Genomic DNA, 144,179 nt, shown 5'->3' with positions numbered 1-144,179 from the left:
CTTCCCTCAACCGAGCGCAGCCAGAGTTTCCGGTGGCGACCGTGCGCCGCCAGCGCCGGACGCGTATACAAGTATCAGTCCACCGCCCGCAACCAGAGTTTCTGGTGGTGGTGTCCGCACGCCGCCAACGCCAGAGGCGCGCACGAGTGTCAGCTCCCCTCCGCCGCGCACACCCATAGTTTCTGGTGGTGGACGCGCACCGCCAACACCAGAGGGCCACACAAGTGTCAACTTTCCTCCGGCGCCTACAAGCAGAGTGTCCGGTGGTGCACACGTGCCGACAGCACCAGATCTTCCCCCGATCACGGGCTTTTCTCTTCCACCGACGCCCGCAACCAGAGTTTCCGGTGGTGGTGCGCGCGCCCCGTCAACGTCAGAGGGCCACATCAATGCCAGCTTCGCTCCACCGCCCGAAACAAGAGTGTCTGGTGGTCAACACGCGCCGTCAACACCAAACCTTCCTCCGATCACAGGCTTTTCTCTTCCACCGCCGCCCACAACGACAGTTTCCGGTGGTGGTGCAAGCACGCCGCCGACACCAGAGGGCCACACGAATGCCAGCTGCCCTCCACCATCTGCAACCAGAGCATCCGGTGGTGCACACATGTCGCCAGCGCCACACCTTTCCTCGATCACGGGCTTTTCTCTTTCACCGCCACCCACAGCTAGAGTTTCCGGTGGTGGTGCAAGTGCGTTGCCGAGGTCAGAGGGCCACATGAATGCTAGTTGCCCTCCATCATCTGCAACCAGAGCATCCGGAGGTGCACACACGCCGCCAGCGCCAGACCTTCCCTCGATCACGGGCTTCTCTCTTCCACCGCCACCCACAGCCAGAGTTTCTAGTGGTGGTGCAAGCGCACCGCCGATGCCAGAGGGCCACATCAATGCCAGCCGCCGTCCACCATTTGCAACCGGAGTGTCTGGTGGTGCACACACACCGCCAGCGCCAGGCCTTCCCCAGATCACGGGTTTTTCTCTTCCACCGCCACCCGTAGCCAGTGTTTCCGGTGGTGGTGCAAGCATGCCACCGATGCCAGAGAGCCACACGAATGACAGCTGCCCTCCACCGCCTTCAACCAGAGTGTCCGGTGGCGCACACACGTCATCAGCGCCAGACCTTCGCCCGATCACAGGCTTTTACCTTCCACCGCTGCGCGCAGATAGAGTTTCCAGTGGTGGTGCAAGGGCGCCGCCAACGCCAAAGGAGCAGACGACTATCAGCGTCCCTCCATCGCCTGCAACCAGACTGTCCGGTGGTGCACATGCACCGTCAGCGCTAGACCTTCCCCCGGTCACGGGCTTTTATCTTCCACCGCGTGCGCCCCAGGCTATCGGTACTGGAACTGGAAGCACGCATGCACCAGTGGTTGCTGGCGCCTATGAGCCCGTGGTGCGTGGCGTCCCGGGCGTACCTGTGCATGTCGGTGCGGGGGACTCCGGAGCGCCTAAGCCGAAGGGTGCCACGACGCCACCCGCAGGAGCGCGACCGACAAGCCCGAGCTCGGAGGATTTGGGGTATGGCACGCCGCCGTAGCCGCTTCTAGCCTGCAGTGGCAGCGCGACAATATCGGCTCAACGACACGTCCGCACACGTATGGTTTTGTGGCCCTTGTGGGTCATTCGTCTTGTCTTTCAAATGTAAGCATGTAACGTGCTTGTCTAATTAGTTCTAAAGCAAGTTGTGGTTCGCTTTCTTTATGTATATGGCTCGTTGGTGTCAGGGTGGACGGTTGTTATTACGTTGTCTTGGAGGCCTCGTGGCAGATACGCTATGTTCAAGTTGAAAGATTTTCCAACTTTCGAGATAAATTGTGCATGTACATTAGAGTTTACCTTCAGCACAAAGGGGGCAAAACTAAAGTAGTACTCTATAACTTAAGACAAAGTTTGAACTTCAATTAATTTATAATGGAGGGAGTGTTTTTCACATGAGAGAAGCATAAATAGAGACAAATCCACCTTACACTACGTTATCAATCTCTTGGCTATTTTTATCTAGCTAATTAATGCTGCTTCATATTAGAAATTGTACCTACCCATTTAATTGCTAATGGCGATAGCATGGCAAAGTGAAACATCTTGCTCATGGTGAGATACTTCCATTTATCTGCTAGTTGTAAAGCACGTAAGCAAATCACTTAAATGTTCAAGCAAGATGAGGCTCTTCCAAATGGAACAGAGTATTATTGAAGCCCTTGGTCTTTTTGAGTTTAACAATTACACGCTAGACAAAAATGGTATGAGTGATATACCAGGGGTATCAGCAGAGAATAATGCTTTTCCTACGCCGTGCAGATCACCTGGACACCATTTACAAAAGATAGAGAGATAATATTTCAAATCGAACATAATAAGGCACATGCATGGTGACACCAATAAGAGCATGCACATAGACTAAGTTCAAGCCTTGCCACATCAAGAAAATGTGGTTGCACATGTTGAAACTTCAACTCGGTGGCACTATGACTAGACCAAGCCAACGAAGGGTATAGTTTAACACGTCCCTTTTACTGAATATGTGCTTGATCCAGGTCATGTTTAATATTTAATGCCAAAATGAGTAAAGATACACAACTATATTATAGCACCAAAAATTTCATATTATTACTCACATGCTTATGTGGTCAAATTTTATTAACATTATTGGTACGATCATGCATTCATGCTACTGCCTAAGCAAAACATTCATCATCGAATGGCAGAAACATATGCAAGCACATCTAGCAAAATATAAAAATAATAACAAACTGAAATAAAATGCAAAAATGCTATAAATTTCACATATATATACTACGACTTCAACAAGTCAGCAAGCAATGGTAGTGTGGCTTGCCTTGATGAAGGTGAGAGAGTTAAGGTACTTGGATCTTCACCGTCAAGCTCTTCTTCCTATGGAAATATATATTCGAAAACTGATTGTAAATATCACATAAATCCAAATCTATTGTCTAGCCTATCCAGATATAGCAAAAAATAGCATAAAAATACTTTCCAGAACAACAATTTTCATAAGAAAAATACCGCAATAAGGCCCATTTCACTTGGACTTCTACTTTAGAAGTTATGAGTAGTCAAAGTTTTGTCAAAGATAAATTTAAACTGAATATGTATGACTTAATAGAAAATCCCAGAAAAGAACGCCTCCCCCATGTACTGGTTCGAGCGCAGGCCTGACTTAACTAAAGAGGCTGACAGTGGGCCCCACTAGAGTTTAAAACACACACAGGGGAAAGCGGTTGCGGCTCTCACTAGCGCCAGCAAAGAAGTTGCTGTTCTTATTTTCTTATAAACACGTAACATCCAATTCATGTAGTTACTACAATAAAGCATATAGCTTCATAGAGCGTTTTCCCTTAGTTTTTAACCACTTATGTTCTCTCAATTCATGAAAAACGTTGTTCATGGTCAAATAGCTATACGAGTAAGAGCATCTCTAGCAGATCCCTTAAAACACACGAAACAGTAAAATAACCACTAATTTACAGTTTTAGACAGAAAAAAGCGAACTGAATAGAACCCGTAAACGACTTCGATCCGTAATTTTTTTGAAGGGCGCGGAAAACATCCCGGCCAAATCCGTGAAAATAAGGATTTTGAAGATAACCCGAGGGTGTCCTGTATATGTGAAAGACCGTTGGTGGGAATCCAACTGCCATCCGAACCTTCATGAATCGCTCCTGTCTGCCTGTCCCCGGCCGCCGCACTTGTCCCGACCACCGCGTCCGCCGGCCGCCGCACTCGTCCCGACCACCGCGTCCGCCGGCCGCCGCAGTCGTCCCGACCACCGCGTCCGCCGGCCGCCCCGCCCGTCCCGTTCCCCTGCCGCCGGCCGCCCGCCCGCCCGGACGAAGGAGCTAGCTCCATCCGCTGGAATCGATTCAGATAGCTTGATAGCTAGCTCTCTGTGCGCTCGATTCAGCTAGCTAGTTAGCTCTCCGTCCGCTCGAATTGCTAGCTAGCTTCATGCGAGTCGGCCGCGAACGCCTCGGCAGCGACTGCTGCTGTTGCAGTCGGCACTATTGTTGGCCCCGGCCCGACCGCGCTCGATGGCGAGCACGAGGAGGCGGTCGTGGAGGCAGGACGCGCACACGCCAAGGGGACGGAAGTCGAGAGGTAAGGGCGTGCGGAAGAAGATGGTATATTTAGAGAATATTTTTTTACGGGTTGATTATACAGGCTCTGTTCGTCCGCAGCTAAAATCGGTCCTTATAATGCGTTGTTGTATAGTCGATTGTTGTTTTAATCGCTTCAGGTATTTTCTTTTCTCTCTGTCCACCTGGCATAGCTTCAGTCTTCTATGACTTTGCTCTTGGCGGACATGATTTTTCGTGTGTGCATTGATGTTTGCTGAGTGCATCCTAATTATGCAAAAGCCGTGTATGCTCATTATGTTTGTACCCCTTTATGCTTCATTATGTATCAATAAAAGAATCATTTATCAAAAAACAAGTACTCCCTCCATAAATAAATATATATATCAATTGGTAAACATCAAGAAATTTATTTCATGATCCCCCGTACGGAATGTTCCAAAGCAATGCGAATGCCGCAAAGTTTTACAAAGACTTTCATTTGTTTGTCGAAGTGCTTTCGTGGCATTCTTGTTAATTGGATAATCTTTTTTAAATGGTGCGCAAAGAAAAAAAATTATTCTTAATGTAACTAGATTAATAGAAAGTATAATTTCCCTCAAAAATAAAAAAGTAAAATATTTTACTGATTTCAAAATATATTTTACAGATATATCTACCTTTCTGCGCATAAATGTTAATGCAACACTTCCCTCGTTCAAACAATTCAAACAAAGCGAGTGAGAAAACGCCACGAGTACTAAAATTGAAAGGTCCAGCTTCTATCTCTCAAGCCAAGCCACCCAAAAAACTTCAGCTGCTGCCGAGCCTCTCGAAATAGACTTTTGCCCCTCTTTATAAAAAAAGCAATGGTCCATACAATCAACATTTGATCAACACCTAAAAAACGACGGCTAGGGCCACAACATATTCATGCCCAAAAAAATCTAAGAGAAATATAGAAAAAAAATCACCTAGTGGCAGCCGCCAAGCGGCACTACGCTGCGGAGCCCATGACGACCGGACCTGCTCCGCGTCCGACGTTTACTTGTGGTGCCACGGAAGAAGTTGTTGTTCTTGTTTCCTTAAACACGTCTACATCCAATTCATGTAGTTACTGCAATAAAGCATAGCTCATAGAGCGTTTTCCCTGTGTTTTTAACCACTTGCGTTCTCTCAGTTCATGAAAAATGCTGTTCATAGCCAAACAGCTATACGAGTAATGGCAATATGCAGCAGCCTCGGAAAGAAAAGAAAAAAAACGTTTATGTTACACATCACAGTTAGTATATCACATTAACTAGCATTAGTCTGCTTTATTTAGGGGAGGAATTAGTCTGCTAATTAAGCGCAACTAGTGCTGCTAACACACAAAACGGTCGAACAACCACGGCTCCACGGGGCGCAGAGCAAGCACGAGCACCGTATAAATGCACCTCCCGCCACGGCAACCTTTGCTCCACATACGAAACGAAAGCGATCGACGCCCAAACCAGCATGAGGGCCACAATCCTCGCCGCGCTCCTGGCCGCGTGCCTCGCGCACGCCGCCCTCGCCGCCGCGCCTCGGCGCTCGCTCGCCGTCGACGCCTTCCCCTCCGAGCTCCTCTTGGACCCGGGATTGTGCTGGGAGTCGGTCAGGACGCTGTGCACGTGCAAGTACGACCTGCTTGCGTCCTTCTTCACCGGGAGACCCGTGCCGCGTCCGTGCTGCGAGGCGGCCAGCGAAGTCCACGCCTTCTGCGACGTCGTCACCAGCTCCATTGTGGGCGTGCTCCTCCCGCGCAGGTTGCAAAAGGAGTGCGACGTGATCAACCGGCACCCCAGCGTGAGGGCGCCGCCGCGTGTCCCCATCGCTGCGGTACCGGGCCCGGGATTGACCGTGTCCGGCGGTGATGCGCGTGCGCCGCCGGCGCCAGAGGAGTACACGGGCGTGCTCTTCCCTCCACCGCGCACCAGTACGGTGTCCAGTGGCAAACCCACGCCGCCAGCGCCAGAGGTCTACCCGAGCGCGGGCTTTCCTCCACCGAGCGCAGGCAGAGTTTCCGGTGGCGACCATGCGCCGCCAGCGTCGGACGCGTACACAAGTGTCAGCCCACCGCCGACAACCAGAGTTTCCGGTGGTGGTGGTGTCCGCACGCCACCATCGCTAGTGGCGCACACGAGTGTCAGCTCCCCTCCGCCACGCGCAGCCATAGTTTCTGGTGGTGGATGCGCACCGCCAACACCAGAGGACCACACAAGTGTCAGCTTCCCTCCAGCGCCCGCAACCAGAGTGTCCGGTGGTGCACATGCGCCGTCGGCACCAGACCTCCCCCCGATCACGGGCTTTTCCCTTCCACCGCCGCCCGCAGTCAGAGTTTCCGGTGGTGATGCACGCGCCCCGCAACCATTAGAAGGCCGCACAAATGCCAGCTCCACTCCACCACCCGGAACAAGAGTGTCTGGTGCTCAACACACGCCGCCAGCGCCAGACCTTCCCCCGATCACGGATTTTTCTCTTCCACCGCCACCCGCAACCAGAGCTTCCGGTGGTGGTGCAAGCGCACCGCCGACACCAAAGGGCCACACCAATGCCAGCTTCGCTCCACCGCCCGAAACAAGAGTGTCTGGTGGTCAACACACGCCGCCAGCGCCAGACCTTCCCCCGATCACGGGCTTTTCTCTTCCACCGCCGCCCTCAACCAAAGTTTCCGGCGGTGGTGCGCGTGCCCCGCCAACGTCAGAGGGCCACACCAATGCCAGCTTCGCCCCACCGCCCGAAACAAGAGTGTCTAGTGGTCAACACACGCCGTCAGCGCCAGACCTTTCCCCGGTCACAGGCTTTTCTCTTCCACCGCCACCCGCAACCAGAGTTTCCAGTGGTGGTGCAAGCACGCCGCCGACAACAGAGGGCCACACGAATGCCAGCTGCCCTCCACCGTCTGCAACCAGAGCATCCGGTGGTGCACACGCACCGCCAGCGCCACACCTTTCCTCGATCACGGGCTTTTCTCTTTCACCGCCACCCACAGCCGGAGTTTCCGATGGTGGTGCAAGTGTGCCGCCGATGCCAGAGGGCCACATGAATGCCAGTTGCCCTCCATCATCTGCAACCAGGGCATCCGGTGGTACACACACGCCACCAGCGCCAGACCTTCCCCCGATCACGGGCTTCTCTCTTCCATCGCCACCCGCAGCCAGAGTTTCTGGTGGTGGTGCAAGCGGACCGCCGACGCCAGAGGGCCACATGAATGCCAGCTGCCCTCCACCATCTGCATCCGAAGTGTCTGGTGGTGCACACACGCCGCCAGCGCCAGACCTTCCCCAGATCACGGGTTTTTCTCTTCCACCGCCACCCGCAGCCAGAGTTTCCACTGGTGATGCAAGCACGCCACCAACAGCAGAGGGCCACAAGAATGACAGCTGCCCTCCACTGCCTTCAACCAGAGTGTCCGGTGGCGCACACACACCATCAGCGCCAGATCTTCGCTCGATCACAGGCTTTTACCTGCCACCGCCGCGCACAGACAGAGTTTCCAGTGGTGGTGCAGAGGCGCTGCTAACGCCTAAGCAGCAGACGACTGTCAGTATCCCTCCACCGCCTGCAACCAGAGTGTCCAGTGGTGCACGACCGACGAGCCCGAGCTCGGAGGATTTGGGGTATGGCACTCCGCCCTAGCCGCTTCTGGCCTGCAGTGGCAGCGCGACAATATTGGCTCAATGGCACGTACGTACAAGTATGGTTTTGCAGCCCTTGTGGGTCGTTCGTCATGTCTTTCAAATGTAAGCATGTAACGTGCCTGTCTAATTAGTTCTAATAAGCAGTGAGAAAAAGTTGTGGTTCACTTTCTTTATTTATATGGCTCATTGGTGCCAGGGTGGGCGGTTGTTTTTATGTTGTCTTGGAGGCCTCCTGGCAGATACGCTACGTTCAAGTTGAAAGATTTTCTGACTTCCGAGATAAATCGTGCATGTACATTAGACTTTACCTTCAGCATAAAGGGGGCAAAACTAAAGTAGTACTCTATAACTTCAGACAAAGTTTGAATTTCAATTAATTTATAATGGAGGGAGTGTTTTTCATATGAGAGAAGCATGAATAGAGACAAATCCACCTTACACTACATTATCAATCTCTTGCCTTTTTTTGTCCAGCTAATTAATGTCGCTTCATATTAGAAATTGTACCTGCCCATTTAATTGCTAATGGCGAGAACATGGCAAAGTGAAACATCTTGTTCATGGTGAGATACTTCCATTTATCTACTAGTTTTCAACAACGTAATGAAATCACTTAAATGTTCAAGCAAGATGAGGCTCTTTCAAATGGAACATAGTATTATCGAAGCCGTTTGGTCTATTTGAGTTTAGCAATTACACGCTAGACAAAAAAAAGTACGAGTGTTATACCACAGGTATTAGCAGAGAATAATGCTTTTCCTACGTCGTGCAGATCACCTGGACACCATTTACAAAAGATAGAGAGGCATTTTTTCAAATCGAACATAATAAGGCACATGCATGGTGACACCAATAAGAGCATGCACATAGACTAAGTTCAGGCCTTCCCACATCAAGCAAATGTGGTTGCACATGTGGAAACTTCAACTTGGTGGCACCATGACTAGACCAAGCCAATGAAGGGTTTAGTTTAACAGGTCCCTTTTATTGAATATGTGCTTGATCCTGGTCATGTTTAATATTTAATGCCAAAATGAGTAAAGACACACAACTATATTATAGCACCAAAAATTTCATATTACTAGATGATACCCCGCGTGTTGCAGTGAGAATTTTAAGCAAATAATTTGCAAGAAGAGTGGCAATTTATATTATGTACATGTGATAGCAAATAATGTACTGAAGTGGAAGTGCCATGATTAGTGAATCAAATGGTGATTCAGACACACCCTTGTCACAATGCAGTGGGTGAAAATGAATGCCACCAAGCTTGCAACCGAGGAACCACCTGCAGGCAAGGAGCACCTTACGCCGGAGTGGTATTTTGATGAAGTCCTAGAAGGATCTCGCATTGTAGAGGGCCAGTGTTTAAAGGATATTATTTTTGAATGAATGTATCCGGGCTGCCCAAACTTTGTATTATGAAACAAGACTTGTGTATGATATATTTTCTTGTTTTTTTTATCTCAGATTATTTTCCTCCTATGCGGCCGTTTGCTATATCTGAAAGTTTGCCAGTCGTCGGCTTCATCCCCAACGTAGATACTACGGGGGTGTTCGAAATAGCACATGAGCACACTTAACCCAACGTTTTGGTCGTTGAAGGAGGTGTTAGTGCGGCGAACCAGGCAATCAGATTATGCGGATTTATCACTCTCACTTAGCCATAGGAGTTTGACAATGAGATTATAGGCGTAGCCCCTGGTGTTATTCGGTTATCCAGACTTAGGTGCTTTAGACGCCTAACCGGTTGGAAGCCCGTCCTTCGTATAATACGGAAAGAAATCACAAGAGATTTGTACTTAGTCACCGAATAGCTGACCAGCTCTTGCCGTATCATGACAGTCAGTTTTTGACTTTCTCCACTGAGGTGTTTAACCGGGCGAACCAGAAACACAATCGCAGTAGTTCTCCCTTTACTACCTTATCCGAACAAGCGGAACATAAGGTGGTAACCACAAGAGCCGGGAAACCCAACTATTGACCAAAGACATGATTCGGAGTCGATGCATATAACGCCATATTCGGGACGCCGAAGTGTACTATAAAAGTGTTCGGACTTTTTTTGAAAAATAAGTGTGGCTGGGTAGAGCCCTGGTGATTTAAGTCGTGCCACGATGTATATGACAATCAGACGAAAGGAGGGAATACAGATTAGGAGATAAGCCAAGACTGAATTGGTTGGGCGAAAACTGTTTCCATTATAGTCTGATTGATACGTCAAGATGTATTTTTATGGAGGATGCCATAGGCCTCGAGGCTATTTTACATGCCGAGAACAAGGGAAAGCTACATACAGGTCCTAAAAATGAAAAGGTGATCTTGAAGATCCTTTGGATACTCTACCGCATGTCTGCGCTGCTTTTCGCCTTGATGTGTGATCCTTTGAGAGGATGAACGATCAAGTACACTTAAGGGGCTTGGAAAAGGGCCCTTGGTACCATCGAAAAGTGAAGTGGGTTGTAAAGAACCTGGAAAAATAAAAATAGGAAAAAGAAAGGAAGAATATGAGGGTCCAGGTAGGATTGAGCCGTATTGTGGACTTTAATATGCCTTCGTCCTTGCCCATGGTACCTTTAGTGCGTAGTTATGTATGCGTGGTACATATTCCGCAATCCAGTTGGGGCTATGATGGAGGCTGAATTGCTAATCTAGCTCTTGACGAGCCGGACAGTCATTCTGCAGGGCAGACCAGACTCGTTTGACAGTGTCCGGTGGCTTGACTGCCGATGTAGTATTCGGCTTGATAAGGCCACCCTGTAGCTAAGCTGCGAGAGCCGCAGTGTGCTCCTCAGTACGGGGGGAGCGCTCCATGTTTCCATTGACTGTTATAACACTGCGGGGTCCGGGCATTTTGAGCTTTAAGTAAGCATAATGCGGGACCGCATTAAAGCGGGCGAAAGCGGTTCATCCGAGTAGTGCATGATAGCCACTGCGGAAGGGGACGATGTCGAAGATCAAGTCTTTGCTGCGGAAATTATCCGGTGAACCAAAGACTACTTCCAGCGTGATGGACCCTGTATAACAGGCCTCAACACCGGGTATAACTCCTTGAAAGGATGTTTTAGTGGGCTTGATCCTTGACGGATCAATGCCCATTTTTCGGACAGTGTACTGATAAAGCATGTTAAGGCTGCAGCCATCCATAAGGACGCGCGTGAGGTGGAATTTGTCAATAATTGGATCAAGGACCAATGCTGCCGAACCTCCATGACAGATACTGGTTGGGTGGTCTCTGCGATCGAAAGTGATCGGACACGCTGACCATGGATTGAATTTTGGGGCGACTGACTCTATTGCATAGACGTCCCTTAATGCGTGCTTGCGCTCCCGCTTGGGGATGTGAGTGACGTATATCATATTCACCGTTTTGACCTCGGGGGAAAATTTCTTCTGCCCCCCTGTGTTCGGTGGGTGAGGCTCTTCATCATCATCCTTGCTAGGCGGCCCTTTCCCCTTATGTCCGGTTTTTAGCTTACCGGCCTGTTTGAAGACCCAACAATCTATGTTGCTATGATTGGCAAGGTTGCCAGGGGTGCCACGAATCTGGCAAGGCCGATCTAGTATTTGGTCCAGGCTAGATGTACCATATTTGTTTCCTTTGAATGGTTTCTTCCGCTGACCGAATTAGAACCACTGAATCCGGCGTTGACCGCCGTGTCTTCGGTATCTTCGGTGTTGCTTCGACACTTGTGTTTGTTGCGTCGTGGCTTGTCGTTGCCATCTCTGGCTTCGAAGGTGCCAGGATCGCTGGTGCTGTTGCTTCTACGAGCGATCCATCTATCTTCTCCCAAGCAAAAGCGGGTCATATGGGCGGTGAGGGCTTCCATGGACTTCGGTTTTTCTTGGCCGAGGTGTCAGGCGAGCCACTCGTCGCGGATGCTGTGTTTAAAGGCTGCAAGGGATTCGATGTCCGGACAGTCGACAATTTGGTTCTTTTTAATTAAGAACCTGGTCCAGAGTTTCTGGGATGACTCTCCGGGTTGCTGGACTATGTGGCTGAGGCCGTCGGCGTCCGGAGGCCGGACATAGGTACCTTGGAAGTTGTCTCTGAAGGCATCTTCCAGGTCCTCCCAGCTACCAATGGAGTTCTCTGGGAGGCTATTTAGCCAATGTATTGCTGGCCCTTTTAGTTTTAAGGGACGGTATTTGATGGCACGGAGATCGTCACCGCGTGCCATGTGGATATGGAGAAGGAAATATTCGATCCATACCGCGAGATATGTCGTGCCGTCGTATGATTCGATGTTTACGGGTTTGAACCCTTATGGGAACTGATGCTCCATTACCTCATCAGTAAAGCATAGGGGGTGTGCAGCACCTCTGTATCTACTGATGTCTCGGCGGAGTTAGGATGACGTTCGTATGCAATTTTCGGCTCGTGTGAAGTTGTGCCTATCGTGCCAGGCCTGATGGCCGTCTTCTCACGTTGGGGCACACCCCCTTGACCCATAGATTGATCTGGCTTCACCTGCTCTATTGTCTAGGTCCTTTTGTAGGTTGTAGGTGTATCCTGGAGCCGCTGTCTCTCTGCCCTTACGGCGAGGTGGTGCGGGTTGGTGTTCGGCGTAGGTTGCCGCTTTATCTCGCCCGCGTGGTGGTGCAGGTTGGTGTTCGGCGTAGGTTACCGCTTTATCTCGCCCGCATGGTGGCCGGTCTGGTTCATCAGCGCGGTTGTGTCTTGATGGTATGGGCTCAACGGCCTCGTCGTCAAATTGTGGTAATAGCTGACGCCTCGGAATACTCTTTGTTGGGCGCTGAAGGCCATATTCTTTGGCAGCTAGGACCTCAGTCCATCAGTCGTTGAGCGTATCTTGTTCGGCTTGGAGCCATTGCTGCTACTTTTTAAGGCTTCTTGTAGTGGCAAATAGTTGGCGCTTAAAGCGCTCTTGCTTGAGTGGTTCCTCTGGCACGATACAGTCTTCGTCGCTGAGGCTCACATCGTCTTCGGAGAGCGATAGATAATTACTGTCCTCCGAATCCTCGACCGGGTCGTCAGGGTTAACTTGCCCCTCCTCCACATCGTCTTGTTCGGATGTGGGCTTGACGGGGTCTTCGGCATCCTTTGGAGTGTTATCGTCTCCGGTGCCGGTGTTGCTGTCTTTGCCGCGACGCGATTTTGAGCGACGCCGTTGGCGTCGACGCTTTGGAGGTGCTTCAGCAGGCTTATCCTCAACCGGATCCTTCCTACCGTAGACATCATCCTCTTTGGGTGTGTCCACCATATACACGTCATATGTGGAGGTGGGCGTCCAACGCCCGGTAAACGGCTGGTCTTGGCCTTGATCGTTGTCGGTGTCAAAACCGACGGATCTCGGGTAGGGGGTCCCGAACTGTGCGTCTAAGGTCGATGGTAACAGGAGACAGGGAACACGATGTTTACCCAGGTTCGGGCCCTCTCTATGGAGGTAATACCCTATGTCCTGCTTGATTGATATTGATGAATACGAGTACTACAAGAGTTGATCTACCTCAAGATCGTAATTGCTAAACCCTAGAGGTCTAGATGGTATGGCTATGATAATGAATCTCCCCCCTCCGGACTAAGTCCTCCGGTTTATATAAGCATCGGGAGGATCTAGGGTTACACAAGGTCGGTTACAAAGAAAGGAATCTACATATTTGGTTGCCAAGCTTGCCTTACATGCCAATGAGAGTCCCATCTGGACACGGGTGCAGTCTTCTGTCTTCGTATCTTCACAGCCCATCAGGCCAGCCCATGGCTAACAGGCCGGACGCCCGAGGACCCCTTAGTCCAGGACTCCCTCAGTAGCCCCTGAACCTGGTGTCGGTGTCAAAACCGGCGGATCTCGGGTAGGGGGTCCCGAACTGTGCGTCTAAGGCGGATGGTAATAGGAGGCAGGGGACACGATGTTTTACCCAGGTTCGGGCCCTCTTGATGGAGGTAAAACCCTACGTCCTGCTTGATTTATTCTTGATGATATGAGTATTACAAGTGTTGATCTACCACGAGATCGGAGAGGCTAAACCCTAGAAGCTAGCCTATGGTATGATTGTATGTTGTCCTACAGACTAAAACCCTCCGGCTTATATAGACACCGGAAGGGGCTAGGGTTACACAAGGCCGGTTACAAAGGAGGAGATATACATATCCGTACTGCCTAGCTTGCCTTCCACGCCAAGTAGAGTCCTATGCGGATACGAGACGAAGTCTTCAATCTTGTCTCTTCATAGTCCAACAGTCCGGCCAAAGGATATAGTCCGGCTGTCCGGAGACCCCCTAATCCAGGACTCCCTCAGTAGCCCCTAAACCAGGCTTCAATGATGATGAGTCCGACACGCAATATTGTCTTTGACATTGCAAGGCGGGTTCCTCCTCCGAATACACCACGGAAGAATTTGAATACAAGGATAGTGTCCGACCCTGCAAAATAAGTTCCACATACCACCGTAGAGAGAATAATATTTCCACAAATCTAATCTGCTGACTTGTTTTGGCAACATGACCTTATGCCATGGCCCGGTGATTATTCGAACCGTTTCCTTTAACTAGCCCCGCACATAACGCGAGGCAGTTTCTTGACACGTCCTGTCAAAGCAGAGATCATGTTCCCCTTATTACGGGATTCTCGTCAATACGGGCGTGGGTAACCCAACCGCGCCATCGATTACGGCGTTTGGGGGATAAGCAAGTTTTACCAGGCCAGTGGGGGCGCATAGTTTCGGCCGCCTTTATAAAGGGACAATGAGGGAGTCCTGGATTAGGGGGTCTCCGGACAACCGGACTATCTCCATTGGCCGGACTGTTAGACTATGAAGATACAAGATTGAAGACTTCGTCTCATGTCCGGATGGGACTCTACTTGGCGTGGAAGGCAAGCTAGGCAATACGGATATGGATATCTCCTCCTTTGTAACCGACCTTGTGTAACCCTAACCCTCTCCAGTGTCTATATAAACCGAAGGGTTTTAGTCCGTAGGACAACAACCATAACATACAATCATACCATAGGCTAGCTTCTAGGGTTTAGCCTCTCTGATCTCGTGGTAGATCTACTCTTGTACTACCCATATCATCAATATTAATCAAGCAGGACATAAGGTTTTACCTCCATCAAGAGGGCCCGAACCTGGGTAAAACATCGTGTCCCCTGCCTCCTATTACCATCCGGCCTAGACGCACAGTTCGAGACCCCCTAACCGAGATCCACCGGTTTTGACACCGACATTGGTGCTTTCATTGAGAGTTCCTTTGTGTCATCGCCATTAGGCTTGATGGCTCCTACTATCATCGATGGCGATGCGGTCCAGGGTGAGACTTTTCTCCCTGGACAGATCTTCGTATTCGGCGGCTTTGCACTGCAGGCTAATTCGCTTGGCCATCTGGAGCAGATTGAAAGCTACGCCCCTGGCCATTAGGTCAGATTTGGAAGTTTGAACTACACGGCCGACATCCGCGGAGACTTGATCTTCGACGGATTCGAGCCACAGTCAGGCGCGCCGCACCGTCACGATGGGTATTACCTAGCTCTGCCGCCAAACAGTACCCCAGAGGCCGCGCCTGCATCAGCTCCAACCCTTAGTTCGGAGCCAACTGCGCCAATCGAGGATGGGTGGTTAGACACCGCCTCAGGGGCTGCAATCTCAACGGCGATCGAGCCGAACACCAGCATAATCCTCTGCGCAGCCCGTGACTCCAAGGTGCCGGACTCTTTTTCTGACTCCGAACTGCCCGCGCCCCTGCCAATCGAATCCGATTGGGCGCCGATCATGGAATTCACCGCCACAGATATCTTTCAGCACTCGCCCTTCGGCGACATTCTACATTCACTAAGGTCTGTCTCTTTGTTAGGAGAGCCCTGGCCGGATTATGGCCAATAGGATTGGGATGCAGATGACGAAGAAATTCGACGCCCACCCACCACCCACTTTGTAGCCACTGTCGATTATTTAACCAACATGCTCGACTTCGACTCCGAAGACATCGACGGTATGGACGACGATGTAGGAGACGAACATGAACCAGCACCTATAGGGCACTGGAAAGCCACCTCGTCATATGACATATACATGGTGGATACACCCAAAGAAGGCAATGGCGACGGGATAGCGGAGGATGACCCCTCCAAGAAGCAACCCAAACACCGACATCAGTGGCGTCGCGCTAAGTCCCGCCAAAGCAAAAGTGGTGATACCGGCACAGGAGATAATAACACTCCGGATAGTGCCGAAGAAAACAACAAACCCCTCCAGCAAGATTTAGAGCAGGAGGATGGAGGAGCCAGCTCTCCTGAGAGAGCGGCAGATGGAGAGGAGGAGGATGACAATTACATCCCCCCTCCGAAGACGAGGCAAGCCTCGGCGACGATGAGTTCGCCATCCTAGAGGATCCCGTCGAACAAGAGCGCTTCAAGCGCCGGCTTATGGCCACGGCAAATAGCCTAAAGAAAAAGCAGCAACAGCTTCAAGCTGATCAAGATATGCTAGCTGAAAAATGGACCGAAGTCCTCGCGGCCGAGGAATATAAACTTGAGCGCCCCTCCAAGAGTTACCCAAGGCGCAGGTTACTACCCAGACTGGAGGAAGAAGCGTATGATACGGCTGATCGGCCACCTCGTGGCCGCGATAGAGAGGCATTCCAGCCAAAAGCTCAGCCTCCACCCCAACGCCATTCAAATAAAAAGGCATGGGGAGATACGCCAGACCTGCGAGACATATTGGAGGACAAGGCAAAGCATTCAAGATCGATCTACGGATCACGAGGGCGCACCACTCTACGAGACGACAAACGCCACGCCGGATACAGAAGCAAATCCGACCGGGCCGAACACAGCGGGCAAGACCCATTCGAGCTGCGTCGCGATATAGCCCAATACAGAGGCGCCGCACACCCCTTATGCTTCACAGACGAAGTAATGGAACATCAATTCCCAGAAGGTTTCAAATCTGTAAATATTGAATCATACGACGGCACAACAGATCCCGCAGTATGGATTGAGGATTTCCTCCTCCACATCCACATGGCCTGCGACGATGACTTACACGCCATCAAATACCTCCCACTAAAGCTGAAAGGACCAGCGTGGCATTGTCTTAACAGCTTGCCAGCGGACTCCATTAGCTGTTGGGAAGATCTGGAAGCCGCATTCCTCGACAACTTTCAGGGCACTTATGTGCGACCACCAGACGCCGATGATTTGAGCCACATAATTCAGCAGCCAGAACAATCTACCAGACAATTCTGGACTCGGTTCCTTACAAAGAAAAATCAAATCGTCGACTGTCCGGATGCGGAGGCCTTAGTGGCTTTCAAGCACAACATCCGAGACGAGTGGCTAGCCCGGCACCTTGGTCAGGAAAAGCCGAAATCTATGGCAGCTCTCACGACACTCATGACCCGCTTTTGTGCGGGAGAAGACAGCTGGCTGGCTTGCAGTAATAACATATCAAAGAACCACGTACCTCAGACACCAAGGACGGCAATAGTAGGTCATGTCGCAACAAGCATAAGCACCGCATTAACAGCAAAAATACTGAGGATACGGCAGTCAATGCCGGATTCAAAGGCTCTAAACCCGGTCAGCGGAAAAAGCCATTCAAACAAAGTACGCCGGGTCCGTCCAGCTTGGACCGTATACTCGATCGCTCGTGTCAAATACACGGCACCCCAGACAAGCCAGCCAATCACACCAACAGGGATTGTTGGGTGTTCAAGCAGGCCAACAAGTTAATTGCCGAAAACAAGGACAAGGGACCGCATAGCGATGATGAGGAGGAGCCCTGGCAGCCGCACATTGGAGGACAGAAGAGGTTTCCCCCGCAAGTGCGGACGGTGAACATGATATACGCAACCCACATCCCCAAGAGGGAGCGGAAGCGTGCGCTCAGGGACATATATGCGTTGGAGCCACTCGCCCCAAAGTTCAACCCTTGGTCCTCCTGCTCGATCACCTTCGATCGTAGGGGCCACCCCACTAGTATCCGTCATGGCGGATTCGCCGGAGTGGTCCTAGACCCAATCATCGATGGATTTCACCTCACTCGAGTCCTTATGGACGGCGGCAGCAGCCTGAACTTGCTTTATCAGGACACGGTGCGCAAAATGGGTATAGACCCTCAAGGATCAAACCCATAAAAACGACCTTTAAGGGCGTCATTCCAGGTGTAGAGGCCCATTGCACAGGCTCAATTACACTGGAAGTGGTCTTCGGATCCCTGTATAATTTCCGAAGCGAAGAGTTAATCTTCGATATAGTCCCGTTCCGAAGTGGTTATCACGTGCTGCTCGGGGGAATCGCATTCGTTAGATTCAATGTGGTACCGCATTATGCATACCTCAAGCTCAAGATGCCAGGACCTCGCGGAGTTATTAGAGTCAATGGAAACACAGAGCGCTCTCTCCGAACAGAGGAGCACACCGTGGCCCTCGCAGCAGAAGCGCAAAGAAACCTCTCAAGGCAATCAACCAGTTCGGCGCTTCAAAGCCCGGACACCTTCAAGCGCGCTCGGGGCAATTGGCAAATAGACCGCCTGGCGCGATCTGAGCTCGCGTAGCAATACGGCGGCCACCCCAATCCCAGCCCAGCGGCGAAACTCGTGCGCGCGTACATAATTACGCATTAAAAATACCATGGGCACAGGTGGGGAGGGGGGAACAACTGCGGCACGCCCCAAAATGCGGCCTAAACCGCACTAGGGGCTTCCCGTTTGGTTATTTTTCTTTTTCTTTCAGGACCTTAATCTTTGGAAACACTGTCCGGCAGCACTGTTGCCGAACACATGATGCAGCAACCAAGGAGGCAGACAGCTACGTTATACCATGAAATTCCCAGGTTGATTACAGTAACGAGTGAAATATTCAATTTAATATCATTCCTCAGCTTGCCCTTGGAAGGGACATAGTCCTACTCTTTGCTTATCGCACTATCTGTATCACTCTGCTTTAACGCAATTTTTTAATAAACAATGCATGACATTACGACTATTATTGCATTCTTGTTATATATATATATATATGTGTGTGTTCATTAATGACGCCTTGCAACCGTACACTCTGGTACGGCCAATACACCAGGGGCTTGCGTACCCCACAATGCGGTGTGAAAAGTCCGAACACTTTCACAAGTGCGGCACCCCGAACTTATAGCATTATATGCATCAGCTCCGAATCATGTCTTTGGTCAAATGTTGGGTTTGCCCGGCTCCTATGTTTTGGTACCTTACGTTCCGCTCTATCGGCTAAGGTAGCGCTAGGAGAACTACTGCGATTGTGCCCCGGCTCTGCCGGGCTTAGCACCTCAGTAGAGAAAGCTAAAACTGACTGTCATGATAAGGCGAGAGACTGGTTGCTGTTCGGCGAGGTTTTTCGAGTCCCTAAAGACTTATGCCGCTTAGGGCGAGGGGCCGGCCCTGTCCGGCTTACAGGCGTGTATCGCGCCCCGAATTCGGCCTTCCGAATACCAGGGGCTTCGATGAAATTTAAAATTATAGAATTCTATGGCTAAGTGAGAGTGATAAAGCATTATTAGTCCGGTTGCCCTGTTCGTTGTGCTGGGCACCTCCCTCGAAGGACCCAAATATGGGAACAAGAGTGCTCAGGTTTATCCCGAACACCCCAGCACTCGTGGCATGGGGGCAGAAGCCGAGGACTAGCCATCTCTCAGATTGGATAAACAGCCAAACAGAAGGTAATATTTTAAATTCAAACAAGCGTTGCATAGCGCATATGAAACAAGTTTTCATAAATACAGGATAAAACGAGCAAGTTTACTCAAATATTACATCTTTTGAACACTCGTCTGCGATGAGACGGGCACCCGGCAGAACACCCTCGTAGTACATCTCGGGGTGGCGGTGATCCTTGCCCTCTGGCGACCCCTCCTTGATCAGCTTCACGGAGTCTAGCTTGACCCACTGCAATTTCACACGGGCGAAAGCCCGGCGTGCACCTTCAATGCAGACAGATCGCTTGACGACCTCCAGCCACGGGCAAGCATCCACAAGCCGCCTCACCAGGCCGAAGAAACTGTTCAGAAGGGCATCGCCAGGCTACAACCAGACTATAAAGCTCTTCATGGCCTGATCGGCCGCCTTATGTAGCTTGACCATTTGCTTCAGCTGGTCGCTCATTGGCACCGGATGTTCGGCCTCAGCATACTGAGACCAGAATAACTTCTCCGTCGAGCTTCCGTCCTCAGCCTGGTAAAATTGTGCGGCATCGGACACACTGCGGGGCGAATCTGCAAATGCTCCTGAAGAGCTCCGGATTGGGGTAAGTAATCAGTAATTTACTTTTACATGCTTGCTTTGCATATAGAAAGCCTTACCCGCCGCTATCTTCTTCATAGCGTCGATCTCTTGGAGGGCCTTCTGGGCCTCGGCCTTGGCACTCTTCACGCTCTCAAGGGCCACGGCAAGCTCAGACTCTCGCGTCTTCGAGTCAAGCTCCAACGCCTCGTGCTTCGTCACGAGAGCTTGGAGCTCTTGCTGCACCTCGCCCACCCGAGCCTCGTGCTTCTCTCGTTCGGTGCGCTCCTTGGCCGCTTTATCTCCGGCCTTGGTTAGCGCTTGCTTCAGGATCGCCACCTCGGTCGTGGCCCCTGGCAAACATACGATGATCGTGTCATTTTGCAATCACGTCCTTTTTCATATATACATATCTATAGACGGGGTACTACTTACCCTTGTTCTCCTCGAGATGCCTCTTAGCAAGGCCGAGCTCTTTCCTAGACCCCTCGAGGTCCTGCTTCAGTACGGCGACCTCCGCAGTCAGTGCGGCGGACGCCAGTAGCGAAGCCTGCATATGCATATCGACATACTTATATTAGACTCCTGCGATATTATTTGATCCTCTGTTCGTCTTTTCTTTGTGAACACCGAACAAAGCATCAGGGGCTACTGTCTATGCGGTAATATTTCTACTACCTTTTGAAGCACTTACCTCGAAGCCTGTTAGAAGGCTAGCACAGGCTTCAGTCAATCTGCTCTTGGCGGACTGAACCTTCTGGATCACCGCACTCATGATAGTGCGGTGCTCCTCGTCGATGGAAGCGCTGCGAAGCGCTTCCAGCAGATTGTCCAGCACCTCTAGATGGACAGAGGTCACCGGCACAGGCGTCTTTCCCCTCTTAGAAGGAGGCCACCTGCCCGAGCCTGGAACCGCTGGAGGGTCCAGCGCAGTGTTCGGCTGAGGGACAAACTCGGAGCTCTCGGGGGCCCCGTCCCCTCGGCTCCTAGAGTCCGGAAGGTCGCCTTGAGGCGCCTCCGGGACTGTCTCCCCTTGATCCGGTGCCTCTTGAGGCAACACCTCGGCGTCGTCGGCAGGATGAGGGGAGGTGGCGGTCGGGACTGGATCGCTATCCATGTCCGACAAGCCCAAGGAGCCGTCCGATGATACATCGATACTGGCTCGGGGCGGCCTGCATAATTGTGTTCGGCATTAGGGAAAATAGTGTAACAAAGGAATCCTATGGGTTACTTTGGTATCCGAATACTTACGATCTCCCCGGGGGCTTGGCCCTGGGCAACCACTCGTCTTCGCCTTCGTCGGCGGCGGTGGAGCTGTCCGGAAGGAGAGTCCTTCCATTCTTGGACCCTCCGGCCTCCCAAGTTGGGGCGGCCTTCCTTTTCTTGTCTCTCCCAGTCGGTGGGGGAGCATCCTCTTCTTCTTCTTCCTCGTCTTCGGGGGAAGAGTGCGCCACAGAGTCATCGGATGGTGAGTCCAACGACGCCTGGCGTCGGGAACTCTTTCGAGTTCCCTTGGCCTTCTTGGTCTTCTCCGGCACCTTATAAGGGGCCGGAGTCAACATCTTCGCCAGAAGAGCGTCTGCGGGGCCTTCGGGCAAAGGAGTCGGACAGTCGATCTGTCCGGCCATCTTCTGCCAGTCCTGTCAAAGGTACGGGAGTTTAGATCCCGCATGGAGTCAATCTATATGAAAAAATAAGTATCCTGTGAAAGGTAGAGCAGCTTACCGCACTGGCTTGGCGCTTCGCGCTGAATCCGCGATCCTCCGTAATAGGGGGGGGGGACCTCGGCAGTTTTGAACAGCACCCTCCAGGCGTCTTCATGAGTCGTGTCAAAGAGCTTGTTCAGAGTTTGGTGGTGCGCCGGATTGAACTCCCACAAGTTGAACTCCCGTTGTTGGCACGGGAGTATCCGGCGGATGAGCATGACTTGGACTATGTTGACAAGCTTGAGCTTCTTGTCCACCATGTTTTGAATACATGTTTGGAGTCCGGTCAGCTCTTTTGAATTACCCCAGGACATGCCCTTCTCTTTCCAGGAGGTGAGCCGTGTGGGGATGCCAGATCGGAACTCGGGGGCCGCTGCCCATGTAGGGTCGCGCGGCTCGGTGATATAGAACCACCCCGATTGCCACCCCTTTATGGTTTCCACAAAGGAGCCCTCGAGCCATGTTATGTTGGGCATCTTGCCCACCATGGCGCCTCCGCAGTCCGCCTGGCGGCCGCCCACCACCTTCGGCTTGACAGAAGGTCTTCAGCCATAAGCCGAAGTGGGGCTTGATGCGGAGGAAGGTCTCGCACACGACGATAAACGTCGAGATGTTGAGGATGAAGTTCGGGGCCAGATCGTGGAAATCCAGGCCGTAATAAAACATGAGCCCCCGGACGAAGGGATGGAGAGGGAATCCCAGTCCGCGGAGGAAATGGGTGAGGAATACTACCCTCTCGTGGGGCCTGGGGGTGGGGATGAGCTGCCCCTCATAGGGGAGCCAGTGCGCGATGTCGTGGGGCAGGTATCTGGCTCTCCTCAGTTTCTTGATGTCTCCCTCCGTGACGGAGGAGACCATCCACATGCCTCCTGCTCCGGACATGGTTGGAGAAGGTTGAGGCGGAAGTGTGGGCTTGGGCGCTAGAGCTCGAGTGTGCGAAAACGGATTAGCAAAGGAGGAAGAAGGCATGGATAGAAAGGTGAATCCTTATCCCTTTATATGGGTGGACGAAACTAAGCGTCCCCACTTGCCTGGTAAAACTCGCTTATCCCCCAAGCGCCGCAATTGATGGCGCGGTTGGGTTACCCACGCCCGTATTGATGAGAATCCTGTAATAAGGGGACACGATCTCTTCTTTGACAAGACGTGTCTAAAAAACTGCCTCGCGTTATGTGCGGGGCTGGTTAAAAGAAACGGTTCGAATAATCACCGGGCCATGACATAACGTCATGCTGCCAAAACAAGCCAACAAATTAGATCTGCGAAAATATTATTCTCTCTACGGTGGAATGTGGAACTTATTTTGCAGGGTCGGACACTATCCTCGTATTCAAATTCCTTTGTGATGTATTCGGAGAAGGAACCCTCCTTGCAATGCCGAAGACAATACTGCGCGTCGGACTCATCATCATTGAAGCCTAGTTCAGGTGCTACTGAGGGAGTCCTGGATTAGGGGGTCTCCGGACAGCTGGACTATCTCCATTGGCCGGACTGTTAGACTATGAAGATACAAGATTGAAGACTTCGTCCCGTTTCCGGATGGGACTCTACTTGGCGTGGAAGGCAAGCTAGGCAATACGGATATGGATATCTCCTCCTTTGTAACCGACCTTGTGTAACCCTAACCCTCTCCGGTGTCTATATAAACCGAAGGGTTTTAGTCTGTAGGACAACAACCATAACATACAATCATACCATAGGCTAGCTTCTAGGGTTTAGCGTCTCTGATCTCGTGGTAGATCTACTCTTGTACTACCCATATCATCAATATTAATCAAGCAGGACGTAGGGTTTTACCTCCATCAAGAGGGCCCGAACCTGGGTAAAACATCGTGTCCCCTGCCTCCTGTTACCATCCAGCCTAGACGCACAGTTGGGGACCCCCTACCCGAGATCCGCCGGTTTTGACACCGACAGACAAGGTTTAACCTTTTTCTACCCACGCCTTCTTCCTCCTTGCCCATCCATTCTTGCGCACTCGAGCTCCAACGCCCAAGTCCACATCCTTCCCCTCAACCTTCTCCAATCATGTCCGAAGCGGGAGGCAAATGGATGGCTTCCTCCATTACGGACATCAAGAAGTTGCGCGGAGCCGGATACTTAGCCGCGAATATCGCGCATCGGTTGCCCGCTGCGGGGCAGATCGTTCCTACCCCTGAACCTCACGAGAGGGTAGTTTTCCTCCATCAATTCCTTCGCGGACTGGGGTTTCCCCTCCATCCATTCATCCATGGTCTCATGTTCTACTACGGGCTGGACTTCCACGATCTGGCCCTGAACTTCATCCTCAACATTTCGGCGTTCATAGTCGTGTGTGAGGCTTTCCTCCGCATCCGGCCCCACTTCGGCCTGTGGTTAAAGACCTTCAATATCAAGCCGAAGGTGGTGGGAGGCCAACAAGCAGAATGCGGAGGAGCCATGGTGGGCAAGATGCCCAATGTTATGTGGCTCGAAGGCTCCTTCATGGAGACCATAAAGGGGTGGCAATCGGTGTGGTTCTACATCACCGAGCCGCGCGACACCAACTGGGTGGCTGCCCCCGAGTTTCGATCCGGAATCCCCGCACGGCTCACCTCCTGAAAAGAGAAGGGCCTGTCCTGGGGTTCATCGGTGGAGATGGACGGACTCCAGAAATGTATCCATAATATGGCAAGCAAGAAGCTCAAGCTTGTCAACATAGTCCAGGTCATGCTCATCCGCCGGATCCTCCCGTGTCAACAACATGATTTCGACTTGTGGGAGTTCGAACCGGCCCAGCACCAGACTCTGAGCGAGCTCTTTGACACGATGCACAAAGATGTCTGGAGGGTGCTGTTCAAGGGCGCCGAGGTCCCTCCCTCTCTCACCGAGGACCGCGGGCTAAGCGTGAAGCGCCGAGCACATTCGGTGAGTTCTATACATCTGGTAGGATATTTTATTTCCCCTAGCTTAATCATGTGCAGGGTCTGAGCTCCATGCCTTTGACAGGACTGGGTGGAGATGTCGGGGCAAATCAACCGTCCGACCCCTCTGCCCGAAGACACTGCGGACGCTCTCCTAACGGAGATGCTGACTCCGGCTCCTTACAAGGTGCCGGAGAAGACCAAGAAGGGCAAGGGAACCTGAAAGAGTTCCCAACGCGAGGTGTTGTCAGACTCATCGTCCGATAACTCCGCAACGCACTCCTCCCCCGAAGACGAGGAGGAAGATGAAGATGCTCCCCCTCCAGTCGGGGGAGACAAGAAAAGGAAGGCCGCCCCAACTGGGGGGGGGGGGGCGAAGGGTCCAAGAAGGGAAGGACCCTCCTTCCGGACTACTCCACCACCGCCGCCGAAGGCGAAGACGAGTGGCTGCTCAGGGCCAAGCCCCTGGCGAAGTCGTAAGTATTCGGATGCCAGAGTAATTCATAGCATACCTTTGTCGCACCGCTTCTCCTAACACTGAATTATGATTATGCAGACCGCCACGAGCCCGTATCGACGTATCGTCGGACGGCTCCCTGGGCTCGTCGGATATGGATAGCGATCCACTTCCGACCGCCACCTCCCCTTGCCCTACGGACAATGCCGAGGTATTGTCTCAAGAGACACCGGGTCGAGGGGAGACAGTCCCGGAGGCGCCTCGAGGCGACCTCCCGAATTTCGGGAGCAGAGGGAGCAAGGCTCCCGAGGGCTCCGAGTTCGGCCCTCGGCCGAACACCGCGCCGGAACCTCCAGTGGTTCCGGACTCAGGCAGGCGGCCTCCTTCCAAAAGGGCAAGACGCTTGTGCCGGTGACCTCTGTCCATCGAGAGGCACCGGACAATCTACTGGGAGCGCTTCGAAGTGCTTCCATCGACAAAGAGCACCACACTATTATGAGTGCGGTGGTCCAGAAGGTTCAGTCCGCCAAGAGCGGACTGACTGAAGCCTGTGCCAGCCTTCTAACAGGCTTTGAGGTAAGTTTTTGAAATATAGGAAAAATATTACCACATAGACAGTAGCCCCTGATGCTATGTTCGGTGTTCACAAAGAAAAGCCGAACGGAGGATCAAACAATATCACAGGAGTCTAATATAAGTATGTCAATATGCGTATGCAGGCTTCGCTGCTGGCCTCTGCCGCACTGACTGCGGAGGTCGCAGCACTGAAGCAGGACCTTAAAGGGTCCAAGGACGAGCTCGGCCTTGCCAAGAGGCAGCTCGAGGAGAACAAAGGTAAGTAGTTCCTAGTCTATGGATATGTATAAAAAGAATGCGATTGCAAAATGACAGGATCATCGTAAATTTGCCAGGGGCCACGAACGTGGTGGCGACCCTGAAGCAAGCGCTATCTGATGCCGAAAACAAAGCGGCCAAGGAGCGCACCGAGCGGGAAAGGCACGGGGCACGGGTGGGCGAGGTGCAGCAAGAGCTCCACGCTCTCGTGATGAAGCACGAGGCGTTGGAGCTTGACTTGAAGACACGAGAGTCTGAGCTTGCCGCGGCCCTCGAGAGCGCAAAGAATGCCAAGGCCGAAGCCCAAAAGGCCCTCCAGGAGATTGATGCGATATAGAAGATAGCGGCGGGTAAGGCATTCTATATGCAAAGCAAGCATGTGAAAGTAAATTACCTGTTAGTTACCCGAATCCGGAGCTCTCTAGGAGCATTCGCAGATTTGCCCCGCAGCGTGTCGGATGCCGCACAGTTTTACCAGGCCGAGGAGGGAAGCTCAACGGAGAAGCTGTTCTGGTCTCAGTATACTGGGACCGAACACCCGATGCCTCTGAGCGACCAGCTGAAGCAACTGGTCGAGCTGCACAAGGCGGCCGAACAGGCCATGAAGGGCTTTATAGTCCAGATGTGGCCTGGCAACGCCCTTCCCAACAGCTACTTCGGCCTGGTGAGGTGGCTTGTGGATGCCTGCCCACGGCTGGAAGTCATCAAGCGGTCCGTCTGCATCGAAGGTGCATGCCGGGATTTTGCCCGTGTGGACGCCGTGAAGCTGATTAAGGAAGGGCCGTCGGAGGGCAAGGAGCATCGCCACCCCGAGATGTACTATGATGGTGTCCCGAAGGGTGCTCGTCTCGTAGCGGACGAGTGTACGAAAGATATAATATTCGAGTAAACTTGCTCGTGTAATCCTGTATTTATGAAAACTTGTTCATATGCGCTATGCAACGCTTGTTTGAATTTAAAATATTACCTTCTGTTCGGCTGTTTATCAAATCTGAGAGATGGCTAGTCGTCGGCTTCCGCCCCCACGCCACAAGTGCTGGGGTGTTCGGGATAAACCTGAGCACTCTTGTTCCCATTGTTGGGTCCTTCGAGGGAGGTGCTCAGCACAACGAACAAGGCAATCAGACTATAATGCGTTATCACTCTCACTTAGCCATAGAATTCTATAATTTTAGATTTTGGCCAAGCCCCTAGTATTCGGAAGGCCGAATTCGGGGTGCGATACACGCCTTAAGCTGGACAGGGCGTCTCCTCGCTCTAAGCGGCATAAGCATTTAGGGACTTGAAACCTCTCAAACAGCGACCAGTCTCTCGCCTTATCATGACAGTCAGTTTTAGCTTTCTCTACTGAGGTGCTTAGCCCAGCAGAACCGGGGCACAATCGCAGTAGTTCTCCCAGTGCTACCTTAGCCGATATAGCGGAATGTAAGGTACCAAAACATGGGAGCCGGGAAAACCCAACTATTGACCCAAGACATGATTCGAAGCTGATGCATAATAATGCTATAAGTTCGGGGTGCCGCACTGTCGAAAGTGTTCGGACTTCTCACGCCATATTATGGGGTATGCTTAAGCCCCTAGCGTATTGGCCGTACCAGAGTGTACGGGTGCTGGATGTCATAAATGAACACACACACACACACATATATAAAGAAGAATGCAATAATAGTCTTAATGCTATGCATTTTTTTATTAAAAAAGGTGTGTTAAAGCAGAATGATACAAGTAGTGCGATAAGCAAAAGGTAGGACTGTTTGACATGTCCCTTCCAAGGGCAAGCTGAGGAATAGTATTAAAGCAAATACTTCACTCGTTATCATAATCCACCTGGGAGTTTCGTGGTGTGACGTAGCTTTCTGCCTCCTTGGATGCTGCATCATGCGTTCGGCAATCACGTTGCCGGACAGGGTTTCCAGAGATTGAAGTCCTGAAAGAGAAAAATAACAAAGCGGGAAGCCCCTAGTGTGGTTTAAGCCGTGACTTGGGGCGTGCTGCCATCGTGCCCCCCTCCCCGCCTGTGCCCATGGTATTTTTAATGCGTAATTATGTACGCGTGGCATGGATTTCGCCGTTTGGCTGGGACCGGGGTGAGGGCCGCATTGCTATGTGAGCTCGGAACATGCCAGGCAGTCCTGTTGCCGATTACTCCAGGCGCGCTTGAAGGTGTCCGGGTCCTTAATCGCCGAACTAGTGGATTGCCTTAAGAGGCTGCTTTGTGCTTCTGCTGCGAGGGCCGCAGTGTGCTCCTCCGTGCGGAGAGAGCGCTCTGTGTTTCCATTGACTGTGATGACCCCCCGAGGTCCTGGCATCTTGAGCTTGAGATATGCATAATGCAGTACCACATTGAATCTTGCAAATGTGGTTCGCCCTAGCAGTGCATGATAGCCACTGCGGAACGGGACTATGTCGAAGATTAACTCTTCGCTTCGGAAGTTATCCGGAGATCCAAAGACCACTTCCAGTGTTACTGAGCCTGTGCAATGGGCCTCTACACCTGGTATGCCGCCTTTAAAGGTTGTTTTGGTGGGTTTGATCCTTGAGGGGTCTATACCCATTTTGTGCACTGTGTCATGATAAATCAGGTTCAGGCTGGTGCCGCCGTCCATTAGGACTCAGGTGAGGTGAAATCCGTCAATGATTGGGTCGAGGACCAATGTGGCGAATCCGCCATGACGGATACTAGTGGGGTGGTCCCTGCGATCGAAGATGATCGGACAGGAAGACCATGGGTTGAACTTTGGGGCGACTGGCTCCAACGCATATACGTCCCTGAGTGCACGCTTCCGCTCCCTCTTGGGGATGTGGGTTGCGTATATCATGTTCACCGTCCGCACTTGTGGGGGGAACCTCTTCTGTCCTCCGGTGTTCGGCTGCCGGGGCTCCTCCTCATCATCGTTATGTGACCCCTTATCTTTGTTTTCGGCATTTAGCTTGCCGGCCTGCTTGAACACCCAACAATCCCTATTGGTGTGATTGGCTGGCTTGTCGGGGGTGCCGTGTATTTGACACGAGCGATCGAGTATACGGTCCAAACTGGACGGGCCCGAAGTGCTTCTCTTGAATGACTTTTTCAATTGAATTTAGAGCCTTTGAATCCGGCATTGACTGCCGTATCCTCGGCATTGTCGCTGTTAATGCAGCGCTTATGCTTGTTGCGACCTGACCTGCCATTGCCGTCCTTGGTATCCGAAGTACCATGGTTCTTTGATATGTTATTACTGCGAGCCAGCCAGCTGTCTTCTCCCGCGCAAAAGCGGGTGATGAGTGTCCTGAGGGCTGCCATAGATTTCGGTTTTTCCTGGCCAAGGTGCCGGGCAAGCCATTCATCACGGATGTTGTGCTTGAAATCTTCTAGGGCCTCTGCATCCGGACAATCGACAATTTGATTTTTCTTTGTTAGGAACCGTGTCCATAATTGCCTGGCCGATTCCTCTGGCTGCTGAATTATGTGGCTCAAGTCATCGGCATCTGGTGGTCGCACGTAAGTGCCCTGAAAGTTGTCGAGGAATGCGGCTTTGAGATCTTCCCAACAGCCAATGGACTCTACTGGCAAGCTGTTGAGCCAATGCCGAGCTGGTCCTTTGAGTTTGAGTGGGAGGTATTTGATGGCGTGTAGGTCATCACCGCGGGCCATGTGGATGTGCAGGAGGAAATCATCAATCCATACCACAGGATCTGTTGTGCCGTCGTATGATTCTATATTTACGAGTTTGAAACCCCCTGGGATTTGATGATCCATTACTTCGTCTGTGAAGCATAAGGGGTGTGCGGCGCCTCTGTACTGGGCTATATCGCGAAGCAGCTCGAATGAGTCTTGCCCGCTGTGTTCGGCCCAGCCGGACTTTTACTGTATCTGGCGTGACGATTATTGTCTCGCGTAGTGGCGCGCCCTCGTGATCTGTAGATTGATCTTGCATGTTTTGCTTTGTCCTCCAATACGTCTCGCAGGTCTAGCGTATTTCCCCATGCCTTTTTATTTGAATGACGTCGGGGTGCGGGCTGAGCTTTTGGCTGGAATGTCTCTCTGTCGCGGCCACGAGGTGGCCGATCAGCCGCGTCATATGTCGGGGATGTAGGTTTTGGTGCTTCCTCCTCCAGTCGGGATAGCAACCTGCATTTTGGGTAACTCTTGGAGGGGCGTTCGAGTTTATACTCTTCGGCCGCCAGGACTTCAGTCCATCTGTCAGCTAGCAGATCTTGATCAGCTTGAAGCTGCTGCTGTTTTTTCTTAAGGCTATTTGCCGTGGCTATAAGCCTGAGCTTGAAGCGCTCTTGTTCGACGGGATCCTCTGGCACGCCGAATTTATCATCGCCGAGGCTTTCCTCATCTTCGGAGGGGGCATGTAATTATCATCATCCGCCTCTCCATCTGCCGCTCTCTCAGGAGGGCTGGCTCCTCCATCCTCCTGCTCTAAATCTTGCTGGAGGGGATTGTTGTTGTCTTCGGCACTGTCCGGAGTGCTATTATCTCCGGTGCCGGTATCACCACTTTTTCCTTGGCGGGACTTAGAGCGGTGCCGCTGACGCCGACGCTTGGGTTGCTTCTTGGAGGGGTCATCCTCCGTTGTCTCGTCACCATTGCCTTGTTTGGGTGTGTCCACCATGTATATATCGTATGATGAGGTGGCTGTCCAGTGCCCTGTGGGCAGTGGTTCCTCTTCGACTCCCACATCGTCGTCCATACCGTCGATGTCTTCGGAGTCGAAGTCGAGCATGTCGGTTAAGTCATCGACAGTGCCTACTAAGTGGGTGGTGGGTGGGTGGCGAATTTCTTCGTCATCCGCATCCCAATCCTGCCGGACGTAGTTCGGCCAGGATCCCTCTGACAAGGAAAGAGACCTTAATGAGTTCACTATGTCCCCGAAGGGCGAGTGCTGAAAAATATCCATGGAGGTAAACTCCATGATCGGCGCCCAATCAAATTCGATAGGAACGGGCGCAGGCGGTTCAGAGTCCGTGGCCGGAGAAGGATCCGCCAGTTTGGCAACACGGGTCTCGTGAAGGGTAAGGTCCATATTCGGCTCGATCGCCGCAGAGGGTACGACCTCCACGACGGGGTCTATCCACCCGTCCATGGATGGCGAAACTGGCTCTGAATTGAGGGTCGGAGCGGCTGCCGGTGCGATCTCCTGAATACGGTCCGATGGTAGAGCTAAATCATACTCATCGTGACCGCGTGGCGCACAAGGCAGGGGCTCGAATCCGTCGAAGATCAAGTCTCCGCGGATATCGGCTGTGTAGTTTAAGCTTCCAAACCTGACCTGGTGGCCAGGGGCGTAACTTTCGATCTGCTCCAGATGGCCAAGCGAGTTGGCCCGCAGTGCGAAGCCGCCGAACACAAAGATCTGTCCGGGGAGAAAAATCTCACCCTGGACTGCATCGCTATCGATGATCGTAGGAGCCATCAAGCCTAACAGCGATGACACAGAGGAACTCTCAATGAAAGCACCAATGTCGGTCTCAAAACAGGCGGATCTCGGGTAGGGGGTCCCGAACTGTGCGTCTAAGGCAGATGGTAATAGGAGGCAGGGGACACGATGTTTTACCCAGGTTCGGGCCCCCTTGATGGAGGTAAAACCCTATGTCCTGCTTGATTTATTCTTGATGATATGAGTATTACAAGAGTTGATCTACCACGAGATCGGAGAGGCTAAACCCTAGAAGCTAGCCTATGGTATGATTGTATGTTGTCCTACAGACTAAAACCCTCTGGTTTATATAGATACCGGAAGGGGCTAGGGTTACACAAGGCCGGTTTCAAAGGAGGAGATATACATATCCGTACTGCATAGCTTGCCTTCCACGCCAAGTAGAGTCCTATCCGGAGACGAGACGAAGTCATCAATCTTGCATCTTCATAGTCCTACAGTCCGGCCAAAGGATATAATTCGGCTGTCCGGAGACCCCCTAATCTAGGACTCCCTCACCTGGCTTCAATGACAAGGTATCCAGCGAGTAGATCTGTCTTCGGCATTGCAAGGCGGGTTCCTCCTTCCAAACTCCAAAATAGTCTTCGGACGAATTGATCGTGTCCGGACCTGTAACATACACCACACACAAACGTAGAGAGAATATAATAATACACCAGTCTAATCCGCTGACAACTTTTTACAACATGACATCACGTCTGTCCGGTTAAAATTTCGAACTATTTTTCGTCTGCCGCTCCATGTTTCGAGACGCGGTTGCCATTGGCACGTCTTGTCAAAGCAGAGGTCGTGTCCCCTTATTACGGGATTCTCATGTATACGAGCATGGGTAACCCAACCATGTCGTTTACACAGCCCTTGGGAGTAGGCGAATTTATGGCGAGTGGGGAGGCGTTCGATATTTGCTGCCCTTATAAGGAGATAAGATTCCCCTTTCTTCTTCTGCCTTTTCGCTTTTGACCTCCAGCGCCCAAGTTCTCATCTGTCCCCACTCGAGAAAGCACCCAACCATGTCCGGATCTGGAGGCCAAGGCAAGTGGATGGCTTCCTCCGTCAAGGAGGAGGACATCGCCGAGCTTCGGGCGGGTGGGTACCTGGCGAAGGGAATCACCCACCATCTTCCAGCCCAGGGTCAAATCATTCCCACGCCGAAGCCAAATGAGAGGGTAGTATTCATCCCCCATTTCCTCCGCGGGCTAGGGTTTTGATACATCTCCATCGTAACTACTTTTCCAAACACTTTTGCCCTTGTTTTTGACTCTAACTTGCATGATTTGAATGGAACTAACCCGGACTAACATTGTTTTCAGCAGAATTGCCATGGTGTTATTTTTGTGCATAAATAAAAGTTCTCGGAATGACATGAAAATCAATGGAGAATTATTTTGGAATATATAAAAAATACTGGAAGGAAGATCCACCTTAGGGGGGCCTCCACCTGTCCACGAGGGTGGGGGGCACGCCCTACCCCTTGGGCGCGCCCCTTGCCTCGTGGGCCCCCTAACGCTCCACCGACCTCAACCTTTACTCCATATATTCACTTTCGGGGAGAAAAAACAGAGAGAAGGATTCATCGCGCTTTATGATACGGAGCCTCCGCCAAGCCCTAAACTCTCTCGGGAGGGCTGATCTGGTGTCCGTTTGGGGCTCCGGAGAGGGGAATTCGTTTCCATCGTCATCATCAACCATCCTCCATCACCAATTTCATGATGCTCACTGTCAGTGTCAAAACCGGCGGATCTTGGGTAGGGGGTCCCGAACTGTGCGTCTAAGGTGGATGGTAACAGGAGGCAGGGGACACGATGTTTTACCCAGGTTCGGGCCCTCTTGATGGAGGTAAAACCCTACGTCCTGCTTGATTAATATTGACGATATGGGTAGTACAAGAGTAGATCTACCACGAGATCAGAAAGGCTAAACCCTAGAAGCTAGCCTATGGTATGATTGTATGTATATGATCTATCGACTAGTCTGGCCTCGGTTTATATAATGCACCAGAGTCCTAGGATAACAAGAGTCCTAGACGAATACGCTAGTGGGGAGGAGTCTTTGTCTTGATCGCCAAGTCTTGTGGAATCTTCCTTGTATGCGGCAACTATCCGAACTGGCCCATGAGTATACGACCATGGGGGTCCTTGGCCCAATCTAACAGATCGGGAGATGACGTGGTGAGTACCCCCTAGTCCAGGACACCGTCAGTAGCCCCCTGAACCGGTCTTCAAGTTAGGGACGCTCCTCGATTCTTCCGAACTGTTCTTCATCTTCGGTCGCCGGTCTTGAAAACTGGTTCGACAAATCTTCTCATCTTCGATCTTGAGGATCGCCGAAATCCATTCGACGACTTTACACGTCGGGTATCCGAGGAGCCCCTTTAAGTTTCCAGCCTTTATCAATGCCTTATTTTTTTATGCCACACCTCGGGTTTGAAGTTGTTCCCGGGAGGCAGTGTCCTCTTGCATCCGAGCTCCAACGCCGAACTGCATTCGAGGTATCTTTTGCAGCCGAGCACCAACGCTGGACCGCTTCCTAGCTCTAACGCCGGAATGTATCCGAGCTCCAACGTCGGACTATGTATCCGAGCTCCAACGTCGGACTGTATCCGAGCTCCAACGCCGGACTATGTATCCGAGCTCCAATGCCGGATTGTATCCGAGCCCCAACGCCGGACTGTATCCGAGGTGTCGTAAATCACCTTGGTTCAAAGAAGTTTGAAGGAGTTTAGCCGAGCTTAATGCCGGAAATGCCCTCTATGGAGCCAGCCACTAGCGCCCGAGCTTTATGCCGGACTGCTTCCGGGGTGGTGCACCACCCCGAATGTGGGCCGATTTTTGTCAATATTTTTGATTGGTGCAATTTATTCTCTGCCGAGATATATAGCCAGTAGCCCTCAAGGTGGGTATCGGTCTAAAACCCGAGATGCACATGAAGGATGACATAAGACCGCTGATCCCAGTAGCCACTGAGACTCAGGTTGATTTGCAAAATCGGCCTGAGGATCAAGTCCTAGCTCGGCAGAATACTTCGGGACACTAAAAGCGGCGTGCTCAGTCCTCGAGACTCAGGTTGGGTGTGGCCGACCAACCTGAGGATCAAAATCTCCTCAGAAACTATATTGCACATAAAATTTTCCGCATTGAACAGGCAATGCAGTAGCCCCCGAGACACTGGTCGGGTGGCAACACCAGATCAGGGGATCGATGTGGCCCTTTAATATTTGTAAATAATAAGCCCGAAGCCCAGTAGCCCCCGAGCCTTAATGCGGGCACAGGTGGCCGAATTAAGGATCAATATCCATAGTAAAATCACAAATTATGTGTAATGACTCTATGTATCCAAGTACTTTACGTCATTAATGCTCGGATCCGCATTGTACAAAACTTTGTTGACCGACCATCGGCTTCCACCTCCTCGGCCAGTAGCCAAGGAGTGTTTGTCCTACTTTATAAAGCCTTTATGAGGGCAAAGATTTACAACAAACAAGGCAATCTGGCCATACGGTTTTATAAACAAAGGTACGCAGAGAGTTATATTACTGTTTAACAGAAGAAATGTCTTCCAAAGAAAATAGTCCCGCTATCGGTTCCTTTCTTTGGGTTGTCATGCTAAGCATGATCATTAAACCTCAGCTCTAATGTAAGAGAAAAATATTGAGGATTTAGTTTGGGAGGCCAGTTAATAGCCCCCGGTAGTGTTCGGCGACAGTCGGAGTCAAGCCGTAAACACTTCGGTCAATGTTATGAACAGCCCATCATTTAACATAGTCATCGGATCGCTGACCAGTTTACGCTTATTGTGAAAGTCAGTTTTCGGCTTTCTCCACTGAGGTGCTTAACCACGTGATCTGGAAGCACAATCGCAGTGGTTCTCCCTTTGCACGCCTAGCCGAACAAAACGGAACGTAGGAAGCAAGTGTAGGAGCCGTGCAACCCAACTATTGACCGAAGACACAATTCGAAACCGATGCATATATAGCAATATCTGAGAATGTTTTTGCCGAATCCCTAAAGGTGTCCGGCGTTGCACTGTGAGACTAATGCTGGAAAAGCACAAATAGTTTAAAAGTGCCAAAAAGCTTGGAAAACCAAGAAACGTCAGTAAAAACATGACGTCCGAACAATATCAAGTGTTCGGTGCCAATCCGAAAGTTGGTCTTAGAAAAAAGAAGTGCTTCTGTCATGCTTTAACATGATACATCATATCTCAAGACTTCAAGCGGGTCAGCCTACGGCTTCAACCTCCTATCCCGAGGGCGGAGTACTTCTCATCAGGCTAGTTTAGCAAACTAAACTCTAGCGGTTTTGAGAGAGAAATTAGGCTCCCCGGCTAGTGACCGCACACTCGTGTCGAAAAAAGGAGTGATAAATAATAATAATAATAAAACTTTGCAATGACTAAGAAGAAGAACACTTATTATAAAACGGCTCAAATAAACTTAAGAGCCCCCAAGTGACTTGGGTAGAAGAATGATTGCATGTACCGAAGTACTTATATCATATCTATGTTCAACCGAACTTTAAACGCATCTTAACCGACTGTCAGCTTCTCCCTCTTCGGTCAAGGACCGAAAAGTGTTATGTACTCCATCGGTCGAGAATATCGATGGTGTTTCCAATAACCAGGCAATCAGGCCATAAGGCTGTAACAGACAAAGCGCGCTCAGGGAACTTATGCTATATTACCGTGAAGTGTAAGAAGCATCTTCGAAGAAAATAGTACCCCCACCGATACCTTTCTGCGGTGCTCATTGTTATTATGAGACTTGTGCAATAGATTTTTTGTACTCATGAGTTCCATTGTGTGCCGACCATCATTGAAAACTATAAGAGCGCTAGCTTTCGGCTTCACCCAGTCTGAGGTCCGGCTCGGGCTACCCGATCGTGACAATCGCAGAGGTGCTCCCTTTACTCCCTAGCCGAACAATTGGGAACGTAGGGGTAAACACAGGAGCGAGGCAACCCAGCTTGCAAATTGCTTAAGTCAATATGGTGCATATTGTGGCGTAATACACGAACAAGGAACAAAGCAGTACAAGTATAATCATATGCAAGTGGAAAAGCTTCATGAAGGAAGCCCCCAAATGAATTGGGTATTTGAATTTATGCGTCACAAACAAAGTTTGGACAAGGAAATTTTTTACAAGCAACTTTTTTCCAAAGAAGTATAATGCTTGGTCGAACCGAACACAAGTTAGAAATTAAAGCTTTGAGCATGAAAGCGACTTAGCTGGTTAATGTGTTCGGTATTGATGACGCGGTCCGAGCTTGATGCGGGGCAAGGTTCCATCCCCCAAGATGGTCCCGAGGTGGCGGAGCGGAGAGCTCGACACGCCGAAGTGGTGACATAGCATGATCAATGCAGACCGGCAGAGTGACGCCGAAGTCCCCGGATCATTTTCCTGTGCACAAAAAATAGTGCAAACCGGAGATAATAGTAATAATGATAATTAAAAAAATGTTGCATAATAAATAATTTATGCAAAGTGAGGAATAGAAGAAATATGGCCTGGCGCCGAAGTCAATGTCGATGCAGGGCGTCGGCGTGATGTAGTAAAGGCGTGGCAAAGCCTGAATTCACAGGTCGGTCCGAGCTCCGGATGCAGCGTTCGCCGGACTATGTACGGAAACTGATCGAACCACCACGCAACCGTCGTTAATGCGGTCACCATTTGATAGACCTATGTACATATCATGGACAAACCAGAGTAATAATTCCTTGGGAAAAATGAACCCGAACAAGCAAAAAATACTGGGATTAATAGCACTTGGTTTATTTGTTGTAGCAATCCGAAGGAAGGTGATTCCCAAAATTGGGACTCGCTCCGCACACCCATTGCCTGATGGGCGATAAAACGACAGCATGGCAATGCTGGTAAAGGTTGACTCGCCGAGGCAAAGCCCTCGGCCCAGCTAACGTGACGGAGCTGGTCGGCTAGTGACGCCGAAGTGTCCAGAGTAGGTTGATGAAGAGATGGCGAAGCCCTCGGTCCAGCCGAGATGTTGAAGTAGGTCGGCGTGATGGACATCAGCTTGAAGAAGCAATAGTGCGGCCCTGTCAATGCAGGTCGTGACGTGGTCGATGCCGGCTTGATGAAGCGACCGTGCGGCGATGCCGGTATGTCCGCTCCGTGTAATCCGTGGGGCGGCAATGTTGATGATGATTTATCCTTCGCGATGCCGGACTCTTGTTCGGCTTGCCGAGATGATGATCCGAAGAAGTTGAGCTCGGCTAAAGTGACGACGTGTCTAGCGCAGGTCGGCAGCCGTGGAGTAATATTGCCGGACTGGTTTGACACGAGCATGATGTTGAAGATCATGTTCAAAAGATCTTAAAGTTAGTGGGATGTGTTCGGGAACAAAATGCAATACCCCATACAAAACTTCCTTCAAAAGGGATGTCCGAAATCCCGTTCATAAAAAAGATGAACTCAGGTCGGATTCGTTTTCGCGCAGAAAACAGATCCGAAAAGTGATGCACTAATCGGAAGGTTCCCGGAGTTTGGACGGTCAGATCGAGCTGAAATTTTGAGAGGTGGTATATATAGGAATTCCGCAGCCGATCAACGGTTAGAGATTCCAAAGGACGTCCGAGCTAGAAGCTGGACACCACGCCCTAAACTCATCCAAATTCCCATCCAGATTTGACAGGGCTCCGGTATATCGTGGACTGCCAGAGATTCCGCCATCGGAACTGGACGAAATTTTCCAGGGTTGCTATAGACTCAATTCCACACAATTCCACCAAAGCGATCATCAAAGCGATACTCGAGGAGGTGGTGGCGGCAGATACGAGTTCGCTGTCCAAAAAAAAACAGCACGGTCGCTTGAGGGCAATGTTGACGTTGAGCCCCCGAGCTCCATAGATGATTCCTCCGTGATCTTGATAGAGATCGGAGTTGATGTTTGATGAAGGCCCTCGTCCGAACATGGTGATCCAAACACGGGGCGCAATTCTTGGTCGAACCAAGGTGACCAGTCGAACTGGTGACGAAGACGCCGAAGTCGCAGTTGATCTGCAGGCAAGCCATCGATCCTTTTGTCAATCACACAGCGGAACTCTCAATGAAAGCACCAATGTCAGTGTCAAAACCGGCGGATCTCGGGTAGGGGGTCCTGAACTGTGCGTCTAAGGTGGATGGTAACAGGAGGCAGATGACACGATGTTTTACCCAGGTTCGGGCCCTCTTGATGGAGGTAAAACCCTACGTCCTGCTTGATTAATATTGACGATATGGGTAGTACAAGAGTAGATCTACCACGAGATCAGAAAGGCTAAACCCTAGAAGCTAGCCTATGGTATGATTGTATGTATATGATCTATCGACTAGCCTGGCCTCGGTTTATATAATGCACCAGAGTCCTAGGATAACAAGAGTCCTTGCCGAATACGCCGGTGGGGAGGAGTCTTTGTCTTGATCGCCAAGTCTTGTGGAATCTTCCTTGTATGTGGCAACTGTCCGAACTGGCCCATGAGTATACGGCCATGGGGGTCCTTGGCCCAATCTAACAGATCGGGAGATGACGTGGTGAGTACCCCCTAGTCCAAGACACCGTCACTCACCGCCGTGCGTGAGTAATTCCATCGTAGGCTTGCTGGACAGTGATGGGTTGGATGAGATTTATCATGTAATCGAGTTAATTTTGTTAGGGTTTGATCCGTAGTATCCACTATGTTCTGAGATTGATGTTGCTATGACTTTGCTATGCTTAATGCCTGTCACTAGGGCCCGAGTGCCATGATTTCAGATCTGAACCTATTATGTTTTCATCAATATATGAGAGTTCTTGATCCTATCTTGCAAGTCTATAGTCACCTACTATGTGTTATGATCCGGCAACCCCGGAGTGACAATAGTCAGGACCACTCCCGGTGATGACCGTAGTTTGAGGAGTTCATGTATTCACCATGTTAATGCTTTGGTCCGGTACTCTATTAAAAGGAGGCCTAAATATCCCTTAGTTTCCAATAGGACCCCGCTGCCACAGGAGGGTAGGACAAAAGATGTCATGCAAGTTCTTTTCCATAAGCACGTATGACTATATTCGGAATACATGCCTACATTACATTGATGAACTGGAGCTAGTTCTGTGTCACCCTATGTTATGACTGTTACATGATGAACCGCATCCGGCATAATTCTCCATCACCGATCCATTGCCTACGAGCTTTCCATATATTGTTCTTCGCTTATTTACTTTTCCACTTCTACTATTACAATCACTACAAAACCAAAAATACTACTTTTGCTACCGTTACTTTTGCTATCGTTACCAGTACTATCATATTACTTTGCTACTAAATACCTTGCTGCAGATATTAAGTTTTCAGGTGTGGGTGAATTGACAACTCAGCTGCTAATACTTGAGAATATTCTTTGGCTCCCCTTGTGTCGAATCAATAAATTTGGGTTGAATACTCTACCCTCGAAAACTGTTGCGATCCCCTATACTTGTGGGTTATCAAGACTATTTTCTGGCGCCGTTGCCGGGGAGCATAGCTCTATTCTTTGAGTCACTTGGGATTTATATCTGCTTATCATTATGAAGAACTTGAAAGATCAAAGAACCAAGATCTATCCCTCAACTACGAGGGGAGGTAAGGAACTGCCATCTAGCTCTGCACTTGATTCACCTTCTGTTTTGAGTAAGCTTGCGACACCTAAACCTGCTTCTGCTATTCATTCTGATATGTCGCATGTTATTGATGATGCCACTTCTGCTATGCATGATACTTATGATGAAACTACTTCTATGATTGATACTACTGTGCCACCTGGTGAATTTCTTGATGAACAACTTGCTAGGGATAGAGAGAATGAAATTATTGAAACTGATAATATTGATGAAAGTGATGATGAAGATTCTCCCCCTAAATATGAATTACCTGTTGTTCCTAAAGGTTATGTTATGGATGGAGAAACTGCTAGAGATTTTCTTGCCTGCAATGATAGAAGTGATCTTAAGAAACTATTAGGTAAGCTTAAACAAAAAACTTTGAATGCTAGAATGAAATATGATCCCGCTTATGCTACTTCACCTATCTTTGTTACTAATAAGGATTATGAATTCTGTGTCGACCCTGATATAATTACTTTGGTTGAATATGATCCTTTCTATGGCTATGAATCTGAAACTGTTGTGGCACATCTTACTAAATTAAATGATATAGCCACCATGTTCACTAGTGATGAGAAAACACGCTACTATTATATCCTTAAGATATTTCCGTTCTCATTAAAGGGTGATGCTAAGATATGGCTTAATTTTCTTGATCCTGGTTGTGTGCGTAGTCCCCAGGATATGATTTATTACTTCTCTGCTAAATATTTCCCTGCTCATAAGAAACAAGCTGCTTTAAGGGAAATATACAATTTTGTGCAAATTGAAGAAGAGAGTCTCCCACAAGCTTGGGGGAGGCTTCTCCAATTACTTAATGCTTTGCCTGATCATCCTCTTAAGAAAAATGAAATACTTGATATCTTTTATAATGGACGAAACAATGCTTCCAGAGACCACCTGGATAGCTGTGCTGGTTGTGTTTTCAGGGAAAGAACACCAGATGAAGCTGAAATTTTATTGAATAATATGTTGACCAATGAGAATAATTGGACACTTCCTGAGCCAACTCCTAAGCCAACTCCGAAGAAAAGGGATGTTCTATTTCTCAGTCCTGAAGATATGTAAGAGGCAAAGAAGTCTATGAAATAAAAAGGTATTAAAGCTGAAGATGTTAAGAATTTACCTCCCATTGAAGAAATACATGGTCTTAATTTGCCGCCTGTTGAAGAAATACATGGTCTTGATAACCCGACACAGGTAGTAAAGGTAAATTCTCTCTATAGATTTGATGAAGGTGATATTCCTTGTTATAAGTCTGCTAGCCAATGCTTAGATGAGTTTGATAATTTTATTGTTAAACAAGAAAACTTCAATGCTTATGTTGGTAGACAATTGAAACATAATGCTTATATGATAGAACACTTGAGTGATTATATGGCTAATGTTAAAGGTGAACTTAAACTTATTAGTAAACATGCTTCTATGGTTACCACTCAAGTAGGACAAGTACTTAAAGCTCAGAATGATTTGCTCAATGAATTAAATAATAAGAATAATGACTTTGCTGTTAGACTTGCAACTAGAGGAGGTAAAGTGACTCAGGAACCTTTGTATCCTGAGGGCCACCCTAGGAGATTTGAGCAAGATTCTCAGAGAGCTAATGTAGATGCACCTAGTCCTTCTAAGAGGAAGAAAAAGAAAAATGATAGGACTTTGCACGCTTCTAGTGAACCTGTTGTTGACACACCTGAGAATCCCAATGATATTTCTATTCCTGATGCTGAAACACAAGCTGGTAACGAACATGAACCTAGTGATACTGTTAATGATGATGTTCATGTTGATGCTCAACCTAGTAATGATAATGATGTAGAGATTGAACCTGCTGTTGATCTTGATAACCCACAATCAAAGAATCAACGTTATGATAAGAGAGACTTTGTTGCTAGGAAGTCCGGTAAGGAAAGAGAACCATGGGTTCAGAAACCCATGCCTTTTCCTCCTAAACCATCCAAGAAAAAGGATGATGAGGATTTTGAGCACTTTGCTGAAATGATTAGACCCATCTTCTTGCGTATGCGTTTGACTGATATGATTAAAATGAATCCTTATGCTAAGTACATGAAAGATATTGTTACTAATAAAAGAAAGATACCGGAAGCTAAAATTTCCACCATGCTTGCTAATTATAATTTTAAGGATGGAATACCTAAGAAACTAGGAGATCCCGGAGTACCAACTATAGCATGCTCCATTAAAAAGAACTATGTTAAAACTGCTTTGTGTGATCTTGGAGCCGGTGTTAGTGTTATGTCTCTCTCTTTATATCGTAGACTTGATTTGAATAAGTTGACACCTACTGAAATATCCTTGCAAATGGCTGATAAATCAACTGCTATACCTGTCGGTATTTGTGAGGATGTGCCTGTTGTGGTTGCAAACGTTACTATTTTAACGGACTTTGTTATTCTTGATATTACCGAGGACGATAGTATGTCTATTATTCTTGGAAGACCCTTTTTGAATACTGCAGGGGCTGTTATTGATTGCACCAAAGGCAATGTCACTTTTCATGTTAATGGTAATGAGCATATGGTACACTTTCTGAGGAAACAACCTCAAGTCCACAGTATCAATTCTATTGGAAAATTTTCAACTATTACTATTGGAGGTTTTGAATTTCCTCTTCCTACTATCAAGAAGAAATATGATATTATTATTGTTGGGGACATGCATATCCCCGTTGAGGTAACCTAGTGTTATTCGAAAATTCTCCGGTTCCATGTTATTCGGAATGAGTTTGATAACAAGACCTGATCAACCTTGTTAGTGGATTCCTTTTGATGAGCATGAGATGGATGAATTTAGGAAACACAATTCACTGTACCCTCTTTTTAGTTTCTGTTATTTATATTAAATAAAGCAAAAATAGTACTTTTCTGTCTGTTTTTTGAATTATCCACGCAATAAAAAATGCCCCGAAAATAAAAGTTCTCCAAATTCCCTGAAATTTAAATATGATTTTATTTGGAATATTTGAGAATATCTGGCACTGAGAACACAACAGGGGGAGCATCCACGTGGCCATGAGGGTGGAGGGCACGCCCTACCCCCCTAGGCGTGCCCCTACCTCGTGGGCCCTTGGTGGCTCCCGTCCACTTATTCCAGCTACCACACACTCCTTATTCCTCCCACAAACATCACTAGCCAGCTCAAACCAGAGTCCAAGCTCATCTTGCTGCCATTTTCGATCTCCTTGCTCAAAGCTCCATTCACAAAACCGCTTTGGGGGATTGTTCTTTGGTATGTGACTCCTCCAATGGTCCAATTAGTTTTTGTTCTAGTGCTTTATTCATTGCATATTTTTGCTGCTTAGGTGACCATGTTCTTGAGCTTGCATGTCAAATTTATGTGGTCAAAAGTAGTTTTGATGCATGATATTGCCTCTAGGCACTTGTAGTGGTAGTTTCTATCAATATTGTTGAGTTTGGTTCACTTTTATTTTGAAGATACTAAGAATTTCAGAAATTTTTCAGAGGAAGAAATATGTTTAGGAAAATGTACCAAGGTGGTCCTTCAAGGAAGCAAGGACCCATGCTCGGAATACGCGATGCTGATGATGAACCACCAAGGGAAGCTCAGGTGCGGGCTTGTGAATGGCCGTCAGAGGACTTTATGGATCGAGCAGGAATCAAGGAAGAATTTAACCCGTATGTGCATAATGCCGATCTTGAGAGCTTGGAGGCAGATAAGTGCCGCCAATACCACTATCTCACTGATTCCTTTGTGAGAACGTTTGAATTTTCATCATCACGCAATTCTCAAACTGTCCTATTTGATCTTTATGAAAATTCTTATACTATGGACTTAGAGGATTTTAATACTTCTTGCAAACTTCCACAATGGGGAAACACTAGTGAGCCTCGCAAATCTGAGTTTAGAGATTTTCTTGCTAGTATAACCGTGGGGGAATCTAGAGATATAACACAAGCTACCATAGGGAGCATTCATTTTCCTGCTATACATTATTTTGCTCTCTTCATAGGTAGGTGCATAAATGGTAAGGATGAAGCATGCCACATGTGTGTCCCTGACCTCAGTGTTCTCGGGAGTGCTGTATTAGGAGATAAACATTATAATTTGGGAGCCATTTTGCACATAGGTTGCATAATAATAGATTTAATGGAGATTTCTTTGGTGGAATTTATGCAACCCGTCTAGCTAATTTTCTTGATATACCCATATGTGGGTATGATATTGAGTTGCCTCCTGTTTATTTAGATTATGAGGCTATGGTTCGTCATCAGTCTGTTGAGAGGAACGATCAGTTTCTCCCTGCTCCAACTTTCTTTGACTTCGAGGAAAAAGGGAGATATGTTATAACCAGGGAGGAGGCGACCGAGTACGAGAGGAGGGCGGAGACAGTTCGCCTCCAAGCTGCAGCTCATCAGGCAATTGCCGCTGCATCTCAGTACGACCCCAGCTACAACTTTGGATATCCGCCAGGCTAGCCGTGGCCATAGACCAACTTAGGCCAAAAGCCTAAGCTTGGGGGAGTACGTATGTCTCACCGACCTTACATTCATGTTCACACACTCATGCTAGTTGTCGGTGCTCATACTTTTTCATTGTATCATCCATGCTAGTTTATTTCCTTTTTATGCTTTCTTTTTGTGTGTTTGATAAACCTTAAGAAAAAACCAAAAAAATCAGTTGTAGTTTTTAGCTAGTTTACTTTTCATTCTGTAGTAGTAATAATTAAAAAGAAAACCCAAAAAGATTTCTCGTTCTTCTTTTGCTTGTTGGGAGCTTTCCCGTGTAAATAGTTTTATTTCTTTCTTATTCTTTGGGGGTCGAGAGGAGAAGACCATAATGAAAATGTTGAGTGGCTCTTATATGCATTATTGTTGATCTAACAAAGAGCCCATTACCTTGTCTTCTCTCTTGAATTGAATGCTTGCAGATTCCAGCTTAGTCCAATGCACGTGCACTATTATTATTATCCACACTATTCGGCCGTGCGAGTGAAAGGCAATAATGATGAATATATGATGAACTTATTGAGATGAGAAAAGCGGGTATGGACTCGACCTCTCTTGTTTTTGTAAGTATGATTAGTTCATCGTTCTTGGTTCAGCCTATTATGAATAAACATGTTTGCAATGACAATTAGAGATTATAGTTGCTTATGCCATGCTTAATTAGCTAGGAGCTTATAATGGTTTACCTTGCGTGCCAACATGCTATTTAAATGGTTGTGATGTGGTATGATAGGGTGGTATCCTCTTTTGAACGATTCGAGTGGCTTGACTTGGCACATGTTCACGCATGTAGTTGAAACAAAATCAACATAGCCTCTATGATATTTATGTTCATGGTGCATTATATCCTACTCATGCTTGCATTCGGTGTTGATTAATTTTAATGCATGTTCATGACTGTTGTCGCTCTCTAGCTGGTCGCTTCCCAGTCTTTTTCTAGCCTTCACTTGTACTAAGCGGGAATACTGCTTGTGCATCCAATTCCATAAACCCCAAAGTTGTTCCATATGAGTCCACCATACCTTCCTATATACGATATCTACCTGCCGTTCCAAGTAAATTTGTATGTGCCAAACTCTAAACCTTCAAATAAACATTCTGTTTTGTATGATCAAATAGCTCATGTATCAACTAGGTTGTCCATATCTTCCATGTTAGGCGGGTTATTCTCAAGAGGAGTGGACTCTACTCCTCACTCACGAGAAAATGGCTGGTCACCGGGATGCCCAGTCCCATGCTTTATGCAAATCAAATCAAAATAACTACAAAAAAACTCCCCCCCGGGACTATTGTTAGTTGGAGGCACTCGTTGTTTCGAGCAAGCCATGGATTGATGCTTGTTGGTGGAGGGGGAGTATAAACTTTACCATTCTGTTTGGGAACCGCCTATAATGTGTGTAGCATGGAAGATATCGCTATCTCTCGGTTGTTATGTTGACAATGAAAGTATACCGCTCAAAATATTATTCATATCTATTTCAAAACCGAGCTCTGGCACCTCTACAAATCCCTGCTTCCCTCTGTGAAGGGCCTATCTATTTACTTTTATGCTGAGTCATCATCCTCTTATTAAAAAGCACCAGTTGGAGAGCACCACTGTCATTTGCATCCATTACTGTTAATTTACATTGAGTATGGCCTGATTGGATCTCTTTTACCATGTGTCGGTGTCAAAACCGGAGGATCTCGGGTAGGGGGTCCCGAACTGTGCGTCTAAGGCGGATGGTAACAGGAGGCAGGGGACACGATGTTTTAGCCAGGTTCGGGCCCTCTTGATGGAGGTAAAACCCTACGTCCTGCTTGATTTATTCTTGATGATATGAGTATTACAAGAGTTGATCTACCACGAGATCGGAGAGGCTAAACCCTAAAAGCTAGCCTATTGTATGATTGTTTGTTATTGTGTCCTACGGACTAAAACCCTCCGGTTTATATAGACACCGGAGAGGGTTAGGGTTACACAAGGTCGGTTACAAAGGAGGAGATATCCATATCCGTACTGCCTAGCTTGCCTTCCACGCCAAGTAGAGTCCCATCCGGACACGAGACGAAGTCTTCAATCTTGTATCTTCATAGTCCAACAGTCCGGCCAAAAGATATAGTCCGGCTTTCCGGAGACCCCTAATCCCGGACTCCCTCAGTAGCCCCTGAACCAGGCTTCAATGACGATGAGTCCGGCGCGGAGTGTTGTCTTCGGCATTGCAAAGCGGGTTCCTCCTCCGGATATACCACAGAAGAGTTTAAATAAAAGGATAGTGTCCGACCCTGCAAAACAAGTTCCACATACCTCCGCAGAGAGAATAATATTTCCACAAATCTAATCTGCTGACACGTTTTGGCCACATGACATCAGGCCATGGCTCGGTGATTATTCGAACCATTTTTCTTCAACCAGCTCCACACATAACGCGAGGCGGTTTCTTGACAAGTCTTGTCAAAGCAGAGATCGTGTTCCCCTAATTACGGGATTCTCATCAATACGGTCGCGGGTAACCCAACCGTGCCTAGGACTCCTAGATTTTAGGCAAGTCCCAAACGGCCACTAGGAGGACGCTTGATATTCACCCTCTTTATAAAGGGACAAGGCTTTTACTTTTTTCCCTCCCGTGCTCAATCGAATCCTTCCCCTGCCTCGAGTTCTAACACCCAAAGCCCAGGTCAGGTGCTTCGGACCTTCAAACATGTCCGGATCTAGCCTTCAAGGCCGGTGGATGCCCTCCTCCATTAAGGAAGAGGATATCAAGAAGTTGAGGGAGGCCAGATACCTGATCGCCGAGGTTTCGCATCGGCTGCCTGCCCGAGGGCAGGTCGTCCCTACTCCCGAACCCAGCGAGAACGTTGTGTTCATCTCCCACTTCCTCCGTGGTCTAGGCCTCACTCTGGATCCCTTCGTTAGGGGTTTGATGTTCTATTACAGGCTAGATTTCCACGATCTAGCCCCGGACTCCTTTCTCCACATATTGGCATTTATTGTCGTATGTGAGGCCTTCCTCCGCATTACCCCTCACTTCGGCCTATGGCTCAAGTCCTTTGACGTGAAGCCGAAGACGGTCGAGGGGCAGCATGTAGCGTGCGGAGGCGCATTAATAAGCAGGATCGCTGGAGCTCCATGGCCAAAGGGTTCCTTTCCAGAGGTGTCCGGATTATGGCAACGAGAGTGGTTTTACATCACAGCTCCCAGAAGTGCCAAGTGGGTGGCTGCACCTGCTTTCTGCTCGGGCCCTCCACCATAACTGATGTCATGGATTAGCAGAGGGTTGAGCTGGGGTCTAGCCAAGGACGTGCCTATACTGCAGAGCTGTATTCAAGATCTCTTCGAAGGAGATTTCAGTCTGGTTATGGTGGTGCAAGTCATGCTGGTTCGTCGAGTCCAGCCTTGCAAACGCCGGCCCCTCCGCATGTCGGGGTTCAACCCAGAAGGACCGCGCACTATTCATAATTTCCTCGGCCTGATGCACGAGGAGATGTATAAATCATTCTTCGGACCCCAAATAGAGTGTCCGGATACTACCGAGGACGTGGGCCTGAGCAGCAACCGTACCACCGACCAAGTAAGTAATCCTCTAGCCGAACACACCATCTTTCATTTATCATGACGTCATTCTGAGAAATAGCTCTTTGACCAGGACTGGCTAACAAAGGCGAAGATGATTCGGTGTTTGGCCCCCCTTCCTGAGGTTTTGGACAATCCGGTAATGGAAAAGATGCTCGAGCTAGCACCTTGCCCGGGGCCCTCATACAAAGATAAAGGGGGGAATAATGAGGGCGAAAGCGGGCCCCCATCGCTACCAATTCCAACCGAGGGAATGAGCGCCTCCGTGAAGGAGGATAACCAAGGGGAAGAATCTGACCTTCTCTCGCTTTGGGGAAGGAAGAGGACTGCCTCTGAAGATCCGGAAACCAAGGCTTCCAAATGGGAGAAGAAGTCTCCACCAGAGGGTCCTGCCCCGGAGGGCGCTTTTGCCACACAAAGTCCGCGCGGGGATCAGCCCTCTAACGAGCCGTAAGTGATCAAAAAATACTTAATAGTAAAGATATTCTACCTTACTTCCGAGGAAAATAACCGAAGCGTTTATCTTGCAGTTTGGATCTTAGCCCTTCTCAACGGAGCTCGTCTTGAGGGGACCTTCTTCCAAAGATGATGGAGAGCGAAACGCCTCCCCCGGACTCCCCCGCTCAAGAAGCGGGCGACCTTGAAGTGTCGTCACGGAGGGCCTCTCCGGATCCGGTGAGGCCAGAAGATAATCCCATAGTCACCCAAAGTCCCCAGCATCCGGCTATTGAAGAGAGCAAACAAAAGAGTCCGGCGCCGTCTAGTATGCGGTCGGACGCACTGCGGGATCTGCTAAGGTGGGCGACCATCTGAGAAAAACACCGTACATTGATGGGCACGGTGATGGAAAGGATTTCACCCACCGAAAGCGGGTTGCATGACGCCTTTATGAGTCTACTGACGGGCTTTGATGTACGTGAAATGATATACATTTGTGATAGTACAGCACATTGTAGAATAGTAGCCCCTGAGACTCTGGTTGTCGCTGAGAACGGCGGCAAACAGAGGATCGTAGTCCCAGGTAATAACCATACCGCATTTATGTGCAGGTGGTGGAAGCTCCGGTGGCTACCCGGACTAATGAGTTTGCCGAACTAAAGCGACAACTGGATGTGGCAGAGGCCGACATCGAGCTTGTTAACAAGCGGCTTGACGAGGCACAGTGTAAGTAATATTTTTTGGTGAATGTCACATAGGAAGAGCAGCGTGATGCCAATATCTTTAATATGTTGTGACTGCAGATGGAGTTGCCACCGTGGAGACCCTTCGGGCGGAACTTGCCCGAGCCAAAGAACAAGCAAGGATTAGTAATGCGGCTGCTTTGAAGGCGGCCAAAGAGTTGAGAGACGAGAAGGCCGCGCATTGCGAGAGCAAAGAGAAAATGGCCAAGATGGTTGTAAAGTTAAAAGACACTGCCGACCGTTGCTGGTTCCTTGAAGAAGAAAACCGAGCGAAGGCGACGGACCTCGAAAAGGCCACGATGGCGGCCAAAGACACCCGCTCTGCCATGAGGGCAAAGAAGGAAGAGCCGCGTGAAGCTGGTGATATTGTGGCTGGGAAGCCCTTTTTGCTGCGGAGTAAGTCTGGAGATCCGTGGTATGCCCCTCTGGATCGGCTGTGGAGTTCGATAGACGCATATCTGGATTTGATGGCGAGTGCTGTCGATGCGGCCGAATACTTCCAAGATCAAACAGATCGTGAAGTGGACAAGCTATTCTGGTCGCAGTTTAACGTTCTAGAGCGTCCGCTTCCACTAACTGATTAGCTTGCGGAATGGGCCGAACTCAATAGATTGTCCGGACTCGCCATGAGGTCCGTCGTTGATCATCTGTGGCCGGAAAAGCCAAAGCCGAATAGCTATTTCAGCTTAGTGCAGCAGTTCCATGGTGCGATGCCACGCATCAATGCAATGAAGAGGTCGGCGTGCATAGAAGGCTCGCGGATGGCCCTTGCCCGTGTCAAAGCATACTGGGCGGAGATGGATGCTACCACTGTTGCGGCGCAGGGTTCGGCCATAGGCCGAGTGGCTGCCGAGCACTATTTTGAATAAGTTCTTGAGGGTGCTCGTTTGATAGAGGCCCAGTGCTCGAAGAATATTATGTTCGAGTGACATGTATTCCCATTGTAAAACAATGTTTTATTGAATTTATCAAGGCTGTATTTATACTTGTGCCTGAAAGTATAGTGATGCCTCCTGTGCGGCCGTTTATGTATACATGTATATAACCTGAAAGATTGCAGTCGTCGGCTTCAGCCCCCACGCATATAATGCGGGGGTGTTCGCAGAAAACACGTATTCACACTTAATCCAACGTCTTGGTCCTAATAAGGAGGTGATGGTGCAGCGAACTAGGCAACCGGACTATAATGCTTTAACACTTTCACTTAGCCATAGGAGTTTGATAGTGGGGCTACTATATAGCCCCTAGTGGCTCCGCACTCATCCGAATTCGGGGTGCGTACTTGCCCGGCCGGGAAACGGCCCTTCGTTAAGGCAGAGGAATTCTAAGATTCCGATGGGTCGTCGAGTGGTTGACCAATCTCGCGCTATATCATGACAGTCAGTTTTCGGCTTTCTCTACTAAGGTGCTAGTCCAGATGAACCAGGGCACAATCGCAGTAGTTCTCCCGGTGCCGTCTTAGCCGATAGAGTGGAACATAAGGAAACAAAACACAGGAGCCGGGAAAACCCAACATTTGACCAAAGACATGATTCGGAGCTGATGCATATAAGGCCAAACTCGCGACGCCGAACACTCCCTAAGGTATTCGGTCTTTATGGTGTAAACCGGGCCTAAACAGTGCCCTTTGTAAGAAGCCCCTGGTGTCCAGGTACATGCATTGTTCTGACGTGGCCACATGCCAAGACGTCAGCATCCTTCTCAATGGTACTGAGAATCCGAGGGATGTGTATCAACAAGAGACAGTAAAAAAGGTTGATGCAGGGTCTTAATCTAAAAAGAATCCTTTGAACGGGTCCCTGCTGCACGTCTGCGCCTATGTCTTCGTTGTGCCGTATCCTGGACGGGTGTAGCACGATGGTCATCTGTAAAAGAGAGGAACTTAGGTGAAAAGTTGTCGTGCAAAAAGGTAGGTTTTAAAGAAACCATGTATAGATCAAGATGAGTAAAAATTTCCACTTGTCTGCGCGCGTTGAGCCCCTTGTATTTGTAATAGGGGTGTGGTCATCAAACCTGTATGAATTATATATAGCTGTGCCGGACTCGTCTAACCGTGTCCGTGGTCTTGACGACCTATCGAATGCTTTAGTTGGTGAGTCCGTTTTAGTGTGCGGCTGCCAAGGCAGCCGCACTCTCTTTGGCGCGCAGGGATCGCTCAATATTTCCATTTACTGTAATGATGCCACGTGTACCGGGCATCTTAAGCATGAGGGAAGCGTAATGCGGTATTGCGTTTAAGCGAGCGAAAGCTTCACGTCCAAGTAGTGCTTGATAGCCACTTTGGAACGGAGCAATGTGGAAGGTTAAATTTTCGCTACGGAAGTTGTCGGGGAAATCGAATATAACCTCTAGTAGCAGGGAGCCCGTGCAATGAGCCCCTGGGCCTGGCATTACTCCTCTAAAGGTAGTATTGCTTTGGCAAATTTTCGTTGGGTCTATCCCCATTTTGCGGATTGTGTCCTGATATATCAGGTTTAGACTGCTGCCACCGTCCATCAGGACTTGTGTGAAGTGGTATCTGTCAATTATTGGATCTAATACCAAGGTAGCCCATCCTGCGCGCCGGATACTTGCCGAGTAATCCTGATGGTCGAAGGTGATCGGTTGAGACGGCCAGTGGCAGAACTCCGCGGTGATAGGCCCTTGGGCATATTTATCTGGGAGTGCCGCTTTGTTTCTCCCCTTTATCACGTGTAACACGTTTACTGTTTTGACTTCTGGTGGAAATTTCTTCTGTTCCCCAGTGCTTTGCTTGCGAGGCTCATCCTCGTCTTCGCTTGGTGTATCCTGCCCCTTATGTTCGGCGTTGAGCTTGCCGGACTGCTTGAAGACCCAACATTCTCTGTGGGTATGATTTGCAGGTTTATCGAGGGTGCTCTGGATCTGACATATTTGTTCCAGAATTTTGTTTAGGCTGGACAGTTCATCTCTGGCGCCTTTAGAGGGCGGCTTTTGCTGACCTGGCCGAGAGCTTCTGAATCCGGCATTTACCGCCATGCTCTTCGGGCCGTCTTCTTTATTCCGGCGCTTATTATTTTTGCTGCATCGTGATTTCCCGTTTCCATCTCTAACTTCGGATGTACTTGGGTCGCTGGTGCTACATCGGGCTAGCCAGCTATCCTCGCCCGCGCAAAAGCGGGTCATGAGGCTTGTTAATGCTGCCATTGTTCTCGGCTTTTCTTGGCCAAGGTGTCTGGCAAGCAATTCGTCTCGGACGCTGTGTTTAAAAGCTGCCAAGGCTTCGGCGTCCGGACAGTCGACTATTTGGTTCTTTTTAGTAAGAAACCTGTTCCAAAGCTTTCGGGCTGACTCTCCGGGCTGTTGAGTTATATGACTTAAATCGTCTGCATCCGGAGGTCGGACATAAGTCCCTTGAAAATTGGCCCGAAAAGCGTCTTCGAGCTCTTCCCAGCTTCCAATGGAGTTTTCGGGGAGGCTTTAAGCCAGTGCCGAGCTGGCCCTTTGAGTTTGAGGGGTAAATACTTGATGGCGTGGAGATCATCTCCTCAAGCCATATGGATATGGAGGATATAGTCCTCAATCCAGACCCCAGGGTCTGTTGTTCCATCGTATGCCTCTATGTTTACAGGTTTGAATCCCTCTGGAAATTCATGGTCCAGCACCTCGTCGGTGAAACATAGGGGGTGTGAGGCACCCCTGTATCTAGGTGTACCGCGTTGTTTGGATGTATGTTGTGTTGCATCGTATACTGGAGTGCGCTTGCGTGGTCCATAGATGGATCTGGTTGCGCCGTCCTTTTGATGCGAGCCCTCACGTGGATTGCGTATTGGCTTATGTGCGGCGTTGTTTGCCGCTCTATGTTGGCCGTGAGGTCGTCTATCCGGCCAGATGGCCATTTTAATTTTTGGTTGCGGGGGATCTAAGGCCTCCTCATCGAATTCAGGTAGCAACTTCCGCTTCGGGTAGCTCTTGGTGGGGCGATTACCGCCGTACTTCGCTGCTGTGTTGAGTACTTTACTCCATCTGATTCTGGGTGTGTCTTGCGCAGCCTTGATCCTTTGCTTCTGCTTTTTTAGACTCCTCGCGGAGGAAGCAAGCCTTTGACGGGCATTCTGTTGCTCCGGGTGTCTGTCCGGTGTGATGTCGTCCGGACTATTATCTTTGACAGAGTCGGGTTGTTCGGTTTGATTCTCCATGCTGCCGTGGTCCGGCGATGGTTCACCCTGCTCTGACACTGGGTCTATATGATCGTTGTTTCTGCCGACGCGGGATTTGGAGCGGCGCTTACGCCGCCGCTTTGACTGCTTCTCGAGGGGACAACCCTTTGTTGCATCCTTCCATTCCTCGTTGTCGTTTTCTTTTGGTGTGTCCACCATGTATACGTCATGTGATGAAGTGGGCGTCCAGTGCCCTGTGGGCAGTGGTTCCTGTTTGTCTCCTGCATCGTCGTCCATACCGTCGATGTCTTCAGAGTCAAAGTCGAGCATGCCGGTTAAGTCATCGACAGTGGCTACTAAGTGGGTGGTGGGTGGGCGGCGAATTTCTTTGTCATCCGCATCCCAATCCTGCCGAACATAGTTCGGCCAGGACTCTCCTGACAAGGAGAGAGACTTTAACGAATTCAGTATGTCGCCGAAGGGCGAGTGCTGAAAGATATCCGCGGAGGTGAACTCCATGATTGGCGTCCAGTCGGATTTGATAGGCCCGGGCGCAGGCGGTTCGGAGTCCATGGCCGGGGAAGGATCCGGCAGTTTGGCAACACGGATCTCATGAAGTGTAAGGTCGATATTCGGCTCGATCGCCGCTGAGCATACGGCCTCTGTGACGGGGTCTATGCACCCGTCCATGGATGGCGCAACTGGCTCCGAATTGAGGCTCAGAGCGGCTGCCGGTGCGATCTCCTGAATACGGTCCGATGGTAGAGCTAAATCGTACTCATCGTGACCGCGTGGCGCACAAGGCAGGGGCTCGAATCCGTCAAAGATCAAGTCTCCGCGGATATCGGCCATGTAATTTAAGCTTCCAAACCTGACCTGATGGCCAGGGGCGTAGCTTTCGATCTGCTCCAGATGGCCAAGCTGTAAGTGCATCTAGTGCCCCTTAGTGATTTTGGTGTATTGAAGACTTATAGGTTAAGGGACTAATGCGTTTGTGAGTGTACACAGGTCTATAAGTCTATGAGGAGTTTGATATTTACAGATAAAGTCGACCCCTAAAAATGAAGTTCTTCGACTGAAGACTTTGGATCTCTGAAGACTTTTTGAAGACTTTGAAAGTGAAGAAATTGGTGTGACCGTGAAGACTTGGTATTCATTCGAGGAACATGAAGCGTGAAGACTTTTGCTTTCGTAGTTTCATTTTCTCTTTCTTGAGTCATAGGAAACACCGTACTGTTAAAGAGGGTCGAGGAAATACTAAGGAAAAATTTCCATGTGATGCTCAACTCAAAATCCTATACCTACCAATCCCTTCGAGTGAAGCCATTGGAAATCTCATACAGTTCAATCAATTTCTTCAGTGACAGAGATGAAGTTCTTCTGGTCTCTGAGGAATTTGTCCTAACTGAGGAGTTAGGAATTCGCCAGTGCGGATTGCCTACACAGTGAGGAACATGATAGCCCTGAGGATTTTGCTACTCAAAATTCCGACCGTTGCTGTGCTATGCGCCAGCTGTCCCAAAATATCTATCCACCTAACGATCGTATCATTGAAGGGCATTTATGTCTTATCATGTCAGGCTGCTCCCTAGGCTATAAATAGCCGCCCCCTACAACCACTAGCTGGTTGGCTGCTCCGAGAGAAACTGACACTTGTCATTTGAGAGCAACCCATCCTCTAAGGACTTTGAGTGAAAATCATCAAGTGAGGAAAAACCCAAAACCCAAACACCTACAAACCCCAAGTGATTGAGCATCACTGAAGAGATTGATCCTGCGTGGATCCGACGCTTGTTACCTTTGAAGACTGTGCTTCTTCCAGATGGTTAGGCGTCATGGTCTAGAGCATCCAAGAGGAATTGTGGATCGCCGAGTGACCAAGTTTGTGAAGGTTTGGAAGTCACCTGAAGACTTACCACGAGTGATTGGACGAGATCTGTGTGACCTTAGTTCAAGGAGAATACGGTGAGGACTCGGTGTCCTGAGTTGCGTGTTCAGGACTGGGTGTCCGGGACTATGTGTCCTCAAGTTTAAATACTCAGCCGCTCCAACCAGACGTACAACTGAGACAACAGTTGGAACTGGTCTACCAAATCATTGTCTTCACCAAGCTCACTGGTTCCATTTCCTCAACTCTTTCATTTCCTCATAATTGAGTTGTGTACTTGTTCATATCTGTGTTTGAAGACTTTGACTAAAGACTTTCTCAATTTCCTCAGTTCAATTTCTTCAGTCTGTTTGTGTTCATCCTATGTTATCCTGTGCTCACGCTACCTGTACTCTGTGTCTGCCTTCATTTCATCACGATGACCATGCTTGTATTCTGTCATGTTTACTTTTGAGTACTTATTCCACTACTAGTAGTTCTTCGCTAAGGAATTTCCTCACCGGCAAATTCCTCAGTGAAGAATTTCATAAAAATCGCCTATTCACCCCCCTCTAGTCGATATAACGCACTTTCAATTGGTATCAGAGCAAGGTACTCCCTTGTTCTATGTGATTTTGGTTTAACCGCCTGGAGTTTTAGTTATGTTGACCGCAGGTATGATCAAGGTCTCTGCTGGGTGTCCTACCTTCGATGGGACGGACTACCCCTACTGGAAGAATATGATGCGAATGCATCTTGAAGCAATTGATAACGATCTCTGGTATGTTGTGGAAAATGGTGTTCCGTCAGTCACACCTTCTCTGAATGCTGCCGATGTGAAGAGATTCAAGCAACTTGACTCTCAAGCGAAGAATATCATGTGTGGCCATCTAAGCAAAGGACAGTATGGCAGAGTGAGTGCTTTGGAGATAGCGAAGCTTATCTGGGACAGGTTGTCCAAAGTGAATGAAGGAGTCTCAACTCAGCATGACTCTCAAGTTGATGTTCTTCGCAATCTCTTCAACCGCTTCAAAAGACTCGACAATGAAAATGTTCAACAAACCTTCGATCGCTTCACTGACATCTCAATTGAGCTTCAAGCACTTGGTGTCACTGACATCACCGACCATGAGGTGGTGAAGAAATTGCTGATATCGCTTGATTCCTCATTTGACACTCTGGCATTGATGATACAAGAACGTGCTGATTACAAGTCACTTGATCCCGCTGATATTCTCGAAAGGCTAAGTACTCATGAGTTCCAACTTGCTGAAAAGAGAGATCTCTATGGTTCAAGCTATGGCAGAACACGTGCACTAAAGGCCAAGGCAGTATCTGAGTCCGAAGATGAAGACTCTGGTAGCAGCCTTGGTGATCCTGAAGAACTAAGCCATGATCTGGCTCTGCTTGTGAAGAAGTTCCAAAAGTTCTCAAGACGTGGTCGCCTTGGAAGACCCTCAAGGAGCAGTGATTCCTCATCCAGTGACTACAAGAGGAGGCTCTGCCACAAATGCAAGAAGCCTGGACATTACATTCAAGATTGTCCTCAATGGGAAAAGGAATCAAAGAAGAAGAAATACAAGGATTATAGTTCTGATGATGCAAAGAAAAATAAGAAATCCACAAAATCCTCATCATCAAAATCCTCAAGGCCTTCATATCACAAGAAGAGCAGCTCCAAGAAGGCTAGGGCATTCATTGGCAAGGAAATGGACTCTGAGGCTGAATTTCAAGAAAATGAGGAAGAGGAGTCATCTGAGGAGTCCGAATCCGGAGTGGCGAGCCTAGCACTCGCTACTGCATTTGTCAGCAAGTCTATCTTCAACACTAAAGAAAATAACCTCACCAACAAAGCTGATGAAGGGGATGATGACTACACTCCCACCTATTGCTTCATGGCAAAGGGTGCCAAGGTACTCAAATATACCTCATCTGAATCAAGTGAGAATGAATCTGATGAAAATCTTAAGCCCAACTATTCTAAACTTGCTAAGATTGCTGTAAAACAACAAAGGGCTTTAGAAAAGGTTCAAAACATGCTAGACAAAAGTGATGATATGTTGGGTGAAGAAATGGATCGCACTAAAGCCTTGACTAAAAATCTTCAGAGATTTCAGACTAGGTTTGACAATCTTCAAAGTCATCATAACACTCTCTTATCCGATCATGAGAAGCTTTCTTATGAATTTCTTCAAAGAAAGCAAGATCTTGAAAAGCTAAGAGTGAGTTATGAAGATCTTCAGAAGGAGCGCGATTCATTACTTGCTCAACATATCAGCGCTTCTCAGGAAGAATTTGTTCCTCCATGCTTGAAGTGCATTGAACGTGAATCTGCTAATTCTTCACCTGAATGTTCAAATGCTGCTAATGTTTCAAATTCTTCACATGCCTCTGCTATCACTAATTCCTCATCTGAGGACATTGCTAGTATCACTGACGATGCAGGGCTAAAGGAATTGTACACGACAGGCATGTACAAAAGCCTCAAAGGGCATCAGGCTCTTTGTGATGTGCTTAAAAAGCAGATCCTCAGCAGGAACCCTAGGAAAGAGGGTATTGCCTTTGAGAGGAAACTCAATGCTGATGGTACATATTGGAAGCCTGAGCAGTACCCCAAAACTACATGGGTTGCTACAAAGGGACCTCCAGTTGATCCATCTAACCTATCTGGATATGCATGTGAATCTCCTCATTCTGATGATGAGTCATTTGACTCCAACTACAAACTGTTCAAAAATCAGAATGGTGAAGTATTTGCTAAATATGTTGGCACTAACTACAGGAACGGTCCCCCTATGAAGAAAATCTGGGTTCCCAAAAGATGCCTTGAAAATCTTCAGGTGAATGTCATCATGACGCCACCTGTGAAGAATAGGAACCCTAGATCAAATGCTTCATATGGACCAAATTCTTCATATGGATCATATTCCTCAAAAGGATCAAAGTCCTCAAATGAACGTCATCGTGCTAACCCGTCTGTTTCGCAGGGAAGATCTAAGGATTATGGATATGTGCATTACTCTTCAAATCATTATGTCCATAAGTCCTCGAGGAATTTCTCTGCTTACTCTGATGCTTATTCTAACCCCTCTTATGTGAAACGAAATGGACTGGCTTCTATGCCATCCTTTTCGTATGGAGCTCGCAGAATGATGAACTCTTTGCCACCCCTTCAGATGTGGGTGGTGAAGAAAAAGAACTAATCTCTTCTGCAGGGTCAGGTCTCCAGACGTACATAATCGTCTGAAAAATTTGCTAGAGACTTGAGTATGCCTGATAGGACGCAGGCTAATCATGAAGAAATGAACTTTCATTTCTCACGTCCTCATATTGCTTTATCTGTTCTTTTGCTTGATGAAATTGATCTGATGAATTGATGTCATATTATTCACTAATGAAGTATATGAGTTTTTAAGCTGCACTAATTCATCTGCAGGATGATCAACCCAAAGCCACTGAGTGGGTCCTCGATAGTGGATGTACAAACCACATGACTGGTGACAAGAATCTATTGATGGATTCTCCATTATGTCCGTTGCATCTGAAGCATATCATCTTTGCTGACAAAGGCAAAAGTCAGGTATTGGGTCTAGGTAAGGTTGCAATCACAAAGGATTGACACATGGACAAAGTCATGCTTGTTGAGTCCTTAGGATACAACCTTATGTCTGTCTCGATGCTTTGTGATCTTGATATGGTTGTTGTCTTTGGCAAGTACCATTGTGTTGTGGTTATGGAAGCTGACAATTCCAAAGTCTTCGAAGGCTTTAGGAGAGGAGACCTGTATATTGTTGATTTCTCTACAGGACCACAACCAGCCGTGTGCATACTTGCAAAAGCTTCAGAAGGCTGGCTCTGGCATCGACGACTTGGTCATGCAGGCATGAGGAATTTGCACACGCTTGCGAAGAAGAAGCATGTCATTGGCATCGAGAATGTCAAATTCCTCAAGGATCACCTATGCGGAGCCTGTGAAGCTGGGAAGATGACGAAGGCCAAGCATCCAGCGAAGACTATCATGACCACCACTCGCCCATTTGAATTGCTTCACATGGATCTCTTTGGTCCTAATCATTATTCTGCTATTTCAAATGAAGCATCTCAATATGGATTTGTTATTGTTGATGATTATTCTCTTCACTCATGGGTACACCTTGTTACTTACAAACATGAAGTGCAGGAAGTCTTCAAACGATTTTCCTCGAGGGCTTCAACCAACTTTGGTGTGAAGATCAAGCACATCAGAAGTGACAATGGCACCGAGTTCAAGAATTCTGGTCTCGATGACTATCTTGATGAACTTGGTATTACTCATGAGTTATTTGCTCCTTATACTCCTCAGCAGAACAACGTCGTGGAGCGTAAGAATAGGACTCTTGCTGAGATGGCTCGCACTATGCTTGATGAATACAAAACGCCTCGTCGGTTCTGGACTGAGGCAATTGATACTGCGTGCCACATCATCATATCTTCACAAATTCTTCAAGAAGACTGCCTATGAACTCCTCACCGATAAGAAACCCAATGTAAGTTATTTCAAAGTCTTCGGTGCTAAATGTTGGATTAGAGATCCTCATCACAACTCAAAATTTGCACCGAAAGCACATGAAGGTTTTATGCTTGGTTACGGAAAGGACTCATACACCTATAGAGTCTTGAACAACGTTCTTCACAAGGTTGTTGAAACTGTAGATGTGCGGTTCGATGAAACTAATGGCTCACAAAGAGAGCACCTACCTACTGTGATAGATGAACCAGCACCTGAGGAAACTATCAAGTTCAAGGCTACTGAGGATGTCATTCCTACTGAAGAATCTGCTGAAGAGTTCAATCCAGAACATGAAGAATGTCGAGCTAATGCACCTGAAGAAAGTGATGAAGAAAATGGTGCTGAAGAAAACGCTGATCAAATTCTTCAACGGCAACCAGCTCATCCTCGCATTGCACAAGAAGTGCAAGTTGAAAAGATCATCAATGACATCAAAGCGCTAGGTCCTCTCACACGCTCAAAAGCCTCACATTTGTTAACTTTTGTGGGCACTATGCTTTTGTCTCTATTACAGAGCCCACTAAGGTAGATGAAGCATTTCTGGAGCCTGAGTGGATTCAGGCCATGCATGAAGAATTACATCAGTTCGAGCTCAACAATGTCTGGGAACTGGTCAAACGTCTAGATCCTCGCAAGCACAATATCATCGGCACAAAGTGGATCTACCGCAACAAGCAAGATGAAAATGGCCTTGTGGTGAGGAATAAGGCACGGCTTGTAGCTCAAGGCTACACACAGGTTGAAGGAATTGATTTCGATGAAACTTTTGCACCTGTTGCTAGACTTGAGGCTATTCGCATATTACTTGCTTATGCTAACCATCATGATATCACTTTATATCAAATGGATGTGAAAAGTGCATTCCTCAATGGTAAGCTTGAGGAAGAAGTATATGTTGCTCAACCCCCAGGTTTTGAAGATCCAAAGAATCTTGACAAAGTCTTCAGACCCAACAAGGCCCTCTATGGCCACAAGCAGGCCCCACGGGCGTGGTATGATACTTTGAAGGAACTCCTCATGACGAAAGGCTTCAAACCCGGTTCACTCGACCCTACTCTTTTCACTAAATCTTATGATGGTGAATTGTTTGTATGCCAAATATATGTTGATGATATTATCTTTGGCTGTACGGACCAACGTTATAGTGATGAATTTGCCTATATGATGAGTTTAGAATACCAAATGTCTATGATGGGAGAGTTGAAATTCTTCTTAGGTCTTCAAATTCGTCAACAACGCAATGGCATATTCATATCTCAGGAGAAATACCTCAAGGATGTACTGAGGAAATTCGGCATGCAAGATTGCAAAGGAGTCAAAATTCCTATGCCCACAAATGGCCATCTATGCACTGATGAAAATGGTATTGACTTTGATCATAAGGTATACCACTCCATGATTGGTTCTTTATTGTAATTATGTGCATCTAGGCCAGATATAATGCTTAGTGTTTGCATGTGTGCCCGATTTCAAGCTACACCGAAGGAATCACACCATAAGGCTGTGAAGCATATTCTTCGATATCTAGCTCACACACCAACACTTGGATTATGGTACCCCAAGGGCTCGGCTTGTGATCTCATTGGATATTCTGACTCTGACTATGCTGGTGATCGTGTGGACCGCAAGTCAACATCTGGTACATGTCATTTCCTCTGACGATCTTTGGTCTGTTGGTCCTCGAAGAAACAGAACTGCGTATCACTATCTACTGCTGAAGCTGAGTATATTGCCGCTGGTTCTTGCTGTGCCCAATTGCTATGGATGAAGCAAACTCTCAAGGACTACGGCGTCAACATGAAGAATGTGCCTCTCTACTGTGACAATGAGAGTGCCATCAAGATTGCTCACAACCCAGTTCAGCACTCGAAGACAAAGCACATTCAGATTCGTTATCATTTTCTTCGTGATCATGTGTTGAAGGGCGACATTTCTATTGAGCATGTGAAGACTGAAGAACAGCTAGCCGATATCTTCACAAAGCCCTTGGATGAGAAGAGATTTAGCAAGTTGCGGTGTGAGCTAAATATACTAGAATCTTCGAATGTTCTTTGAAAAGGACACTCATCCTAACACTTATGCAAAATTGATGACTTAGATGTGCAACACATGAAGAAATGTTTTTCCTCAATTCAATGAAGAACAACACTCTTAGTGTGAAGAAATTAACGAAGAATTTGATTCTCAGAACCCTACGATAATTGTACACGGTGTCTGAAATCATCATTCTTATACGGTGGGTCACGCCACCACCAAAAGTTGAAATTCCTCAATTATTCATATTCTTCAACTTTGTATTGTTTTCACTGTTTCCGTCGTTTTTCTTCATTGGCTATATATATATATATATATATAAGTTTATGTCCTCTACAGCATTCACTTATTGCTAATTCTTCAAGTTGGTTTTTCTGCTAAGTGAATGTGATCGGACCATTCCCCCGCTATGCTATACTCAACCCAATCTATTCACAAATTCTTCATGTGCATTCTATTTGAAACTCGTTCAAAATCTTCACTGTGTCCTTGTCAGCTGAAGAAATTGCGAACGGAACTTTAAAACCTATCTTATCAAAAATTTCGGCTTTGCCGCTCAAACCGTTCCGCATCCCACATTATACTTATACACTCACCCACGATCGCACACGATCTCCACCTCTCAGTACGTGGGTGACACATTTCAAGCGAATGAGAAGGGTCAGGGGCACGTTCGTCCAATTTCTTTGGGCGAGCAGTTTTTCACTATGGCTATAAATACCCCTCCGTCCCTTTCTCACTTCTTTTACTCCGCTCGACCTCTCTCTCCAGCTCGAGCTTCTCAAACCCTAGTGCCGCCGCTACTTCATCGCCGTCGGTGAGGAATAGCTTCACTGCCTCGACCTCGTCGCCGACGTACTCACGCCGACCGCGGAAATCTTCACTCCGCCGCCGCCGTAGCTGTCTTCCTCTGCCAAGTTAGGGCGCGGAAGATCTGCACAGACGAACTTCACATCTCCTCACTCCAGTTCGTCGTGTTCTTCGTCCAGGGTAATTAAAAGTTACTTTTACTTCCCTCGTTGATTCGAATGATTATCTTCAAAATCTTCAAAGGTGTTTTTCTTCATAGCTTCACACACTAAACACCTCACAAGTCATCTGTTCTTGATTCGTTTCTCTAAGCATCATTTTTCTGAAGATTCCTCAATTGTGTGGATCTTCGATCTATACAACTCTAGAACCTAAGACAAAGAACGCTTAGTGAAATTCTTCAAGACTCATCTGGTCAAATTCCTCAAACTTGTTCTTTTTGAAAAGCCCTCTCAGAACGCATATGACCTCTCCAAATTCCTCGCAACTATACTCTGTTCACAGGTACACATGTCAGCTGCTGAATCACTAGGTTCTCATCAACTTAACTCATTTCCAGCATTCCTCGAAGAAAAGTTGCATACTTCTTCAGAGAATTCAATTGTCGAAATTCCTCAACTGAAGAAAATGGCTGACGGTAAGAAGCCACAGAAGGGAGGAAAGAGGCCTGAGGTCAATACAATGTTTGAGATCCCTGATGAAATATATGCTGGGTACTGCACACCTACTGAGGAAACCAAGAATGAGCGCAAGGTGTGCATTCAGAAAATAGAAAGGAGATGGGCAAGAGAGTGGAGGGAGTACAGGTATGTAACTCCAAAGTACATGAAGAAATTCGCACTCAATCCTCCATGCCCAAGAGCTCCATTGGCACCTGGCCAAATCACTAATCCCACCAGCCTCAAGTGCGGTGAGGACTATCTTGATGAATGGGCCAAGCGCCAAGCCAAGTTGGCTAAGCAAGCCAAAGAAGCAGTGAGGAAATTCAATGAAGACTCTGCTGCTACTGCTGCCTCTGCTGAGGCCTTTGCTGTCAAGCCAAAGAAGGCTATGTCAAAGAAGCCTGCGTGCAAGCCAAGTGCTTCACCAACAATGCCCTCAAGGCCAAGTTCCTCAGCAATGCCCTCACGGCCAGAATCCTCAAAGCCCTCAAGGCCAAGTTCCTCAGCAATGCCCTCACGGCCAGAATCCTCAAAGCCCTCATGGCCAATTACTCATGCTGCTCCTGTTCCTCCAAAGTCCTCAGCTCCTCCACCAAAGCCCTCAGCTGTTCCGACTAAATCCTCAGCACCTGTGCATCTCGCCTCGTGCCAAAGGACTGCAGGCATCTCCATTGCCTCAGGTGTCTCAGCTAGTTCCTCACCTGCACCAAGTTCCTCAGCTGGCCCCTCACTGCTGAAGACAAAGGCCACTGCTGGACGAGGTCCTCGCCCAAGTCCTCAGAAGAAACAAGTCGCTTTCCAAGTGCCGTCTGAAGAAGACGAAGCTGATGATGATGAACTTGCAGAAATCATCAGAGACAGGCAAGTCAGGGCCGCTAGAGCCAAAGGAACAGGGGTGCCACTGCTTTTGGATCCCAAGTTGATCCTCGACTACATTGATGTTTGGCACAAGGACCCCAACACTCCCATGCCTGACTTCAAGTTGACTTCTGGCCAAAGTCACATGCTAACCCACTTCATTCAAGAAGAAAAGTGGAAATTTGAGAAGGCCAGACAGATCAAGAAAGCGCAGTACAAGAAAGAGCCCTATCTGAAGAAAACCGTTGTCTCTATGACAACTGAAGAACTTGTCACTATTCAGACTGAGATCAAGAAACTCAGTGATGACTTTCACGCATATCGTACTGATTAGCTTGGAGCCAAGGTTCGTTTTGTGAAACTTGCGGATAACTTCAATTCCAATGTTGCAGCCCCAACGCAACAGGAAATTCCTCAGGCTGAAGCATCTGCTCAGCCTACTGAAGAAAATGCCAGCACCGCTGATGACAATCAGGCTGCTGAAGAAAATGTGAGTTCCAGGGCTGATGACTGCATTCCAGCTGCTGAAGAAATTGCCAGGGCACCCACTAGTGGTGCGCCTGAAGAAAATGAAGAACTCAGGGCAACTGCATCAGTTGTGCCTGAAGAAAATCAACCAGATTCCTCAGCTGCTCCTGCACCAACTTCAACTCCAATCCTTCCATCTGCATCAGATGTGAAGAAGACCAAGGCTGCAGAGCGTGCTGCAGTGAAGAAAAGGAAAGCATCAACTGCTTCAGATTCTTCAGCTCCGAAGAAGATGAAGCCTATGACAAGTTCATTTGCTAATCCGATTGATGTTGTTCCCATCTGAACCATGCCATCAAAGGACCTTATTCCTTTTGATGAAGAATATGTGATCCCCAGCAGATCAGATGAAGAAACTCCTTCTGCTGCTTCGTCAGAGCATATTGATGAAGAAGTTGAAGTGGATGTGATCCCTTCAACAGCTGTCATCTCCTCGCCCATGCCTCAGTTCACAGCTGAAGAGGCTGGAGTTGAAGAAATGGAAGATGAAGATGTGGACGTTGGCTGCTCCACACCCGTAATTAGTGATGAATTCTGGGGCAGTCAACATCCAAACTCTCCAATGTTCACACCACTGCAGGAAATACCTCAGTCGCCCGCACCAACTGTTCAAATGGGCTCTGAAGAAACTCATCCCACTGCATCTGTCCATGAGGAAGTTCCAGCCACTAGCGCTGAAGAAACTGCTGCTGCTGAACAACCAACGACGCAGACTGCCACTGAGGAGGAACCAGAAATTCCTCAGCCTGAAGAACCTGCGATTGAGATTCCTAATGTCGTGATGCAACTCACTGACACTCCTCTGCCGAAGCCAAAGGATCCATTCTCACGCAAGCAAAAGTTCAAGGCTGATGATTTCTTCGGCGAGCACGTATTCTTCGAAGATTACAACCCATATAACTCTGCTCGCGTTACGAAGAGGATTTTCTGGACTACTAGTTAAGCCAATTTCTATTCCTTAGTGCTGTTCAACAAGGAGAAACTCTTCTACCATCAGCATATTCCTCACGTGGATATGGAATCTCTGCCGTGCTTCACACCACTCCTCAGTGTTCTTCACGATGCTGGACTGCTAAACTTTTGCTCTGACATCTGCGATTGGAATGAAGAACTGATTCTTCAATTCTATGCAACGCTGCACATCACCGGAGATGCTGAAGATGTGAATTCATGGGTGCTGGACTGGATGTCTGAAAACACACACTACACTGCACCAGCCTCTGAATTGCTTCGTGCTCTACCACTCAGTCCTCCCCTTGAAGAAGCTCGCTGCATCTACAGTGAACCTGAGCTCACACATCATTACATGCAGGTGCTGATAAAACCTTTGAAGCCAGGTCAAGCACCAAGAACCAAATTCCTCGTGAAGGAATTGCTGTACATGCCCAGAACTGTCTATCGTATTCTTATGAGGACAATCAGTCCTATCAAAGGCCACGACTCATCTGATGAGGAAATTGTTGGCATCATGAAGAATCTGGTATTCAACATCGTTCATGGAATTCCTGTCAATTATCACGATTTCTTCATGAGGACTATGGCAAATGTTGCAGTCTCCGTTTGAGCTGAAGCCTTATGCACCTTGGATTATGAGATTCCTCAGGACAAGGTCTTCACTCAACTACAAAGCTGATTTCCAGAATCACCTCAGCTACTTGCCCCCAATTGAACTCCTCAAGCAGACATATTCCTCAGTTGATGGAAAGGGCAAGGCACCAGCTGTAATAGATGAAGGCATTCGTCCATTGGATGGTCAGTTTCGCAAAGCTGCATCTTATTCCACCAATGATGACTCTGCCACACATGACTCTGCCAATGCACCCAAGTCCTCTCCTCAAGCCACTGCTCCGCGTGTGATGACTGACCGTGAACTTCTGCTTAGTCTTCACCAGAAGGTGGATCAAAATCACAAATGGGTTAAGCGTCAGTTTGGTTCACTTCTTCACAACATGACTACCACACACAATGCAGTGAAGAAAAACCATTACTACCTCCATCAAGTCTTTGGTCGCACCTGGGCAATCCTGTCACATCTGTATGGTGAAGAAGATTTGAAGAAAATGGGTCTCAATGAAGATTTTGACTGATCTGCACCTCCACCGAAGAAATTCAAGAAGGTCACGGTTCCTTCTCTAGTGGCCAGCTCATATTCTTCATCGCGCGACACTGATGAAAATGAAGACTTGGACGACACTGCGGCAGACCCTACTACGACAAACGACCCCAACAACGCTGGCGCTCCTTCATCAACTTGATATTCTTTAGGGGCGTTAGTCCTCATATTCGATCCTTTTGGTCATTTGATGACAAAGGGGGAGAATTTTGAGTTAGTCTTCAAGCGGGTCTTTCTATATGGGCGTTTTTTTGTTAAGTTACAACTCTCGTTCTTCTGAGACTTTATTGGATCGAGTTGTAAACTTAAACCCGATGGTGCTCTGATACTTTTGATATGTTTTGCTGCATGCTTATTCCTCATATATGCTAATGCACGCATATTGAATTACATCAGTCACCATATTTCATCATGCATTTCAAATTCTTCTCTGTTATATGTCAAATGCGTGTATGAATTACAAGATATAGGGGGAGATCTCCATGATTCAACTCTTCAAGTGTGCATTGCTTCAAAAGCAAATTCCTCACTTTACACATCTTCAGGGGGAGTTCTTCTATATCTTGCAATCATATTCCTCAATATCAGTATTTACACTTCATATGTTTATCCCCGTTGAAAACTTAACCTATATTGTCATCAATCACCAAAAAGTGGGAGATTGTAAGTGCATCTAGTGCCCCTTAGTGATTTTGGTGTATTGAAGACTCATAGGTTAAGGGACTAATGCATTTGTGAGTGTACACAGGTCTATAAGTCTATGAGGAGTTTGATATTTACAGAGAAAGTCGACCCCTAAAAATGAAGTTCTTCGACTAAAGACTTTGGATCTCTGAAGACTTTTTGAAGACTTTGAAAATGAAGAAATTAGTGTGACCGTGAAGACTTGGTATTCATTCGAGGAACATGAAGCATGAAGACTTTTGTTTTCCTAGTTACATTTTCTCTTTCTTGAGTCATAGGAAACACCGTACTATTAAAGGGGGTCGAGGAAATACTAAGGAAAAATTTCCATGTGATGCTCAACTCAAAATCCTATACCTACCAATCCCTTCGAGTGAAGCCATTGGAAATCTCATACAATTCAGTCAATTTCTTCAGTGACAGAGATGAAGTTCTTCTGGTCTCTGAGGAATTTGTCCTGACCGAGGAGTTAGGAATTCGCCAGTGCGGATTGCCTACACAGTGAAGAACATGATAGCCCTGAGGATTTTGCTACTCAAAATTCCGACCGTTGCTGTGCTATGCGCCAGCTATCCCAAAATATCTATCCACCTAACGGTCATATCATTGAAGGGCATTTATGTCTTATCATGTCGGGCTGCTCCCTAGGCTATAAATAGCCGCCCCCTACAACCACTAGCTGTATGGCTGCTCCGAGAGAAACTGACACTTGTCATTTGAGAGCAACCGATCCTCTGAGGACTTTGAGTGAAAATCATCAAGTGAGGAAAACCCCAAAACCCAAACACCTACAAACCTCAAGTGATTGAGCATCACTGAAGAGATTGATCCTGCATGGATCCGATGCTTGTTACCTTTGAAGACTGTGCTTCTTCCAAACGGTTAGGCGTCATGGTCTAGAGCATCCAAGAGGAATTGTGGATCGCCGAGTGACCAAGTTTGTGAAGGTTTGGAAGTCACCTAAAGACTTACCACGAGTGATTGGACGAGGTCTATGTGACCTTAGTTCAAGGAGAATACGGTGAGGACTGGGTGTCCTGAGCTGCATGTTCATGACTGGTGTCCGGGACTGTGTGTCCTCGAGTTTAAATACTCAGCCGCTCCAACCAGACGTACAACTGAGACAACAGTTGGAACTGGTCTACCAAATCATTGTCTTCACCAAGCTCACTGGTTCCATTTCCTCAACTCTTTCATTTCCTCATAATTGAGTTGTGTACTTGTTCATATCTGTGTTTGAAGACTTTGACTGAAGACTTTCTCAATTTCCTCAGTTCAATTTCTTCAGTCTGTTTGTCTTCATCTTGTGTTATCCTGTGCTCACGCTACCTGTACTCTGTGTCTGTCTTCATTTGATCATGATCACCATGCTTGTATTCTGTCATGTTTACTTTTGAGAACTTATTCCGCTGCTAGTAGTTCTTCGCTAAGGAATTTCCTCACCGGCAAATTCCTCAGTGAAGAATTTCATAAAAATCGCCTATTCACCCCCCCTCTAGTTGATATAACGCACTTTCACAAGCGAGTTGGCCCGCAGTGCGAAGCTGCCGAACACAAAGATCTGTCTGGGGAGAAAACTCTCACCTTGGACTGCATCGCTATCGATGATAGAAGGAGCCATCAAGCCTAACGACGATGACACAGAGGAACTCTCAATGAAAGCAACAATGTTGGTGTCAAAACCGGCGGATCTCGGGTAGGGGGTCCCGAACTGTGCGTCTAAGGCGGATGGTAACAGGAGGCAGGGGACACGATGTTTTACCCAGGTTCGGGCCCTCTTGATGGAGGTAAAACCCTACGTACTGCTTGATTGTTCTTGATTGTTCGCTTCCTAGTCTTTTTCTAGCCTTCACTTGTACTAAGAGGGAATACTGCTTGTGCATCCAATTCCATAAACCCCAAAGTTGTTCCATATGAGTCCACCATACCTTCCTATATACGGTATCTACCTGCCGTTCCAAGTAAATTTGTATTTGCCAAACTCTAAACCTTCAAATAAACATTCTGTTTTGTATGATCGAATAGCTCATGTATCAACTAGGGTTGTCCGTATCTTCCATGTTAGGCGGGTTTTTCTCAAGAGGAGTGGACTCCGCTCCTCACTCACGAGAAAGTGGCTGGTCACCGGGATGCCCAGTCCCATGCTTTATGCAAATCAAATCAAAATAACTGCAAAAAAACTCCCCCGGGACTATTGTTAGTTGGAGGCACTCGTTGTTTCGAGCAAGCCATGGATTGATGCTTGTTGGTGGAGGGGGAGTATAAACTTTACCATTCTGTTTGGGAACCGCCTATAATGTGTGTAGCATGGAAGATATCGCCATCTCTCGGTTGTTATGTTGACAATGAAAGTATACCGCTCAAAATATTATTCATATCTATTTCAAAACCGAGCTCTGGCACCTCTACAAATCCCTGCTTCCCACTGTGAAGGGCCTATCTATTTACTTTTATGCCGAGTTATCATCCTCTTATTAAAAAGCACCAGTTGGAGAGCACCACTGTCATTTGCATCCATTACTGTTAATTTACATTGAGTATGACCTGATTGGATCTCTTTTACCATGTGTCGGTGTCGAAACCGGTGGATCTCGGGTAGGGGGTCCCGAACTGTGCGTCTAAGGCGGATGGTAACAGGAGGCAGGGGACACGATGTTTTAGCCAGGTTCGGGCCCTCTTGATGGAGGTAAAACCCTACGTCCTGCTTGATTTATTCTTGATGATATGAGTATTACAAGAGTTGATCTACCACGAGATCGGAGAGGCTAAACCCTAAAAGCTAGCATATGGTATGATTGTATGTTATTGTGTCCTACAGACTAAAACCCTCCGGTTTATATGGACACCGGAGAGGGTTAGGGTTACACAAGGTCGGTTACAAAGGAGGAGATATCCATATCCGTACTGCCTAGCTTGCCTTCCACGCCAAGTAGAGTCCCATCCGGACACGAGACGAAGTCTTCAATCCTGTATCTTCATAGTCCAACAGTCCGACCAAAGGATATAGTCCGGCTGTCCGGTGACCCCTAATCCCGGACTCCCTCACCATGAATTACAATGTCTAGTCTGTCCTTGATCTTTAAAGGTGCTCTGCATTTATGTTTTGCGGTCTCAGAAAGGGCTAGCGAGATACCATCTTGTTATATCATATCATGATTGTTTTGAGAAAGTGTTGTCATCCGAGATTTATTATTATTGCTCGCTAGTTGATTATGCCATTTATATGAGTAAACATGAGACCTAAATGTTATTGTGGATATGGTTAGTACATAATCTTTGCTGAAAACTCAAATGTTGGCTTTACATATTTACAACAACAAGAGCAAACAGAGTTTGTAAAAGTTTTTCTTTATCACTTTCAGTTTATCAACTGAATTTCTTGAGGACAAGCAAAGGTTTAAGCTTGGGGAGTTGATACGTCTCCGTTGTATCTACTTTTCCAAACACTTTTGCCCTTGTTTTGAACTCTAACTTGCATGATTTGAATGGAACTAACCCGGACTGACACTGTTTTCAGCAGAATTGCCATGGTGTTATTTTTGTGCAGAAATAAAACTTCTCGGAATGACCTGAAAATCAACGGATAATTATTTTGGAAATATAAAAAATACTGGAAGGAAGATCCACGTCAGGGGGGCCTCCACCTGTCCACGAGGGTGGGGGCGCGCCCTACCCCCTGGGCGCGCCCCCCTGCCTCGTGTGACCCCTGACGCTCCACCGACCTCAACCTTGACTCCATATATTCACTTTCGGGGAGAAAAAACCCAGAGAGAAGGATTCATCGTGTTTTACGATACGGAGCCGCCGCCAAGCGCTAAACTCTCTCAGGAGGGCTGATATGGAGTCTGTTCGGCGCTTCGTAGAGGGGAATCCGTCGCCATCGTCATCATCAACCATCCTCCATCACCAATTTCATGATGCTCACTGCCGTGCGTGAGTAATTCAATCATAGGCCTGCTGGACGGTGATGGGTTGGATGAGATATATCATGTAATCGAGTGAGTTTTGTTCGGGTTTGATCCCTAGTATCCACTATGTTCTGAGATTGATGTTGCTATGACTTTGCTATGCTTAATGCTTGTCACTAGGGCCTGAGTGCCATGATTTCATATCTGAACCTATTATGTTTTCATCAATATATGAGAGTTCTTGATCCAATCTTGCAAGTCTATAGTCACCTACTATGTATTATGATTCGGCAACCCCGAAGTGAAAATAGTCGGGACCCCGAAGTGACAATAATCGGAACCATTACCGGTGATGACCGTAGTTTGAGGAGTTCATGTATTCACTATGTGTTAATGCTTTGGTCCGGTACTCTATTAAAAGGAGGCATTAATATCCCTTAGTTTCCAATAGTACCCCGCTGCCACGGGAGGGTAGGACAAAAGATGGCATGCAAGTTCTTTTCCATAAGCACATATGACTATATTCGGAATACATGCCTACATTACATTGATGAACTGGAGCTAGTTCTGTGTCACCCTATGTTATGACTGTTACATGATGAACCGCATCCGGCATAATTCTCCATCACCGATCCATTGCCTACGAGCTTTCCATATATTGTTCTTCGCTTATTTACTTTTCCGCTTCTACTGTTACAATCACTACAAAACCCAAATATACTACTTTTGCTACCGTTACTTTTGCTATTGTTACCACTACTATCATATTACTTTGCTACTAAATACCTTGCTGCAGATATTAAGTTTCCAGGTGTGGTTGAATTGACAACTCAACTACTAATACTTGAGAATATTCTTTGGCTCCCCTTGGGTCGAATCAATAAATTTGGGTTGAATACTCTACCCTCGAAAACTGTTGCGATCCCCTATACTTGTGGGTTATCAGGTTTCCACTCCACCCCTTCGTCTGCGGGGTAATGTTCTACTACAGGATAGACTTCCACGACCTATCCCCGAACTCCTTCCTCAATATCTAGGTGTTCATCATCGTGTGCGAGGCCTTCCTCCGCATCCAACTCCACTTCAGGCTGTGGCTCAAAATCTTCAATGTGAAGCCGAAGGTGGTGGCTGGCTAGCATGCAGAGTGCGGGGGCGCCATGGTGAGCAAGCTCACCAACGTCTCTTGGCCAAAAGGCACATTCATGGAGTCTGTCAAGGAATGGCAGAAACAATTGTTCTACATTACCGAACCCCGCGATGCCACCTGGGCCGCGGCTGCCGAATTCAACTCCGGCGCTCCCGTGCGACTCACCTGCTGGGTCGAAAAGGGCCCGAACTAGTGTTCGCCAGACGAGCTGATTGCGCTGCAAACGCACATTCAAAGCATGATCGATAGGGACATCAAGCTTGTCGACGTAATCCAAGTGATGCTGGTGCGCCGGATCCTCCCCTGCAAGAGCCGAAGCCGCCCTCTATAGGATTTCAACCCGAAAAAACACCACACCTTGGAGAGGCTCTTCGAAACAACTCACGAAGATGCCTGGAAGGTGCTCTGCTACCTCTTGAGCACGGTGTTGGTTTTCCCTGAAGAGGAAGGGATGATGCAGCAAAGTAGCGTAAGTATTTCCCTCAGTTTTGGAGAACCAAGGTATCAATCCAGTAGGAGGCTACACGCGAGTCCCTCGTACCTACACAAAACAAATAAATCCTCGCAACCAACGCAAGTTAGGGGTTGTCAATCCCTATAAGGCCACTTACGAGATTGAGATCTGATAGATATGATAAGATAATGTTTTTGGTATTTTGGGTAAAATAAAGGCAAGGTAAATAGCAAAGGAAATAACTAAGTAATAGGAGATCAATATGATAAAGATAGACCCTGGGGCCATAGGTTTCATTAGTGGCTTCTCTCAAGAGCATAAGTATTCTACGGTGGGTGAACACATTACTGTTGAGCAATTGACAGAATTGAGCATAGTTATGAGAATATCTAGGTATGATCATGTATATAGGCATCACGTCCGAGACAAGTAGACCGACTCCTGCCTGCATCTACTACTATTACTCCACTCATCGACAGCTATCCAGCATGCATCTAGAGTATTAAGTTAAAAACATAGTAACACCTTAAGAAAGATGACATGATGTAGAGGGATAGACTCATGCAATATGAAGAAAACCCCATCTTGTTATCCTCGATGGCAACAATACAATACGTGCCTTGCTGCCCTTATTGTCATCGGGAAAGGACACCGCAAGATTGAACCCAAAGCTAAGCACTTCTCCCATTGCAAGAAAGATCAATCTAGTAGGCCAAACCAAACTGATAATTCAAAGAGACTTGCAAAGATAACCAATCATACGTAAAATAATTCGGAGAAGATTCAAATATTATTCATAGATAGACTTGATCATAAACCCACAATTCATCGGTCTCAACAAACACACAGCAAAAAGAAGATTACATCGAATAGATATCCACAAGAGAGGGGGAGAACATTGTATTGAGATCCGAAAAGAGAGAAGAAGCCATCTAGCTACTAACTATGGACCCGTAGGTCTGAGGTAAACTAATCACACTTAATCGAAGAGGCTATGGTGTTGATGTAGAAGCCCTCTGTGATCGATGGCCCCTCAGGCGGAGCTCCGGAACAGGCCCCAAGATGGGATCTCGTGGATACAGAAAGTTACGGCGGTGGAATTAGGATTTTGGCTCCTGTTCTGATCGTTTGGAGGTACGTGGATATATATATAGGAGGAAGGAGTACGTCGGTGGAGAAACAGGGGGCCGACGAGGATGGGGGGCGCGCCTGGTAGGGTAGGGCGCGCCCCCCTACCTCGTGGCCTCCTGTTACGTGTCTTGACGTAGGGTCCAAGTCTCCCGGGTCTTATCTGTTGAGAAAATCACGTTCCCGAATGTTTCATTCTGTTTGGACTCTGTTTGATATTCCTTTTCTTCGAAACCCTCAAATAGGCAAAAAAAACAGCAATTCTGGGCTGGGCCTCCGGTTAATAGGTTAGTCCCAAAAATAATATAAAAGTGGATAATAAAGCCCAATAATGTCCAAAACAGTAGATAATATAGCATGGAGCAATCAAAAATTATAGATACGTTGGAGACGTATCAAGCATCCCCAAGCTTAATTTCTGCTCGTCCTCGAGTAGGTAAATGATAAAAACAGAATTTTTGATGCGCAGTGCTACTTGGCATAATTTTAATGTAATTCTTCTTAATTGTGGTATGAATATTCAGATCCGAAAGATTCAAGACAAAAGTTCATACTGACATAAAAATAATAATACTTCAAGCGTACTAACAAAGCAATTATGTCTTCTCAAAATAACATGGCTAAAGAAAGCTATCCCTACAAAATCATATAGTCTGGCTATGCTCTATCTTCAGCACACAAAATATTTAAATCATGCACAACCCGATGACAAGCCAAGCAATTGTTTCATACTTTTGACATTCTCAAAACTTTTTCAATCTTCACGCAATACATGAGCGTGAGCCATGGATATAGCACTATAGGTGGAATAGAGTGGTGGTTGTGGAGAAGACAAAAAGGGAGAAGATAGTCTCACATCAACTAGGCATATCAACAGGCTATGGAGATGCCCATCAATAGATATCAATGTGAGTGAGTAGGGATTGCCATGCAACGGATGCACTAGAGCTATAAGTATATGAAAGCTCAAAAAGAAACTAAGTGGGTGTGCATCCAACTTGCTTGCTCATGAAGACCTAGGGCATTTTGAGGAAGCCCATCATTGGAATATAGAAGCCAAGTTCTATAATGAAAGATTCCCACTAGTACAAGAAAGTGATAACATGAGAGACTCTCTATTATGAAGATCATGGTGCTACTTTGAAGCACAAGTGTGGTAAAAGGATAGTAACAATGTCCCTTCTCTCTTTTTCCCTCATTTTTTTATTTGGGCCTTTTCTCTTTTTTCTTTTTTTTTCTTTTTTATGGCCTCTTTTCTTTCTCTTTTTTTTATTTTTCGTCCGGAGTCTCATCCCGACTTGTGGGGGAATCATAGTCTCCATCATCCTTTCCTCACTAGGACAATGCTTTAATAATGATGATCATCACACTTTTATTTTTGTTACAACTCAACAATTACAACTCGATACTTAGAACAAAATATGACTCTATATGAATGCCTCCGGCGGTGTACCGGGATATGCAATGACACATGAGTGACATGTATGAAAGAATTATGAATGGTGGCTTTGCCACAAATATGATGTCAACTACATGATCATGATAAGCAATATGACAATGATGGAGTGTGTCATAATAAACGGAACGGTGGAAAGTTGCATGGCAATATATCTCGGAATGGCTATGGAAATTCCATAATTGGTAGGTATGGTGGCTGTTTTGAGGAAGGTATATGGTGGCTGTATGATACCGGCGAAAGGTGCGCGGTATTAGAGAGGCTAGCAAAGGTGGAAGGGTGAGAGTGCGTATAATCCATGGACTCAACATTAGTCATAAAGAACTCATATACTTATTGCAAAAATCTACAAGTTATCAAAGCAAAGTATTACGCGCATGCTCCTAGGGGGATAGATTGGTAGGAAAAGACCATCGCTCGTCCCCGACCGCCACTCATAAGGAAGGCAATCAAAAAAATAAATCATGCTCCGACTTCATCACATAACGGTTCACCATACGTGCATGCTACGGGAATCACAAACTTCAACACAAGTATTTCTCAAATTCACAACTACTCAACTAGCACAACTTTAATATCACCATCTTCATATCTCAAAACAATTATCAAGTATCAAACTTATCATAGTATTCAACACACTCATAAGAGAATTTTATTCTTCTTGAATACCTAGCATATTAGGATTTAAAGCAAATTACCATGCTATTAAGACTCTCAAAATAATCTAAGTGAAGCATGAGAGATCAATAGTTTCTATAAAACAAATCCACCACCATGCTCTAAAAGATATAAGTGAAGTACTAGAGCAAAATTATATAACTCAAAAGATATAAGCGAAGCACATAGAGTATTCTAACAAATTCTAAATCATGTATGGCTCTCTCAAAATGTGTGTACAGCAAGGATGATTGTGGTAAACTAATAAGCAAAGACTCAAATCATACAAGACGCTCCAAGCAAAACACATATCATGTGGTAAATAAAAATATAGCTCCAAGTAAAGTTATCGATAGAAGTAGACGAAAGAGGGGATGCCTTCCGGGGCATCCCCAAGCTTTGGCTTTTAGGTGTCCTTAGATTATCTTGGGGGTGCCATGGGCATCCCCAAGCTTAGGTTCTTTGTCGGTGTCAAAACCGGCGGATCTCGGGTAGGGGGTCCCGAACTGTGCGTCTAAGGCGGATGGTAACAGGAGGCAGGGGACACGACGTTTTACCCAGGTTCGGGCCCTCTTTATGGAGGTAAAACCCTACGTCCTGCTTGATTTATTCTTGATGATATGAGTATTACAAGAGTTGATCTACCATGAGATCGGAGAGGCTAAACCCTAGAAGCTAGGCTATGGTATGATTGTATGTTGTCCTACGGACCTAAACCCTCCGGTTTATATAGACACTGGAGGGGGCTAGGGTTACACAAGGTCGGTTACAAAGGAGGAGATATACATATCCGTATTGCCTAGCTTGCCTTCCACGCCAAGTAGAGTCCCATCCGGACACGGGACGAAGTCTTCAATCTTGTATCTTCATTGTCCAACAGTCCGGCTGAAGGATATAATCCGGCTGTCTGGATACCCCCTAATCCTGGACTCCCTCAGTAGCCCCCGAACCAGGCTTCAATGACGATGAGTCCGGCGCGCAGTATTGTCGTCGACATTGCAAGGCGGGTTCTTCTCCAATTTCCAAGTGTTTGTAAGTAGTGTCCGGCCCCATAAATGTTGAACCTCTTGGCTTCTATGCCCAATAAGGGATATCTCCCATGCGTCGAATGAATACAAGGCGCCAGGGCATTTTTACATTATCCCCATAGCCAGATAAATAAATTGTCTATTAAAGGGATATGGATTCTTAGATCCGATCCACACCATCCTCCCCTCAGCGAGAATCCATCAGAGCGCGTTTCAGAAAGATCCATTCCAGCATGGCCGACCTCCACAGCTCCTCCTCCCGCCCCCGTAGCCCTAAGCCCGGTGATTGGGAGAGGTGTTCAGTCCCACACAGTCGATTGGTCGAACTGCAGACCAAGGGATTTCTCGCTCCGGCGTATATGGTGCCCGTTCGAGCCGGGCTTCCCACCTAGAATGGCGGGGAGCAAGGGGAGAGCTTTCCCTGTCCCTCCATGGGGGAACGGGTCTGCCTTGTTCCTTATTTACTAAGGGGACTCGGATTTCCAATTCATCCATTCCTCCGCGGGCTCCTGGAGTTCTACGACCTCCAATTACACAATTTCACCCCTGCCTCCACTCTACATATCGCCGGCTATGTTGCTCTCTGCGAGTTGTTCCTTGGCTGCGAGGCTCACTTTGAGTTGTGGAAAAGGCTATTTTGCCTTGTCCCTCGCACACAGAGGGGATCACTTTATCAAGTGGGCGGAGCCGAAATATGGCGCATCGCCAATACCGGATACCTGTCCGGTACCCCGAAGAAGTCATCCGAAAACTGGCCTTCAGAATGGTTTTATATGGAGGACGTTCCCCTTCTGGACCCTGTTCGGCAGGGTCTTCCTGTGTTCAATAATGCTTCTCTTAAGAAACGCTGAAGTTGGCGGCCACAGAGCCCACAGGTGGAAGACAATGGAGAAGTCCTCTACCTGATGAACCGAATTAAAGCACTGGCAGTAATCGAAGTTATGTCGATTTGCATAATGTGGGGAGTGCAACCACTTCAATATCGTGGGCACCCCTTGTGGTGTTATAACGGGGCAGATGACGCCACCCGCTGCGGGCGTAAGGGTCCGGACAATGTTGCCTCTTTAGCGAAAATTCTGTCCGAATTGTTCAAGGGTGAGGAAGAGGAGTTCACCCGCATCAAGCCACGGGATGGATTCTCCATGTACAATCCTCCAAGCTGGGTAAGTTATATCTCCCTGCTCCCATTTTTCCCACATTCTTTGTCGTAAGTATTCACCTTGCCACTTTGCGGCAGGAACTGCGAAAAGCCATAAAGGAGGTCAGCAGCCCTTCTCCACAACCAGAGGACCCTGACCGGGCCCTCGACTCCGGACTTGAATAAGATTCGGTTATATTCATGGAGTTGATAGACCGGCAGTTCTATCAGTTAAGCTGTGACGATGCCATGGTCGCCATTACGGCCGACTATCCCGGACTGCTCCCTACATCGCACGTAAGAAAAACCAAAAATCCCAACTCCAAAACTAGGATCCCCTTTTAGACACTTCACCCACCATATACACATGGCATTTTTACAGGGAAGGCATTCGGGACGCCCTGCCGAACCCGCAGCAACACGCCAACAGGAGGCACCGAGGCCGGGTAGGCCAAAAAGGAAGGCAGTCAGGATGGAGACGCCGGCGCAAAGGTATAACAAACCCCGCTCCGTGGTTGTCGTCTTTCTCGAAATATAATGACACCCGTGTTTCTTTAACAGAAAAAACACTCGCCGGAATATGTCCGGTGATGTTACTAATCGCGCTTCCACCAGCCGGGCACCAGGACCGGACATAGAGGCGGACGCCGATATGGGGCGGGCGCCGGATAATCCTCCTACAGAGGATGCAGATAGATTATCCGCTACAAACTCAAAGGTGGAAAGCGCCATGAATCATAGGCGCCGCCGAGCCGTACTCCGTGACGCTTGTTTCTCACTAGAGGCATTTGATGCCTTCAATTCTGGAGAGGCGTACCTCTGAGCTGCTCAAGATGGTCTAGCCAGAGCCATGGATCAGTATGTAAAGGATGTTCGGCTAAGTAAATCTGACGATTTATATGTATCAGTAGCCCCTGAGACTTGAAACAGTTAGCAGAACTGATTTAAGGATCATCTTTATTGTGCGGGTTCTTACAAAGAAGAATACTAGGCTGTCACAGGAGCTAGAGGAATGCAAGACCCAACTGCGGGCTGTTGTGGCCGTATTGCAGGAACCGAAAAAGTCACTTGCTGGTAACATTTACTTTAAAGAATGATGGTTACCATATAATGTGCGGCATGGCTGCAGATCTAACAACAGATGTTGCAGATGAATCCGGAGAAAATCCGGAGGACCAGCATGTTATGCGACAGCTAGAGGCTGGCAAAGGCGTGCTGACTGAGGTTAGGCGGGGGGAAAAACAATCTCCTAGATGCCAATATTAAGCTGAGCGTGGAACTAAAAGACGTTCGGGGCCAGCTTGCAGACTCCGAGAAGGAGAATACGCGGCTTTGGCTCGGCATTTTCAGTAAGTGCTTGAACGAATCCTTTTAAAGGAGTTCGGCGAAGAAGCCTACTAACAGCGTTATGTCTATAGGTATGCTGACGGGTCGTCCTGCGGAGGAAATGCCTGGGTCTGCGGGTGATCTTCTATCCGAGCTGTCACATCTGCACGAACAAGTTCGGCAGGTGATGCAGGGTGTTGCCCAGGCCTTGTGGTCGTCCGTCTCCCTGCCAGAGGGCGTTGCAGAGCTTGCGGAGAAGCTCAAGGGAGCACGGCAGCGCTTCCAATTATGGAAGATATTAGCCTGCCGACAGGGTGCCAGAGAAGCCTGGGCCATGGTGAAGACGCGGTATACCAAGGCAGACACAAATCACATGGCCGAGGTCGGACCTGTGGGGCCCGACGGAAAAGAGATCCCTGTTAGCTTAGTTTATGGGCAAGTAGAATTAGCCGTAAAGTATTCCCAACAAGATTGTAAGCTAGACTGCCTGTTGGATGGTATAGAAGAGGAATTTAGTCAGTTTGCATGACTATGTAATGAAAGTGACATGTATAATGCCTTCTAGCCGGATTGTAGATCATTTGTCTTGGCGGACCTTTTCGCTTCAACCTCGGGACCCAATAGTCCGGAGTGTATCCGAATACTCGCGCAGTTATATAAGAACCGGGGCATGCATGGAGACCAGGCGTAGGGGTCATAAGTGCTTTAATAGACAAGTGCCCAACTAGTTATGTTATATTACATGGGTAGTAAGAAACATCTTCCAGGGAGAATAGTTTCGTTAAGGGTTCCTTTCCCTGGGTAAGCATGCCCTAAAGTGCATGTCTAGACTACAATAGGAAACATAGGAAAAACATCTGGGGGCAGATATGGAAAATAAATAAAAATCATCTTTTGTTCACCGACCGAATATTCCCTTAAGAACGCCAGCTTTCGGCTTCACCCAGTCTGAGGTACACGCCGGCTGACCCGGTAGTAACAATCGCAGAGGTGCTCCCCTTATGCCCTAGCCGAATTAACGGGAATGTAGGGCATAAATACAAGAGCCAGGCAACCCAGCTTGGCCAAAACTTAAGTCATATCAATGCATATAATGGCAAAAAAAGGTAAATGCGGAAGCATGACACATGTTCGGGGCCTGAGGCCCAGATAAATAATTAAGCTTCTGTGAAAGAAGCCCCCAGGTATTATGAGCGCGGCTAGCGCATCTATAATGCGCAAGCGAGGCACAAGTTGGCCCTTAAAGGCCTAGAGAAATAATAACAGAAAGGAAGAAAGAAAAACAAGACAGATAATGTACAGGCAAAAAATGGACAAAGGGAGGGGACGAACATAGGGTTCGGCGCTAGGCGTAGAATCTTCGGAGCCTGGCCGCGTTCCATGGGTTCGGCTCGAGTCGACTAGTTGATGCATCCCGCAGTCGGTACGCTCCACCGGTCAGAACTTGGTCAATAATGAAGGGACCTTCCCATTTGGGCTCGAGCTTGTTCTTTTTCTCATCCGACAGGCGTAGAACTAGTTCGCCAACGTTATAAGTTTTGGCCTGTACTTCTCTGCTTTGGTATCTGCGAGCCTGTTGCTGATAAAATGCGGAACGGGCTTTGGCTACGTCACGCTCCTCCTCCAGGGTGTTCAGACTGTCCTGCCGATCGAGCTCGGCTTCTCTTTCTTCGTACATGCGCACTCGAGGTGAGTCATGAATTATGTCCCAGGGCAAGGCTGCCTCTGCGCCGTACACCATAAAGAAGGGTGTGTATCCGGTACTACGATTCGGCGTGGTCCGCAGCTCCCAGTGTACGGAGTCGAGCTCTGTCGGTGTCAAAACCGGCGGATCTCGGGGTCCCGAACTGTGCGTCTAAGGTGGATGGTAACAGGAGGCAGGGAACACGATGTTTTACCCAGGTTTGGGCCCTCTTGATGGAGGTAAAACCCTACATCCTGCTTGATTTATTCTTGATGATATGAGTATTACAAGAGTTGATCTACCACGAGATCGGAGAGGCTAAACCCTAGAAGCTAGCCTATGGTATGATTGTATGTTGTATATCGACTAGCCTGGCCTCGGTTTATATAATGCACCAAATGCTTAGGATAACAAGGGTCCTAGACGAATACGCCGGTGGGGAGGAGTCCTTGTCTTGATCACCAAGTCTTGTGGAATCTTCTGTGTATGCTGCAGCTGTCCGAACTGGCTCATGAGTATATGGCCATGGGGGTCCTCGGCCCAATCTAACAGATCGGGAGATGATGTGTTGAGTACCCCCTAGTCCAGGACACCGTAAGTAGCCCCCTGAACCGGTCTTCAAGTTAGGGATGCTCCTCGATTCTTCCGAACTGTTCTTCATCTTCGGTTGTTGGTCTTGAAAACTGGTTCAACAAATCTTCTCATCTTCGATCTTGAGGATCGCCGAAATGCATTCAACGAGTTTATACTTTGGGTATCCGAGGAGCCCCTTTAAGTTTCCGGCCTTTATCAATGCCTTGTTATTTTTATGCCACACCTCGGGTTTGAAGTTGTTCCCGGGAGGCTGTGTCCTCTTGCGTCCGAGCTCCAACGCCGGACTGCATTCAAGGTATCTTTTGCAGACGAGCACCAACGCCGGACCGCTTCCGAGCTCCAACGCCGGAATGTATCCGAGCTCCAACGTCGGACTGTATCCGAGCTGCAACGCCGGACTATGTCCAAGCTCCAACGTCGGACTATGTCCAAGCTCCAACGCCGGGCTGTCATAAATCACCTTGGTTCAAAAAAAGTTAAAGGAGTTTAGTCGAGCTTAATGTCGGAAATGCCCTCTATGGAGCCAGCCACTAGCGCCCGAGCTTTATGCTGGACTGCTTCCGAGGTGGTGCACCACCCCGACCGTGGGCCAATTTTTTGTCAATATTTTTGATTGGTGCAATTTATTCTCTGCTGAGATATATAGCCAGTAGCCCTCAATGTGTGTATCGGTCTAAGACCCGAGATGCACCTGAAGGATGACGTAAGACCGCTGATCCCAGTGGCCACTGAGACTCAGGTTGATTTGTAAAATTGGCCTGAGGATCAAGTCCTAGCTCGGCAGAATACTTCGGGACACAAAAAGCAGCGTGCTCAGTCCTCGAGACTCAGGTTGGGTGCGGCCGACCAACCTGAGGATCAAAATCTCGTCGGAAACTCTATTGCACTTAAAATTTTCTGCATTGAACAGGCAATGCAGTAGCCCCTCGAGACACTGGTCGGGTGGCGACACCAGATCAGGGGATCGATGTGCCCCTTTAATATTTGTAAATAATAAGCCCGAAGCCTAGTAGCCCCCGAGCCTTAATGCGGGCACGGGTGGCCGAGTTAAGGATTGATATCCATAGTAAAATCACAAATTATGTGTAATGACTCTATGTATCCAAGTACTTTACGTCATTAATGCTCGGATCCGCATTGTACAAAACTTTGTTGACCGACCATCAGCTTCCACCTCCTCGGCCAGTAGCCGAGGAGTGTTTGTCCTACTTTATAAAGCCTTTGTGAGGGCAAAGATTTACGACAAACAAGGCAATCTGGCCATACGGTTTTATAAACAAAGGTACGCAGAGAGATATGTTATATTACTGTTTAACATAAGAAATGTCTTCCAAAGAAAATAGTCCCGCTATCGGTTCCTTTCTTTGTGTTGTCATGCTAAGCATGATCATGAAACCTCAGCTCTAATGTAAGAGCAAAATATCGAGGATTTAGTTTGGGAGGCCAGTTAATAGCCCACGGTACTGTTCGGCGACAGTCGAGGTCAAGCCGTAAATACTTCGTCCATTGTTATGAATGGCCCGTCATTTAACACCGTCATCGGATCGCTGACCAGTTTAGGCTTATTGTGACAGTCAGTTTTCGGCTTACTCCACTGAGGTGCTTAACCATGTGAGCTGGAAGCACAATCGCAGTGGTTCTCCCTTTGCACACCTAGCCGAACAAAGCGGAACGTAGGAGGCAAGCGCGGGAGCCAGGCAACCCAACTATTGACCGAAGACACAATTCAAAAGCAATGCATATATAGCAATATCTGAGAATGTTTTTGCCGAATCTCTAAAGGTGTCCGGCGTTGCACTGCGAGACTTGTGCTGAAAACACACAAATAGTTTAAATGTGTCATAAGCTTGGAAAACCAAAAACGTCAGTAAAAACTTGACGTCCGAACAAGGTCAAGTGTTCGGTGCCAATCCGAAAATTGGTCTTAGAAAAAAAGAGTGCTTCTGTCGTGCTCTAACATGACACATCCTATCTCAAGACTTCAAGTGGGTCATCCTACGGCTTCAACCTCCTATCCCGAGGGCGGAGTACTTCTCATTAGGCCAGTTTAGCAAACTAAACTCTAGCGGCTTTGAGAGAGAAATTAGGCTCCCCGGCTAGTGACCACACGCTCATGTCGAAAAAAGGAGTGATAATTAATAATAGTAATAAAAACTTTGTAACGACTAAGAAGAAGAACACTTATTATAAAACAGCTCATATAAATTTAAGAGCCCCCAAGTGACTTGGGTAAAAGAATTTTATGTATAATGATTGTATGTACCGAAGTACTAATATCATATCTTTGTTCACCCGAACTTTAAACGCGTCTTAACCGACCGTCGGCTTCTCCCTCTCCGGTCAAGGACCGAAAAGTGTTATGTACTCCACCTGTCGAGAATATCGATGGTGTTTCCGATAACCAGGCAACCGGGCCATAAGGCTATAACAGACAAAGCGCGCTCAGGGAACTTATGCTATATTACAGACGAAGTGTAAGAAGCATCTTCGAAGAAAATTGTACCCCCACTGATACCTTTCTTCGGTGATCATTATTACTATGAGACTTGCGCAATAGATTTTTTGTACTCATGAGTTCCGTTGTGTGCCGACCATGATTGAAAACAATAAGAGCGCTAGCTTTCGGCTTCACCCAGTCTGAGGTCAGAGCTCGGATGAGCCGGTCGTGACAATCGCAGAGGTGCTCCCTTTACTTCCTAGCCGAACAATCGGGAACGTAGGTGTAAGCACAGGAGCCAGGCAACCCAGCTTGCAAATCGCTTAGGTCAATATGGTGCATATTGTGGCGTAATACACGAACAAGGAACGAAGCCGTACAAGTATAATCATATGCAAGAGGAAAAGCTCCATCAAGGGAGCCCCCAAGTAAACGGGGTATTTGAATTTGTCTGTCACAAACAAAGTTTGGACAAGGAAATTTTATACAAGAAACTTTTTTTCCAAAAGGGTATAATGCTTGGTCGAACCGAACACAAGTTAAAAATTTAAAACTTGGTGCATGAAGGCAACTTAGCTGGTTAATTTGTTCGGTATTGACGACGCGGCCCGAGCTTGATGCAGGACAAGGTTCCATCCCTCAAGCCGGTCCCGAGGTGGCGAAGCAAAGAGCTCGGCACTCCGAAGTGGTGACATAGCACGGTCATTGCAGGCCGGCAGAGTGATGCCGAAGTCCCCGGCATGGGGTAATGAAGTGTTGACGAAGCCCCCCGTCCAGCCGAGGTGACGCCAAAGGATATAGTCTGGCTGGATCATTTTCCTGTGCACAAAAAATAATGCAAACTGGAGATAATAGTAATAATAATAATTAAAAAAATCGTTGCATAATAAATAATTTATGCAAAGTGAGTAATAAAAGAAATATGGCCTGGCGCCAAAGTCAATGTCGATGCAGGGCATCGGCGTGATGCCGTAAATGCGTGGCAAAGCCTGAATGCACAGGTCGGTCCGAGTTCCGGATGCAGCGTTCGCCGGACCATGTACGGAAACTGACCAAACCACCATGCGACCATCGTTAATGCGGCCATCATTTGATTGACCTATGTACATATGATGAACAAACCAGAGTAATAATTCCTTGAGAAAAATAAACCCGAACAAGCAAAAAATACTAGGATTAATAGCACCTGGTTTATTTGTTGTAGTAATCCGAAGAAAGGTGATTCCTAAAATTAGGACTCGATCCACACACCCATTGCCTGATGGGTGACAAAGCGATGGCATGGAGATGCTGGCAATGGTTGGCTCGCCGAGGCAAAGCCCTCGGTCCAGCTAACATGACGGAGCTGGTCGGCTAGTGACGCCGAAGTCTCCGAAGTAGGTTGATGAAGAGATGTTGAAGCCCCCGGTCCAGCTGAGACGTCGAAGCCTCGATGTCATCCGATGAGTCAAAGTAGATTGGCATGATGGACACCGGCTTGAAGAAGCAACAGTGCGACCCTGCCCGATGCAGGTCGTGACGTGGTCAATGCCGACTTGATGAAGTGACCGTGCGGCGATGCCGGTATGCCCGCTCCGTGTAATCCGTGGGGTGGCGACGTTGGTGATGATTTATCCTTCGCGATGCCGGACTCTTGTTAGGCTTGCCGAGATGATGATCCGAAGAAGTTGAGCTCGGCTCAACAAAGTGACAACGTGTCTAGCACAGGTCGGCAGCCTTGGAGCAATATTGCCGGACTGGTTTGACACCAGCATGATGATGAAGATGACCTCAGGGGAGGTTTAACAATTTACGGGCACGTGTTTAAAAACAATGCACAATACCCTAGAAGATAATTCCTCTAAAAAGGTTGTCCAATATCACGTTCCTAAAGAAACATGAATTCGGGTCGGATCCATATTCGCGCAGAAAACGGACCAAAAATTGGACCACTCATCGGAAGGTTCCCAGAGTTTGAACCGTTGGATCGAGCTGAAATTTGGAGGGGTGGTAGATATGGGAATTCCACAGTAGATGAACAGTTGGATCGTCCAAAGGACCTCCGAGCTGGGCTCTGGAGACCACGCCCTAAACTCATCCAGATTCCCATCCAGATTTGACAGGGCTCCGGTATATTGTAGATTGTCGGAGATTCCTCCATCGGAACTCGACGAAATTTTGCATGGTTGTTGTAGACGTAATTCCACACTATTCCACTGAAGCAATCGTCAAACCGACGCTCGAGGAGGTGGTGACGGCGAATACAATTCTCTGTCCATAAAAACAGCACGGCCGCCCGAGGTCAATGTTGACGTTGAGCCCTCGAGCTCCATGGATGACTCTTCTATGATTATGATAGATATCAAAGTTGATGTTGAAGAAGTCCCGCGTCCAAACATGATAATCGGAGATGTAGCATGGTCCTCGGTCGAGCCAAGTGACTAGTCGAGCCGGCAATGAAGATGCCGGCGTCGCAGTTGACCTGCGGGCGAGCCATTGATCCTTTTGCCGATCACACAACAGAACTCTCAATGAAATCACCAATGTCGGTGTCAAAACCGGCGGATCTCGGGTAGGGAGTCCCGAACTGTGCGTCTAAGGCGGATGGTAACAGGAGGCAGGGAACACGATGTTTTACCCAGGTTCGGGCCCTCTTGATGGAGGTAAAACCCTACGTCCTGCTTGATTTATTCTTGATGATATGAGTATTACAAGAGTTGATCTACCACGAGATCGGAGAGGCTAAACCCTAGAAGCTAGCCTATGGTATGATTGTATGTTGTATATCCACTAGCCTGGCCTCCGTTTATATAATGCACCAAAGGCCTAGGATAACAAGAGTCCTAGCCGAATACGCCGGTGGGGAGGAGTCCTTGTCTTGATCACCAAGTCTTGTGGAATCTTCCATGTATGCGGTAGCTGTCCGAACTGGCTCATGAGTATATGGCCATGGGGGTCCTCGGCCCAATCTGACAGATTGGGAGATGACGTGTTGAGTACCCCTAGTCCAGGGCACCGTCAAGCTCCTCTACCCAGTGCGTGTTAGACTCCGTTAAGGAACGCACTAATCTGGGTTTAATGTCGCTCATTATAAGACCGTTTGCTCGCTCGACTTGGGCGTTGGTTTGTGGGTGATAGACTGAAGCATAATTGAGCTTGATGCCCATTTAGCTGCACCAGAGTTTTACCTCATCGGCTGTGAAGTTTGAGCTGTTGTCAGTGATGATGCTGTGGGGGACGCCATAACGGTGTACGACCCCAGATATGAAGTTTATCACTGGTCCGGATTCGGCTGTTTTAACAGGCTTGGCCTCTATCCATTTGGTAAATTTATCCACCATGACCAGTAAGTATTTTTTCTTGTGGGTTCCCCCTTTAAGGGGTCCTACCATGTCAAGCCCCCAGACCGCGAAGGGCCACGTAATGGGGATTGTTTGAAGGGCGGTGGGTGGCATGTGCCTTTGATTTGCAAAGACCTGGCAACCGGCGCAACGTTGGACCAAGTCCTGTGCATCTACCCGGGCCGTTGGCCAATAGAATCCTGTATGGAAGGCCTTGCTTACAAGAGCCCGGGCTGCGGCGTGGTGACCGCCGAGTCCGGCGTGGATTTCTGCTAAAAGGTTTCGCCCTTCCTCTTTGGAGATGCACCTTTGAAGCACTCCGGTAGGGCTTTTTTTATACAATTCTCCCGCGTGGACCCTGTAGGCCTTAGATCGCCGCACTATGCAGCGTGCCTCATTTTGGTCCTCCGGAAGTTCCTGCCTAGTTAGGTAGGCTAGGAATGGTTCTGTGCACGGGGCTATAATGGCCATTATTACGTGGGCTGAAGGTGTGATTTCGGTGGCGGGGCCTTCGATTGTGTCAGAGTATTCGGTATCGGGCATTTTGGCCGGGTCCGGACTATGGTTACCGGTGTCCCCTTCCCATACTATGGATGGCTTGAACAGCCTTTCCAGAAAGATGTTGGGGGGACCGCATCGCGTTTTGCGCCGATGCGGGCGAGGATATCCACCGCCTGATTGTTTCCCTGAGCCACATGGTGAAATTCGAGCCCCTCGAACCGAGCTGACATTTTTAGGACGGCGTTTCGGTAGGCCGCCATTTTCGGATCCTTGGTGTCAAAGTCTCCATTTATTTGGGATATTGCAAGGTTTGAATCCCCACGCACCTCCAGGCATTGAATGCCCATGGAGACTGCCATCCGAATACCATGCAACAGGGCTTCGTATTCGGCTGCGTTGTTGGAGTCTGTGTACAATATTTGCAGTACGTACTGAACGGTATCTCCGGTTGGGGACGTCAGGACGCCAGCCCCAAGACTAGCTAGCATTTTAGAACCGTCGAAGTGCATGATCCAATTGGAGTATGCGCCGTACCCTTTAGGGAGTTCGGCCTCCGTCCATTCGGCGACAAAGTCGGCCAATACTTGCGACTTAATGCCTCGTCGAGGTTTGTATGTTATGTCGAACGAGAGGAGCTCAATATCCCATTTGGCAATCCGGCCCGTAGCGTCGCGGTTGTTTATAATATCATTAAGTGGCACTTCCGAGGCTACTGTAATCGAACACTCTTGAAAGTAGTGTCGCAGCTTCCGGGATGCCATGAATACCGCGTAGGCTATCTTTTGATAATGTGGGTACCATGATTTGCATGGAGTGAGGACAATGGATACATAGTATACCGGCTTTTGAAGAGGGAATTTATGTCCATCAGCTTCTCGTTCGATGACGAGCACTGCGCTTACAACTTGATGGGTTGGCGCAATGTACAACAGCATTGGTTCGCCGATGTTTGGCACGGCCAGGATTGGGTTGGTTGCCAAAATGGCCTTTATTTCTTCCAATCCGGTTGTGGCAGCGTCCGTCCACTAAAAGTGTTCTGTGCGCTAGAGGAGGCGATAAAGGGGTAAAGCCTTTTCTCCTAAGCGGGAGATAAAGCGGCTTAGAGCCGCCATGCATCCTGTTAACTTTTGGATTTGTTTGAGGTCTGTTGGGGTAGCCAACTATGACAAAGCTCGGATTTTGGCCGGGTTAGCTTCAATACCTGTACTGGAGACAATGAAACCTAGGAGCTTTCCGGCTGGTACGCCGAAAATGCATTTTTCCGGATTGAGCTTAATGTCGTATGTTCGGAGGTTGTCGAATGTGAGCCTCAAGTCGTCTATCAAAGAGTCGACGTGTTTGGTTTTGACGACCACATTGTCTACGTATGCCTCTACTGTTTTGCAGATTTGCTTCTCCAGACATGTCTGCATCATGAGTTGATATGTTGCGCCGGTGTTTTTGAGCCCAGAAGGCATTGTATTGAAACAGAAGGGACCGTATGGTGTGATGAATGCCATTGCGGCTTGGTTGGACTCCGCCATCTTGATTTGGTGGTAACCGGAGTATGCATCGAGGAAACACAATGACTCGTGTCCTGCGGTAGCATCGATAATTTGGTCGATGCGGGGGAGGGGGAAGGAATCCTTTGGGCAAGCTTTATTAAGGTCCTTGAAATCGACACAAAGGCGCCAGGGATTTATCCTTCTTTGGTACCATCACCAGGTTTGCTAGCCAGTCTGGGTGTTTTATCTCTCTGATGAATCCGGCCTCCAATAACTTGGCTAGTTCCTCTCCCATGGCCCGTCTCTTAGGTTCGAAGAAACGTCGAAGAGCTTGCTTGACCGACTTGAATTCCTTTATGATATTGAGGCTATGCTCGGCCAGCCTGCGTGGGATTCCTGGCATGTCTGAGGGGTGCCAGGCGAATATCTCCCAATTCTCGTGCAGGAACTCTCATAGTGCGGCGTTCACAACGGGTTTTAACTGTGCCCCGATGGAGGCTGTTTTTGTAGGGTCTGTTGGGTGGACTTGGAATTTGACTATTTCATCCGCTGGTTTAAAAGAGGTGGACTTGGATCTCTTATCGAGTATCACGTCGTCCCTGTCCACTGTGGAGCGTAGCGTGGTTAGCTCCTCGGCCGAGAGGGCTTCGGATAATGCCTCGAGGGCCAGTGCGGCTGTTTTGTTTTTGGCTCGGAGTGTTGTGTCCGGATCACTAGCGAGGGTGATTGTCGGTGTCAAAACCGGCGGATCTCGGGTAGGGGTCCCGAACTATGCGTCTAATGCGGATGGTAACAGGAGGCAGGGGACACGACGATTTAGCCATGTTCGGGGCCTCTTGATGGAGGTAAAACCCTACGTCCTGCTTGATTTATTCTTGATGATATGGGTATTACAAGAGTTGATCTACCACGAGATCGGAGAGGCTAAACCCTAGAAGCTAGCCTATGGTATGATTGTATGTTGTCCTACAGACTAAAACCCTCCGGTTTATATAGACACCGGAGGGGGCTAGGGTTACACAAGGTCGGTTACAAAGGAGGAGATATACATATCCGTATTGCCTAGCTTGCCTTCCACGCCAAGTAGAGTCCCATCCGAACACGGGACGAAGTCTTCAATCTTGTATCTTCATAGTCCAACAGTCCGGCCAAAGGTTATAGTCCGGCTGTCCGGATACCCCCTAATCCAGGACTCCCTCAGTAGCCCCTGAACCAGACTTCAATGACGATGAGTCCGGCGCGTAGTGTTGTCTTCGGCATTGCAAGGCGGGTTCCTCCTCCGAATATACCACAGAAGAATTTGAATACAAGGAAAGTGTCCGACCCTGCAAAATAAGTTCCACATACCACCGTAGAGAGAATAATATTTCCACAAATCTAATCTGCTGACACGTTTAGGCAACATGACATCATGCCATGGCTCGGCGATTATTCGAACCATTTTTCTTTAACTAGCCCCGCACACAATGCGAGGCAGTTTCTTGACACGTCTTGTCAAAGCAGAGATCGTGTTCCCCTTATTACGGGATTCTCATCAACACGGGCGTGGGTAACCTGACCGTGCCTAGGACTCCTAGATTTTAGGCAAGTCCCAAACGACTACGGGGAGGACGCTTGATATTCACCCTCTTTATAAAGGGACAAGGCTTTTACTTTTTTCCTGCCGTGCTCAATCGAATCCTTCCCCCACCTCGTGTTCTAACACCCAAAGCCTAGGTCAGGTGCTTTGGACCTTCAATCATGTCCGGATCTAGCCTTCAAGGCCGGTGGATGCCCTCCTCCATTACGGAAGAGGATATCAAGAAGTTGAGGGAGGCCAGATACCTGACCGTCGAGGTTTCGCATCGGCTGCCTACCCAAGGGCAGGTCGTCCCTACTCCCGAACCCAACGAGAACGTTGTGTTCATCTCCCACTTCCTCTGAGGTCTAGGCCTCACTCTGGATCCCTTCGTTAGGGGTTTGATGTTCTATTATGGGCTAGATTTCCATGATCTAGCCCCGGACTCCTTTCTCCACATCTCGGCATTTATTGTCGTATGTGAGGCCTTCCTCCGCATTACCCCTCACTTTGGCCTGTGGCTCAAGACCTTTGACGTGAAGCCGAAGATGGTCGAGGGGCAGCATGTAGCGTGCGGAGGCGTATTAATAGGCAAGATCGCTGGAGCTCCGTGGCCAAAAGGTTCCTTTCCAGAGGTGTCCGGATTAATGGCAACGGGAGTGGTTTTACGTCACTGCTCCCAGAAGTGCCAAGTGGGTAGCTTCCCCCGCCTTTCGCTCGGGCCCTCCACCACAACTGATGTCATGGATTAGCAGAGGGCTGAGCTGGGGTCCAGCCAAGGATGTGCCCATACTGCATAGCCGCATCCGGGATCTCTTCGAGGGAGATTTGAGTTTGGTTATGGTAGTGCAAGTGATGCTGGTTCGTCAAGTACAGCCTTGCAAACGCCGGCCCCTCCGCATGTGGGAGTTCAACCCAGAAGGACCGCGTACTATTCAGAATTTCCTCGGCCTGACGCACGAGGAGATGTATAAATCATTCTTCGGACCTCAAATAGAGTGTCCGGACACCACCGAGGACGTGGGCCTGAGCAGCAACCACACCGTGGCCCAAGTAAGTAATCCTCTAGCCGAACACACTGTCTTTTATTTATCATAACATCATTCTAAAGAATCCCTCTTTGACCAGGACTGGATAACAAAGGTGAAGATGATCCGGAGTTCGGCCCCCCTTCCTGAAGGCTTGGACAATCTGGTGCTGGAGAATATGCTCGAGCCAGCACCTTGCCCGGTGCCCTCAAAGGAAGATGAAGGGGGGAATAAAGAGGGCGAAAGCGGGCCTCCACCGCTACCTATTCCGACCGAGGGAACGAGAGCCTCCGTGAGGGAGGATAACAAAGGGGAGGAATCTGACATTCTCTCACCCCGGGGAAGGAAGAGGACTACCTCTGAAGATTCGAAAACCAAGGTTTCCAAACAGGAGAAGAAATCTCCACCAGAGGGTCCTGCCTTGGAGGGTGCTCTTGCCGCACAAAGTCCGCGTGATGATCAGCCCTCTAACGAGCTGTAAGTAATCAAAAAGTACTTTAATAGTGAAGATATACTACCTTACCTCTGAGGAAAATAACCGAAGCATTTATCTTGCAGTTCGGAACTTAGCCCTTCTCAGCAGAGCTCGCCTTCGGGGGATCTTCTTCCGGAGATGATGGAGAGCGAAACGCCTCCCCCGGACTCCCCCGCTCATGAAGCGGGCGACCTTGAAGTGTCTTCACGGAGGGCCTCGTCGGATCAGGCGAGGCCAGAAGATAATCCTATGGTTGCCCGAAGTCCCCAGTATCCGGCTCTTGAAGAGAGCAACCAAAAGAATCCGACACCGTCTGGTATGCGGTTGGACGCACTGAGGGATCTTCTAGAGCGAGCAACTATCTCAGAAGAACACCGTACATTGATGGGTATGTTGATTGAAAGGATTTCGTCCACCGAAAGTGGGTTGCATGAAGCCTTTATGAGTCTACTAACGGACTTTGAGGTATGTAAAATGATATACCTTTGTAATAGTACCGCACATTATTAGGTGTGCCCTGTGTAGATAGTAGCCCCTGAGACTCTGGTTGTCACCGAGAACGGCGGCAAGCAGAGGATCGTAGTCCCAGGTAATAACCATACTGCTTTAATGTGCAGGTAGTTGAAGCTCCGGTGGCTAGCCGGACTCATGAGTTTGCCGAACTAAAGCGGCAACTGGATGCGGCAGATGCCGACATCGAGCTTGTTAATAAGAGGCTTGACGAGGCACAGGGTAAGTGATATTTTCTGGTGAATGTCACATAGTAAGAGCAGTGTGATGCTAGTATCTTTAATATTTTGTGAATGCAGATGGAGCTGCCACCGTGGAAACCCTTCGGGCGGAACTTGCCCGAGCCAAAGAACAAGCAAGGAGTAGTAATGCAGCTGCTTTGAAGGCGGCCGAAGAGTTGAAAGCCGAGAAGGCCGCGCATTGCGAGAGCAAAGAGAAAATGGCCAGGATGGCTGCAAAGTTAAAAGACACTGCCGACCGTTGCCAGTTCCTTGAAGAAGAAAACCGAGCCAAGGCGACGGACCTTGAAAAGGCCATGATGGCGACCAAAGACACCCGTTATGCCATGAGAGCGAAGGAGGAACTGCGTGAAGCCTATGATATTGTGGCTGGGAAGCCCTTTTTCACTACTAGGAAAAGGCCTACTAGTGGCGCACCAGTTTTGCCTACTAATGGCGCACTACTGGTGTGCCACTAGTACCACGCCACTAGTATTTTTACTAATGGCGCATGAGTGGTGCGCCATTAGTATCTGGTATACTAATGGCGCGCCACTGGTGGGCCATTAGTATAGGCCACGGTGCGCCATTAGTATAGACCACGGTGCGCCATTAGTATTTTTGAATTTTGAAGGCGGGAAAATAGTAGTGGTGCACCGTCTAACCCCCACCGTGCGCCATTGCTATTTTTGAATTTGGATCTGGATCGCGATTTGTTTGCCCATTTTGCTCGTTTTTTTGCTCGTTTTTTGCACGATATTATTTCAAAATTTGTTCCCGTTTTTGGATCTTGTACGTTCTTTTGCCGTTATCTTTTGCCGGAGAGGAGTTCACCGGAGAGGAGGAGGAGGAGGAGGTGACCAGAGAGGCGCTCGCCTACATTGCCGGATAGGAGGAGGTCGCCGGAGAGGTGTTCACCGGAGCATCGGAGAGGAGGAAGGAGAAACCATGAGCGAATGGGAGGAGAGGAGGGAGGAGGAGCTCACCGGAGAGGAGGGAGGAGGAGCTCACCGGAGATGAGGGAGGAGGAGCTCATCGGAGAGGAGGGAGGAGGAGCTCACCGGAGATGAGGGAGGAGGAGCTCACCGGAGAGGAGGGAGAAGAGCTCACCGGAGAGGAGGGAGGAGAAACCGTGAGGGGAGGGGAGGGGAGGAGAGGAGGGAGGAGGAGGTCGCCGGAGAGGAAGAGGAGGTCGCCGAAGAGGAGGAGGAGGAGGTCGCCGGAGAGGACGAGGGTAGTATGGTGGAGGAGAGAAGGGAAGATGGAGTGGAGGAGATGAGGAGATGGAGTGGAGGAGAGGTGGAGTGGAGGAGAAGAATGAAGAGGTAAGGAGGAGAGGACACGCCCAGCCATATATACTACATAGTAATGGCGCACCGTGGACAGGTGCGCCATTACTATTTTTTTATTTATTTTAAATTTTGAAGGCGGGAAGATACTAACGGCGCACCATGGGCAGGTGCGCCATTAGTAACTTTTTTTTAGTTTTTTGATTTATTTTGAATTTTGAAGGCGAGAAGATAGTAATGGCGCACCATGGGCAGGTGCGCCATTAGTAAGTTTGATTTTTTTTGAATTTTTTTGCCTCTCCAGATCTTAAAAGCCCCGTATCTTTTTTTCTGTTAGGGTTTTGAGGATTTTGAAAATTTTTAACGGGGTTCCCCCGTTAAATTCGGATGTAACTTTTCGAGTATATGATTTTTCATATAAAAAACTTTTTCATCCGAGTTCGTATGCAAAAATTATGCCCATTTTTACAAATTCTCGAGAGATTTTGCAAAAAAGTCGAAAATTCATGTTTGTAAATTTTGCTAACAACTAGACCACATATCACATGGGAATCTTATTTTCTTTTATTTTTTTGACATTTCTATCATTTTCTTTTATTTTTTTTAAACTGAAAAGGCGATCCACCTGGGGAGGGGGGGTTGGGCCAAATTACTAATCGCGCACCGTGGGATGGTGCGCCATTACTAGTAATGGCGCACCATCCCACGGTGCGCCATTAGTAGTTTTGAAAAAATTAAAAAAATTACTAATGGCGCACCGTGGATGTGGTGCGCCATTAGTATTTGCATACTAATGGCGCACCAACACATGGTGCGCCATTAGTATTTAGTAATGGCGCATCACAATTGCTGCTGGTCGTACGTCGCGACGTTTTTGCATAAAAGTCCCTCTGTTTTTCAGAATTCAACCCGCAGTCCTTTTTAAGTCATTAAACTGAGATACCGTTTCGTTTTTGCAAAAGAAACCCTGTACTTTGGTATATTCAACCCGCGGTCCATACGTCTGATTTTATTATTTGGGAGCGGATCAAATCGGCGGCTCGAGCGGCGACGGCGGCGACGGCTCGAGCTTGCAGGGGCTGGGGGCAGATCCGGAGGCGGGGGTCGCCGGTGAAGACGAGGAAGGCGGAGCACGGGCGGATCCATGGCATCCGCAGCTCCTGGGCACAAAGGAGACAGGGAGGCCAGGGAGAGAAGAAGGAAGAAAGGAGGGGTTGTGCGGCGACCTAGCGAGGAGCTCGCCGGAGCTGGGCGAAGGCGGACTGGCGTGGGAGATGGAGGGGTCCGGCGCAGTCCTTGCAGGTGGAGGTAGGCGTCAAAGCAGAGGACGAGAGGATCCCCGGCCTAATTGTGGCATGCACTCAGCTTCCCCGATCCATCCCCTCCTACCCATCCGGCCTTCCTCGATGGCCCGCATGCGACGAGCCCCTACGCGGGGTAAGAAGGGGGATCGCGCGAGGTGGAGCACTCCAGCCCCCTCCTAGCCCTACCACGGTGAGGCCTCCTTTCCCTCTCTCCCTTCCTGAGCCATAGGCTGGCGGCACTGAGGTCGATCTGCTCATGCACACACTGTTGCTGTGACATGATGACAGCCACGACCCACTTTTTCTTCCAGTTCCTTGTTTTTGTGGTGGATGCATCCATGATTATTTGTTTCAACTATTGATTTTCAGTTTAGTCAATCAAACCCATTCTGATGCTGCTCTTTTACTTGTACAAATAAACTGTTGTTCACTAAACTGAGCAGCTAGCTACTGGTGTCTCAAAGATTAAGCACAGGTTGGTACTTATGGTTAGGCCTGCCTCAAGTAGAGGAAGAAGAGGAGGACTGAAAGAGAGAGGCCGCAAGGTAGAAGCCTTTTGATTAGGAGGCAGTCCAGCAAGTTGGACGAACTGCTGATAAAGAGATAATTCTATTCTGAATTTTTATCTGAAAAGCAAGATTGGATCACGGGTGTATGTTGGCTATGTCTCTCACGGTGTGTGGAACCAGTTATTGGTTAATTTCATCTTGTTTGTTGACATTGATGGTGTTGTCCATTGGTTTAACAGAAAATTGTTGAAGCTAAAGATGAAGAGGAACTCGTGGAAGAGGAAAAGAAATGACATGGTAGAAACTCATTCACACATATCAGGGTCATAGTGAGAGGATTGATCTGCTTGATTCGCTCCTGATGGTTGGTGGATTGTTTCTGGTAGGGCTAAGAGTTCTGTGAAGGTAAAATTTTGATCCAACCTATTAAGCAGTACCACACAAATTACATGAGAATCTGTTGTTTGGTCCTACCTATAAAGGTGCCATATATGCTCAGTTGCTCACAACAGTGCTAATATTAACAAGGTGAATAAACTCCTGCTCTAGCGGAAGATATCCTTTATATTTTTGGGGTCACTGATACCTGTACAAAAACATAAGATGTTTTCCTAGATAACATCTTTCCTCCAAAATAATTTATATATCATCTAGACTTGGTTAGTTGTAACTTTTGCTTTCTGTTCTTTCCACACGCTTCTGTAGGTTCAAATGACAATTGTTAAATTTTGGGACCTTAAGACTTTTTAGTTGATTGCATCCTCTAGACCGGGAGGTATAATTGCATATCCCAATTGTCTAATTGATGATTCAGAAAGCTCTGGCTCTACTCATCTATATCAGTTTATATTCAGATTGTGAAGTACTCCTTCTATAAAGAAATATAAGAGCGTTTAGTTCTATAAAACATATTTATATGTAGTTATCCAAAAAATTTATGTCCTAAAATCTTCCAACTTCTCTTAAGCTGTTTTTTTGCAGGAAAGCTGTATTTGATCATAAACTTGGCTTAAATGCAATTTAATTTCAACCTCAAATTTGGTGATATTTTGAATGGGCACAACTGTGTCGGTAGAGGACTAGAGGTTGACAGTTATGAATTTTGTGATAATCTTCGGTTATACTGTTATATATAGCACTTTCCAGGTTATATGGTTCACATTCTCTGAGCCAATTCACAATGACCATTCCAGATTTGGGCCTTGCGTTTTTAAATTATTTTGTAACATTTTGGTTGATCTTTGATGCTGCTCCTTAATTTTTTACATTGACTGGTGTAGTACTAAATGAGTGTTGCCATTCAAGGGAAGCCCCAAGCTTTTAAACAGTATATGAATGTTGTTAGCTCGGTCCTTCACAAATAAGTCCCTTGATGTGTGTCATCTGTCATTGCGTATAAGATCTGGTCTTTCTATTTTGCATTGATTTTTCTTCTCCCGGTGCACTGAATCTGCAAGGGCATGTAGAAGGCAGGATGAGCAGCATCATGCCGGTGGTAAGACAGGGCGTGTTGGCATACGCGAAGAAGCCATGCATGAATCTTCGTGGCGGATGCTTGCTGGCCGTAGTGGCAGCACCAATTCAAGCTGGGAGGCGGGAAGCTGGAGTAGCAGGAATGATTGGTCGTCCATTAGGCATGAACCCAACTCCACTGTACTCCCTTTTCTTTCCGTAACCAATTCTTTGGAGCAGACATGTGGGTACAGTTACATAGCCTGAAGATTGTTTGCTTTTTTTGGTTAGTTCAGAGTTAGATTTCTCAGATATTCACTATTTGATCAATCGATCCATGTAGATCTCATTGACATGGTTTATGGAATGTACCTTTCAGCATTTACCCTGATTAGTTAAATGCCTAGCTGGTGATAAGAGGAAGAGGATGATCAGGAAAGCATGGAGTTGAGCGAATCAGTATAGGAAGAAAGGCCGTTCAGAAAAAAATAGTAGAGGAAGAAGGGGAGGAGCAGCAGTCAAGGTTGGGCTTGGTGGCCTCGACGCCTATGACCTCCTCTATGTCAAGCCTCGCATCACCCAGTTATTATGTTATCTACTGGGTGATGTGAGGCTTGGCATAGAGGAAGTTCCTTGGATTTACTGGCGTATAGAAATATGACTATCTGATGTACTCGTATGACTTAGCTGAGTTCCCTCTTTCTGTAACAAGGCTCTCTTTTAAAGTTGTTTCGCTGTCCTCAGTCCTCGTGATCTTGGAATCAGTATTTAGTTGATAACTGTGGCAACAAAGGATAGTTTGCGAACAAGGTTCTCATCCCTTATATTTATTTTGGCACGGAAAAGCACTGTGATTAAATCTATTGAGTACGCCCTTATAGCAGACTAGAAGTAAGCTTCATATGAATGGACCTTGAATGTTGTTATTGATAAAGAACTGAATATAAGATACATTTACAATTATGTGAGGAAGCGAGCATCGATTATAAGGAGGTAGAGATGTCCTTGGTGGAGCGAGTGGTCGAGTACCAACTGCAGCGGCTTGGCTACCTCTGAAAGTGGTAGCAATTCTGGGCCAGCAAGGCTCACGCGCGCCAAGATGGAAAGCATCAACCACGAATCCATGATGCCGACATGTACAGCGCCGCCGGCTCCGATGGGAGCGGGCTTCCGGATCATCACAAGGAGCTAATTAAGGAGCCACATTACGTTAGTATTGCAGCGCACCAGACATGCTTAATTTTTCTATGAGCCAGGTTAAATTAATTAGTATTTTCTTTTAGGTATTCTTAGTGCAAAAATGTCAAAAAAGTGGATGAACTTCCAGGCAAAACCGTAACAACAGTATATTTTCAACTATCAAGCCTGTTGGTTTGAAAAAATATAGTCACAATTATCTTCCGTGTGCATGTAAATTTCCACGAAAATTGACGAGATTTATGCGACATTTAAAAAAAAATCACGATATTTTTTTCTAGAGCATTAAAACATCAATCATAAAAAACAATTTTTGTGCAAATTTACAAGTTCTTGAAGCATCATGAATATGTACACTTTCAAACAATCCATTTGGTACGATCAATCTTTTTTGGGAATTTAAATAAGATCCTTTTCCTTCACTAAATAGCTTCAACATGGAGACTCTAATAGAGTAGAACTATATTTTGCGATTGGCTGGACAATTTGGATGCGATAGTAGGAGAGAAACAACGCAAGAAATAGGACAAAAAATTGACCGATAAGAAGGAAGGATGTCCAACAAAAATATGGTGATAACGCATGAATACCGGTGCTGGTCGACCGATTAAAAGGTTCTCAAGTAAAATGAATAGATACCAGACATAAATACTCTATTTGTGCTACTATTATTACATACCATACAATTACAAGCTCGAAAATGCTGATAAAACCTAAAATACCGGGAACACAAAATCATATGGCAAAAAACCTAGAAAGCCTACGCGTGCTCACTACTGCGGATAAACATCATAACTACACTACTATGCTTAGATTGCACATAATAGTTAGAAGTGGTTTGAATATAATCAAACAATAAATTTGTTCATGAAATTATTTGTTTTGTAAAATTAATGATATAGTAGTTGAATGCAATCATTGAAGGTTTTTAAAAGAGAAATACAGTACCAGCGAGCTCCACATCGGTATCGGTCTACCTAATCATCATTTATCAATGGCAAATATTAACATGCTCCCTCTTACCCCCTCTTTTTACATGTGAGTTAAGTAGGTAAGAGTTAATCAGAGGGAGCATGTTAAGACTACTCTATATCAATGACACAGGGGAGTTGGGGTTTGAATTTGATGAATAAAGCAAAATAAGATCATGCAATCGGATTCGATGCATTATTTGAAGGTGAAAATTGTGGACAAACAATTAAAAGAAATAACTCGGGACTACAACTACATTTGTTTCATAGTGGGAATGGCAGATGAAACAATGCCACTTAAGAAAAAATATCATAACTTCATGGTTAAAGAGACTTGGACAAGATAAACAAAGTGAAAAAAAACAATCTACATGTATTTAAGTAATATATCTACATCAAGGTAGCCCTCAATTCATACATTAATAGCTACAAATATGCATTTCCTTTTCAAACTATCATATTTAATTAACGAATGTTTCCACATGAGAATTCTCAAAAGTTCTTTTATCTTTATACCACAACTGCACATCCAAATTATCTCACCTTGAGCACTCTGTTCTTTTAATTAAAGTGTGATTTTTTCTATCCCGGTGCAACGCACGGGCATATTTACTAGTAGTATTTAGTAATGGCGCACCACATGTACAGTGCGCCATTAGTGTCCATATTGGCTATAGCTGTTTTTGTAGTAGTGTTTGCTGCGGAGGAAGTTCGGAGATTCGCGGTATACACCTCTGGATCGGCTGTAGAGTTCGGCGGACGCATATCTGGACTTGGCGGCGAGCGCTGTCGATGCGGCCGAATACTTCCGAGATCAAACAGATCGGGAAGTGGACAAGCTATTCTGGTCACCGTTCAACGTGCCAGAGCGTCCGCTTCCATTGACCGATCAGCTAGCTAAATGGGCCGAACTCAATAGGTTGTCCGGACATGCCATGAGGTCCGCCGTAGATCATTTGTGGCCGGAAAAGCCGAAGCCGAACAGCTATTTCAGCTTAGTGCAGCAGTTCCTTGGTGCGGTGCCGCGCATCAATGCGATGAAGAGGTCGGCGTGCATGGAAGGCTCGCGGATGGCCCTTGCCCGTGTCAAAGCAAACTGGGCGGAGATGGATGCTACCACTGTCGCCGCGCAGGGTTCGGCCATAGGCCGAATGGCTGCCGAGCACTATTTTGAAGAGGTTCTTGAGGGTGCTCGTTTGATAGAGGCCCAGTGCTCGAAGAATATTATGTTTGAATGACATGTATTCCCATTGTAAAAACAATGTTTTTATTGAATTTATCAAGGCTGTATTTATACTTGTGCCCGAAAGTATTGTGATGCCTCCTGTGCGGCCGTTTATGTATACATGTGTATAACCTGAAAGATTGCAGTCGTCGGCTTCAGCCCCCACGCCTATAATGCGGGGGTGTTCGCAGAAGACGCGTATTCACACTTAATCCAACATCTTGGTCCTAATAAGGAGGTGATAGCGTAGCGAACTAGGCTACCGGACTATAATGCTTTAACACTTTCACTTAGCCATAGGAGTTTGACAGTGGGGCTACTATATAGACCCTCATGGCTCCGCGCTCACTCAAATTTGGGGTGCATACTTGCCCGGCCGGGAAACGGCCCTTCATTAAGGCGGAGGAATTCTAAGATTCTGATGGGTCATCGAGTGTTTGACCAGTCTCGCGCTATATCATGACAGTCAGTTTTCGGCTTTCTCTACTGAGGTGCTCGTCCGGATGAACCAGGGCACAATCACAGTAGTTCTCCCGGTGCCGCCTTAGCCGAGAGAGCGGAACGTAAGGTAGCAAAACACAGGAGCCGGGCAAACCCAACATTTGACCAAAGACATGATTCGGAGTTGATGCATATAAGGCCAAACTCGCGACGCCGAACACTCCCTGAGGTATTCGGTCTTCATGGTGTAAACCGGGCCTAAACAGTGCCCTTTGTAAGAAGCCCTGATGTCCAGGTACATGCATTGTTCTAACGTGGCCACATGCCAAGACGTCAGCATCCTTCTCAATGGTACTGAGAATCCGAGGGATGTGTATCAACAAGAGACAGTAAAAAAGGTTGACGCAGGGTCTTAATCTAAAAAGAATCCTTTGAATGGGTCCCTGTTGCACGTCTACGCATGTGTCTCCGTTGTGCCATATCCTAGACGGGTGTAGCACGATGGTCATCTATAAAAGAGAGGAACTTAGGTGAAAAGTTGTCGTGCAAAAAGGTAGGTTTTAAAGAAACCATGTATAGTTCAAGATGAGTAAAAATTGCCACTTGTCTGCGCGCGTTGAGCCCCTTGTATTTGTAATAGGGGTGAGGGAGTCCTGGATTAGGGGGTGTTCGGGTAGCCGGACTATACCTTCAGCCGGACTCCAGGACTATGAAGATACAAGATTGAAGACTTCGTCCCGTGTCCCGATGGGACTTTCCTTGGCGTGGAAGGCAAGCTTGGTGATGCGGATATTCAAGATCTCCTACCATTGTAACCGACTCTGTGTAACCCTAACCCTATCCGGTGTCTATATAAACCGGAGGGTTGTAGTCCGTAGGACATCAACTCCATATACAACAATCATACCATAGGCTAGCTTCCAGGGTTTAGCCTCCTTGATCTCGTGGTAGATCTACTCTTTTACTACCCATATCATCAATATTAATCAAGCAGGAGTAGGGTATTACCTCCATTGAGAGGGCCCGAACCTGGGTAAAAACATCATGTCCCTTGTCTCCTGTTACCATCCGGCCTTGACGCACAGTTCGGGACCCCCTACCCGAGATCCGCCGGTTTTGACACCGACATTGGTGCTTTCATTGAGAGTTCCTCTGTGTTGTCGCCTTTAGGACCAATGGCTCCCTTGATCATCAACAACGATGAGGTCCAGGGTGAGACTTTTCTCCGCGGACAGATCTTCGTCTTCGGCAGCTTCACACTGCGGGCCAATTCGCTTGGCCACCTGGAGCAGATCGAAAGCTACGCCCCTGGCCATCAAGTCAGGTTTGGAAGCTTAAACTACACGACTAACATCCGCGGAGACTTGATCTTCGACGGGTTCGAGCCAGGGTCAAGCGCGCCGCACTATCTCGAGGGGCATGATCTAGCTCTGCCTCCGGACAGTGTCCTGGAGGCCGCACACGCACCGGTTTCGACCCCTAACTCGGAGCCTATTGCGCCAATCGAGGATGAGCGGTTGGACATCACCTCGGGGGCTGCGATCTCAAAGGCGATTGAGCCGAACGCCAGCCCCGCACTCTGCATGACCCGTGACTCCGAGGATCTGGACTACTGCCCGGACTCCGAACCCCCCGCGCCCCTGCCAATCGAATCCGATTGGGCGCCGATAATGGAGTTCACCGCCGCGGACATCTTTCAGCACTCGCCTTTTGGCGACATCCTGAATTCTCTCAAGTCTCTCTCTTTATCAGGAGAGCCCTGGCCGGATTACGGTCAGCGAGGATGGGATACGGACGATGAAGAAGTTCAAAGCCCACCCACCACCCACTTTGTAGCCACTGTCGATGATTTAACCGACATGCTTGACTTCGGCTCCGAAGACATCGACGGTATGGACGACGATGTAGGAGACGAACAGGAACCAGCACCTGTAGGGCACTGGAAGGCCACCTCGTCATATGACATATATATGGTGGATACTCCAAAAGATGGAGATGGCGATGGAATAGCGGGGGATGACACCTCCAAGAAACAGCCAAAGCGCCGGCGTCAGCGGCGCCGCTCTAAATCCCGCCAAAGCAAAAATGGTGATTCCGGCACGGGAGATAATACTACCCCGGATAGCGCCGAAGAACACCCACCCCAGCAAGATTCGGCACAGGAAGATGGAGAAGCCAGCCCTCATGAGAGAGCGGCAGACTGAGAGGTCGAGGATGATAACTATATGCCTCCCTCCGAAGACGAGGCAAGCCTCGATGACGATGAATTCGTCGTACCATCAGACCCCGCCGAACAAGAGCGTTTCAAACACAGGATTTTAGCCACGGCAAGAAGCCTCAAGAAAAAGCAGCAACAGCTTAGAGATGACCAAGATTTGCTAGCTGACAGATGGACTGAAGTCCTTGCGGCTGAAGAGTATGAACTCGAAGGCCCCTCCAAGAGTTACCCAAAGCGCAGGCCACTACCCCGATCAGAGGAGGAAGCACCTACATCACCAGCGCACGACATGGCAGACCGGCCACCTCGCGGCCGCGACAGAGAGGCCTCTCGGCCCTCCACCCAAGCCATGCCCCGACGCCGCTCAACTAAGGCACGGGAAAATGCGCCAGACCTGCGAGACGTACTGGAGGATAAGGCAAGACAAACAAGATCGATCTACGGATCGCGCAGGCGCCCTACGGCACGTGACGATGATCTTCACTCCGGATACAACAAATCCGGCCGGGCTGAACACAACAGACATAGCTCTTCCGAGCTGCGTCGTGATATAGCCTAGTACAGAGGCGCCGCACACGCGCTATGCTTCACGGATGAAGTAAAGGATCATAAAATCCCAGAGGGTTTCAAACCCGTAAACATCGAATCATACGATGGCACAACAGATCCGGCGGTATGGATCGAGGATTATCTCCTTCACATCCACATGGCACGCGGCGATGATCTACACGCTGTCAAATACCTCCCGCTCAAACTTAAAGGACCGGCCCAGCATTGGCTTAACATCTTGCCAGCAGACTCAATCGGTTCTTGGGAGGACCTGGAAGCCGCATTCCTCGACAACTTCTAGGGCACTTACGTGCGACCACCGGATGCCGACGACTTAAGCCACATAATTCAGCAGCTAGAGGAATCGGCCAGGCAATTCTGGACACGGTTCCTAACAAAGAAAAACCAGATAGTCGACTGTCCGGACGCAGAGGCCCTAGCAGCCTTCAAGCATAACATCCGCGATGAGTGGCTTGCCCAGCACCTGTGACAGGAAAAGCCGAAATCTATGGCAGCCCTCACGACACTCATGACCCGCTTTTGCGCGGGAGAAGACAGCTGACTAGCTCGTAGTAACAACTTATCAAAGAACCCTGGTAATTCGGATACCAAGGATAAAAGTGGCAGGACACGTTGGAATAAGCAAAAATGCCGCGTTAGCAGCGACATCAATGAAGACACGGCAGTCAATGCCGGATTCAGAGGCTATAAATCCGGTCAGCGGAAAAAGCCATTCAAAAAGAATACTCAGGGCCCGTCCAGTTTGGACCGAATACTCGACCGCTTGTGCCAGATACATGGCACCCCCGAAAGGCCAGCCAATCACACTAACAGGGATTGTTGGGTGTTCAAGCAGGCAGGCAAGTTAAGAGCCGAAAACAAAGACAAGGGGCTGCACAGCGACGACGAGGAGGAGCCTAGGCCGCCGAACAACAATGGACAGAAGGGCTTTTCCCCACAAGTGCGGACGGTGAACATGATATACGCAACCCACATTCCCAAGAGGGAGCGGAAGCGTGCGCTACGGGACGTATACGCGATGGAGCCAGTCGCCCCAAAGTTCAACCCATGGTCCTCCTACCCGATCACTTTTGATCGAAGGGACCATCCCACTAGCATCCGTCATGGTGGCTTCGCCACATTGGTTCTTGACCCAATCATCGACGGATTTCATCTCACAAGAGTCCTCATGGACGGCGGCAGTAGCCTGAACCTGCTTTACCAGGATACAGTGCGGAAAATGGGCATAGATCCCTCAAGGATTAATCCCACAAAAACGACCTTTAAAGGCGTTATACCAGGTGTAGAAGCCAACTGTACAGGCTCAGTAACACTTGACGTGGTCTTCGGATCCCCGGACAATTTCCGAAGCGAAGAGTTAATCTTTGATGTAGTCCCGTTTCGCAGTGGCTATCACGCCCTGCTCGGACAAACCGCATTCGCAAAGTTCAATGCGGTGCCGCACTACGCATATCTCAAGCTCAAGATGCCAGGCCCTCGAGGAGTAATCACGGTCAACGGAAACATCGAACGCTCCCTCCGTACGGAGGAGCACACGGCGGCTCTCGCAGCGGAAGTACAAAGTAGCCTTCTTAGGCAATTCTCTAGTCTGGCCGTTAAAAAGCCAGACACTGCCAAGCGTGCCCGGAGTAACCCACAGCAGGACCGCCTGGCACGCTCTGAGCAAGCGTAGCAATGCGGCCCCAACCCCAGCTCTCGCGACATAGCGAAACCAGTGCCTCGCGTACATAACTACGCCCTTGAAATACCATGGGCACAGGGGAAGGGGCACAATAACGACACGCCCAAAATACGGCTTAAAACGTACTAGGGGCTGCCGGATTCTTTTTTTAATTTTTTCTTACTTTCAGGACTCCATACTTCGAACGACCTGTTCGGCAATTCGAGTGCCGCACAAACGATGCAAGATCCAGGGAGGCAGACAAGCCATGCCGCATTATGGAACTCCCAGGTGGTCTCTGTTACGAGCAGTATACCTGTTTTGAATACAATTCCATGGCCTGCCCCTGGCCAGGACATGTCAAATAGTCCAGTATCTTTTTGCTTATCGCACTATTTGTATCGTTCGGCTTTAATAAATAGCCTCTCTATAAACAATGCATAGCTTTTTGTCTATTTTTTGCATTATCCTCTTTTCACATATATGTTTATTAAATGACATGATTGCACCCGTACACCATGGTACGGCAAACACGCCAGGGGCTTCAGTACCCCTCATTATGGTGTGAGAAGTCCGTACACTTTCACAAGTGCGGCACCCCAAACTTATAGCACTATATGCATCGGCTCCGAATCACGAATCATGATTTGGGTCAATAGTTGGGTTTGCCTGGCTCCTATGTTTTGGTGCCTTACGTTCCACTATATCGGCCAAGGTAGCACTAGGAGAACCACTGGGATTGTGCCCCGGTTCAGATGGGTTAAGCACCTCAGTGGAGAAAGCTAAAACTGACTGTCATGATGAGGCGAGAGACCGGTCGCTGTTCGAGAGGTTTTTCGAGTCCCTAAAGACTTATGCCGCTTCGAGCGAGGAGCTGGCTTTGTCCGGCCAAGGCGTGGATAGCGCCCCGAACTCGGTCTTCTGAACTAGGGGCTTCGCTAAAATTTAAAATTATAGAGTTCTATGGCTAAGTGAGAGTGTTCAAGCATTATAGTCCGATTGCCTAGTTCGTTGTGCTGAGCGCCTCCCTCGAAGGACCCAACTATGGGAAAAAGAGCGCTCAGGTTTATCCCGAACACCCCAGCACTAGTGGCATGGGGGCAGAAGCCGACGACTGGCCATCTCTCAATTTTTTGATAAACGGCCGCATAGAATTCAATAAGCATTGCTTAGCGCATATGAACAAGTTTTCAGTGCACAGGATAAACACGAGCGAGTTCATTCAAAAATCACATGCTTGGTACATTCATCTGCCACAAGGCAGGCACCTGCAAGAACATCCTTGTAGTAGTTCTCGGGCTTGCGATGCTCCTTCCCCGGCGGCGGCCCGTCCTTCACAAGCTTCTCACCGTCCAGCTTACCCCAGTGCACCTTTGCACGGGCAAGGGCCCAACGGGCACCTTCGATGCAGACGAAGCGCTTGATGACCTCGAGCCTCGGACAGGCCTCCACCAGCCGCCGCACCAGCCCGAAATAGCCCCCAGGCGGGGCCTCTCCAGGCCACAGCCGAACTATGAAGCCCTTCATGGCCTGTTCGGCCGCCTTGTGGAGCTCGACCAGTTGTTTCAGCTGGTCGCTCAAGGGCACAGGGTGTCCGGCCTCAGAATACTGAGACCAGAACACCTTCTCCGTCGAGCTGCCCTCTTCAGCTCGGTAGAATGCGGCGGCATCGGATACGCTGCTGGGAAGATCTGCGAATACCCCTGGAGAGCTCCGGATTCAGGTAAGTAACAAGTAGTTTACTTTTATATTTCTGCTTTGCATAAAGAATGCCTTACCCGCTTCTATCTTCCTCATCTCCTCCAACTCTTGGAGGGCCTTTTGGCCTTCGGCCTTGGCAGACTTGGCAGTCTCAAGGGCCGTCGCGAGCTCGGATGCTTGCGCCTTTGACTCAAGCTCCAAACTCTCATGTTTTTTCATGAGAGCCTGAAGCTCTTGCTGCACCTTGCCAACCTGAGCCCCAAGTCTGTCTCGCTCGGTGCGCTCCGCGGTCGTTTTCTTTTCGGCCTCAGACAGTGCCTGCTTAAGGGTCGCCACCTCAGTCATGGCCCCTACAATAAGCAGTACAATCCTGTTATTTTTTTGCAATCACGCCTTTTTATAGGCACCTTTTCTATAAGGTATTTCTTACCTTCTTTCTCCTCGAGCCGCCGCATGGAAAGGCCGAGCTCTTGCTCGGTCCGCCCGAGGTCCTGCTTCAGGACACCCACCTCCGCAGTCAGTGCGGCGGTGGATAGCAGCGAAGCCTGCATATGCATATTGACTCTTTTTTGTTAGACTCCTGCGAAATTTAATAGATCCTCTATTCGGCTTTTCTTTCCGAACGCCAAACAGAGCATCAGGGGCTACTGTCTATGCGGTAATATTTTTACATATTTTTACTTACCTCGAAGCCTGTTAGAAGGCTAGCGCAAGCTTTAGTCAGTCCGCTCTTGGTGGACCGAACCTTCTGGATCACCGTACTCATAATAGTACGGTGCCCCTCGTCGATGGAGGCGCCGTCAAGCACCCCTAGCAGATTGTCCGGCACCTCCGGTTGGACGGAGGCCGCCGGCTCAGAAGGCTTGCTCCTTGGAAGGAGTTCGCCTACCGCGGTCCGGAACTGTGGAAGATTCCGGCGCGGTATCCGGCACAAAGCCGGACTTGGAGCCCTGGGGGGCCTTATCCCCTTCACTCCTGGAGTCCGGGAGGTTGCCTTGCGGCTCCTCCGGGACCACCTCCTCCTGCCCCAGAGCTTGTCGTGACGCCACTTCGGCGTCGTTTGCAGTGCGGGGGGAGACAATGGGCGGAACTGAGTTCACGTCCCATGAGTCCAGGGAGCCGCCCGACGATTCGTTGAATTCGGCCCGGGGCGGGCTGCATAATTACGTTCGACATTAGGGAAAGTTGTGCAACAAAGGAACATCATGAGTTACTCTGATATCCAAACTTATGATTTCGCCGGACACTTGGCCCTGTTTGGCCACTCCTCTTCGCCCTCTTCGGCGTCGGGGGAGTAGTCCGGCGGAGGGGTCTTCCTTTTCCTAGACCCCTCGGCCTCCCCGTTTGGGGCGGCCTTCCTCTTCTCTCCTCCCTCCGCTGGGGGGGAGAGTTTTCTTCTTCCTCCTCCTCGTTTTCACGGGAAGAGGGCATCTCGGACTCGTCGGATGACGAGTCCGACACCACCACGTTACGGGCACTCTTTCGAGTCCCCGTGGTCTTCTTCTTCTTGGCCTTCTTCTCCGACACCACATAAGGCGCCGGAACCAGCAGCTTCACTAGTAGAGCTGGGGCTGGGTCTTCGGGCAGTGGAGCCGGACAGTTAATCGGTCCGGATATCGCCCGCCAAGCCTGTCAAAGGTAAGGGACTTTAGATCCCGCATAGAGTCAAGCTATGAAAAAAGCTTAACATCCTGTAAAAGGTGAAGATAGCTTACCTCGCTAGCGTGATGCTGCGAGCTGTATCCGCGGTCCTCGGAAGCGGATGCGGGAGCCTCGGCGCCCTTGAATAGCACCTTCCAGGCATCTTCGTACGTCGTGTCGAAGAGCCTGCTACGGGTTTGGTGCTGCCCCGGGTCGAACTCCCACAGATTAAAATCCCGTTGTTGGCACGGGAGGATCCGGCGGACGAGCATAACCTGGATTACATTAACAAGCCGGATTGGCTTGTTCACCAGGGACTGGATGCATGTTTGCAATCCAGTCACCTCTTTTTCGTCACCCCATGACAGGCCCGTCTCTTTCTAGGACATAAGCCGCGTGGGGGGTCCGGATCGGAACTCGGGGGCTGCGATCCATTTCGGATCGTGTGGCTCGGTGATGTAAAACCACCCGAATTGTCACCCCTTTAGGGTCTCCACAAAAGAGCCCTCGAACCATAGGACGTTGGCCATCTTGCCCGCCATGGCGCCTCCGTACTCCGCCTGGCTGTCGCGCACCACCTTGGGCTTGACGTTGAAGGTCTTGAGCCAGAGGCCGAAATGAGGGCGGACGCGGAGGAAAGCCTCGCACACGACGATAAATGCCGAGATGTTGAGGATGAAGTTCGAGGCCAGATCGTGGAAATCCAGGCCGTAGTAGAACATGAGCCCCCGGACAAATGGGTGGAGTGGAAAACCCAGTCTGTGGAGGAAGTGGGGAAGAAATACTACCCTCTCATGGGGCCTTGGGGTGGGGAGAAGCTGCCCCTTTTCGGGAAGCCGGTGAGCGATGTCCTTAGACAGGTATCCGGCCTTCCTTAGCTTCTTGACTTGGCCCTCCGTGGCGGAGGAGACCATCCACTTGCCTCCCGCTCCGGACATTGCTGGAGAAGGTTGAGGTGGGAAGTGCGGGCTTGGGCGCTGGAGCTCGAGTGCGCAGGAGATGGATAGGCAAAGGAGGAAGAAGGCATAGGTGAAAAGCTGGATCCTTATCCCCTTATATGGGCGGATGCGGTTGTGCGTCCCCACGAGCCTAGTAAAACTCGCTTGCCTCCCAAGCGCCATGATAAATGGCGTGGTTGGGTTACCCATGTCCGTATTGATGAGAATCCCGTAAAAGGGGGTACACGATCTCTGCTTTGACAAGACGTGCCAAGGAAACCGCCTTGCAAAACGTGCTGAGGTGGAAAAGTAAAAACGATTCGAGTAAAGGACTTGGCCGTAGTGTGATGACGCACTGCGGAATACGTCAGCAGATTTGATTTGTGTTAATATTATTCTCTCTATGGCAATATGTGGAAACTTATTTTGCAGAGCCAGACACTACTCTTGGTGTTTACAATCTTCTATGAAGGACTTGGAGGAGGAACCCGCCTTGCAATGCCGAAGACAATCTGCGCGCCGGACTCGTCATCATTGAAGCCTGGTTCAGGGGCTACTGAGGGAGTCCTGGATTAGGGGGTGTTCGGGTAGCCGGACTATACCTTCAGCCGAACTCCAGGACTATGAAGATACAAGATTGAAGACTTCGTCCCGTGTCCGGATGGGACTTTCCTTGGCGTGGAAGGCAAGCTTGGCGATGCGGATATTCAAGATCTCCTACCATTGTAACCGACTCTGTGTAACCCTAACCCTATCCGGTGTCTATATAAACCGGAGGTTTGTAGTCTGTAGGACATCAACTCCATATACAACAATCATACCATAGGCTAGCTTCTAGGCTTTAGCCTCCTTGATCTCGTGTTAGATCTACTCTTGTACTACCCATATCATCAATATTAATCAAGCAGGAGTAGGGTATTACCTCCATCGAGAGGGCCCGAACCTGGGTAAAAACATCGTGTCCCTTGTCTCCTGTTACCATCCGGCCTTGACGCACAGTTCGGGACCCCCTACCCGAGATCCGCCGGTTTTGACACCGACAAGGGGTGTGGTCATCAAACCTGCATGAATTACATATAGCTGTGCCGGACTCGTCTAACCGTGTCCGCGGTCTTGACGACCTATCGAATGTTTTAGTTGGTGAGGCCATTTTAGTGTGCGGCTGCCAAGGCAGCCGCACTCTCTTCAGTGCGCAGGGATCACTCGATATTTCCTTTTACTGTAATGATGCCACGTGGACCGGGCATCTTAAGCATGAGGGAAGCGTAACGCGGTATTGCGTTAAAGCGGGCGAAAGCTTCGCGTCCGAGTAGTGCTTGATAGCCACTTTGTAACAGAGCAATGTGGAAGGTTAAATTTTCGCTATGGAAGTTGTCGGGGAAGCCGAATACAACCTCTAGTAATAGGGAGCCCGTGCAACGAGCCCCTAGGCCTGGCGTTACTCCTCTAAAGGTAGTATTGCTGCGGCAAATTTTCGTTGGCTCTATCCCCATTCTGCGGATTGTGTCCTGATATATCATGTTAAAGCTACTACCGCCGTCCATCAGGACTCGCGTGAAGTGGTATCCGTCAATTATTGGATCTAATACCAAGGCAGCCCAGCCTGCGCTCCAGATACTTGCTGAGTAATCCTGATGGTCGAAGGTGATTGGTTGAGACGGCCAATGGCAGAACTCCGCGGTGATAGGCCCTTGGGCATGTTTATCTGGGAGTGCCGCTTTGCTTCTCCCCTTTATCACGTGTAACACGTTTCTTGTTTTGACTTCTGCTGGAAATTTCTTCTGTTCCCCAGTGTTTCTTGAGTGAGGCTCATCCTCGTCTTCGCTTGGTGTATCCTGCCCCTTATGTTCGGTGCTGAGCTTGCCGAACTGCTTGAAGACCCAACATTCTCTATGGGTATGATTTGCATGTTTATTGGGGGTGCTATGGATCTGACATATTTGGTCCAGAATTTTGTTTAGGCTGGACAGTTCATCTCTGGCGCCTTTAGAGGGCGGCTTTTGCTGACCTGTCCTCGCCCGCGCAAAAGCGGGTCATGAGGCTTGTTAATGCTGCCATTGTTCTCGGCTTTTCTTGGCCGAGGTGTCTGGCAAGCCATTCGTCTCGGACGCTATGCTTAAAGGCTGCCAAGGCTCCGGCGTCCGGACAGTCGACTATTTGGTTCTTTTTAGTAAGAAACCTATTCCAAAGCTTTCGGACTGACTCTCCGGGCTGTTGAGTTATATGACTCAAATCGTCCGCATCCGGAGGTCGGACATAAGTCCCTTGAAAATTCGCCCGAAAAGCGTCTTCAAGCTCTTCCTAGCTTCCAATGGAGCTTTCGGGGAGGCTTTTAAGCCAGTGCCGAGCTGGCCCTTTGAGCTTGAGGCGTAAGTACTTGATGGCGTGGAGATCATCTCCTCGAGCCATATGGATATGGAGGATATAGTCCTCAATCCAGACTCCAGGGTCTGTTGTTCCGTCGTATGCCTCTATGTTTACGGGTTTGAATCCCGCTGGAAATTCATGGTCTAGCACCTCATCAGTGAAACATAGGGGGTGTGCGGCACCCCTATATTTGGGTGTGCCGTGTTGTTCGGATATTTGTTGTGTTACATTGCTTCCTAGAGCGTGCTTTCTTGGCCCGTAGATAGATCTGGTTGGGCCATCTTTTTGATGCGAGTCCTTGTGTGGATCGCGTGTTGGCTTGTGTGCGGCGCCGTTTACCGCTCTATGTTGGCCATGAGGTCGTCTATTCGACCGGATGGCTGCTTGTTTTTTGATTGCGGGGGCTCTAAGGCCTCCTCATCAAATTCGGGCAGTAGCTTTCACTTCGGGTAGCTCTTTGTGTGGCAACTGCCGCCATATTTGTCTGCGGTGTTGAGTACCTTACTCCATCTGATTCTGAGTGTGTCTTGTGCAGCCTTGAGCCTTTGCTTCTACTTTTTTAGACTCCACGCGGTGGCAACAAGCCTTTGATGGGCATTCTGTTGCTCCGGGTGTCTGTCTGGTGTGATGTCTTCCAGACTATTATCTTTGAATAGTCGGGTTGTTCGGTTTGATTCTCCGTGTTGCCGTGGTCCGGCGATGGTTCACCCTGCTCTAATGCTGGGTCTATATGATCGTTGTTTCTGCCGAGGCGGGATTTGGAGCGGCGCTTATGCCACCGCTTTGACTGCTTCTCGAGGGGACAACACTTCGTTGCGTCCTTCCGTTCCTCATCGTCGTTTTCTTTTGGTGTGTCCACCATGTATACGTCATGTGATGAAGTGGGCGTCTAATGCCCTGTGGCCAGTGGTTCCTTTTCGTCTCCTGCATCGTCATCCATACCATCGATGTCTTCGGAGTCGAAGTCGAGCATGTCGGTTAAGTCATCGACAGTGGCTACTAAGTGGGTGGTGGGTGGGCGGCGAATTTCTTCGTCATCCGCATCCCAATCCTGCCGGACATAGTTCGGCCAGGATCCTCCTGACAAGGAGAGAGACCTTAATGAGTTCAGTATGTCGCCAAAGGGCGAGTGCTGAAAACTATCTGCGGAGGTAAACTCCATGATTGGCGCCCAATCGGATTCGCTAGGAACGGGCACAGGCGGTTCGGAGTCCGTGGCCGGAGAAGGATCCGGCAGTTTAACAACACGACTCTCGTGCAGGGTAAGGTCGATGCTCGGCTCGATCGCCGCTGAGGGTAAGGCCTCCATGGCGGGGTTCATCCACCCGTCCATGGATGGCGCAACTGGCTCCGAATTGAGGGTCGGAGCGGCTGCCGGTGTGATCTCCTGAACACTATCTGATGGTAGAGCTAAATCGTACTCATCGCGACCGCGTGACGCACAAGGCAGAGGCTCAAATCCGTCGAAGATCAAGTCTCCACGGATATCGGCCGTGTAGTTTAAGCTTCCAAACCTAACCTGGTGGTCAGGGGCGTAACTTTCGATCTGCTCCAGATGGCCAAGCGAGTTGGCCCGTAGTGTGAAGACGCCGAACACAAAGATCTGTCCGGGGAGAAAAGTCTCACCCTGGACTGCATCGCTATCGATGATCGTAGGAGCCATCAAGCCTAAAGGTGACGACACAGAGGAACTCTCAATGAAAGCACCAATGTCGGTGTCAAAACCGGCGGATCTCGGGTAGGGGGTCCCGAACTGTGCGTCTAAGGCGGATGGTAATAGGAGGCAGGGGACATGATGTTTTACCCAGGTTCGGGCCCTCTTGATGGAGGTAAAACCCTATGTCCTGCTTGATTTATTCTTGATGATATGGCTATTACAAGAGTTGATCTACCACGAGATCGGAGAGGCTAAACCCTAGAAGCTAGCCTATGGTATGATTGTATGTTGTCCTACGGACTAAAACCCTCTGGTTTATATAGACACCGGAGGGGGCTAGGGTTACACAAGGTCGGTTACAAAGGAGCAGATATACATATCCGTATTGCCTAGCTTGCCTTCCACGCCAAGTAGAGTCCCATCCGGACACGGGACGAAGTCTTCAACCTTGTATCTTCATACTCCAATAGTCCGGCCAAAGGTTATAGTCTGGCTGTCCGGATACCCCCTAATCCAGGACTCCCTCAGTGATGATTCCGTTAGGCTTGAGCATTTTGAGCTTCACGTACCCGTAATGGGGTACGGCTTGGAAGATCGTGAACGCCTCACGTCCTAAAAGGGCGTGGTATCCACTGCTGAATGGGGCCACTTGAAATGTAATTTCTTCGGACCTGTAATTCTCTGGCATACCGAATACCACATCTAGTGTGATTTTCCCAGCGCATCGTGCCTCCAGACTGGGTATGATTCCGCTGAAGGTTGTGCTACTTTGCTTAATGCGGTTCCAGTCTATTTCCATTTTTTGAAGAGTTTCCTCATAGATGAGGTTTAATCCGCTGCCGCCATCCATGAGTACTTTGGTGAGTCGAAAGCCGTCCACAATTGGACTGAGGACCAGTGCAGCTGGTGCTCGGGCTGTTCGGAATTTAGGTTCGTCACTTGCATTGAAGGTAATAGCCGTGTCACTCCATGGATTTATTGCTTCTACGTGGCAGATTTCGCCCATGCTGCGGAGTGTTCGCTTGTGCCTATTATTTGACGCAAAGGTCTCAAAGACTGTTAACACCGTTTTATTATCCACAGGATGGTGCTTTGTGGCATTTGGGATAAGAAGATCCTCACCACTTTTGGCCACCTGTCGGAGTATCCAACATGCTCTAAGGCTGTGTGTTGGTATTGTATCCGTTGTATTGTGAATTTTGCAGGGTCCGTTAAGCCATCCCTCCAGTACGGTTCCATGCCCTGTAGAGGGTTTTTGTTTCTTTGCAACTAGCTCGGGCGTCTTATGATAGTGGACCCTTTTACTTCGGACTGGGTGTATATTCGGAGCCGGATTATCCCAAAATTATGTTTCAGTTTTCCAGGCGCTTTTCCATCGCACAATACTTTCGTACTATTGACGCCAAGTCAGCGAAGCATGATATGTCACGGCGACTTAAGGCGTTAAGGATTCCCTTGTCCGTGCAATTATTGCAGAAAAGTGAAACTGCATCTTCCTCGCAATAGTCCTTAACCTTGTTCATCACAAGGAGGAATCTGGCCCAATAATGATGTATTGTTTCATGGGGCTCTTGCCTGATGTGGGAAAGATCGTTTATGTCTGGGTGGGTGGGTGGATTTGAGTCCGAATCCCTACCTGATCTGAGATCCAGGGGCCGAGGAGTTTCCAATCTTGGAAGTTCGGGTTCCGGAGTGTTACCTGATAAATTTGGCCCACTGCCTGATTCTAGGTTCAGGGCTTGGGTAATGTCCTCCCGTAAGCGGGTATCCAGCTCGGAGAGCTCAGGAATCCGGACATAGTTAGTCCTCAAAATAGAGGAAGAGTTGCCGCATTGTTCCTCCACCACCGCAACGTGATGGGTGACCGGTGGAGAGTTAATCTCCCTTTGATCGGGTTTAAGCCCAATCTGATCATATTTCATAGCGACTCCCAAGGCGGCGATGCGATCCAAGAGTTCATTTAGGGAAGATGGATCCATTGGATCCATCTGCTCGGCGACTTCCGAGCCGACGTGGAGACTGTTTTTGATGACCCGAGAAGTCATCATCGGTGCAGCGACCGAACAGGCAGTCATGATGAAACTGCCTAGCCGGAGAGTTTGGCCGATAGCCAGAGCTCCCCCGGTGGTGATGTTGCTTTTAACAACGAGACGAGGCATCCTTCCTTACGGCGACGCCATGGAGGAACTCTCAATGAAAGCACCAATGTTAGTGTCAAAACCGGCGGATCTCGGGTAGGGGGTCCCGAACTGTGCGTCTAAGGCGGATGGTAACAGGAGGCAGGGGACATGATGTTTTACCCAGGTTCGGGCCCTCTTGATGGAGGTAAAACCCTATGTCCTGCTTGATTTATTCTTGATGATATGAGTATTACAAGAGTTGATCTACCACCAGATCGGAGAGGCTAAACCCTAGAAGCTAGCCTATGGTATGATTGTATGTTGTCCTACGGACCTAAACCCTCCGGTTTATATAGACACCGGAGGGGTCTAGGGTTACACAAGGTCAGTTACAAAGGAGGAGATATACATATCCATATTCCCTAGCTTGCCTTCCACGCCAAGTAGAGTCCCATCCGGACACGGGACGAAGTCTTCAATCTTGTATCTTCATAGTCCAATAGTCCGGCCGAAGGATATAATCCGGCTGTCCGGATACCCCCTAATCCTGGACTCCCTCACTCTTGCCACTCCTTGTTCCATAATCCATCAAATCTTTACCCAAAACTTGAAAACTTCACAACACAAAACTTAAATTAGAAACTCTCGTGAGCTCCGTTAGCGAAAGAAAATAAAAGATCACTTCAAGGTACTGTAATTAACTCATTCTTTATTTATATGGGTGTTATACCTACTTTATTCCAACTTCTCTATGGTTTATATACTATTTTACTAGCCATAGATTCATCAAAATAAGCAAACAACACACGAAAAACAGAATCTGTCAAAAACAGAACAGTCTGTAGTAATCTGTCGCTAGCGCAAGTTATGCAACCCCAAAAATTCTAAAATAAATTGCTGGACGTGAGGAATTTACCTATTAATCATCTGCAAAAATAATTAAATAAATAGCACTTTCCAAATAAAAAGGGCAGTAGTTCTCGTGAGCACTAAAGTTTCTGTTTTTTACAGCAAGTTCAACAAGACTTTCCCCAAGTCTTCCCAATGGTTCTACTTGGAACAAACACTAATTAAACACAACAAACACAACCAAAACAGAGGCTAGATAAATTATTTATTACTAAACAGGAGCAAAAAGCAAGGAATAAAAATAAAATTGGGTTGCGTCCCAACAAGCGCTATCGTTTAACGCCCCTAGCTAGGCATAACAAGCAAGAATAGATCTAGGTATTGCCATCTTTGGTAGGCAATCCATAAGAGGCTCTCATAATAGATTCATAAGGTAATTTAATCTTCTTTCTAGGAAAGTGTTCCATGCCTTTCCTTAATGGAAATTAGAATCTAATATTTCCTTCCTTCATATCAATAATTGCACCAATCGTTCTAAGGAAAGGTCTACCAAGAATAATAGGACATGAAGGATTCCAATCTATCTCAAGAACAATAAAATCGACGGGCACATAATTCCTATTTGCAACAATAAGAACATCATTAATTCCCATAGGTTTTTAATAGTGGAATCCGCAAGGTGCAAGTTTAGAGAGCAATCATCAAACTCACGGAAACCTAACAAATCACATAAAGTCTTTGGAATCGTGGAAACACTAGCACCCAAATCACATAAAGCATAGCATTCATTATCTTTAATTTTAATTTTAATAGTTGGTTCCCACTCATCATAAAGTTTTCTAGGGATAGAAACTTCCAATTCAAGTTTTTCTTCATAAGATTGCATCAAGGCATCAACGATATGTTTAGTAAACGCTTTATTTTGACTATAAGCATGAGGAGAATTTAGCACGGATTGCAACAAGGAAATACAATCAATCAAAGAGCAATTTTCATAGTTAAATTCCTTGAAATCCATAATAGTGGGTTTAGCAACATCTAGGGTTTTAATTTCTTCAATCCCACTTTTATCAAATTTAGCATCAAGATCAACAAATTCCGAATTCTTGGAACGCCTTCTAGGTAAAGGTGGATCATATTCAGTCCCATCATTATCAAGATTCATATTGCAAAACAAATATTTAATAGGGGACACATCAATAACTTTTAGATCTTCATCTTTATTTTCATAGCAACTAGAAGAACACGCTCTTATAAAGGCATCTTTCTTAGCACGCATCCTAGTGGTTCTTTCTTTGCACTCATCAATGGAAATTCTCATGGCTTTGAGAGACTCATTGATATCATGCTTAGGTGGAATAGATCTAAGTTTCAAAGAATCAACATCAAGAGCAATTCTATCAACGTTCCTAGCCAAATCATCAATCTGAAGCAATATTTCTTCAATCGTAGCATTAAAATTCTTTTGTGAAGTAATAAATTCTTTAATATTAGATTCAAAATCAGAGGGCATATTATTATAATTTCCATAAGAATTGTTGTAGGAATTACCATAATTATTAGAGGGATTACTAGGGTAAGGCCTAGGATTGAAATTTCCTCTATACGCGTTGTTATCAAAATTGTTCCTACCAACAAAATTCACATCCATAGATTCATTATTATTCTCAATCAAAGTAGACAAGGGCATATCATTAGGATCAAAAGAAACACTCTTATTAGCAAATAATTTTATAAGTTCATCCATCTTTCCAGTCAAAACATTAATTTCTTCTATCGCATGCTCCTTTTTATTAGTAGATCTTTCAGTATGCCATTAAGAATAATTAACCATAATATTATCTAGGAGTTTAGTAGCTTCTCCTAAAGTGATTTCCATAAAAGTGCCTCCCGCGGCCGAATCTAAAAGATTTCTAGAAGCAAAATTCAATCCGGCATAAAATTTTTGTATAATCATCCACAAATTTAAACCATGAGTAGGAAAATTACATATCATTAATTTCATTCTCTCCCAAGCTTGTGCAACATGTTCATGATCAAGTTGCTTAAAATTCACAATATCGTTTCTAAGAGAGATGATCTTAGCGGGAGGAAAATACTTAGAGATAAAAGCACCTTTGCACTTGTTCCATGAATCAATACTATTTTTAGGCAAAGACGAAAACCAAGCTTTAGCACGATCTCTAAGCAAAAAAGGAAATAGCTTCAATTTAACAGTATCATTATCCACATCTTTCTTCTTTTGCATGTCACACAAATCAACGAAGCTATTAAGATGGGTAGTTGCATCTTCACTAGGAAGGCTGAAAAACGGATATTTCATGACAAGATTCAGCAAAGCAGTATTAATTTCACAAAATTCAGCATCGATAAGAGGAGCAATTGGAGTGCTAATAAAATCATTATTGTTGGTATTGGTGAACTCACACAATTTAGTATTATCTTGAGCCATCGTGACAAGCAAGCAAACTAACACACAAGCAAACAAAAAGCAAGCGGGCAAAAAGAGGCAAATAGAGAGGGAGGATAGAGAGAGAGGGCGAATAAAACGGCAAGGGTGAAGTGGGGAGAGGAAAACGAGAGGCAAATGGCAAATAATGTAATGCGGGAGATAAGGGTATGTGATGGGTACTTGGTATGTTGACTTTTGCGTGGACCTCCTGTCGGTGGGAACGACACCTATGGGATCACAAGAATCCCTACTGTGGTTGGCGGTGCGCGGGGTCGTGAGAAGAGCGGATCTAAGAGGTAGCACACGGTTCGTTTATCCAGCTTCGGGCCGCGAGGATGCGTAAAACCCTACTCCTGCTTTGGTGGATTGTATATCTGTGTTCTTGAGCTAGCTATGGGGCGTGAGGAGCTCCAAAAAGCCGAATCCTTTCTCTGGTCGCCTCGGGCCTCGTTTTATAGAAAAAGGGGTTGCCAGAGTGGCACACAGGAGGTGGAAAGGGTACAGTGATGCGAGGTTATCCCTCGCATTACATGACAAGGCGCATTTAATGCGTCTTGCTTAGGTGTCCTTGCTTTATCGGGGACGGGGGAGAAACCTGTCTCGTCCGTCGCCGCTCCTTCTTGTGTCGACACACGCCCTGGCCAGCGACGCCTGTGATGCCACGTAGGTAGGCAGGCAACTGAGGTGGCGCAATGGTGGGTCTCCATGAAGATCTGCATGCCGCCACGCAGGTGCCTGCCCAGCTGGTTGGGTCGGCAGCTGCATGCGAACGGCGGTGGAGGTTTAGTCGGCGTGGGCCTGATGGTGGCCTTGCGGGTGTCATCGGTAAGGGCCTTGTCGGGGCCCCGGCAAGGGTCTTGCCGGGGCGCCTGCTGTCATCCCCGGCAAGGCGCTTGCCGGGGGCCTTGTGGTCTTCCTCGGCTGGGATCCCACCAAGGGTTGTCGTCTCCTTAGTGCGTATCTGACCTTGAATGTCTTTAGAAAGATCTGCATGCCGCCACGGGGATGTCTCCCGAATCCTTGCCCTTTGGGGGCAGTGGACTCAAGGGTGGTTTGCTCCGTAGGCGCGGGACGAGTCGCCGCGGCAGGGTCTTGTCGGGGCTGCTAGAACTGTCTCCCGGCAAGGATCTTGCTGGGGGAGTCCGCTTCGTCCCCTTTGCTCTTCGTGGTCTTGGCCTTGGCATTTGTTCTAGTTCTCTTGAGCTTCGGTCTTACCCTGGCTCACCTCCCTTGCCTTGCTTGGTGTGGTGGTGCCCGTGGCTCAGACTGCCCGTGCACAGTTATAGGGGTACAAAAAGTGTACCCCTCTTTTTGTACACCGACAGGAGCCCCCGGGCCTGGGCCACACATAAGCGCAACACGTTGTTGGGCTAGGCCCAAAAACAGTGCGCGGGCAGGCAGGGCGGTTTTTACAGCGGGAAGGTTCTTCGCGCGCTGCGCTTCCCACGACTCCCGTGCGTGGCGCGGCGTGGGGAGGCGCGTGTGACGTGGGCGGCATGCGTGGGGTTGGTTCCCGCAGGCATGCGTCACATCGTAGTAAAGGGGCGGTTCGCGCCTTCCCCATAAACGAAGGGAGGCGTGGAGGCGCGGCCCATTTACTGAATGGGGCTGAGGCGCGGTCTTCAAGGCGTCCACTCCCCACGATCACGGGGTGGGGAGTGGTCGTCTCACCCGTCCCCTCGGTTCTGCACGTCCGCCACGTGTCTCCCATGCGCCTGGGGTGGCAAACGGTGGAGGCAGGAAACTGGGCCGTCGCTGGTTGGAGCGGCGGGTCGGTCCTGGCTCCTTGCGCCTTCTGTATCTTGATTGTCCGAGCGGGGCAGCCGAGCCCCAACCCCGATCCTTTATAAAGAGCGGGAGGGGGGATGGCATCCCGCATTCTTTCATCTTCTTCCTTCAGCTTTTGCTCCTTCCATCTGTCATGGAGAGAGGGAATCCCGGTCCTTCAACAGTGGCGGTGAGGGTCGCTGCTCGACAATGCGTCCCTCCTTCTCCTGCGCCTGCGGTGGCAGAGCCAGCCGCAAGGGGAAGGGGGAGGGGGTGAGGCCGTGGGTGAGGCCGGGGCGCTCGGGGAAGAGGAGGACGGGGTGGCGCGCCGGCCTCGCCTCCACCAGCAGCTCCTCCTCCAATGGAGGGCCATGTTGGGGATGACCCTTGTGAGTTCTTCGTCAGGCTGCGCCGGCCGCCGCGCCGTCGCCTTCGTCTCCCGACTCCATTTGCACGAGAGATGGAGCTGGATCCGCTGGAGTCGTTGCGGCTGCACATGAGGGGCTGCGGGATCAGTGGCACGCGGGTCTGCGTCGACTTCCCCGCCCCTCACGTGATGTATCTTTGTCGGGGATGGAATACGTTTGCTCATATCCACCGCTTGACGGAGGGGCTCACTCTCCATTTTAAGCTGATGGATGGTGGCCTTCTCTCCGTCAAGGTCTTCGGGTACTTTGGGACCCATGCAAGGTGCTGCTTGGAGAGCTCTTCCGATAGTGAAGACTCCTCCTCGGGCGGGAGTGATGAGGAGGACAGCGGCAGCCGCGACGAGGGTAGAGGCGGCAGGATGACGGGTCCGATTAGGTGTCGGGTGCCGCTCCGTGCGGCACCGGCGACCCCATCATCCGTGTCGCCGGCTCCTTGAACTTCTCGGGGTCGTCTCCTTGGGCGGCTGGCGTTGGGAGGCCGCGGAAGAGGAAGAGGGCGGGCGACAAGGCCGTCAAGTAGGAGTACGCGGGCACCGACGCCTTCGACGCGTGCTGACGCCCTGCCGCTTCGTCTTCGAGTTCTGCTTCCGGCGCCGCCATCACCATCCAGCCTTTGGACGGCCACCAAGATGTTCTCTTGGTGTCTTCTGCCACCCGTAGCTCGCCTAGGCGCTCCTTTTGTCCCTTTCGCCTCCTTGACCTGCCTCCTGAGGAGAGGGACAAGAAAGGGATTACGGGGACCTTATCTCTTTTTAGTTTGTAAGCCTTCGGGCCTTTGTTGAATTTAAAACTTGTAATCCCATCATTCATGTTTTTCATTCCCTATGGACTGTACCTGAGTGGAATGTTTTTAATGAAAAAGGGATGCTTGCCGGGTCATTTGTTTGCGGGTGGAACCCACGACAAGGAGTAAATCCTTGATATCTTCAAGATAAACATTTCCTTGCCCGGCAACAGGCCTTGCCGTCTCCCCACTTCGCTCGACCTTCCTCACGCCTTTGGCGGAGGCAGGGATGAGGCGGGTTCAGGCTCCTTGTTTCATCCTTTCGTTGTCGCGACTACGACCAAACTTGGCCCCAGGAACGAGCCCTAGGGCCTAGAGTTATGGGAGCACGGTAGCTTAGGGGGAAACGAGGTTTCACATACCTCAGTCCTTAATGGAATGCATGATAAGGGATGAAGAACTTATCTGAAGCTGCAGTCCCCGGCAACCCTGGTTCGCCGTGGGTGAATCTTTGCTCTTGCAGCCCCCGGCAATACTGGCTTGTCGGGGGCTAGATGCTGGTCTGTTCTTTTTTTTTCCTTCCCAAGTGGTTCGGCACGGATATCCGTGTGTCCTGTGAAGCAAAGAAGACAAAAGAAAGACAAAGAGACGCACACTCGACCTCTAAGCTAGGGGTTAGTCGCCGCTAAGCACTATCAACCCTAACCAAGGACGAGACTCGACCTAGCATGCATGCTATAACTTAGGGCGCCAGCGCTTCATTTACTTATGCTCAGGGTCTGCGCCTGGCTTTGTACAAAGGGTTACATGCGTCATCGGCAAGGCTCATACAAAAGGTGGCTTGCTGGGGGGCCTGGCAAGCCGCGCCTCATGGGTAAAACTTGCGAAGATGCTCAATGTTCTAGGAGTTACTCACCGGAACGGCATCTTCGGTCTCCAGGCGGACTGCGCTGGGCCTGGTGACTCGTATTACCTGATAAGGGCCTTCCCACTTCGGCGTCAACTTGTTGGAATTCTTGGCCGATTGAACACGCCGAAGAACAAGGTCGCCTTCCTCAAAGCTTCGGGCATGAACCTTGCGGCTATGGTAGCGACGCAAGGCTTGCTGGTAGCGCGCTGCTCTCACAGCCGCCTGAAGACGATCTTCCTCAAGGAGCATTGCGTCATCTTGCCGCAATTGCTCTTGCTCAAACTCGTCATAAGCGAGTACTCGAGGTGACCCGTATATGAGTTCCATGGGGAGAACTGCTTCTGCCCCGTATACCAGGGCAAAGGGTGTATGGCCGGCGGCTCGATTTGGTGTCATTCTGTTTGACCAAAGAACCGCCAGCAATTCATCAATCCAGCGCCTTCCACTCTTGTGCAGCCTGTCAAAGGTCTTTGTCCTTAAGCCTCGCAGAACTTCAGCGTTTGCCCTCTCAGCTTGACCGTTGCTTCGTGGGTGAGCAACGGAAGCGAAACAGACTTTGCTGTCGAGGTCTTGGGTATATTGCATGAAGGTGCGGCTTGTGAACTGTGTACCGTTGTCGGTGATGACCCTGTTGGATACACCAAAATGGCACACTAGTCCCTTGAAGAATTTGACGACTGACTGTGCTGTGACCTTCCTCACTGCTTCCACTTTTGGCGACTTTGTGAACTTGTCGATTGCAACGTACAAGTACTGAAAGCCCCCGACAGCGCAGGGGAAAGGGCCCGGTATGTTGAGCCCCCAGACCGAGAAAGGCCAGGAGAGAGGAATGGTTTGAAGGGCTTGAGCTGGCTGATGAAGCTTCTTTGAATGGAACTGACACGCTTCACTCCGGGTGACTAGTGTCGTCGCATCCTGGAGGGCAGTGGGCCAGAAGAAGCCTTGCCGAAATGCCTTGCCGGCAAGGGCTCTTGACCCTATGTGGGATCCACATATGCCTTCATGTATCTCTGCCAATAGCCCCAGCCCTTCCTCTTGAGGGATACACTTCAATTTCACACCGTTCGACCTCTTTCTGTACAGGACATCATCGACGAACTGGTACATAGCAGATCGACGGGCTACTTTTTCCGCTTCTTCCTGCTCTTCAGGAAGTTCCCTAGTTTGGAGGAATCAGACGGTATGTTGTGCCCATGCTAGAGTCTAGGGCTCGACGGCAAGGACTAAAGGCGTTTCCTCCGCTACAGGAGCGGCTGTCTCGACGGCAAGAGCTTGATGCTCCGCTAGAGCTAGCCGTCCCGTGACGGGCTCAGTATCTCCGGTAACATCCTTGCCGGCGGCTCCGGGGAGCTCGGTGGGGAAGTACTTGCCGGGACCTGATTTCCTTCTCTTGTTTTGCTCTATTGATGGATCAACGGATGGCTGAGTTAGCTGAAGCACAAAGGTACCTGGTTCCACAGGTAGCTTGAGGGCAGCGCGTTTTGACAGGTAATCAGCGATATCATTCTCCGCTCGGGGAACGTATTCTGCCTGTATACCGTCAAAACGCTCTTCCAGCTTTCTCACTTCATCGATGTAGGCCTTCATCAACGGGCTCTGGTAATCCTTGTTGACTTGCTTGACGACAAGTTGCGAGTCGCCTCTGACGACGAGTTTGTTGATTCCGAGGTCCGCCGCGATCCTAAGACCGGCAAGCAGCCCTTCGTACTCAGCCGTATTGTTTGTTGACACCTCCCTGGGGAAGTGCATCTGGATCACGTACTTGAGGTGCTCTCCGATGGGCGCGACAAGCAGTATGCCAGCCCCGGCGCCCTGTAAGGAGAAAGCTCCATCAAAGTACATGATCCAGTCACAACTTGCCTCCTTGCCGGGGAGAGCAGTCTCTTGGGTTTCTTTGTCAGGCGTCGCGGTCCATTTTGCAACGAACTCCGCCAGGACTCGACTTTGAATCGTCGAGGTACTCTTAAACTTGAGGCCAAAGCTGGATAGTTCCAGTGCCCACTCTACGATCCTTCCCGTTGCGTCTGGATTGTGCAATATCCGTTGCAGAGGGAGGCGAGTGACGACAGTGATTTCGTGCGCCTGGAAGTAGTGACGCAGCTTCCTCGAGACCATAAGAAGGCCGAAGAGCAGTTTCTACACACCGGAGTACCTTGATCTAGCCCCCTGCAGAAGGGAGCTAACAAAGTAGACCGGGTGCTGCATCATCTTCTTCCTTGGCGGCACTCCAACCGGCTGCGTCGTCTCGGCATCGGTGGCATCAGGCTCCGTCGCTGCTATTACCTCATCATCAATTTCTCTCTATGCCACTAGTGCGGCGCTGACCATCTGGTTCGTTGCCGCCAGGTACAGCAGCAACGGTTCCTGTGGCCTAGGCACAACTAGTATTGGGGCGGAGGAGTGGTACCTCTTCAAATCTTGCAATGCTGATTCGGCTTCTGGCGTCCACTCCATCGGGCCCGCCTTTTTAAAAATCTTGAAAAAGGTAAGGGCGCGCTCGGTGGACTTGGAAATGAACCTGCCCATGGCGGCAACGCAACCAGCAAGCCGACGCACATCCTTGACTTGCTTGGGCGCTTCAATCTGCTCTATAGCTTTGATCTTGTCCGGATTGGCCTCTATCCCACGCAGTGACACAAAGAACCCGAGAAACTTGCCAGGCGGGATGCCGAAGCCGCACTTCTCAGGGTTCAGCTTGAGATTGATCTTGCATAGGTTTGCAAATGTTTCTTGTAAATCTGACATGAGGGTTGCCCTGTTCTCGATTTTGACCACTATATCATCCATATAAGATTCCATATTTTCATGGAGCTGGGGTTCAAAACCAATCTGGACCACCCTTGCAAACATTGAACCAGCACTCTTCAACCCGAAAGGCATCCGTATAAAGCAATACGTACCACATGGGGTGATGAATGCTGTTTTCTCTTCATCTTCCCTTGTCATGAAGATCTGCTGGTAGCCGGAGTAGGCATTGAGGAATGACAACAGATCACACCCAGCTGTGGAGTCAACAATCTGGTCGATGCGTGTCAACGGGAAGGGGGCCTTGGGACAAGCCTTATTAATATCTATGTAATCAATACACAGCCTCCACTTCCCATTTGCCTTGCGCACTACCACTGGATTGGCCAACCACGTTGGATGGAGCACTCCTCTTACCAAACCCACTGCTTCCAGTTTCCGGATCTCCTCTGTGATGAACTCTTGTCATTCCAAAGCTTGCTTTCTGACCTTCTGCTTGACGGGCCGCGCAAGAGGACAGACAGCAAGGTGGTGCTCAATCACCTCCCTAGGAACGCCGGGGATGTCGGATGCTTGCCATGCAAACACATTGACATTCGCCCGCAGGAAGGTGACGAGCGTGTCTTCGTATTTGTCGTCAAGGGTGGAGCTTATGGTAAAAGCTCCACCCGTGCCGTCCTCCTTGACAGAAACCTTCTTGGTTCCCGGTGGTGTGGCCCTGGACTTCTTGTTTCTGTCGGCGGAGCTCTCTGCCACGTCCTCGACGGGAGCGCTACACTCCGAAGAGGTGCGCTTGCCGGAGTGGGTGCCTGAGGTCTCACCGTTCTTCTTCTTTCGCCTTCCCGGGGCTCCAGCGGCAGGAGCAAGCGCCTTAGCAGTGGCGGCTGCTGCAACTGCTTGTTGGTAGAGTTGGTCAGCGCAAATTAGCGCATCCTTCTTGTCTGATGGGACGGTGATGATCGTCACAGGCCCCGGCATCTTCAGGGTGTTGTAGGCGTAATGCGACGCCGCCATGAACTTGGCCAGCGCTGGGCGGCCAAGGATCCCGTTGTAAGGCAAGCGGATCTTGGCAACGTCGAACACAATCCTTTCTGTCCTGTAGTTCAGATCACTCCCAAAAGTCACGGGCAACGTGACCTTTCCCTTTGGTTGACTTCTTCCCGGGTTGACCCCCTGAAACGTGCCCGTCTCTTCGAGGTCTTCATCAGGAATCTGCAATTTCTCGATCACGGCAGGCGAGATTAAGTTCAGACCGGCCCCGCCATCGACTAGCATCTTTGTCACCTTGAGGTTGCGTATCGTTGGTGAAACCAACAATGGCAAGCACCCGACTGTAGTAGTGCGATCAGGGTGATCCTCAGTGTCAAAAATGATAGGTGTGCTGGACCACTTCAGCAGCCTTCGGGCATCAAGCGATGGTTCCGCCGCTGTAATCTCACGCGCCCACTGTTTAAGCTAGCGGTGAGAGGTATGCAGCGAGGCGCCGCCATCGACGCACATGGCCTCTGTAGCTTTCTGAAATTCTTGGTCACCAGACTCATCGTCCTCTTCGCGATCATCGTCTTCTGGCTTTTTGTCACGGCCCCGGGCGGGCCTCTCCTGCTGTTTATCTTTGCCGCGACAGCCCGCCTGGCCGTTACGCTTCTTGCGGGACCCCTCAGCACCGTCCTAGCCTTTCTCCTTGTCCCGCCTCTCATATTCAGCCCTCTGCTTCTCAGCAAGGAGCTCAACCTGTCGGCAGTTCTGGAGATCATGGCCTTTGGTGCGATGGATCTTGTAGTCTTACTTGTCGGAGTTTCCTGGCTTCTCGGCAGCCGCCAAGGCCCGGCAGGCGACACATCCAGCAATTTCCTTGTCGGGGTCATCTGCCTTGGTTTTCTTGGCGGAGCCGGCATCGTCAGATCCCTCGACGGCAAGCACAGCTTTACCTTTGCGCTTCCTATTGCGGCGCCGGCCTTTCTTTGCCGGGGCGGCAGTATCCTCATCTGAAGAGTCGGTTTCCACGCCGGCATCTTAGCCGGGGTACTTCCTTCCCTCTTCAGCTCGGGCACATTTGTCAGCAAGAACATAGAGTTCTGCCACATCTTTCACCTTGTTCATTGCCAGTTCTTTGCGCATCTTGCGGTTATGCACGTTCTGATGGAACACGCTGATGATGGCGGCAGGGTGAACATCAGTGATATTGTACTGTACCCGGCTGAACCTCTGTATATACTTGCGCAGACTCTCGCCTCCCTTCTGGGGAATGACATGCAGGTCGCTTGCTTGGCCATGGGATTGGTGACCCCCAGTAAAGGCGCCCACAAACTCATGGCACAAATCCGACCAGGAGGAAATAGAGTCTACCGGCAAGTGCATCAACCACGACATGGCGTCGGGTTTAAGAGCCAATGGAAAGTAATTCACAAGCACCTTATCTTCGCGGGCTCCGGCGGCTTGCATTGCGATGGTGTAGATGCTGAGGAACTCAGACAGGTGAGTCTTGCCGCTGTAATTTTCGCCAACGTCAGGTTTGAAGGTGCGATGAGTGGGCCACTGGAACTGCCGCAGCTCACGGGTAAAAGCCGGACAGCCTATCTCGTAAGGTAGGCCTCCAGGGCTCTCCGGGGCCGGGTGGTTCACAGCAGGCCCTGCTCGCCTATCTGACTGGTGGCGCGCTCCGCGCCGGCGCTCGATAGTGGTTCGAGCGTCTTCATGGGCTCGTTCCCGAAGAACTTGGCGCTGGTCACAGTGGGTCCATGGGTCAGGCGATGCTATGGAGATGGCGTCACCCGCGACGTCGCGACAAGCCGCCGTCCGCGGTATCGGATGGGGAAGAGGTGAATGCACCGTGGTCGCGGCGCCGCCTGCTTTTCCGCCACTGGTCCGCGGGACTCCATCGGAGCGTCGACCCGGGGGCCCCACCGGACTTGGTTCGTCTTTGTTGGCCACCGCGACAAGGCTTAAGATAATGGCTCTCCATTTGTCGAGTTTCCTCGCAGTGGGAGGAAAGTCGAGGAGCAACTGCGCGCGCGCCAGGGCCTCTGCTGGTGTCGCTGGCAGTGAAACTTGCACGGGTCACGATGTGCTTCGACTTCTGACCATGTCAGAAGGAGCTATATCACAACCCCTCGGTCGCATGCCGTTTTCACCAGTGCCTCGGCGAGTGGGCAGGTCTTCTAACGTCCCAGGAGTGGCGCTCGGGGCTCTTCCCGCGGCGACGCCCGGGATCTTCGGCGTGATTACGCCGTTTGTCGCGCGCTGCCCAGGAGGAGCGCGCTGTTGACGCCGGCATGGGAGTCTTGGAGGCCCTCGCGTCGCCTTCAGGCGAGGCGGCGATGACCTTGGAAGGCCCCGCTCCACCCGCGAAGGACTTGGCTCCGCCTTTGGATTTGGCGATGTGTGGCCCGTTATCAGGCGCACAAACATCGCCACCTCCCAAACTCCGGCTGCTGGGATGGTGTTGGTGTTCGCGAGCAGCGCCCCGGGTCCTCTTTGCGACCGGTCCACTGCTCGCCCGCGTCGGGACGGGCTGTCCAGCTTCCGACTGGCCAACCGCCACCGTCGTCTTCTTCTTGGGCGCCATGATGATGAAGAAGCGCCGAACTAACTGCTAAAGCCGATTCTCAAAACTGCGCCCCCTACCTGGCGCGCCAGAGATGTCGGTGGGAACGACACCTATGGGATCACAAGAATCCCTACTGTGGTTGGCGGGGCGCGGGGTCGTGAGAAGAGCGGATCAAACAGGTAGCACACGGTTCGTTTATCCAGGTTCGGGCCGCGAGGATGCGTAAAACCCTACTCCTGCTTTGGTGGATTGTATATCTGTGTTCTTGAGCTAGCTATGGGGCGTGAGGCGCTCCAAAAAGCCAAATCCTTCCTCTGGTCGCCTCGGGCCTCCTTTTATAGAAAAAGGGGTTGCCACAGCGGCACACAGGAGGTGGAAAGGGTACAGTGATGCGAGGTTATCCCTCGCATTACATGATAAGGCGCATTTAATGCGTCTTGCTTAGGTGTCCTTGCTTTATAGGGGACGGGGGAGAAACCTGTCTCGTCCGTCGCCGCTCCTTCTTGTGTCGACACGCGCCCTGGCCAGCGACGCCTGTGATGCCACATAGGTAGGCAGGCAGCTGAGGTGGCGGAGTGGTGGGTCTTAACGAAGATCTGCATGCCGCCACACAGGTGCCTGCCTAGCTGGTTGGGTCGGCAGCTACATGCGAACGACGGTGGAGGTTTAGTCGGCGTGGGCCTGATGGTGGCCCTGCGGGTTTCCTCGGTAAGGGCCTTGCTGGGGCCCCGACAAGGGTCTTGCCGGGGCGCCTGCTGTCATCCCCAGCAAGGCGCTTGCCGAGGGACTTGTGGTCTTCCTCGGCAGGGATCCCGCCAAGGGTTGTCGTCTCCTTATTGCGTATCTGACCTTGAATGTCTTCACAAAGATCTGCATGCCGCCACGAGGATGTCTCCTGAATCCTTGCCCTTTGGGGGCAGTGGACTCATGGGTGGTTTGCTCCGTAGGCGCGGGACGAGTCGCCGCGGCAAGGGTCCTGCCGGGGCTGCTAGAACTGTCTCCCGGCAAGGATCATGCCGGGGGAGTCTGCTTCGTCCCCTTTGCTCTTCGTGGTCTTGGCCTTGGCGTTTGTTCTAGTTCTCTTGAGCTTCGGTCTTACCCTGGCTCACCTCCCTTGCCTTGCTTGGTGTGGTGGTGCCCGTGGCTCAGACTGCCCGTGCACAGTTATAGGGGTACAAAAAGTGTACCCCTCTTTTTGTACACCGACACCTCCCCGACAACGGCGCCAGAAATCCTTCTTGCTACCTCTTGAGCACTGCGTTGGTTTTCCCCGAAGAGGAAGGGATGATGCAGCAAAGTAGCGTAAGTATTTCCCTCAGTTTTTTAGAACCAACGTATCAATCCAGTAGGAGGTTACGCGCGAGTCCCTCGCACCTGCACAAAACAAATAAATCCTTGCAACCAACGCAAATAGGGGTTGTCAATCCCTATAAGGCCACTTACGAGAGTGAGATCTCATAGATATGATAAGATAATATTTTTGGTATTTTTATGATAAAGATGCAAGGTAAAATAAAGGCAAAGTAAATAGCAAAGGAAATAACTAAGTAATAGGAGATCAATATGATAAATATAGACCCTGGGGCCATAGGTTTCACTAGTGGCTTCTCTCAAGAGCATAAGTATTCTACGGTGGGTGAACAAATTACTGTTGAGCAATTGACAGAATTGAGAATAGTTATGAGAATATCTAGGTATGATCACGTATATAGGCATCACGTCCGAGACAAGTAGACTGACTCCTGCCTGCATCTACTACCATTACTCCACTCATCGACCGTTATGCAGCATGCATCTAGAGTATTAATTTAGAAATAGAGTAACGCCTTATGCAAGATGACATGATGTAGAGGGATAGACTCATGCAATATGAAGAAAACCCCATCTTTTTATCCTCGATGGAAACAATACAATACGTGCCTTGCTGCCCTTACTGTCACCGGGAAAGGACACCGCAAGATTGAACCCAAAGCTAAGCACTTCTCCCATTGCAAGACAGATCAATCTAGTAGGCCAAACCAAACTGATAATTCGAAGAGACTTGCAAAGGTAACCAATCATACATAAAATAATTCAGAGAAAATTCAAATATTATTCATAGATAGACTTGATCATAAACCCACAATTTATCGGTCTCAACATGAACACCGCAAAAATAAGATTACATCGAATAGATCTCCACAAGAGAGGGGGAGAACATTGTATTGAGATCCAAAATGAGAGAAGAAGCCATCTAGCTACTAACTATGGACCCGTAGGTCTGAGGTAAACTACTCACACTTCATCGGAGAGGCTATGGTGTTGATGTAGAAGCCCTCCGTGATCGATGCCCCCTCCGGTGGAGCTCCGGAACAGGCCCCAAGATGGGATCTCGTGGATACAGAAAGTTACAACGGTGGAATTAGGGTTTTCGCTCCTGTTCTGATCATTTGGGGGTACGTGGATATATATAGGAGGAAGAAGTACGCCGGTGGAGCAACAGGGGGCCCGCAAGGGTGGGGGCGCGCCTGGTAGGGTAGGGCGCGCCCCCTACCTCGTGGCCTCCTGTTACGTGCCTTGACGTAGGGTCCAAGTCTCCCGGGTCTTATCTGTTGTGAAAATCAGGTTCCCGAAGGTTTCATTCCGTTTGGACTCCGTTTGATATTCCTTTTCTTTGAAACCCTAAAATAGACAAAAAAACAGCAATTCTAGGTTGGGCCTCCGGTTAATAGGTTAGTCCCAAAAATAATAAAAAAGTGGATAATAAAGCCCGATAATGTCCAAAACAGTAGATAATATAGCATGGAGCAATCAAAAATTATAGATGCGTTGGAGACGTATCATGCTCTTCAAGGGTAACGAGATACCGCCGGCCACAGATTCGGACTATGGTCATGACATAAATCACCTCCCCAACGTGGTATGTTATTTTCAACACATCCCCTACTTGCTTGTTTCAAGGACGATATCTAAGCTTTTATTATCATTGCTTTTTCAGTACTGGTTGAAGAGGGCGAAGCAGATCCGGTGTCCGGCTCCCCTGCCTGAAGAACCAGTCATCCCGCGTTTAGCGAAGATGCTGGAGCCGGCGCCTTATAAGGCACTAGAGAAGAAGGCCACAGGAAAGGCAAAGGGGGTCCGGAGTGTCCCCCGCCGCAAGGGCACTTCGGACGTGACGTCCGAAGACAAGACCCGTTCGCCCGCCGCCGAAGACGACGAGGATGAGGAGGAGGGGGAAAGCGACTCTCCCCCTGATGGGGGGAGGAAGAAGAGGGCGGCCTCCACAATGCTGGAGGTGAAGGCGCCCAAGAAGGGGAAAGGCTCCCTCGCGGATAACTCCGCATGGGACGTTGACAACAGTTCGAAGAGATGCCCCCGCACTAAGCCTTGGGCCGCATCGTAAGTGCTAAGTCTTATATCCGCCCATAAAGTGTCTCCCCCGTATTGTATTAACATGATTGGTTATGTTATTGTAGTCCAGCCCACAACAGCTCCCCGCGATCCTCGTCAGGAGGCTTGCTGGATTCCATGGCGATGGCTAGCGATTCACCGCCAGCCGCTCACTCCCCCAAGTCCAAGGATGATGCAGAGGTGTTGTCCCGAAGGACTGTTCCAGGCAGGGGGGAGGCTCAGGAGGCGCCAGAAGGCGAAATTCCCGTCGCCGAATACCAAGGGGAATCAATCCCCATGGAGACTGGTGGGGAGGGTCATACTTAGTTCGACCCTCGGCCGGACGCAATTCCGGAGACCGAGGCTGCTCCGGAATTTGGCACGCAACCTACTTCGGAAGAAGGGGTGGTGCCTATTCCGCCGGTGACCCCTGTCCAACTAGGGCACCGGATAATCTGCTGGAAGCACTGCGAAGTGCTTCCATTGTGGATGAGCACCGTGTCCTTATGGGAATGGTAATTGAAAGGGTTCAGTCTGCCAAGACTGGACTAACCGAAGCCTGCAGCAGCCTGCTGACAGGTTTTGAGGTAAGCAACGCCAAAAGGAGAAAATCGCAATGTAGACAGTAGCCCCCGAGACACTGTCCGGTGTTCGGAAAGAAAAAGACGGACAGAGGATCAATCTCCTATGACATGAAACTAACTAAATTTTTCTGAAATGTAAACATAGGCGTCATTGTTGGCCGTAGCCTCGCATACTGCCGAAGTCTCCGAACTGAAGCAGAAACTGGCGGAGGCCGAGGAGGATCTAGGCCAAGTGAAGAGGCAGCTCCAGGAAAAACAAGGTAAGCAATAACCTATTATATATTTGAAAAGAGGAAAATGATATGCAATGACCGAAATGCCATGATTTGTACACAAGAGATGACCGAGGTCGAGACCCTGAGAAAGGCCCTGGTCGAAGCCGAGGGGAGGGCTGTACAGGAGCAGGCCACCCGTAAGAAGCTCAAGGCCCGGGTCAACGATGTCCAATAGGAGCTCCAGGATGCGGTGAGGAAGTGCGAGACCTTGGAGCAAAATGCTACGGCTAAAGAGGCCGAACTTGCCAAGGCTCGTAAGAGTGCGGAGGCGGCCCGGATTAAAGCCCAGGGCGCCCTCCAGGAGATCCAGGAGGCCAGGAAGATCGCGGTGGGTAAGGCATTCAATATGCAAAGCAAGAGTGTGAAGAGGAAATTTCTTTTACTAGCCCCGGATTTGGAGTTCTCTAGGGGCCTTTGCTGATCTGCCACGCAGTGTGACCGACGCTGCGGAGTTCTTCCGAGCCGAAGAAGGGAGCTCCACGAAGAAGCTGTTCTGGTCGCAATTTTGCATGAACATCCGGTGCCCTTCAGCGATCAGCTGAAACAGCTGGTCGAGCTGCACAGGATGGCTGAACTGGACATGAAGGATGTGATAATCTGGCTGTGGCCAGCCGAAACTATTCCCAGCAGCTACTTCGGCCTCGTGAAGAAGTTGGTGGATGACTGTCCTCGGCTGGATGTCATCAAATGGTCCGCCTGCATAGAAGGGTCGCGTCTGGCCTTCTCTTATTGCAAGGTCTGGTGGGCGAAGCTGGACACTGTCAAGTTAACGACTGGGGGCCGCCGGAGGGCAAGGAGCATCGCACACCTGACCAATACTTCGGCGATGTCTTAGAGGGGTCCCGCATTGTTGCGGATCATTGTGCCAAAGACACTATCTTTGAATGAATGTATTCGCGCTCCCCCTACCTTGTATGATAAAACAAAGTGATTATGCAATATAATGCTTGTTATGTTTTTAAATTTTTACTTCCTGTGCGGCAGTGTTGTATGAAATCTGAGGGTTAACCAGTCGTCGGCTTCTGCCCCCACGTAGGTAGTATGGGGGTGTTCGGGATGGAATCTAAACAATCTTGATCCAATTAGATGGTCCTTGAAGGAGTTGTTTAGCGCAACGAACCAGGCAACCAGACTATGCGGCTGTAACGCCCTCACTTAGCCATAGGAGTGCGACAATAAAAACATGGCTGCAGCCCCTAGTATCCAAACTAGAGTGCTATAAGCGTCTGATCGGGAAGTATCAATCCTTCGCGAAATGCGGAAGAAATCTCTAACGATTTGCAACCTCCGAACAGCTGACCGGCTCTCGCCGCATCATGACAGTCAGTTTTTGGCTTTCTCTACTAAGGTGCTCCTTTGGATAAACTAAGGCACGATCACAGTAGTTCTTCCTTTACTACCTTAACCGATTGTCGGAGTAAATGACCACGGGTAGCCCAGCCGGCTCCCCCTGGCCCTTCTGAAAAAATTACGAGCCGATCCGGCCCTCAAGAATCCAAGACGAGGGGGCCGCCTTCCCCTTGCCGGCTATCTCCCAGGCCGACTATCGGAAGGCGGCCCGACTTCAGCCCTCATGAAGAAAGCCGCAGGAGGGCCGGCTCCGAGAAGCCGGCCGTGAGAAGGCCGACTCCAAGAAGCCGGCTCCCACAAAGCGGTCAAGATTGTACCCTCGAAGTCTGCATCCACATAATGGCAATGTGACGGGGCATGGCTACAGTAAAGCCTGCCACCCCCGAATCCCGGAGCACGCCTGGCACAGTGCGCCGTACGGGTGGCCATGGCCCGTCCATCGCGGCACTGTTGCCACGTTGACCCTGATGTCATCCACGACGGAACGCCAGTGCGGCCCACGGGCGGTGGGCCCCTTCGGGCAGAGAGACACCCGAAGGCGGCCAGGCCTCCCCCAGTCGGCCCAAGACAAAGCCGGCTCTCCATAGCTGGCTTGCCACCTCCCTCGAAGGAGACGCCCCATTAAGGAGACAAGACGCGGTGAGGCTACAGCGATCACCCACCGGACGGCGGCACTGTAGCCACGCCCACCTCGGCGAAGCCCTTATCACCAGGATTGAGCAACAGTAAGCAGCCCCCGACCGGGCCCTGGACAGTGGGGCCTGTCTGCCGACCAAGGAGTCGGCAGCCGGCGGAACCCACCAGCCGGCGGGCCCCAGCAGCCGGCGCAGAAGCCGGCGAGTGTAGACACAGACGGCTGGGCCCCACGCCCAGCCGGATTACCATTGTACCCCCGGGGGGTAGGCCTATATAAACCCCCCGGGACACCCATGCAAAGGGTTGATCCCTGCTAGTTTTAGACACCACATAGGGAGGAGAAGAGAGCGAGCCGTGCCCTTCTTCCTCCTCTCGCCAAACAGCTCAAGGAGCATCGTGTAGCTACTTGTTCTTCTAGTGATCATGCGGAGACTCCGCAGAGCAGCAGTAGGGGTGTTATCTCCACGGAGAGCCCCGAAGCTGGATAAGATTCACCGGCGTGCATGTCTTCGCCTCATCCCGCTTCCAGGCACCGGCGACGTCTTACTGGCTCCCACAATGATAAGCCACCCGTTGGCATATGTCGCACCTACCACCCGACATTTGGCGCCCACCGTGGGGCCAGGTGCACCGTCGTCCGGAGACCTGTTCTGGACGGGAACCCTCTTCCTCCCCAGCGAGCGTCGCCAGCCCGGCATGCCCGATGGCGCTTGCCACGACGCGCTGCAAGGCGTCACCAACGTCTGCGCAGCGAGCGGCCTCGCCGATCTCCTTGACAAGACCCTCATCTCCGACGAGCTCGCCTCTGACGCGTGCACCGACCACCTCGTCAACCTCCTCGGTCAGCTCCGCGTCTCTGGCGAGCCTGCTGTGGACTTGGAGTCGGTTGGCTCCATCGATCCGATGCCTGTCAACTCCGACACGGCCTCACTTGACACTTTCCCCACCGACTTCACGATCTACAACGACCCACTTCCCCGGGCCGATGGCTGTGACGCTGTCACCACCGAGGTGATGGTCATCGGCCACGGTGACGCTTCTGACGAGAGCGCCCACGACGCCCCGCATGCGGCGGTCCACGACTTGTCCATCCCCCTCCCGGCCGACGCCGATGCCGAAGCACTGGAGGCTCGCCGCCTCGCCCTCCTCACGGAGGGCCGGAAGCTGGCTTCCATGAGACGCCTCACTGAGGCCCACCAGCGCGAAGCCGACCGCGCCGCCTTTGGCATGCTGCCCCCAGGCGGGCCAAGCCGGGCTGGCGTTGTCAGACAGCGCGGCGCTGTCATCGCCGACACGCTAGGAGTCGACCGCCCAGTCTATGCCACTCCACTCGAGAACCTGCGTGCCGCCCAGGCGGCCGTAGACGAGCTAGACGGATTGGGGGCTGAAGAACTCCCCCACATGACCAGACGCATCCAGCAGCTAATCGATGCGGCCGCGCAGCGGCACGAAGCCGACGCCCGCACGGAAAGCCCCCCCCCCCCCATGCCAAGATCACGGCGCGACGTCCCGGACGCCGACCGCAGGCAAAACCCGCGCGCGGCGCGAGAAAGAGCCGGCTGCCAGCCGAAGCTGAACCCGAATCTCCATCGAGCGAGACGCAGAAGGCCATCCCCAGGTCGTGGAGTGGCGGGGCAACCCGCCTCCGCCTCGGTCCCGTGGGGAGAGATATCCCACCCCGCCGCCTGTTGCGCATCCGACTCTCAACGGCCGGCTAGGTCGCCGCGAAGGAGTCGGCGAGAACGATGCCCGCCATCGGATCGACCGCCTAGCGCGATCCCTGGCGCTGGAAGAAGAAGACGATGTCGGCCCGCCTTGCTTCGGCCCCCGCATTGCGACGAGCCTTTCCCCAAAGGGTTCTCGCTCCCAAGAGACACGCCCAAGTAGAACGGCTCCGTGAAGCCGGAAGATTGGTTGATCGACTACTCCACGGCGGTTAGCATAGCAAACGGCAACAGGCGCATTGCCGTGAAGTACGTGCCCCTCATGCTGCAAGGCACGGCGCGGACCTGGCTCAACAGCCTCAAGCCATACAGCATCAACAGCTGGCTAGACTTCACAGAAGCCTTCATCCGCAACTTGATCAGCACCTACAAGCGGGCTCCCAAGCCCAGACAGCTCTCCTTGTGTGTACAAGGCCCCGCCGAGTCCACTCGCGACTACCTCACGCGTTGGGATGAGCTCCGCAACTCTTGCGAAGAGGTGCAAGCCATAGAATACTTCACTGCCGGGTGCCGAGAAGGCACCCTCCTCAAGCACAAGCTCCTCTGCGACGAGCCGACTACCCTCGACGAGCTTCTGGTCATAGCGGACAAGTACGCCACCGCCGACTCAATGAAGACCGAACTCCGGGTAGACGCGTCCGGGAAAGTACTCAACCCAGCGCCCAAGACGCCGGCTGGGGACTCCGGCCGACGCCCACACCAGAACGACTACAAGGTTAAGGGCCCCGTGCCGCCCTCCACCAGTCGGCAGGTGGCCACAGTCGAAGACGAGCAGCCCGAAGGGCGGCCCGCACCCAAGAAGCAGAGGGGCGGCAAGCCGGCTTGGCAGCCGGCCTTCTCCTACGAGCAAACTCTCGACGCCCCATGCAAGTTCCACAGCGGCGCGAAGCCGTCCAACCACACAACTCGGAAGTGCCACTGGCTCACCCGAATCTCCAAAGGCGAAGGGCTCGTGCCGCCTCCGCCTGCCGGTCCACCGCCTCCGGCTCCGCAGCCGCCGACCGCTCAGCCAGCAGTCGGAGCCGTGCACGATGAGTTCCCCAACGAGCATGCCGCCTATGTCATCTTTACAAGCCAGCCCGAAGACCGGCGCAGCAAACACCGAGAGCACCAGGAAGTCAGCATGGTCGCTGCCACCCCCGCCAAACACATGCACTGGTCGGAAAAACCTATCAGCTGGAGCCGGGCCGACCACCCAGAGGTGATGCCATCTCCCGACTCTTATGCGTTGGTTTTGGATGCCAACCTTGCAATGGATAGACGCGCCGCCCGTTTCTCTCGCGTGCTGATAGACGGCGGGAGCAGCATCAACATCCTGTACCGTGACACCCTTGAGAAGCTAAACGTCAAGACGAAGCAACTCATGCCTACTCGGACTGTGTTCCATGGCATTGTACCCGGCCTGTCCTGCACCTCCATTGGCAAGATCAAGATTGATGTACTCTTTGGGGACAAGGATCATTTCCGCCGAGAGGCGATCTGGTTTGAAGTGGTGGACCTGGAGAGCCCCTACCATGCATTGCTTGGCCGACCTGCCTTGGCCAGGTTCATGGCAGTTCCCCACTATGCTTACCTCAAGATGAAGATGCCGAGAACCAAGGGCGTCATCACCATAGCCGGCGATTACAAGAAGTCCTCCGAGTGCGCAGCAGCCAGCAGCCGGCTGGCCGAGTCCCTTGTGATTGCCGAAGAAAAGAAGATGTTGGACCGAGTTGTGGCCATGGCCGGCAAGCAGTCGGCCCTGTCCCCCGATCCCAAGGAGTATGATGCCCAAGGATCTTTCAAGCCGGCCAAGGAGACGAAGAAGATACCTCTTGACCCCGAGCACCCAGAGAGGTTTGCCGTCATCGGGGCAAACCTAAACAACAAATAGGAAGGTGAGCTCACCGATTTCCTCTGTGAGAATCAGGACATCTTTGCATGGTCCCCCAAGGACATGCCGGGTGTTCCGAAGGAATTCGCTGAGCACAAGCTACACGTCCGAGAAGACGCAAAACCAGTCAAACAACCCCTCCGCTGACTGTCGGAGGAGAAAAGAAGGATTGTGGGAGAGGAGATAGCCCGGCTTCTGGTAGCCGGCTTCATTATGGAAGTTTTCTTTCCAGAGTGGCTCGCCAACCCGGTCCTCGTGCTAAAGAAGAACAACAAGTGGCGCATGTGCATAGACTACACGAGCCTCAACAAGGCCTGCCCCAAAGATCCCTTCGCCCTGCCGAGGATTGATCAAGTGATAGACTCCACGGCTGGATGCGAGCTGTTGAGTTTCTTGGATGCTTACTCAGGATACCACCAGATAAAGTTAGATCCGGCAGACCACCTGAAGACCGCCTTCATCACGCCATTCGGAGCCTTCTGCTACCTGACTATGGCATTCGTCTTAAGAAATGCCGGTGCCACTTTTCAGCGTTGCATGCAGAAGTGCCTCCTCAAGCAGCTCGGCAGAAATGCCCACGTCTACGTAGCCGACATTGTGGTGAAGACGGAGAAGCGCGGCACCTTGCTGGAAGACCTCAAGGCAACATTTGAGAACCTGCGCCGGTTCCAAATCAAGCTCAACCCCGAGAAATGCGTGTTCGGAGTGCCAGCCGGCCAGCTCCTAGGCTTCCTGGTCTCCGAATGTGGCATCGAATGCAACCCAGTAAAGATCAAGGCCATTGAGAGAATGGCAATTCCCACCAAACTTCGAGACGTCCAGAAATTCACCGGGTGCTTGGCCTCCCTGAACCGCTTCATCAGCCGGCTCAGAGAGAAAGCCCTCCCCCTCTACCGCCTCATGAAGAAGACCACTCACTTCGAGTGGAATGACCAAGCCGACCAAGCTTTTCATGAGCTGAAGAAGATGCTGGCCACGCCGCCTGTCCTGGCGGCGCCGACTGAGAAAGAGCCCATGTTCCTCTACATTGCTGCAACCAGCCGGGTGGTCAGCACCGTCATCGTAGTCCAGCGCCCAGAAGAGGGCCGAGCCCAGCCGGTCTAGAGGCCGTTGTACTATTTGAGCGAGGTGCTGCCTACCTCGAAGCAGAACTACCCGCACTACCAGAAGATGTCCTACGGCGTGTACTTCGCCACCAAGAAGCTGAAGCCCTACTTCCAAGAGCATCCCATCACGGTTGTTTGCACCGCCCCGCTGGCTGAGATCATAGGCAGCCGGGATGCATCCGGCCGGGTGGTGAAATGGGCCATTGAGCTGGCCCCCTACACGATCTTCTACCAGCCTCGCACCGCCATCAAGTCCCAAGCATTGGCCGACTTCCTCGTCGACTGGGCCGAGACCCAGTACCTACCGCCAGCTCCCGACTCCACTCATTGGTGCATGCACTTCGATGGGTCCAAGATGCACACCGGCTTGGGAGTCGGTGTCATCCTCACCTCTCCCAAAGGCGACAAGCTCAGATACACGCTGCAAATTCACTTTGCCGCCTCCAACAACGTGGCCAAGTACGAGGCGCTCATACACGGGCTCCGGCTTGCCAAAGAACTCGGCATTCACCAGATCCTATGTTATGGCGACTCAGACTTGGTGGTCCAGCAATCATCCAGCGACTGGGATGCCAAGGACGCAAATATGGCAAGTTACCGCTTCCTCGTTCAGCAGATCAGTGGGTATTTTGAAGGATGCGAGTTCCTCCATGTACCGCGAGCCGACAACGAGCCAGCTGATGCCCTGGCTCGAATAGGCTCCACTCGGCAAGCAATACCAACCGGTGTCTCTCTACAACGCCTCCTCAAGCCGTCTATCAAGCCGTCTCCAGAGTCCGATTCCATCTTCGTGCCGCCTGACCCCAATGCAGCCGGGTCCGGCTCGAAGAACCAAGCGGGTGATCTGGGGACTTCGATAGTCGGCCCGGGGACGACAGTAGGTGGCTCGGGGACTTCCGTAGTTATGCCCGGCCTGGGGACTGCCACACCCGGCTCTGGGACTGCGGTAGTCGGCCCGGAGACTGCACCAACACAACAAGCGGCGGCCGACTCCAGCATTTCACCACCCAGCCCGCTCGCCCTGGTCGCAGTAGCCGTGTTGGCAATAGAAGAAGTCGCAGCTCCATCATGGGCTCAGTCCATCCTCAACTTCCTAATAAACCAAGATCTGCCGGCTGATGAAACAGAGGCAAGACAAGTCCAACGCCGAGCCGGAGCATACACAATCATCAACAGAGAGCTCGTCAAGCGCAGTGTCACTGGAGTCCTCCAGCGATGTGTCGACCAAGAGAAGGGCATTGCAATCCTCAGAGACATCCACCAAGGAGAATGCGGCCACCATGCGGCCTCAATATCACTCGTCACCAAAGCTTTCCGCCATGGTTTCTTTTGGCCGACCGCTTTGGATGACGCCAAGGAGTTAGTTAAACATTGCAAGGGGTGCCAATTCTTCAGCTCCAAGCAACACATGCCAGCTTCGGCACTCAAGACCATTCCCCTCACTTGGCCCTTCGCCGTTTGGGGACTGGACATGGTGGGCCCATTCAAGACGGCGCGCGGCGGCATGACACATCTGCTAGTCGCTGTGGACAAATTCACCAAATGGATTGAGGCAAAGCCGATCAAGAAGCTGAATGGGCCGACTGCCGTGACATTTATCATAGATATAACAACTCGGTACGGCGTGCCACATAGCATCATCACCGAAAATGGCACGAATTTCGCCAAGGGAGCCTTGGCACGTTTCTGCGCGACGCAGGGCATCCGGTTGGACTTAGCGTCCGTTGCCCACCCACAGTCAAACGGCCAGGTCGAGCGAGCCAACGGCCTCATCCTTTCCGGCATCAAGCCCCGACTGGTCGTACCACTGGAGCGTTCGGCCGGCTGTTGGCTCGATGAGCTGCCGGCCGTCCTCTAGAGTCTGCGCACTACCCCAAACAAGTCAACCGGCTTCACTCCTTTCTTCCTCGTGTACGGTGCCGAGGCGGTCATCCCAACCGACATCGAGTTCGACTCGCCTCGGGTAACCATGTACACGGAGGCGGAGGCCAAGGAAGCACGAGAAGACGATGTCGACCTGCTGGAAGAAGGCCGGCTGTTAGCCCTCAGCCGGTCTGCCATCTATCAGCAGGGCCTGCGCCGCTACCACAGCCAGAAGGTCAAGCCAAGATCCTTCCAAGAGGGCGATCTTGTGCTCCGGCTGATCCAGCGAATAGCCGGCCAGCACAAGCTCTCGGCCCCTTGGGAGGGCCCCTTCGTCATCAGCAGAGCTTTAGGCAACGACTCCTACTACCTAATCGACGCCACAGAAGCCGAAGGCACGCAAGAGACATGATTCCGGCAAGGAGTCGGAACGACCATGGAACGCCAACCTCCTCCGAAGATTTTACAGTTGAAAGGCAGTATGTATCACGCTAACTTTTGTACTAAGTACGAGACAATAGCCCCCCCCCCCCGAGGAGAGCTCGGGGGCTGCCATCTTTTGTCTATAAATGAAGAATATTATGCTCGGGGACTGGCCGCCTGGAGTTATATTAGAAGTCCTACCCGCGGTCAGACAAGTAGTGTGCCGGCACCCAAGCCTTCTCTTGCCAAAAGTCGCAGTTCGAAGAACCGGCTGTCCGGCTGGCAAGAGTTAAAGGCAGGAAAGGACGCCCACACAAAAAACGGCTAGGGACTAACGGACTAATATAACAAAAGCCGGTTTTTCTCCCACCACCGACCGATTACCAGAGTAGCCGGCCGGCCGGCTTCCATTCACCTCACTTCAATCTAAGAAAGCTCGAGTACTTGCCTCCCCAAAAGAGGAAGGCGGCAAAGGAAACAGCCAAAGGATAAAAAGCATACGTGAATGGAAACCAAACACGCACACAATCATATTTACACAAAAGATCTTCAAAAGGCCAGCATTCAACATAGTTCGAATACACCCCCAGTGGGTGGAACTGCGCAAGTTTAATAAAAAATGTTCAAAGGGTAACAAGTAGGAAACGCAAGGACGGCAGATTAAGCCAGGGGAGCGACTGGCGAGTCGGGCAGGTCGGTGGAGACGGCAGTGCCGGCTGGAGGAGTGGCCGGCTGGCGAACCTCGGCATGATCACCGCCTCCCGCAGAAGACGCGCTTGCACGCGCCTCGTTGCTGGAGGCACGGTCAGGCTGAGGCTGGCCGGCCGCTTCACCGTCCGGCTCAACGTCTTCGCCTTCCTCTCCTTCGTCGTCTTCGCCTTCATCGCTGGAGGCGATCTCCTCCGCCGAGTCCTCACCCGCTGCTGGGTCCAGCCCGAACCAC

This window comes from Triticum urartu, chromosome 2A (genome assembly GCF_056163025.1).
Source record: "Triticum urartu cultivar PI428250 chromosome 2A, HENAU_Tu73, whole genome shotgun sequence".
Classification (NCBI taxonomy): Eukaryota; Viridiplantae; Streptophyta; class Magnoliopsida; order Poales; family Poaceae; genus Triticum; species Triticum urartu.
This window is presented reverse-complemented; position numbering follows the sequence as displayed.